Here is a 132,547-nt window from a genome sequence, read left to right as displayed (position 1 = left end):
AAATAACCATCTGCCGGTCTTTGACAAGCCTAATGAGCTTCCACCCTCGAGAGGGGAACATGATCATAGCATCACCTTGGTTCCAGGGGCCCAACCCCCAAATGTGTGCCCATACAGATATCCGTTCACCCAAAAGAATGAAATAGAAAAAATAATCAAGGAACTTTTGGAAGCGGGTGTCATTCGTCCCAGCATTAGTCCTTATTCATCACCGGTGGTCGTGGTGCTCAAGAAATATGGGGAGTGGCAGATGTGACTAGACTTTGGGGCCCTCAATAAGTTGACAGACAAAAATAAATTTCCCATCCCCGTGGTTGATGATTTTCTAGATGAACTCAATGGGGCTCAATTCTTCACTAAGCTGTATCTTCGATCAGGCTACCACCAAATTCGCATGAAGGAAGTCGACATTCCAAAGACTGCTTTCCAAACTCGTGAAGGACATTATGAGTTCTTGGTCATACCATTCGGTCTTTGTAATGCCCCATCTACTTTTCAGAGCCTTATGAACCACCTTCTCAAACCATATCTCAGGAAATTTGTCCTTGTCTTCTTCGATGACTTAGGCCGCACATCTTCATAATGTAGATCTACTCTTGCAACTGCTCCGCGAGCATAAATTATTTGTGAAGATGTCCAATTGTTCATTTGGCATGGTAGAAGTTGAGTATTTGGGCCACATTGTGGGGCGTGAAGGTGTCAAGGTGGACCCCAAAAAGATCCAGGCAGTGCAGGATTGGCCTCAACCTAAGACCTTGAAGAGCTTGAGAGGCTTTTTGGGTCTCACAAGCTATTATCGCAAATTTGTCCACAATTATGGTCGCATAGTGAAGCCCCTCACTCAAGGCCTGAAGAAAAATTCATTCTTCTGGAATGAGGATGCACAACAAGCATTTACAGCTCTCAAAAATGCCATGTGTTCCACTCCAGTCTTAGCACTACCTGACTTCACAAAATGTTTTGTCATTGAATGTGATGCTTCGGGTACGGGTACTGGGGAAATCTTAATGCAGGAAGGGTGATCTTTGGCCTTCACAAGCCAACAACTAAGTGGGAAGAATCTGGGCCAATCTACCTATGAGAAGGAAATGATGGCCATTTTACATGCTGTAGAGACCTGGCGACCTTACTTAGTGGGGCAACATTTCCAAATCCGCACAGACCATCACAGTCTTAAATATTTTTTGAGCAATGCCTATCCTCCCCACAGCAAAATAAATGGCTTGCCAAAATGCTGGGATATGATTATGAGTTCATTTACAAGAAAGGGCAAGAAAATAGTGTAGCGGATGCATTATCTCGCCAATTTGAGGAAGAAAGTACCTTGCTAGCAATTTCCCTTCCCATTCCAGAATGGATTGAAGAGGCTTGTAGGGAATGGTTTTCACATCCCAGGCTACTCATGGAAGGATGAGATTCTTCGCTACAAGGACAGAGTCGTAATATCACCAATATCCACCCTCAAAAGTCGCATTTTGGCAGAATTACACTCATTCCCCATTGCAGGACATTCAGGATTTCAGAAGACGTATGCTCGCACTAGAAGATCATTTCTTTTGGACAGGCATGAAAAACAACATCCTCACTTTTTTAGCAAAATGTGATGTTTGTCAATGCCACAAAGGGGAGACTGTCAAAGCACCAGGAACATTACAACCGTTTCCCATCCCGACAGCAATATGGATGAATGTTTCTATGGATTTCATTACAGGTCTTCCAAAGTCAGGAAACAAGTCAGTCATCATGGTGGTTGTGGACAAACTTTTGAAGTATGCTCATTTCTGCACCCTACCCCACCCGTTTACACCAACTTTGGTCGCTCACTCTTTCATGGATCAGATCTTCAAATTGCATGCCATGCCCACTTCTATTGTGTCTGATCGCGACCTGGTCTTCACCAGTAATTTTTGGCAGGAACTCTTTAGGCTACAAGGAACCCAACTAAAACTTAGTACTTCTTAACATCCACAAACAGATGTTCAAATAGAAGCCGTCAACAAATGTCTGGACACCTACCTTAGGTGTTTCACTTCAGAAAAGCAACATCTTTGGGTACAATGGTTACCTCTGGCTGAATGGTGGTATAACACCAACTATCATGCCACCACCAAAATGACTCCCTATGAAGCAGTATACGGTCAACTCCCTCCTTCCCCTACTTCTTATATCAAGGGGGGCTCAAAGGTACAAGCAGTGGATCAACTCCTACAAAACTGCGCAACCATGCTCGCCCATCTTAGAGAGAATCTTCATCAAGCTCAAAACCGCATGAAGCAACAGGTAGACCAGCATCTCTCAGAGCGCCAATTTCAAGAAGGGGATCAGGTCTTTTTGAGGTTGCAACCACATAAGCAAACATCACTCAAAGAAAAGGGTTGTTAGAAACTATCTCTAAAATTCTACGGACAATATCAAGTACTTCAGCGCATTGGAGAAGTAGCCTACAAGCTGGCTTTGCCACCTATTGCAAAAATTCATCCAGTTTTCCATGTCTCATGCCTCAACAAAGTGATTTGGAACAATTTCAGAATTCAAAACAATCTACCTGAATTGGACGAGGAAGGGTCAATCTGGCTCCAACGTGAATAGGTCCTTGACACACGAGAAAGGCATCTACGTGGCCGGATGATTAGGGAAGTTCTCGTCAAGTGGAAAGACACCTCTCCGGAATGCAACTTGGCAACCAGCCACTATTCTTCAGCAGTTTCCGTAGCTTTAGCCTTGAGGACAAGGCTATTCTTAAGGGGGAGGGCATGTTAGGGTCCCACCCTAACCCCCTTATTTATGTAATGGGGTCGAGTCATAGTAAAGAGTCAATAAAGCCCATATTAATACATGTAAGTGGTTAACCCACAATTAATGATGGGACCACAGTTAGTTGCAAATGGGCCATGGTATTAGATAGATTGTATTAATAAAACCCATGGTATTGATCCATGGTATCGCATGTATGAGTCATATATAAAGGATAGAAACTCCCTATGAGGAGCATTGTCTCTTATTTTTGTATCAAGATCTGCTCTATTGGAGGTTGCCCCCTCGAAGAGGCCAGTAAGCATTGCTTTCTGAATAATAAAATATTTGTTGTTGTCTCTCACTATTCTATGTTTTGGGTATCTTTCTTTGCATATTATGTATTTGAGTATCTTTTGCAGGTTGAGAGCATAACAGTAAGTGGAAGAAATCAAACAACACATAAATCAGAGATAATGGTACAGGAGCAAGTGATCCACCAGGGCCGGGCCCTTAGCCTCTAGGGACTCACTACTTCAGATTACTCTAGAATCAACGATAGAACGACAACAAGGTTTATATATTAAAACATTAAACAGAGTTACAGTGAATCTCTCTTCAAAGAGAGTTGATGATCAAAGTTCAAGTACCGAGAAGAATTTCATAAAAATAACAATAGTTCTCCTTTCTCTCTCCTCTCCTTCAAGCAAACAGTGCTACCCCTTCTTATAACAGCCGAGTCAGCAATATCAACAATACATAGGATTGTTAAGATAGTGATCCCTCAGGATCAGAGGATCCTGAGAGATTTACCAAACTATTAGTTCTCAGTTATCCTCTTGTTCTTTTGTGCCGATTGGAGATCTCCTTTTCCTTTTTCTGGCTATTACGCTCCAATTTGGATCGTCTTGTTTGAATGTGGTCCCCTATCAAAGGGACAATAGTTAACTTGGTCTTGTTCTTTCCTTTTGGATGACAGTCTTTCGTTTTCTCCTATTTCTGCATAGAAAAAGGGTAATTACTGGTTATTTCACATTACATATAAATCTTCTAGATTTTATCATATTCTTTTGTCATATACCTAGCTCATGATGTAAAAAGGTTATGAGTTTTGAAGGAAATATAACAAAGTAAATGAAAATAACATACCTTCTCCATTTCTCAACGGTAATATAACTAAAAATGGCTAATGTGAATGACTAAGGTAGTATAGGAACAAAAATACAACAACCTAACAAGTACTACAATAATACAAATTGGTCATTAATGTTAGCCATTTTAATTGTTGGACTTCAACAATCTCAAATTATAAGTGATAGGGGATTCAAAGGTTTTTAAGTGATAGGGGATTCAAAGGTTTTTATCAATTTTCTAAAAGGTTATACTTCCTTACAAACTTCTTTATTGGATCAGTGGATGACTAGAGCTATGGAGTTGATTATAATATTCAGGGTTATATCATTTGATAACATTCAAGGGGAATTATGTTTCAAGCATTTGTCAAATGTGCATGCACATGACATCCTTGTGAACTATCAACTTAAACAACGAAATCACAATTCTACACATCATTTAGAAACATTGATGGACAAATACAACAAGGCCAACATCCAACAAAAACCCATGTAATGAAGAATGAACTGTAATAAATATTTGACCATAAAAAATGAATTATTTATGCTAACTTTATCATAATTATAAACATGTTATGTTATATTACTCAAGTATGGTTCCATGGAACCATAGTCGAGTAATATAACATAATGAGTTTAGATTTATGGTAAGGTTAGAATTGTCTATATATATATATATATGGTCAAATATATGTTACAGAAACCCTAATAAACACACATGGAATCGTCAATCCTTAGTTTTAAATATTAAGAAACCCATGCAAATGCTCAAATCCACCAAACAATGTGGAAATATGAATGAAAAGGGAAATAAATTAGCAAATAATCAAATCCACTTTGACCCTCACGCATAACACTAAGCATCACAACTACAATATTAACGAGTAGAAACAAAATTGAGAAATACAAAAAATAATAATTAAAAAAAGCAAGCAAAATCCATCTAATGGTAAACCACAATGGTGATGATTGCAACACCAACCACAAAAAGTTGCAAAATAAGAAAGATCCAGCCACTTATAGATTGCAATAAAGAGCCTCACAACATCATCTCGCCAATGCCGAACCTCCATAAAGTTTTGATTTCTAAGGAGTAACAGCTATGCATTTGGTGGCAATATAATTAAATTCAACTTAGATTTCAATAAAAAGTTGATTTTTTTCTTTGCATTTTTCTATAATTAATCATTCTAAAAAGTGACTTTGAAGCTCCTATATGCTCCCTCTCCCATATGCTCCCTTCGCCCCAATTTTTGAATAGAAACAGTGGTCATTCACCCTTTGATGAGAATGAAATCAAACTTCAGTTAAATATCATCAACATGTCATAATTGATCCATGAACCATGGGGTTTCCAATTGTAGATATCATGCCCAGGAACTAAATTTTTTCGAGATCAAGATGATATCATCAACATATCGTAATTTATCCTTGAACCATGGGGTTTCCAATCATAGATATCCTACCCAGGAACTAAACTTTTCTGAGATCAAGATGATGAAGATCCCAATGCTACAATGAAGATTTACTTCCCAGAGTAAAAAAACTAAGGTGATTCCCTCCTATGAACACGACCACATTTTCTTGGCGGAGATTCAAAATTTTAGAGTTTCAAATTCTATTTCGACTGTCATTTTTGCATTGCAGAACAAGTATCCATCCAAATTTTGTCCTGCCCATTGGGCAAAGCTTATCATCCCAAATGCTAACTACATTTGCTAGATTTCTATCTAGTGTCTTTATTTCGAATGTGATGGCAATCCGCATGTAGGGTCACTTCTTGTTCTTTTGATGAATTCTGTGTGAGGTTACAGGAGAATTTTATGTAATGTTGAAGTTAATTTGGGGGATGTTTGGAAGAAAATTGTCTATATATGTTGTATGTTTAAATACCCAACTATTATTATATCAATGATTGGCTTTCACTTGCATATAATATGATGGATTTAATCTATTCTTTGTAATGGATTTCAATCAGGTTGCTATGTGATCGTCTTCATTTTGGCTGGAGTATGGTTGTGAAATGGAGCAGTATGGAAAATTGGGGGCACTGAAGAGTGGAATGGGTCTGGTTATGGCATGGACAGACAAAACTTCAAGTCACTCAATTTACTCAGCCTTATATTTTGAATCTCTAAAGGGACTGGTGGATGTTGTAGGTGACAATTGTTGGGTTGTGTTATTCTTTCCATGACTAGCCCACCTAGTGAACCGGGGGGTTAGAGGGGGAGCGGAGCCCCCCCTTCGTTTCACTGATTGTGTAGTGGGTGGGTCAGAGGGGGAGGGGGGAAGTATCTCCCCTTGTACAGGGGGTTTGAGGGGGGTGGGTAGCCACCCTCTACGGGGTCCAGACCCTAGATTAGGTTGGGCATACCTACCTATGGTTTTGTGCATGATTTTCATAGATGGTTTTGAACGCGATGGTTTTCGGTCCATGGTTTTGGACGTGATGGTTTTCAGTCCATGGTATTGGATGCTTTGGCATGTATAAATATGTATTGTAACATTGGAAGGAACATAATGAAAAATCAAGCTGGTAGTCTCGGTTTTGGGATCCTGAGGAAAATCTCTGTGTATATGTGTTTTATGTGTTATGCTCTCGCATTGTTTATTTTCTGTGTTTTAGAATTCGTATGCAAGTTATTTGCATATGGGGTGAATACCTACATTTGGTATCAGAGCTGTTTTGGCTTCAAGGGGACACCTTTGCTGCTGAGGGGTTTCGCTCGGGCCTGTGGTGGACCCCGTTCAGCAGGAGATCCATGGGATCAATTCTAGTGGTGAAAGAATATGGCAAGTAGTGGAAAGATAGAGATCGATAAATTTAATAGTTAGAGTTTTGAGTTGTGGAAACTCAAGATGGAAGATCTTTTGGTGGATAAATATCAGTGGATCGCGGTAGATTCGGGCACTAAACAACCGAGAGTGTCCGATGAAGAATGGAAGAAGTTCGATCGGAAGGCAAAGACCACAATAGGATTGTGCGTCTCAGATTCAGTATTTTTGAATCTATCAAGGGAAGATATGGCGAAGGCTTTGTAAAATGAGTTAGGGACTTTGTACCAATCTAAGTCTCTGGTGAATAAACTATTCCTACAGAAAAAGCTATATAACCTGAGGATGAAATATGGAGACTTGGTGACAGAGCATCTGAATGTGTTTAATACTGTGGTAAGTTAGTTATCATCTGTTGATATCAAAATTTCAGATGAATATAAGTGCATTATTTTTTTTTATCTCTACCAGATTCGTGGGATAGTCTGGTTATTGCAATAGGTAGCAATGCAACTGCCTTGCAGGTTGATGAAATAGTGTCATCCTTGCTAACAAAGGAGATGAGATGAAAAATATGGAGATCAAGAATGGTGATGCCTTGCCTGTACGAGGATGATCCTAGAACAGAAAAAAAAAATAAGTCATCGAGTGGGAGATCTAAATCTAGAGGGAGATCTAAATATCCAAGAAAACCTGTAAAGGCGGTGTGCTAGAAATGAAGAAAGGAAGGGCACTACGAAGGGGACTATAAATCTAAAGCTCCTAACAAAGGAAATAAATCTGATTATGCTCCTTCTGCAGAGGCAAAAACCATGTCAGATGAAGTTGGGGATATGTACTTGGCTTCTTCAAGTACACATGTAGATCATGAGGTATGGTTGATTGACTCAGGTGCATCCTTTCACTTCACTCCCCATAGAGAGTGGTTCTACGAGTATGAGAAATATGATGGTGGTGATGTATTCTTAGGGGATGATAGGAAGGCTAGAATCATTGCTCGTGAAAAAGTAAAGTTGAAGAGGCAAGTTGGAAGAGTTAGAACACTTCTGGGTGTTCTACATATTCCTGCATTGGCCAGAAATCTGATTTCTGTAAGCAAGCTAGACGATGCAGGTGTAAAAGTAGTGTTTGAGAAGGATACCTACAAGATGGTTTGTGGAGCACTGGTATTGATGTGGGGAGTTCGGATTGGAACTTTGTACAAGCTGCAAGGTAGCATTGTTGTTGATGGGTGCAATAGTTCTATGGTTCCTGAAAGTGGAGCAAAAAATCTAGTGGTCTCTGGAGAGAAGACCATGTTGTGGCATCAAAGGCTTGGACATATTGGAGAGAAGGGCCTTAGAATACTTAATCGTAAAGGTATGGTAGAAGTTATGAGTAATAGCTCTATGGATTTTGATTTCTGTGAATATTGTGTAAATGGGAAGCAGAATCGGGTGAGTTTTGCCCTCTTGTGGTAAGAGGGCAAAACAAATATTAGAGCTTGTGCACAGTGATGTGTTTGGACCTGTGAAGGTTCCATCATTGGGTAATTCTCTGTAGTATGTATCATTTATAGATGACTTCTCAAGGAATACATGGATATATTTCCTTAAGAAGAAATTTAAAGTCTTCGACAGGTTTAAACAATTTGAGGCTCTGGTGGAAAACTAGATAGAGAAGAAGATAAAGGTGCTGAGGACAGATAATGGTGGAGATTTTTGCAGTAAGGAATTTGAAGAATTCTGTAAGAAGTGTGATATAGCATGGCAGGAGACTACTCCATATACACCTCAGAAAAATGGAGTTGCAGAAAGAATGAACAAGACATTCATGGAAAGGGCAAGAAGAATGCTGAGTGGTGTCGGGCTAGGACATGAATTCTGGGCAGAGGGGGTGGAGATAGCATTTTACCTGGTCAATAGGTCACCTTCATTAGCATTGGAGGATAAGACTCCAGAAGAGGTATGGAATGGTAAGAAACCCTCTCCTTCACATGTGAGGGTATTTGGATGTGACGCATATGTACATTTCCAAAGGAGAAACGAACCAAGTTGGATAGTAAACCTAAAAAGTGCATCTTTATTCGGTATAAGGATGGTTTAAAGGGTTATAATCTTTGGAACCCAGTAACAAGGAAGGTTATGTATAGTCGAGATGTGGTGTGTAGTACAGTGAAAGATGTTATTAAACATGAAGTCCAACGAAAGGAACCTGAGAAGATAGAGTTTGAGCTAAAGGAGGAACAATCAGACTCTACAGCAGAGGAGGAATTAGAAGATGAAGAGCCACAAACTCCGAGTGTGAGAAGATTAGTTCGAGAAAGAAGGCAACCAGAAAGTTATAGTCCATCTGCTTTCTATTCAAATTTTTCTTTATCTATTACTGATGATGATCCCAGAACTATGAAGGAAGTAGTAGATTCAAAGGATGGAAAACTCTGGAAAGAGGCCATGGTTGATGAAATGGAATCTTTGCACAAAAATGAGGCTTGGGTTTTGGTAGAGTTGCCAGTTGGAAGGAAACCCATTGGCAGAAAATGGGTGTTCAAGAAGAAGACAAATGTAGAAGGAAAGGTGGAGAAATACAAAGCTCGGTTGGTAGCAAAATTTTATTCTGAGGTGCTGGGAATTAATTTTGTTGATAGTTTTTATCCTATTGCCAAGGCAGCTTCTATTAGATTACTTTTATCTGTTGCTCCTACTTTTGATTTTCAGGTAGAATAGATGGATGTAAAGACAACATTTCTTCACGGGGATCTAGAAGAGGAGATCTACATGAACTAACATGAAGGTTTTGTGGTGAAGGGTAAGAAAGAAATGATATGCAAGTTAAAGAAGTCTTTGTATGGGTTAAAACAGTCACCAAGGATGTGGTATCAGAAATTTGATACATTTATATTGGGACTTGGCTTCACCAGAAGTAAAGCAGATCACTGTGTGTATTTTAAATTAATTGGTGACTATCTTGTTTATCTGGTCTTATATGTGGATATATGTTGATGGTTGGAAATGACAGAAAATATCGAGGATTTGAAGACCCAATTTTCCTCTAGATTCAACATGAAAGATCTTGGTGCTGTAAACTATATTTTGGGCATGGAAATTAAACGAGATTGGGAAAAGAGGAAGCTCTGGTTAAAGCATAGGAAGTATGTCCAGAAAATATTGTAGAGGTTTAATATGCAGGATAGTAAACTGGTGAAGGTTCCTATTCCTGTAGGTGTAAAGTTATCTGCTAAACAGTGTCCCAAGACACAAGAAGAGGAAGAGGATATGTCCCGTGTTCTATATGCAAGTGTATTCGGTACCCTGATGTATGCAATGGTCTGTACTAGACTAGAAATTGTACATGCAGTGGGAGTATTGACCAGGTTTATGTCAAAACCAGGGAAGCAACATTGGACAATAGTGAAGCGAGTTTTCAGGTATTTGCGTGGCACTAGTGATTATGGTGTGTGCTACCAAGAAAGACTAGGATTGAATAGAGTTTTGGATATCTGTGGCTTTTTTGATGTGGATTGGGCTGGAGATCTAGATCAGAGAAGATGTACAAGTAGGTATGTGTTTAACCTATTTGGAGGTGCAGTCAGTTGGATGAGTAAGAAACAATCTGTAGCGGCACTATCAGCTACAGAGGGACAATACATGGTAGCCACTCATGCAAGAAAGGAAGTAGTTTAGTTGCAGAGATTGTGTTCAAGTATGGGGTTAGTATGGGGAGCTATAAGGATAGACTGTGATAGCCAAAGTTCAATTTTCTTGGCAAAGATCCTTGCTTACCATTCAAAGAAAAAGCACATTGATGTTCAGTATCAATTTTTGAGGGATATGATAGAAGAAAAAAAGGTGTTGCTGGTAAAGGTGGACAATTTGAAGAATACTGCGGATGCATTGACAAAATCTGTGAGCTCTGAGAGGTTCTCTTGGTGTATAGAAACAATGGGCATTGTAGGATTGGATAAATGACTAAGCTCTCTTCTGCCCCCTTGTGGAAAGAAAACAACAAGTGGGAGAATGTTGGGTTGTGCTATTCTTTCCACGACTAGCGCACATAGTGAACTGAGGGGTTAGAGCGGGGTGGGTAGGCCCCCTCTATGGGGTCTGGGGCAATGCCCCAGGAAATTGTTTTTTGGACCCTATGTTAGGTTGGGTGGATCTACCTATGGTTTTGTGCATGATTTTCACACATGGTTTTGGACACAATGGTTTTCGTTCCATGGTTTTGGACACGATGGTTTTCAGTCCATGGTATTGGATACTTCGCCATGTATAAATATGTGTTGTAACATTGGAAGGAACATAATGAAAAATCAAGCTAGTAGTCTCGGTTTGGGGATCTAGGGGAAAATCTCTGTGTATATGTGTTTTATGTGTTATGCTCTCGCATTGTTTATTTTCTATTTTTTAGAATTCGTATGCAGGTAATTTCTGTATGGGTTAAAACCTACAACAATGAGCACTTGTAGAGGTCATTCTCTTCGAATGTCGATGGATCAGTGAGTCGTCGATGGGCCATCATTCATCGATTCAATGACTAATACTTCTAGTATCTGGCCTATTTGTACGTCCACTCCTCTTCCTACCTCCTCCCCTTCATCCTCATCACTTACAAGGTTTTAATGGAAGGATGTGCTATTTTATGCTAGTATATTGCAATCGAGCAATACTTTTGGAGATGCACTTGATTTCTATGAAACTAGTCTCGAAATAGAGCCTACCAAGATCAAGGCTAGAATTGAAAAATGAATTTGTCTCCAAATACAAAGTCTCATTCCAAGGGCATTTGAATGATTTATAGAAATTATTGTGCTCAATCCCCAGAATGCATGTGTTGTCATGCACTGTGGAGTTTTGTAAAAAGATGATGCACCACTGGTTTGTTTCTCCCAACTAACAATGTTTTATTTTTTTGTTCTTTTTCTTGTGTACTATTTTTTTCGTTACATATTTTTTCGAGCTTCTATATAGTAGTAGGTGTTTTATAATTGATTTGAAATTGAATGCATTTCAACATGTATCTTAAAGATATCAATTCTTGGATTTTTATCTACAAAACGTCAATGTACACCCATGCACTAGTTTAGAAGTTAGGTTTAAGTTATGGAGGTGAGCCAGCAAATCTGACAATTGGTCCGGAGTTTTATATTATTACAACCAGATTGTCAAAATTTCAAATCTTATAAGACTAGTAATTTCTTAATTTGGTTTACAGGCAGATGGAGTTTCAATCCTAAAGTATGCCACTGAAAGAATAGGTAAATTATATCAAGGAACTATATTTGAATACAACCCTTGCTTTTGCTTGGCAGACCATAACACTAACCAAACTATGGTAGAAGTTTCACAATTGGATATTCTTGCAGAGAATGTTATTTGGGAAGCAAAAAAACTTGGGCAAGAGGTTCAAAATTTGACTATGGAAGTGATTGAGAAAGTGACAGAGGAGTTTGGAAAATACAAAGACAATCTCAAGGAAATGGAGGTTAGTTTAGAAGTTGGGTTCTCATTAGAACCTGATAATAAATCTCCTGCAATGGATAAAGATGATAATAATTTTTACAGTTGTATGATCCTTCCAAATGTTGATGGGCCTTCTGTTGAAAATAGTGATCTTGTTTAGTCTATAAAATTGCCTTATATTTCAATGAGGGGGATGATAACTAGAGAAGGTTGAGACTAAATTTGGAGATTTAGAAGCCAAGTCTATTTCTCAAATTAGAAATACTTTCACGTTTGAGATTGGATAAATAATTTCACCACTGGAGAGGGTATTTATGGGTCAGTTGATTTCACCCAGTCTAGTGAGATAGATAAAAATTTTGGAGGCTGGAAACTCTTTCTAACTAGCCATCCAAACAAAGTGATTCAGTTTTACTTCCATTTATGATATAAAGTTTATTTTTATTTTGTTAAATGAATTGCATTCTTCATGTAGAACAAGTCTTACAAACGAAGCTTATGTTCATTACAATGTCATTTGGAATTATTGAATATGTTGTGGTGATCGAAGCCGGATTCCTTTCTTTTTTCTAAAAGATTTTGATTATTTAATTGTTGGGGTCTTATTCATTTCGACTTCATTATTTGGACTGGGTTGGAGTGGGTCCTTTCTTTAGCTTTTCATACTTACAAATAGGGTGTTTATTGAAAATATCTTATTTTTATTGGATTTTGCTCCACAGAACAAGGCTTTTACAACATGCCTAACTGGGAAAGATGCAAATGATAATTTCAATTCTGTAGTGCCTAGTACAATTTCAATACTCTTGAAGGGTGGTTATGCCTTTGTCAAAACCAAAGCTAAAAATATACCCATTGGAGAGAAAATAAGTCATGCAAATATTGTTACAGTGCCAGACAACAAATTTACAAGTCATGACAAAAATGTGGTGATAGTGAGGTGGTACGTTTATGTACTATGGCCATGATTTGTAGTGCATCAGTTAGTCTAGGGAGCCATTCCTTGAAAATTGAGGCTAGATAGGAACAAAAGCCTTCTAGTATAGATCTTCCTGACATTGGCCCACAATTTACATCATCATGTACCATGCAACTATCAACATTAACATATTTGAATGCAATAGTAGTACCAACATCAATGTTGTTTCATCAACTTTTCACAGAATCACAACAAGTACAATTGCGTGCATAAATTCTTGTGTAATAGTCAGTTATGTGAGTTATCTCTATTGTGTTTATTCTACCTCAGAACCCACAATTGTTCTTAATTGGGATATGCATTCTAACTAGCAATGCATGATGTGTTTTGACATTCAAGGGTCATTACCATATGAGGCATTGATGATAACAACTTTTTCTAATATAGCCGGAGGTGTGTGACCATGTTCTATGCTGAGTTTGTTATCTATGTGGGATGATCATTGCTTACATAATATTTCATTTTTATTTATTTCTTGTCTCTCCAATATCTTTAAGACATACAATTTTCTTGTGTTCTAATATTGTGTGTTAGCATATCAAAATGGTTCCTTTGCATCAGATAGAAGGAGTATGCGGGAGAATTCTTGGTATATTCTTGCATATCATATTCATGTGAAGGGGCTCTATAGTACCTCAGACACACCTATTCACACCCATTGCTCAAGAAAAACATCAACAATATCTAGCAAAATTGTTTAAGTCACAGAGATTACAACTCCTGCATCAGTTGATCCCCCTGATGCAAGGAATCTTGTTTTATGAATGAGTTCAAAAGGCTTGGTAGTGTCAAGGAGCCATCTATTATTGACTAGAATGACCAGGGATTCTAACTTAGGGAGGGTAGGAGAAAGAATACCCCTCGGGCAATTATGAGTCCACTTCGCCCACTCACATTGTCACCGCTAGTGTGGAGTACTCCAGTGAATAAAGGGATGCATAGGTACACCATTTAGAGGAGCCTACATTTTCAACCCCACCAAATGACCATAGTAAGGAATCTCTATCAATCTGCACAAATTGGACACTAACTACTCTAGAAGTACTACTCCTTGGATGCCTCACCTACCTTTCCCTGGACCATGGGTGGTCTCTCCTTAATGATCACCATCAGATTTTGGCTTATATATTTCTAGGCTTGAAGTTCCAGAAGGAACTCATGATGCACTTAATAAATAAGGAATTACATGTCACCTTATGTACCAATATGCCAATGACACCTGTGGTTCCCCATTTCCTAAGTATGGTTGGGGCTACTACAATTCACACTAGTACCAATGTTAGTACAAATGTTCGAAAAATAGTTGTGGTAGCTTGTAGGGAGTCCAACAAGGAGTAGAAACCTAGAAAGATGAAAAACAAAAGTGTTTTAGAAGAAATTGTTCGAACTGGTGGCTTGCAAGTGACATCTAGTGTTCCTAAACACCCTACTGAACCCACGTCAATATCTTTCCTTGGGTCATTAATGATTTTCTCAACTACTTCAAATGATTTCATTTCATAAGGTACTGGCATCCTAGGTACACCTTTTGTTTCTCATTACCAAGTAATAACTAGAGGAGAAACTGTACAAAGAATTATATTTTTAGAAGAAAGAACAAATTGTATAGAAAAGGTTAAATTGAATGTTGAAGATGTTGCTTCTATTGAAGCTATTGTGGTTAGGAACAACCAGGGCATTTAGAGTTAGTTAGCGTAATTTCTCGGTGTTATAGAAATTTTTGGCCCTACAACCCCAAGCATGAAATTTCCATAAACCAAGGGCTTCTAAGTCCCTAAAAGTGTTGTTCTAACCACTAAAGGAACAAGGTCAACAGATTACAGCTTCTCCCAGAAGTTCTCCATGAGAAACTACTCAGAATTGGTCAAAACAGGATCATTGCAGCTGCTCCGCTGGCTAAGTGCGTTGCATCTCACCTAAATAAACTCTGAGGGTGCATTTCATTTCAAAAGTCCCTTCTGTGGGGTGCGATGGGGGAGCAATGACAAATGGCAGTGTCATTCTGCAAGGCGGAGAGGCAATGGAAGCTTCCAGAATCTTTTCCTGTGACACTTGCCTCACTGAATTCGACCAAGGATGACTAAGAGGCCCTCAATCTCCAAGTGGAAGCAAGAACTGTCAGAGAGAAGACACTAATCAAATCACAAGCTGACTCATCCCCCTTACATATATCTATATATGGATCCCTCATCCCAGAGATCCAAAGGCTGGAATTTTGCATATTGTAAGGAATTGTTGTTGGTTTCTAGAGACAAACATCAAATCATTGGGAGATCAAAGTTTTTTTTGAGGTGAAGAGGGCCTTCTTTGCTGGGAGGTTGATGCTGGGTCGGAGCCACTGGTTGTAACTCCTCCTGGACTTTTTCTTGTTTATCAATAAAAACTATTTGAGTTTTCCTCCATGCTTTTGTATCATTGATGCTTGTTACATTTGTATGGTCAATTTATAACTGATCCTAGATTGTTTATGATTATAGTTCCATGTCTTTGTATAGTTCTATGCTTCTGTGATCTTACTGGTACTTTGTGAAGCTAGGCCTGCAAGGGAGCAGGTAGTTGGGGACTATCAAAGAAGAGAGGGATCGAATCGAAGGATTAGCGCAAGACAGAGATTGGTCTTTTTTCTCCTCTCTATCTATAATTCATAAAGGAAAAACAAAAGTAGTTTTTCTCTGTTTGTTTCTAAGGCAGCTGTCACACCTTAGTGGGATAGAGCAATTCTAAATAGACACTTTTCCCTGTAACAAAATGGTGACTCTGCTGGGGAACTAATTAGTTTGTTTGTTTATCATTCTTTGTTGTTTGTTTCATAAACTTACGAGTAGCATTCAAATTGCATTTGCCATAACAAATGCAAAGTAGACAATTGCTACTTCGATCCATCTACTGGATCTGTTTATGATTTAAACAACTGATTCACAAACTATCTGATTGCCCTTGTGATAGCTCTTAGATCCTCCGTAGATCTACCCCTGATTGTTGCATTACTGATTGCCTTTTATTCGGCCAAAACCCAAGAACTGAACTGCAAATTGTGACCCGGAACCTGAACAGAGTCTCGTTTCTGGCCCAGCACAGGTACTATTCAGGGATTCTGAATTTCAGTGCACTTCCCGAGTGGACAACCTCCACTGCATTTCAGATTCTTTGTGTTACAGGTGCACTGATCAGACTAGCTCTGTGTAGTTGTGGCTTCTGTGATTCATTCTTTCCAGTTCTATTCCTGAATTTTGCTGCCTGTGATCAGTATATGTCTGTTTGAAACCCCTTTTTCGTATTGTTATTCCGCCTCCTTTGTAGAAAAGAACTGTAGATTTTTTTGTGTGTTTGTTGAGTCGTTTATAGTTCTCCTTTGCAAAAGTAGTGTAATTGTACTGGTATCCTTTGATTTGAATCTGTCGCAAGTGTCGATTTCGATCGTAGGAAAGAGTTTGACTGTTGTTGATGGTCGATTATCCTGTTACTATTTCTTTTGGTCTGAATTTGTAATTTTCTAGTGTCGAGAAGAAGTATTCATTTCAAAATCATAAGGTGTTATAATCGTCTCCATTTTTTGATTTCGAAAGAATCTTGTTAATATTTGTTGCTTGAAAAGAAATTTAGATTTGTGCATCAACTTTCTTTTTAGCATTCATATATTAAGGAAGTCGAAAACAAATACATGCATGTGCATTTGCATATAGACAGTCTGATTGGCTTGATTTAGGAAAGTGCATTTAGAGTGTGCTCTTTGCTCTTTGTGAAAAGATTCTGTCTTTCTTTTCCTTAGTAGCTAGGATTTTCATTGCATAAAGAGGATAAAAAGTTTGTTTATAATCTTAGATTGCATTTTAGGAATTACATCTACATCTCGTGGTGAACCCAAAAGGCAAACTTCATAAAAAAGATCAACTTAAAATAAATTCAATGAATCTAACAACACTTTGGAACTTAACGCACAACATTTAGAAGTATAGGCTAGAGACGTATTCCGGCGTCGTAAAGCCTGGTAACTGTTGTTCTCACTGACGGTTGGGTGATTCCTCCACTTTGAGACGATAAGTGCCAGTACAGACTTGTGCTCCCACGTACCGTCGAGTATATTTTGGGAGACCCCAATAGGCGTAATCCTTTATCTACAGGAAGCCGTGTCTGCCACCCTATCGATCGCAATGCACTGAACACAGCATTCAGGAAGATTGACTGCCGTACCATAAAAAGTATTCTGCAGTTTTGCGATTGGTTTGTTAATCCCTCTACCTAAATTTCCAGAGCAGTCCCTTTCGTTCCTTTTTAGACTCCTTAACAGAAAAGGTCCATCTGAGCACTTGTCACTTCAGGCTCATTAAAAATCGAAGGAGACTAGAGTCATCTTTTGTTTTTTCTCGACTCTTAAAAATTGAAAAAACAAGTTGTGTCAAAGCATATAAAATTCATTTAATTCGGAAACATATTTCCCCTTGATTTTTAGTTGATGAAGTAATCCGCGATCATGGAAGAAAGTCAATCGAAATCGCTAGAAAATATTTTTGATAGACTACATATGTCTGAACAACCATCGACATCCAAGACTGTGTCATCTGACATAGCAGCAGCAGAGCCTCCTGCTACTACTCCAACGATGTTCGCTGGTGTACCATCTGTCTTGGCAAGTTATCAACAACAAGCTGGAGTCCAATTAGAGACTGTTTCGACGACATGGTCAGTTCCTATTTCTTCATCCGGATTATCATCTGGTATTTCTTATGTTGAAACTCAAAAAATTGATCCAATGTGTCTTCAAAGGCCAATCTACCCTTTAAGTACTGGATTGCCACCATATGGAGGGCAGTATGCCTTTTCATTGTTCCTTCCCGGAGAAAAACCATATGGGAGTTTACAACAAAGTTCAGGTCAAACTGGAATTACATCCAGTGGTTGGGTACCAATACTGCCTCAGCAACCAAGGGTTGTATATTCAATGCAACCAGTCCACCCTGTGTCAAATATTCCCACTATACTTGCTATGGTGACTGCATCGCAAGTACAAGGGCTACCTGTTGTATGTCAACCCCAACGGCCTCAGGTTGCAATACAACAACATCTTGTCTCAACGACTCAATCACAACCTCAGGTTAGTGCCTCCTTATTCGGAGCAACTCAGGCTCAAACAGGTACTATGACTTCTCATCTTGGTCAATCATCTAGTACTGGGCAACAGCCAATGGTCCAACAACCATGGTTGATTCAATCTCGACAACCACCATTCCAGCAATCATATCAAGGACCTGAGCAACAAGTCTTTATCAGTAATGGGCAACCGCATTTCCAAAGCGGTTATCAACAACCATATTATAATGTTTATGCCCATCAACCTTGTCTAAGTTTCCAGTATCAAATACATTATGCCGGTATGCAAAGACCCACTGCTCAAGCGATTCCATCTTATCCTGGGTATGCTTCACCTAACCTGAATCAACAGTTACCCTTTGTAGCAACTCTAGAATTACCATATCTAAACCGGCTGACGAATGATCCAATTGCTTATGCCCCTTGGTGGCCAGCGATTCCGCATAAACTTCCGTTAGATATTCCTAAATTTAATGGAAATCTGGGTGAAGACCCGTCGAATCATGTGATGACATTTCATCTGTGGTGTTCATCAAACACCCTAAACGATGATTCGATTAGGCTTCGCCTTTTCCAGAGGACGTTAACTGGTCCGGCAGCAAAATGGTATATCGAGTTACCCAGAGCTTCGTTTGAAACTTCAGTACCCTAGCCACAACCTTTTTAACCCATTTTCAGTTACCAATAAGGTACGAAACGGGAACAGAACTTCTTACCCATTTCAAATAAACAACGACCACTCACATATCTGATCATATACATGAGTGGCAATGTTGTCGTAGAATGGTAAAAACATATGTTCCTTATCAGCTTTTAGCTGAATCGTTTATTAAGTCTTTGTTACCTTCCATCACGGAAGATGTGGAAAAAGGGGTAGTCGTCACCGAAGAGCACGTTATCGCTCATGCACAATATTTAGACTTGATTTACACTCAATCTCGCATGCTCTACAATAAAATACCTGATTCTCCTAGACCGGAATTCTTAGTTCCTCCTCCTCCTAAATCAAACAATGAACCTCATGCCAGCGATGGCGTGATTGGTGCAACAGACACGAAATCGACAAAGGCTACATCTAAAAAGGCCCGTAATATTTCTAGTCAAAATGCAAATGAGGAACTTCTTGCCTCGGAAGTAATTGCCGTGTCGATCGACAAGGGTAAACACCTGAAGCAACCAGGGGGCAAGAAGAAAAATAAAGGGAGAAGAAAGAAGCAGGATGAGGCATTTCCTGAAAAACCTTCTGCGAATCCTTTTGGGCAAAGGAAACCCCCTTCGGGGTGTCACATATGCGATGAGGATCATCGGACGAGAGATTGTCCACATAAAGTTGAAATTAAGAAACTATTTAAGAGTTCAAAAACCTCAGCAGTATTGACTGATCTGTTTCCAAACCCGGGAACCAAACTGGTTGCTAATCAAAATGCTTCCCGATCCCAAGTGCTTATGTTTTCTATCTCAAAGCGACAAAATGATGCTTTGACAAGGAATAAAGATTACGGGAATCCACAGCTGTCAAATAACAAGGCTAATGAACAGCCTAGTAGTTCGACAACAACTTTGACCAAAGTTGTGCCACCCATCATTCCTGAACCAATGATAAAGTCGCCAAAGGGAGTAGTACACAAATCGACATCTAATCCTCATGCAAAAGTAGCACAAAATTATAATATAATAGAGGACTTGGCCCAATCACCGTGCACTATGTCGACACTTGGGGTACTGCAAAATTGCCACTCCCAAAAGAAAGCTTTATTATCAGCAATAGGTGAGATTGGCCCAATGCATTCCAATCTTATGGCATTTGATTATAAAGGATATGACCCTCAGCTACCAGCTCAACTAGTTTTCCTTATTCAAGTGAAAGCCCTCAACAAAACTGTTCATCGAACAATTATTGATGAAGGGGCATCTACATGTATTATGTCAATGAGTTGCTGGAAAAATTTAGGCTCACCACCATTGTCACGATCGTCAACGATGTTAAAATCATTTGATGGACGATCATACACTCCATACAGTATTTTAAGTAACTTGAAAGTTGAACTGGGGGGAAAAATAGTGGAAATTGATGTTGAAGTAATCGACGGAAACCTCGATTACAACATCCTACTGGGAAGGCCCTGGATATATTCCATGGCCGCAGTTGTGTCAACCTACTTCAGGAAGATTGCATTTCCCTTCCAAGGAGGAATTACAATCGTCGACCAACAAACATTTCTCCCCAACAGTTCACAAGTTACGGGAAGCATTCCAGTGATCCATGGAAGCAATCAGTTGCTTCAAAATATTGGAGTAGGCCTCCTAAAAGACCCTTCCTTAATGGGTACTTTTGCCCTACTGCCTCCGAGTAATTTGGTGGAAGTAGCCACAGTGGAAACCTACAATATGAAATCTTCTATATCTAATGGATTTGGAAGATTCCTAAACATTTTGTCAGAATGGATCATCGCCATTTTAGAAGTATTGTAGCAATCAATTTTCTTGGCTTGGCAGGCAATCCCAAATCAATGCTCATCGAGTGTTTGGATAGATAGGTCTAAGGAATATGGCACCTCTTCAGATCCTTGGTCACATGTACATACTACAGACGAAGGAATCATTCAATCAATGATGATAGCTGAGGCACCATGGGAAGATTACCACCATCGTTCCCTTCTTCCGGATTGTGAAGAAGATACTCCTCATGACCTTCATCATCCTTCAGTTTTTGATTTTCTATCAAATACTATAAATACGGTGGATTCCGAGGATGGTTCTTATCTCGTGTCGACCTCGTTAAAAAATGAAACAAGGAGTCATGAGGATAGTTCTTTTTCAACCTCATTAAAAAATGAAACAAATCCCCTTTCCAAATCTCAAAGGTAAACCTTCATTCCAACCACCAAGTTGAATGCAATGAAGCTTGGGGGGAATGCACCTCGATTTGCGTTATTATGTTGGGGGCATGCAAGCTTATCACGAGTAGTGTTACTGTAGTGTTCAAGCTCGTTAAAAAATAAACCCGCCACGAGTGGTGTTACTGCATGGTTCAAGCTCGTTAAAAAATAAACCAGCATCGAGCAGTTTTAGAACATAGTTCAAGCTCGTTAAAAAATAAACATAAGACATGAGCAAATGTTTCCACCCGCATTTAAGCTCGTTAAAAAATGAACTATTCCCCGGTAAATAACCATCGTGAATGTAGTACTTCAGCTGTTAAAGCCTTGGTCGTGTTTGCACCGTCACCTCCACTTTTTCATTGGCCGATCATTCACCTCCATTTGATTGTTTACCCATTTTGAGGAACAACTGCGAAGAGTGATTTCACTAGCCATCCTTGTGACACTGTCGTGATTGGAAAATTCCAAACCTCACCTGGAATCAACTGCTACCCATTTTATCACTCGTTCCTCAAAAGACGAGTCTCCTTTAAGCTCTTTTCAACTGACTCATAAAATATGAAAAGATTTCTGAGCCATGGGCCTCTCTAGCTCGTTAAAGGGATAGGAAATGCTATCCATCTTCTAGATTTTAATCTTTTTGGACCTGAGGGATTATTACACAAAAATATCGAGCGCTTGTTTTGTTCAGCTCGTTAAAAGTATCGAAAATTCATCCCTTCTGTATTTTTTTATACTTTTTCGAACTTAAGGGATTAGATGACGAAAAAGGAATTTTGGAGTTACCTTTACGTCCCTTTTCAGACTCTCTAAAATTTAAAAGGACCGAGTTATCTTTGTCGTTAAACTCGTTAAAAAGATTAATAGCAACAAACTTGTCTATAGAAAAGAATGAGTTTCACTATCGCTAGGCTCATTAAAACATAGTGATGGGTTTGCCCGAAGGGCAAATTATAGAACAAGCATATGTTATCCTCCTCAAGTTTGACAAAAATAAAGAGGTACTAGTTGGCAATGACTGGGGAAAATTGGGAAGAAAGCTTAAAGAAACTTTGTTGGTAGCAAGTCGCTCTTGAACATGACACTTCCACTCTGTGTCCGAGTCGGGTTGGGTTGTTTCATTCACCGGTCACATCACCATGGTCACGCCATACCATCCACATTTGGGGTTAATGCTACCAATCCATCACATCAGTGTCACCGATATGTTCAAGAGAAGTCATTTAGAGAGTTCACCTGTGTCTCATCCACTACCATACATTATAATCCATTCTTTCATGACTGCCACCCTGAACCTTATATCACCAGATCGTTTTCACCTCCATTAAAATCATTTGCTCCGTTCTGTGTCATTGATGTGGGATTCATTAAGGCCCTCCTGTGACGGATCACTTCTTGTTGACATCAGCTCATTATCCAAGAAGTTGATCTAGGAACACCCCATTCAGTACTTTGAAGCTTGCATGCCTCAATGGCAAGTTTCTCACTTCCAGCGACAGGTTTACATCAATGGCCTTCGACCAAAAGATTTTGTGTGGTGTTCGATGCCAAGTCCTTTATTCACACCACGTGAATTGTAATGCAGTACCTTGAGGGTCATTATCGTTATCGGTGATTCCTCTCGCACTTGTTAACAGTTTACATCATTGACTGGTAATCAAGTGATGTCTTTTCATGATCGACTTCAGAACATTTCTCACATGGATCGACTTGTACTTCGAGTGAAGATCAGACGAGATTGAAGACCCCAGATCTAGTTTCATCCATCCGGGCTACAATATATATTCAGGGAAAATGAAGACATCAAATGTACATCATTGTTGCACAGATAATCATCCTATCGAAAGGATGATGGCTCTATAAGAATCATCAGTCTACACTCAGACGATTGTCTGTCCTATGTACATGAAAATGAATTTACAAAGTTGAGCATGGGTATGCCCGCCTCAACTAGATCATGAAAATATTATGAAGATAATGTATTGTATTGTATCTTATTACAGGTCTCCTCCCAGCATTGAAAGAACTTCAGATCCTCATAATAAAGCATTTCACCCGACACCAAAAGGTTAGCGGCCTCATACTTTAGGGGGCAACTGTTATAGACATTTTTGTGCCCTACAACCCCAAGCATGAAATGTCCATAAACCAAGGGCTCCTAAGTCCCTAAAAGCGTTATTCTAACCCCTAAAGGAACAAGGTCAACAGATTACAACTTCTCCCAGAAGTTCTCCATGAGAAACTACTCAGAATTGGTCAAAACAGGATCATTGCAGCTGCTCCACTGGCTAGGTGCATTGCATCTCACCTAAATACACTGTGAGGGTGTGTTGCATTTCAAAAGTCCCTTCTGTGGGGTGCGATGGGCGAGAAATGACAAATGGCAGTGTCATTCCGCGAGGTGGAGAGGCAATGGAAGCTTCCAGGATCTTCTCCTGTGACACTTGCCTCACTGAATTCGACCAAGGATGAGTAAGAGGCCCTCAGTCTCCAAGTGGAAGCAAGAACTGTCAGAGAGAAGATACTAATCAAATCACAAGCTCACTCATCTCCCTTACAGATATCTATATATGGATCCCTCATCCCAGAGATCCAGAGGCTGGAATTTTGCATATTGTAAGGAATTGTTGTTGGCTTCTAGAGACAAACATCATATTGTTGGGTGATCTAAGCTTTGTTTGAGGTGAAGAGGGGCTTCTTTGCTGGGAGGTTGATGCTGGGTCGGAACCACTGGTTGTAACTCTTCCTGGATCTTTTCTTGTTTATCAATAAAAGCTATTTGAGTTTTCCTCCATGCTTTTGTATCATTGATGCTTGTTACATTTGTATGGTCAATTTATATCTGATCCTAGATTGTTTATGATTATAGTTCCATGTCTTTATATAGTGTGATGCTTCTGTGATGTTACAGGTACTTTGTGAAGCTGGGCGTGCAAGGGAGCAGGTAGCTGGGGACTATCAAAGAAGAGAGGGATCGAATTGAAGGATTAGCGCAAGACAGAGGTTGGTCTTTCTGTTCCTCTCTATCTATAATTCATAAAGGAAAAACAAAAGTAGTTTTTATCTGTTTGTTTCTCAGGCAGCTATCACACCTTAGTGGGATAGAGCAGTTCTAAATAGACACTTTTCCCTGTAACACTCGATTACATTTCCCTCTTAAATTAAACATTGTAAATAGGCTGAGTTAGGGACATGGGTTCCAGGGATGAGGAAGACTTTGTGTGGGGACAAATGGAAAACAAGGGGCAGGTGGCATCATAGGGATTGGCTTGAAAGACTTGGCAAGAAAACATAGGTAAGTCAACACTGACAAGGCTAAGACACATAAAAATATGGAATAAGATGGACAACTATGAAGGATTAGATTGGCTTGCTTGTTTTGTGCTAGGTTGGAAACCAATAGAAGGAGGCAGATATTTTTTTCTTAGGTAGTAGGAGTAGGGGTGTTGAAAAGGAGAAGAGTATAGCTCAAAAGAGGAGCATGGACAGGGGTTTTGTTTCCACTATTGTAAACAATGCTAGGAAGGAACTATTGGGTTGCATGCGTAGAAGGAAGTAACAAGGAGAACATTGCACGTCCTTGTGCATAACTCAAGGGATGCAAATTCACTAAAGGGTGGAGGGAATCAATCCCTCGAAGTTCCTACACCAACCACCTATTTTCAATTTAATCCATGATAAATTTATCCCCCAAGCCCTAGAATATGGCTTGGGGGTGATTGGGTTGTAAGAAAAACAACATTCCGGTGTCGGCTAGTCTACATATGTGTGGAGAAATCTAGTCCCTAACTCAATTTCCATACCCGGTTTAGAGATAAGTATTTCCAACATTGTTGATTTTAAGTTATATCTCTTGAAAACATCATTATAAGAATAATCACATTTACATGATGCTATGTTGTTGGGAATTTAATGTTTCCATTGTCATTCTTATTATTTCGTGCATATCTTGATAGGAGGCTATGGGGTGGTACAGGAAATGGGTTTGTCTATTGTACATGAGGTGAAAATTATTCCTGTGCGTAAATTTATAATAGGTTGTATGTAGGTTACGTTATGTCTACATAGACTGTTCCTGAAGGGTATGATTAGAAAACCACACCTCTAACCAACGTATATATTCACCTTTCCCCACCACTAATAAGTAAAAATAAAACGAAAGGGTAATATTCAAAAGATGCCCTATTTCTCATCAAAGAGGTGTAAAAACTTATTAAAATATTACTACAACAATGCCGCTGGAAAAACTGCATTCATTATCGATGAGGGATGAAAAATATCTATCACTCCTTAAGGTTGAGTTAATGACTTGTCAAGGAACATTGGGTTCCTATTAGATAAGTGAGTCAAATCCTCCCATTAGTTTAATCTACAACTTCAACCTTGGAATTGGTAGACTTTAGTCCTGTATGTGGTGTTAATTTTAGCTTAACATGTTCTTTTCTTAGGACAATTACTTCAACGTTCCATATTATCCCATTTATCAATCCATTTTATTTCCATTAGAAATCACATGAACCATTATCACATTGGTAGTAACTAAAGAAAGGACATAAACAATAAATGCAGAAGACAAGCTAAGATAAGAGAACACAATTATATGGCTCAAGCCACGGAAAGTCCCCAAGATGGGGAAAGCCATTGATCAATTATTCTTATTATTAATGTCAAATGTTCAACAGAGAGAGAGTACAATAATTCAAAGTCAAAATGACATGGAAATTTTAAGATCTAGTATCGCTTCCCTTAGACATGTAGATGGCCCAATCAAAACTGCAATTTCAACACTCTGTCAACAAAAGGCAAATTGTACCATATCTAATGGTCAACAATGGTTATGTAATCAACAAAACAACCCCTCTTGAGCTCATAATTCTTTAGTAAATTGAATCTTGGTTAGGGCTTATTAGATCACTGTAATAACTCCTTTTCCTAACTTCAGACTTCCTTCAAGAAATTCGAATCATCCTTCTAGAGTTTACACTAATTCTAGCCATCAAACATGCTTCAAGGCCCTTATTCTTCCATAAGACAAGGTTCACAGCTTTCCTGGGTTGTTACTTATCTTTTGAGCCCCTTGTCCAAGCACTATTAGGCTTGTGTCCTTCCTGATGAAGCCTCCTAGTGTTGCAGCCTACCTGAAGAAGAGAGATCCCACACAAAATAGTCCCAACACACATTCTGAACTACCCTGAAGTTTGTAATTGCCTTCTTGTAGGATCTCGCCTACAAGATAGGATAAACGTTTGCAAGAACATGCATCAAATTAACCCAGACTTTCTCTTAATAACCTAAACCTCCTGCCTAAGGAACTCGGCCATCAAACAACCCAAAAGAACCTTGCCCTTCCTTATTCGGTGGATACATCTTCTTTCTTTGACTATTTTAGAGAGGAGAAAATAAGAGATGTCTATGTATCAAAAGAGGTTGGAGGTCACTTCCATTTATAGGAGATGGAGAGGGGTTCAACTTGGTTGATTAACCTGAAACTGACCTTGTTAAATTACACATATGTCAGCTTGAATCCAAAAACATATATCTCCTTATCCAAATTTGGGAATCTTTAGGTCAATTTTGGTTCTCTCGAAAAGAGGAATTCAATGCCATGATTATATTCCTCAAATAATATTCCCAAAGTGAAATTTGGCCCTAGTTGCCAATTTTAAGATTGTATTAATTAGTGAGAATTCCACCTACCAATCTATCCATCGGCATGCCATCTTATCATCATGAGCTATCTCTGTATCCCTTATCAACTTTGCTGAACACTAATGTAGATAATGAAGAAGAATTGATTGAGAGTGAGTCACAAGACCTTGCAACTTTCCACAGAAAATAGTCAATCGACATAACTAGGGGTAGAACCCTAATTGGGCTTGTTCCTAGACCAAGTTTTTGAACACAATCCATCCTAGTTAGGAGTACAATAGTACATGATGCATCCAACTGCAATGCTATGGTCCCTATCCACTTTTCCCAACTCATTGGCCAGATGAGAGGTACTTCCTATGAGTCCAATACTACATGGGTAGGATGTATGTTGGGGCATTCGCAGGAGAAGGTGAACCACTCATCCTATGAATCATAGAGGAAGGTGAACCACTCACCCTATACATGTGTCATCATACTAGGGTATATTCTCACAGGGGAAGTTGAGCGAGTCAACCTGTACATAATGAACCGATAGGGGAAGGTGAACCACTCACCCTAAAGTCATACATAGCTCGAAGAAGTACCCTAGGCCCCTAGGAGCTCCCAGAGCTCAATGTTCAACCAAGGCCCTCATATTAGGGTCTTTCCATGACTCCCAACCTCTCTTTGAAGGAAGGTAAACTTGACCTTACTAAGAGGATTTGAGGGGATGCTCATAACCTACACATCCATCTTGGAATGTTTGAGCTTGATTGCTCCCTATTGTACCATATCCAAAATAAGGTGGTACCTAATACCAATATGAAAGGAAAGTTCATGGAACATGAGATTAACTGAAAGGAAAATCCCACTCTGTAACAATGGTTTCCAATATGTGCCCAAATGGCTCACTGAAGAGCTTCCGCAACCAAATGGATTCATAATAATCCATGCTTACTACCTTATACATTCAGCCTCAATGGTTCTCCTAGAGTAACAAAATTCAGTCTTTGATTTAGTCATGAAATAAAGGTGTTCCCCAAGAGATATGGCACTTAGATGTGCTCTTTCCATTTACCACACTTCCAATCCAACAATTCTCAACATCATATTTCAAATCATAATTAATATTAATGAGAAACTATCCAATATATGAGTCTTAACCGTAAATTGTCTCAGTGTCTTAGTATTATGGGCCATCACATACACGAGTTTCCTCACAAATTGTCTATAACTAGATCAACAACGTCTCCATCTTATTAGACCTTTAAGCTTAGGCGCAAATCTAGGTCTCTCATCTTGATTTTAAAAGTAAACTCCCTCTTACATTGATAAATGATAGGATCATCATTTGTTGGGAAGAGATCATCAATAGCTGCATCCAAACATCATATCTCCCTCTGAATATCGAGAAAGTAACTTTGTCGAAAACATAACCATTGAGCTATCTGCAACCTGATATTAATCCTTTGGACCATGTACCAAAATCATACAATCATAGTCATGTGGCTTCTCAAGTAACAAATATTTATCAAATCATCATTAGAGAATTATCACCTGTCATGTCTTGCCTAATGTTCTTTAACATGATCATCCTTCTTGAAATAATCATTGGGCAAAAGGATTCATCAAGACATTTGGCTAGGGATTATATAGCTCCCTCTGAAGTCTTACATCAGTTAGTTATCCAACCTTCATGAATCTGCTCCTCATCTTTAAGATGATAAATTGTCATGCTACATCAATAGTACCTCAATATTACGTATATCACAAGTACTTTTGACTGTATGAAGACACCAAGAGACTTGTTCTGAATTTTTCCTTGGAATGATCTGCTCTGTTCCTTTTGAACTGTCTGCTTCAATTTTGATTATGTCAGGGTGTCTAACCCTTATTAGCATTGTTCCAAACATCTTCTACCATACTTAACATAGTTCAAATAGAACCCAAGGAATGAATATCATATATCGAATCAAGTTATGTCAATTTACTTCTTAGCCACAAATTTTTAAACTGTAGAACATGTTATCATAGGATAGTTTCATAAGGTCATCAATATGATTAGAATATATATAACTGTTGATGTACTAGATTTCTTCAAAGATTCAGTGTTGTTACAAAAGAATGCGATGAATAGATAATGCACTTTAAGCTTGTTGTTGAAAAACTAACTTCTTCCCTCAAGGTTTTGATACTTTCCATTGATTGTTGAAGATGAAAAATTGTGAACACTTGTTGTGGCATAGATATGATGTTCATCACATATTGCAATATAACTTTCACTTTATTTCTCAGTCCAATTTAGGTTATCTGGTATATAATGTATGGTGATAAAGAGAAGTGATCTCAACCATATATAATATTAGTGGCATCATAACCTCATAATCAACAATGATTCAAAGTTAACTAGCTGCTCATCAAGTCCTCTGGTCCGTTGATGTGCTACTATAATCCTTGAAGATGTCTATTGTTGCAAAATGTGTCACTTGTGTATTTTAGGATGCCTACCAAGTATATCACTAACAATTCCCTCAAGTTTGGTATTCCACACTTCACTGTACATCTCTTTTCCACAACTATACAAGCCTGAGATTATCCACAATTATTTTGAAGATCCCTCAAGGTATTTTCATACATATTGTAAGGATATGTTTTAATCAACCAAAAATAGCCTCAATCTCATAAAAATTTTCTCAGCTTCAGTCTTTAGTTCATTTATGCCACAGAACCTAATCATATTTTGCAATAGAAATAGACATTCATGATCTAGACCAACTTTAATGCCTATAATCGGTCATACCTTGAGCGATGTGTCGTTTATCTGTCAATAAGAGTGTGCCTGAAGTTTCTTTTGATAGCTTTCTTCCTTGTGATGAGGATTCATGCTTCGCACTGTCCACTGGCCCTAATGTGTTGTCACTAAAACTACCTTCACACGTGCCAAGTATGAATGCCTTAAGTCTGCTACTGAAATTTTTACTCACAATTGCCATTGAACAGATTATCTTTTTTTATTTTTCCTTTAGAGAGGAGACTCCCAACCAGACGAAGAAGAACTACCCATATTAAAACCTTACTGTTTCAGTTCAATGTTAATTTTTTGCTTCATATTTGTTTGTGACTAAACCCTCTTAAAGTTCAAATATAGGCAAGCCACACTTGCCTTAATAAAATTCAATGTAACTCTTATTCAGATTAAGACTTTAAGAATATATTGAAGAACATATATGATTTTATTAAAGCCAAAAATTTCTACACAGATCTACAACCTCATAAATTGACCTTCGATTGTGGACTTCAATAAAGGTGCTAGAGTGAAACAATGATTTAAATCTTGGATCACATAACCATTAGTTTCAGATCAAATTATTCATGGTATGGTGTCCGTGAGAGGGTTTTCTTGATTCTTTCCTAAATAAAAAGGTTAGGATATCTGAATTTTTCAGAAACAACGCATACCTTAGAATGAGGTAGAAATATTCCTTGATGTACTAGCTCAATGAATTTTTAGCCTGTATCTTGTACAAATTGCTGATATAACTCTTCCATATCTGTCTTGAACAAAAGCGATGATGCTGCTTTAAAGAGGTTGATTACTTGCTTCCAAATGACTTATCAAATAGTTTGAAGAGGTATGTCATAGAAAACGCTTATACCAGGCCTCAGAAACCCTTTGAATAGTCATGAAACTAACCTTGAGAATGAGCGAAAGACCTCAAGAAAGAGGTTCAAGATCAGGTTATAAACTTCCATGAAAAATTGCCTAAACAAAGCTTGGATTACCCTCAAACTACTTCAGAATAAGCCAAAAAATACCAAGAGATTACTTCCTGTTCAAGGGAGAGATTTGATCTATATTGAGATTGACGAGACTCCCTTGGATGCAGAGCTATATAACAGAAAGAAATCACTCTTTCAGCTCAACTTGAAAGGCCTTCAATAAACTCTGACATGGTTGCTTCCTTTCTCAAGTAAGAGGACAACTTCAAAAAGTTTTTCAAACAACAATTTAGATAATATATTCATAATGATTTTGAATTTCAGACCTATAAAGAAACTCAAAGAATTCAGTACTCCTAAATTGATTTCAGACCTCATATGATGTGCCCATGATTGTGTTTTCTTTGAAAAATAACTCAACTTTGTGTGTGGGCTGTTGGATACCTATAGTAATAGGTTTCATATTTCATGATTGATTATTGAAAATCCAAATAGGCTCTGCTTTGTTAGCACAAAGATCCCATATTTCCAGGTAATCAGAGGTGTGTGAAATTACTTCAGATATTGAGGACCTTATTACATTTTTGTGGATGATTCAACAGCCTAATCTGGATCAGGCCATGTTTCAATTTTGAGTTGTAGAATAGAGAAAGAAGTCTGTCCAAACAGCTTAATCTTGGCAGACAAGTAGTTCAGGTAGAGAAACAAAGGTTCCCAAAAGCCTAATCTGGGACCTTGGAAGAGATAAGGGTAGAAGCAGATAGAGTAAAAAAGGAAAAAGCCAAAGAAAAGAAAAGGCAATTGAGGGTTGCAAGTCTAAGTGCCCCTCCAAGAAGAAACTAAAAAATGTTAGGTGAAATAGTTGGGTAGGCAGTTGTGGTTGCAGAAAGGACAGGTTCACCATTACATAGTTGTCAAAGATATATTGCCAAGGCAATGGACATATCAGCAAAAAAGGTGGTGAATTTCATGGATTCACAGCAGAAAACATCACTAACTTCACTTTTTCCCCTTACTCCATCATTAACATCCCCTTTCTCAAAGATTCCCCTCCTTCACTTTACTAACTCCTAATTCTACTATTTAACTCCCTTATTCTACCCCTTGCCCTAATAGTAATAACACTAAGGTGTATAAAGCCCTAAATGTTATATATTCCCTCCCCTAGGCATAATAGCCGAGAAATCTGCAAAGAGGGATCATAGTGGCATCTGGCCACCATGGTGAACCTATCTCTGATACTCTCCCTTTGCTGCAGATCATTTCCCCTCAAAAAATACCTTTGCATGGGTATAAACCCCTCTCTAAACCCCTCTAGCCCACAAACCCTCCGCAAACCTTATAAAAGGCAAAATCCCGCCTTCAGCATGCCCCCAAATGCAAGCGCGGGTGGTCAGAGGTTGAAACATTTGAAAACCTTGTCAAAAAACCCATAAACGTTAAATTTTTCCGCCGCCCTATCCGCCGTGCACCTTACACCTCCGCCAGCCGTCGGATCAAGCCCTCCAGATCCGACGGCCCACCACAATATCGGAACGCCGTCCACGTCCGCGCGTTAACTCCCGAGAACATGACGTTGCGCCTCGTCATGCCTCTGCCACGCGTCGCCCGTTAGACCGTCTCGGAGCTCCCTCTGACACCCTGGGCGCCGTACTCTAACCGCCCCGAGAGACCGTGACGGTTAAAGCCTTAACCGTAACCTTCACGGCTTAACCTCCGCCCGTCCGCTGTTTGACCGTCCCGCCGCGTCCAGCTCACCGCTGACTGGGCTGCCACCTCACCCCCGTTGACCGGTCGTCTGCTGCCACGTCCTCCCTGATGACGTCTGCTGACGTCACATCACCGTGACCCACCAATGACGTCATGCTGACGTCATCCTATAAAAGCGCCAAATGGGTAAAAATCTCATATTAACCAAATTTCACGCATTTTTTACCATTTCACTGTTATTGTCTGCTGAACTCTCTGTTTAACCGTTTCTGCCCGGATTTCCGCCAACCTGTAAATTCAACAAAGGCGACCACTCCAGCAACTGCAGTACACCTTATCACGACTTCTGCACGTCAAGTTACAGGTATTTACCCTACCCTGCCCTCCATACGACCTGCATTCTGCTCTAAACTGCTCACAGGCATAATAGGACCGTAAAACAGATTTTTTCACCACTGGAACCGGGTTATACCTCCACCATTGTCTCTGTGAAGTCCAAAAGTTCCCTGCAGAGTAGTAACAAACTGCAATTCATCTGAAAACCCCTCGTCCTGCGTTTTCTCGGCTAATGCCCCGCTGAATACCTCTGAATTACTACCAGGAGCTAAATTGGGCACCAAAAGAATCTCTGTAACCAATTACCAGCAGTATTTCAATTTCTAGCTGGTAAATTCCCCTCTGACAGTTCAGAAAATCAAGTTTTACCACAGAGGGCAATCTGCAGTCTGTCTTTGCCAACTCACTTGTCAAATTGCAACAGTTTATCCCTTCACAAGCTATGGAAACTCCCATTGCTCTCAATATTAAGCCTATCAATGCCCCCCACCAAGAATTAGCATGGCAAGCCCTGGGAGACATGGATTACCAGATGCTGGACTGGTTCCCTATGGGAACTAAGTATAATGTCCTAATGTTTAATGAACTGAGAGCCCAGCACATGAGTGGAGCAGATATCCTGGGGATCTGGGAATCAAATTTGCCCATATACAACCTTCCCCAAGTCAATCCAATGCCAGAGCTCATCTACAGTTGCCAAGAGTGCTATGACCCCAGCCAAAGGGCAGTCATTAGCCCCACAGGCCTAGTCCTGTTTCAGATCACTCCAGAGAGTATAAATCAGATGCTGCATTTTCATACAGCCAAGAAACTGACCCCTCTTTCCATGCAAGATTTGATAAGGAGAGGAAACAACCTGTCTAATGACCAGATTGTGAAGATTAACCAGCTATTTGTTACCCCTAGCTCTGAAGCAGTCAGAACCCCTCCCATTGGTTACCAATACCTGAATGAGTTGGGCAGGATGATGGTGGACTTGATTGGCTATGTCCTAGGATTCAGAGGACTAGAAGATGTAGATGACTGCATATTGGCAATGCTGTCCATATTTGCCCCGGGTAAGCCTCCAGCTATCCACTATGATTATGCAACTTATATAGCTGAGAAGATTCATGACCAGTTCATGAACTTGAAGAGGGAGAGGCTGTTCAGATACACCTCCTACATATACCATCTGTTCTTGTTCAACCAGCCAGCTACCTTCTCTGTCCCTTTGAGGCCACTCAACGCCCAAGGAACCCCAAGATCAGTTGTTTTTTGGACCCCTGTGTTCCATCGTACCTCACTATCACCTTATACATACTGTGAGTTTATTGATTTATTTGTTCATCCAGCCCTAACAGTGCTGCAAGGTGCCCCTCCTCCTAGACTGACCGATGACATGAAAAGAATTCTTCATTTGAACAAGCTTTACAACATCGGCAACTGGTACTTCTACCAGAATCACACAGTCATTAGGGTGTATGGATGTGAATTAAATCCATTTAGGCTGCCAAGGTACGTTCCCATGAGACTGTTTGCCTTAGAATATTTCAGGCAATTTGGGAACTCAGATTACCTACACTTTCAGAGTAAAAACAAGAAATCACAGTTGAAAGTGAGAAATCAGCTAGGTCCCTTCTTATACAACAGGAAGGAAGAAGGCTGGAAAGAGGCAGACAGGATCCTGGAAGGACTCCAGTTGAAAACTAGTTTTGAGTGGATTCCATATGACCCTAACCACTCTATTTCCCTCAGGAGGATCAGGTATAAGTTAGGCAACTATGCTCATGCCAGATTACCTGAAATTGAAAAACATGCAAATGCACCAGATTGGGAAGAGGGCACATTAGTAGAGCAAATGACTAATGAAGAAATACTTGAGCAAGAGGCTAGAAATGTCCAAAAACAAGCTGACTTGGAAACTTGTGGACAGGTGCCTATTTCCTACAGGAGGCAAATTGGGGCAGCCACCACAACACCAGCAACACAACAGCGAACTGCCGAGCAGACAACCCAAGCAGCAAGCAAGGACAAAGGCAAACAGGTGGAACAACCACCTATATTAACAGAAGAACAGGTTGACACCTTGCTACAGCAGCAAGAAGAAATGGAAGAACGGGAGTTGGGGCAGCAACAAGATAAACCACAAACTAGTGGGCAGCAGCCATTACAGCAAAATAAAGAGACAGATTTGCCCGGATCTACAGAACAGCAGCCCCAAACAGAGTTGTCTCCAAGAACAGACATCAATGTGGACAGCTCAGTCCTCCAAACACCTCAGAAGGAGGACTTAACCAGAAAGAGAGAGAGAGAGACTCCCCAGACTTCATCCTTGATCAGAGGAGAGAAGAGACAAAGATTGAATGACTCCCAAGAGGAGGACATAGCAGTAAGGCAGGCCATGGGCATGGGCCCACCCAGTGGAGAACTCTCGGCCAGCTCATCTCAAAGAGGACCAGATATGACAATGGGAGGAGAGGTCAGCTCTTCTGGCCGGCATAGAGAGGGGCACTCAAGTATAAAGCAGCAGTTCATCGAAATCAAGAGAAGGAGTGATCCCATAAAAGTGCAACTCTATGATCACTTGTTAAAACTAGCCCCCAGCAACCAGCAGAGACTAATGTCTGCTTTTGATGTGAGTGAGGGCAAAATGATAATGAGCCATTTTATGCCCACAACTCTACATCCTCAGTCCACCTCAGACTATTTAAGAACCAACATGGAGGTTCTGGCTAAAGATATTCACCCCATGGATAAGATAGAGTTACACAAACAAACGGGTGAAATGGTGTATGCCTCCCTGGCAGATGAGACACTGGAAAATTACAAGTTAAAGAGCAGCCTAGACAATACATCATCCCAGCTAGAATTGGAACGAGCATCCTCACAGGCCAAGGACAACAGGATCAAATCCTTGGAGGAGGTAATCATAGATATTGGACATGATCCCAAGGATGTCAAAGGCATCCAAGAACTGCTGAAAATAAGGGATGCAGACATGGCAGCCCTAAGAAAGAAAATCAAACTCCCGGCCACCATCCATCCACAAACAGATGAAGTTGCCCAGCAACGGCAAGAAAAAGATACCACAGACCTGCTGGTATCCTTATACAAAGAGCTGGTTAGGACTCAAGACCAGCTAGGACAAACTGAAACTGCAAAGGCAGCACTACAGGAAGCACTGAAGCAAAGAGAAGAGGGCCATCCCTCCCAGCCTCCTCCTGTGATAATAAATCTTGAGGAAGTCCCTCCAAAGACTGCTCCTCCTCCTCAGCAAACAGAAGCTACAGCACCAACTACAGCGCCATCCACAGCAGCAACAACTACAACATCAGAACAGGCTGCTAGTCTAGACATGCAAAAGCTGCAAGCAGAGATCCGAGCTATGGAAGCTCAAATGAAAGAGCTGGATGGGCTCAAACAGAACTTGGCTAATGTTAATGAGAAATTTGATAAAAGCAAACAAAATGAGGCAGCCAAGGAGAGAGAGGTGAAAACCCTTAAGAGAAGGATTGCTGAGCTGGAAAAAGAGCTTGCACTGGAAAGGGTGACAGCTGATATGAAAGCAGTGTTGTGGAGCAACATTGGGAGATCCATTGCCAAACAGTGGCAATACATTGAAACCATGGATGAACAAATGGTGCTCATCACCAAAGCAAACAAGGAAATACAGAGAGCAAGGGCAAGCCTTGGGCACATGCCAGAAGCAGCTACCAGGATGATCAATATCCTGAATTACAAAACCAGCACTCAATTGGCTAGCATGGGAATCAACAACAGGACAGAAACGATTGCCATAGCCAAAAGAGTTGTTACATTGAGAAACTTGATTGGAACCTTGGAAAGAAGGACACAGGACATGCAGACAGAAATTAACAGGTTCCTGGAGAAGTTTGTAACACTGCAGAACAGAGGCCTCCCCAACATTTTGAGCAGCGTGGGAAGACTGCTCACCCTGGACAACTATAACAAGAGAATTGATGCACATGCAGTAGCAGAGATTGCAAAACCTCCCAGCACTTCAAAGGACACAGGGCCAGCCACAGGGCAAATGATGTATGACAGAGTGGAGAACCTGTTTTTTCTCATGAATGAGATAGAGCATCTGTTTGATACACCACCCAATTTCTTCAAGTTCACAGAAGCAGATGAGACTCTAGGGGCAATTTTGGCACATCAACTGCCCACACAGGATGTCTGGAGGCATTTGACCCAGACAATTTTAACGGGACAGAACCAATAGCGCAAAGGGAAAGAAGCAGGTACATACAGTGACAATTTTGGGAATTAAAATTTACAGAAAAAGCAGAGGCTGAGCCAACTCGGCCAGACCAGTCACTCGCCACCAGCAGCAGTCAAAGTCACAGCTGACAGGTCCGAGACATAGTGTACCAGCCTACAGTCGGGTTTTCTATGCATTAACTCCAAATATTCAGACCGACTTAGCTATTCTTATAAAGCTAAATATCTTCTGACAGAGCATTAAAATGCCTGTACTGTGTATTAAATGTGTAATAAATTTTCGACATAATATCTTAAAGAGTTGGTGAGAATGTAAAGACTGAGATAACGCAGAACTCAGATATTTCTGTAGACCACCGCTAGTATATATAGACCCTTCACAGATGCTGAAGGGGTTGCTGGAATTTTCTCTTGGATAACTTCCATCTGCTGTAATATTTTCAGAGAATTAATACAAAGGAGGAATGGAACTTCCAGAAGTTTGGTGTATTTGATGTCTTGTGGTGAAGGATGCATGTTACAGGATTCCATGGGTGTTGCATAAAACTATAAGTATTCTCAAATCTCTTGTCGTGTCTGTTTTGAGTCTTTTGTTCTCTTTGTCGTTCTAATGTTTTACACTTGATAGCAAGGTGAAAGGATAGTACCAGGATTTAACCATGTTTACCCTGGACTCAAACTGAGCTATTATATATGTTTTCCTCATATACAGTAACAGAATTGTAATTCTTAATTGCTGCAATTCAAAACTGTGTTTTTATTGTAACAGTCATTCTCAGGGATTCAACTTTTGCCCCTAAGACCTCTGTTTTCTCTTCTTAAAGCTATCTGTTGGGAACATATAGATAAATAGTGAAAATTCTTAAATGCTTTCACTGTTCGTGCTACCTGTTACCAGTCTTTTAATCAAAAATCTGTTCTATTAAACACCCAAATGGCCCTGTAAGTTCCATCTTTCATCTCACAGATTCAAGCACATTAAGCCACAGACTCCATTGCCCAATGATATTCAACATATCTAAAAACTACATCACTGAAGTCTAAGGGAATTTCATCAACCGAAACACAGTGCATAATAGCTAGCCTAAAACCCTACAACAAACAGTTACAAATCATAAAGAGAGAGCCCTCTCTGATCACTGTTAGGCTAGAAGCAGTGATCCAAAGATTGGTTAGTGGTTACCCCGGCCGTATTCCCTTGGGAGTCATAGGGAACAACCTGGGTGTTAACATAATTGGCGACTCAACTGGGGACAAGACTATTCAATCACTATCTATCTTCCAAAGCGTTCATCAAGCCTGAAGCTAGCCAAGACATCTTAGGACTGTTTCTCTAATACAGGGGCAGTCTTAGGGAAGAGCTAACTAGGGAAACTTATCCTAGCCTTGAAACATATATAGTCATTCCAGAGTTCTTATTTTGCCCTTGTAAATACAAAACTTCTGTATAAAGTTCTGAAAGAACACTTAGAAGCTGGCTCCTAAAAGAAACCCAAGGCATACTAGGGCACACCCTGACCCTGATCAACCCATCATTGTTGATAACCCAAATATCATCACAAAAAACATAAGGAAACAGCACAAGCAGGAGAGGCCTGCTGATCCAGTCATAAGTTTAGACCAACCTATCCTCATACCAACTCCTTGTAAAGTCCTTTTCCGTTCCACACCTAATTCCCCTAGTTCATCATCAACACCTCAAAGTCCTCCTCTCCCATCTTCACCTTCTGCACATAATCTTTCAATCAATTTCCCTCTTGTTACCCCTGTTATACCTGTGATACCAGCTGGTCCATTTGTCCCTATTAACCCTATAAATCCCATAAATATGGCTAACAGATATGCACCTCTGCAGATACCAGCCAATGCTCCAGCTCTACCCCATGACTACCAAACCAGACTCTCATTTTTTGATTCCCATGGCCCTTTGACAGCCATCCAGCATGCTAAAAAGATGCAAGACCACTTTGAGACCTATGAAATTGATGATGATAGTGTCAGGATGAGAATTTTTGTCCAAAGCCTAACTGGGGATGTCAGAACTTGGTTTAGATCCTTGAATGCAAATTCCATTGCAACCTCTGAAGTTCTATACCAGGAATTTACCAACAGATGGGAGAAAAAGAGAGATCCACACCATATACTTGGTGAATATAACACTATTAAAAGAGGTCCCCAAGAAACGGTGTTGGAATATTGTGCTAGGTTTAACAACATATACAATGCTATTCCCCAGAACTTAAGGCCCCCTCCTGATTTGGCCCTTTATAACTTCCCTGATGGTTTTGACTCTGATATGGCTTATCAGTTGAGAGAAAGAGACCCTCCAACCCTTGCAGAAGCCCAAAGAGTTGCAGTCACTGTAGAGGCCAACCTAATTGCCAAAAGAAACAGGGCAAAGCTGGAAAAGAAGGTTGGTTTCAAGGAAGAGCCCTCGGGCTTTGATCAGAAGTTGGATGCAATACTAAACAGCATGAAAAGACTAGGTGAGAGAGTGGAATCAGTAGAAAGAAAGTCATCATGGGAAGCACCACAAAACAATACTCCTAGAAACCCAAATTTTAGGAGAACACAGAACCCCAATATAGGAAAAACAGGTGCTGACCAAGATATCAGACCACCTTTTCAAGAAAATTATGCAGAAACTTCCTCGGCTAATCAACTCAATGAAGATCCAGAGATCAATTTAATAGGTCTGGATGGTAAAAGCCATATTTTCCTAACACAAGAAGACCATGATGAGGATGAGAACAAAACATTCCAAACACAATCAGGAGAATCCTTTGACTTTAAGCAAGGATATGATACTGCTGTCTATGAAGTCCATAAGCAGTACAAACTAAGAAGTCGGACTGTAAATGCAAATCAGCCTGAAAAGGTAAAGGAGAAACAGCAATCTAAAGAAGCCTCAGTCACTGAACCTAATGACAAAACAAACTTGCCTGCAAAGGAAGTAGTGGTTGAGGAGGTCACTGAATTTCTGTCCACACCACAAGAGCCCACAGCAACCTCATCCTCTCACCCAAATCCGAACATCACCCCTCAAGACATGGACATGGGGGGCAGGTTCCAAAATCAAGATGAAATCCAACAAGAAGATTCATTGAACAAGAAAAGGACTGCTGTCCGTGACCCTAAAATTCAGGTGGATAAACCCTTTGACCTAGGAACAGAGGTTGGCAAGTTAAAGATAGCAATTCCCCTTTTAGAGCTAGCCAAGCATGACATATATAAGCAACAGATCAAGAAATCCCTTCAGCTCACCAACAACAAAGATGATGTAAATGTGCTAGATGACACTCCAGAATTACTGTTTGGTCCAGAGGTAGATGGAAAAACAGTAGTCACAGGGGTTTTACCTTTTTATGTCAGCTTACACGTTCATGATAAAATACTGCACAATGCAATGTTTGACTCAGGTGCATCTCACAACCTCATGCCAAAAGCAGTCATGGAAAGATTAAATTTGGATATAACAAGACCATACAAAGACCTGTTTTCTTTTGATTCTAGTCAAGTAAAATGCTTGGGCCTGATTAAGGATTTATGTGTGTCCCTGGTTCAATTTCCCAACAAAACCATTTTAATGGATGTTGTTGTTGCCGATATCCCACCCAAATATGGAATGCTCTTATCAAGATCATGGGGAGCCAAGCTCCAAGGCTCCCTGCAATTAGACATGTCATATGCAACCATCTCTGTCTTTGGACAACCCAAGAGACTTTATAGGGAAACACTCATGAAATACATGGTCAGCAGTGAAGAAAAACCTCAAAATTTTCCAATATATGCTGTCCATTCAGACGTAGACTCTTACATCCTCTTTAATGACAGCATAGGCCTCTCGGGCAGTCACATTAGCACGGAGACATTTAAACCAGAGCAAAACATCCATCAAACAAATGGCACCTGCCAAAATTTAATCAGCCCAACAATACCCATTCACCCTCCTTTAGTTGTCAAAAATTGTCAAACAAATGATGAAATTATCCTAGGAGACAAATGGGAAAAGAAACCTCAACTCATGCTCACATGGCCATCCCATGAGAAGAATTTAAGATCTCCTGAACAGCAAGATAGTCTGTGGGTCCTAGAGTTTGACGGCTCAGTTAACAAGTTAGGGGCAGGAGCTGGAGTATGGATACATAACAAAGAGAAAGCCTGTGCACAAGGCAGGGCATATAGACTGAACTTTAAATGCACTAACAACATGGCAGAATATGAAGCTCTGCTACTAGGTCTCAAGATTGCTAAATCATTACAAGCACATAGCCTCTCAATCATGGGGGACTCTGATCTAGTAATTCAACAAGTAAAAGGGGATTTTGTCACCAATGACAAAAGATTAAGGTCCTACAGGTCTGCTGTAATTGAAATACTAGAAACTTTCTCCGAGTTTGTTCTCACAAAGATTCCAAGGGGCCACAATCTCCATGCTCACAGCTTGGCAACATTTGCCAGCACCTTCAAATTCCCACTACAACCCAACAATTGTTTCACAGCAGAAGTCAAATATAGGCCTTCTATTCCAAACAATGTCAAAGAATGGCAAGTATTTGAGAATGATAGGCAAATAAACAACTTTTTAACTTTGCAAAAAGAGTTTACAGGATTAAATATTGACCTTGAGACAGCAAGTCAATCTCAAATTGTTGATGGAGCAAGTCAATCACAATTACAGTTTCAACAATCTGCTCACCCAATGTCACTTAGGACAGCAAAACAACTACTCAGCCCAACCATTTTCAACAATGAAAACATTCAACAAATTAAACAAATGGACTGTGAAGAGATGAGTAACATTGAAACTGAAATCATACAACTCAAAGACAACTTCCTCCCAGCAGGCCTTACCCCACTAGAGGACATTTTTGACTCAAATGATGTCCCCAGGAAACCAAAGATGCAGCCATTAGATGCAAGAGTTGAAGAATGTAATATTGGCACTATGGAAAAGCCTAAGATAGTCAAGCTGTCCGCCTCTTTGCCCCCCGATCAAAAGCCCAAATATGTTGATCTCTTTAAAGAATTCCAAGATGTCTTTGCCTGGGGTTATGAAGACTTGAAGTCTTATGATACCTCTGTTATACAGCACACCATTCCCCTCAAGCCTAATCAAAAACCATTCAAACAGAAATTGAGAAGAATCAATCCTGTGCTTCTTCCTTCCATTGAAAAGGAATTACAAAAAATGTTCAAAGCGGGGATCATAGCACCAATCAGGTTCTCTGACTGGATTTCAAATTTGGTCCCTACAAGAAAGAAAACTGGTGAGATTAGACTCTGTGTAGACTTAAGGAATTTGAACCTAGTGTCACTCAAAGACAACTATCCCTTACCCAAAATGGACCACATCCTTCAAAGAGTAGTGGGAGCCTCAAGAATATCATTGTTGGATGGCTTCTCAGGTTTCAATCAAATCCTGGTACACCCTGACGATCAAGACAAAACTGCATTTACTACCCCATGGGGTACTTTCAAGTATGTGAAAATGCCCTTTGGATTGAAGAATGCAGGGGCAACATTTCAAAGAGCAATGGACATTGCTTTTGCAAAAGAAATTCATGATTTCTTGGTCATTTACTTAGATGATCTTACACCCTTCTCAAAATCTGACCAAGAACATTTGAAACATTTAAGACAGATTTTCATAACATGCAGAAAATATGGCATTTCCTTAAACCCCAAGAAGTCTTTATTTGGTTTGGAAGAAGGGAAACTTTTAGGACACATCATTTCAAAAGATGGCATAAGAATTGATCCAGATAGGATACAAGCGATCCTACAAATGCCTCACCCTAGGAATGTCAAAGAGTTGCAAGGATTCTTAGGAAAACTCAATTTTTTAAGAAGGTTCATCCCAAATTTAGCAGAATTGATCAGACTGCTAAACAATATGCTAAAGAAAGATTCAAAGGTTAAGTGGACTGTGGAAGCAAAGCAAGCCTTTGAAAGCATAAAACTGGCTTTAACCCAAACCCCGGTATTAACTAATCCTCAGTTTGACAAAGACTTTATTATTTTTTCTTTTGCCTCCCAGCATACTATTGCTGCTGTTTTATTGCAGAAAGATGATCAAGGGAATGAAAAGCCCATTGCCTTCTTCAGCAGAGCTCTTAGAGATGCTCCTTTGAAGTACCAAATAATGGAAAAACAAGCCTATGCATTAATCAAAGCTATAAAAGATTTTAGGATTTATATCCTTTACTCTCACGTTGTGGCTTATGTACCAAGTCCTATTGTTAAAGACATTCTCACCCAAGAAAACTTAGAGGGTAGAAGAGGAAAATGGATTGCAAACATACTTGAATTTGACATTGAAATAAAGCCTACAAAGTTAATAAAAGGGCAAGGTTTGGCTAAGTTAATGACAGAATCAAATTTCCAAGCCTTAGATATCAACCAACTGGACAGTGAAACAGAGCTGGCGACTCCAAAGATCAACGTAGCCTTTGAACAATCTCCATGGTACTCTGATATCTGTTATGTGTTACAAAACCTGTGTGCTCCCCCAGGACTGTCCAGAACTAAGTCTAGGTTCCTAAAAATGAAAACATCCAAATTTTGTGTGTTAGATGAGAATCTACTCTGGAAAAACCATGAAGGTATTTTGCTGCACTGTCTTCTTGAGAATGAAACTGATAAAATTATGCAAGAATTCCATGCTGGAGACTGTGGTGGACATCTGTACTGGAAATCCACTGTGGACAAGATATTAAGGGCTGGTTATTACTGGCCCACTATGTTCTCAGATATGAAGAAATTCACAACATCTTGCCACAAGTGCCAACTGTTTGAAGGCAGAAGACAGTTGTTGCCACTTCCTTTGAGGCCCATTGCAACAGAGAGACCTTTTCAACAATGGGGCTTAGATTTCATTGGAGAAATTCACCCCTCATCTTCAGGACAACACAGATGGATTCTAACAGCAACAGACTACTTTACCAAGTGGATTGAAGCTGCCCCATGCAGACAAGCAAATGACTCAGTGATCATTCAATTCTTAGAGAACAATATACTGGCCAGATTTGGCTGCCCAGACAAGATAATAACAGACAATGCTGCTGCCTTCAGATCCAAGAAAATGGTAAACTTTTGCCATAAATTTCATATCACTTTGGGCCATTCTACAGCTTACTATCCTCAGGGAAATGGTCTTGCTGAATCATCAAACAAAAGCCTGATAAACATCATTAAGAAAGTGCTGGAAGAGAACAAAAAGAACTGGCACAAGAAACTAGTAAATGCTTTATGGGCAGACAGATTAACCACCAAAAGATCAATTGGGACCAGCCCATATGAGTTAGTCTACGGATTAGAGGCCAGATTTCCTTCATCACTAGGGGTGCCAGTTATGAAACTTCTACAAGAAAGTCAAGCAGAGCCAAATGACATGCAAAGAAGGATCAACCAGATAATCTGTTTACAGCAAACTAGAGAACAAGTTTTCAGCAGAGTGCAGATACTACAAGAGAAACTGAAAAAGGCCTTTGACAGAAGAACCAAAGCAGAAGACTTCAATCTGGGAGACAAAGTTCTAAAGTGGGATGCAAGAAGAGAAGACAAAGGGAAACATGGGAAGTTTGATTCTTTATGGAAAGGACCATTTGCTGTCCAAGCAGTGCAAGGTAATAACACTTATTTCCTTAAAAGCTTGACTGTGACTGAACTAGATGAAGGTCCTGTCAATGGCAGGATGCTGAAGCACTATTATGATGGTTCAATATGATAAGGATCCAAAAGTTCATTGTATATATGCAATTGTACATATTCTCTTTTGATTTATATTGTATAAAGAGGTTTTCCCAAGTACTGCAACTAGCAGCAACAGGCAGATAATATCAGAGGTTCTCCAAGAAAGAAGCACACTATTTTGGCAGGTTACATGCATCAGATTTCAAAGATTAAGATGGACATTCAAGGAACAAGGCAATCTGACCTGCTGTTCTTGGTCTTTCAAAAGAAAAACCATCCCCATGTGGAGCCACTGTTGGATACCTATAGTAATAGGTTTCATATTTCATGATTGATTATTGAAAATCCAAATAGGCTCTGCTTTGTTAGCACAAAGATCCCATATTTCCAGGTAATCAGAGGTGTGTGAAATTACTTCAGATATTGAGGACCTTATTACATTTTTGTGGATGATTCAACAGCCTAATCTGGATCAGGCCATGTTTCAATTTTGAGTTGTAGAATAGAGAAAGAAGTCTGTCCAAACAGCTTAATCTTGGCAGACAAGTAGTTCAGGTAGAGAAACAAAGGTTCCCAAAAGCCTAATCTGGGACCTTGGAAGAGATAAGGGTAGAAGCAGATAGAGTAAAAAAGGAAAAAGCCAAAGAAAAGAAAAGGCAATTGAGGGTTGCAAGTCTAAGTGCCCCTCCAAGAAGAAACTAAAAAATGTTAGGTGAAATAGTTGGGTAGGCAGTTGTGGTTGCAGAAAGGACAGGTTCACCATTACATAGTTGTCAAAGATATTTTGCCAAGGCAATGGACATATCAGCAAAAAAGGTGGTGAATTTCATGGATTCACAGCAGAAAGCATCACTAACTTCACTTTTTCCCCCTTACTCCATCATTAACATCCCCTTTCTCAAAGATTCCCCTCCTTCACTTTACTAACTCCTAATTCTACTATTTAACTCCCTTATTCTACCCCTTGCCCTAATAGTAATAACACTAAGGTGTATAAAGCCCTAAATGTTATATATTCCCTCCCCTAGGCATAATAGCCGAGAAATCTGCAAAGAGGGATCATAGTGGCATCTGGCCACCATGGTGAACCTATCTCTGATACTCTCCCTTTGCTGCAGATCATTTCCCCTCAAAAAATACCTTTGCATGGGTATAAACCCCTCTCTAAACCCCTCTAGCCCACAAACCCTCCGCAAACCTTATAAAAGGCAAAATCCCGCCTTCAGCATGCCCCCAAATGCAAGCGCGGGTGGTCAGAGGTTGAAACATTTGAAAACCTTGTCAAAAAACCCATAAACGTTAAATTTTTCCGCCGCCCTATCCGCCGTGCACCTTACACCTCCGCCAGCCGTCGGATCAAGCCCTCCAGATCCGACGGCCCACCACAATATCGGAACGCCGTCCACGTCCGCGCGTTAACTCCCGAGAACATGACGTTGCGCCTCGTCATGCCTCTGCCACGCGTCGCCCGTTAGACCGTCTCGGAGCTCCCTCTGACACCCTGGGCGCCGTACTCTAACCGCCCCGAGAGACCGTGACGGTTAAAGCCTTAACCGTAACCTTCACGGCTTAACCTCCGCCCGTCCGCTGTTTGACCGTCCCGCCGCGTCCAGCTCACCGCTGACTGGGCTGCCACCTCACCCCCGTTGACCGGTCGTCTGCTGCCACGTCCTCCCCGATGACGTCTGCTGACGTCACATCACCGTGACCCACCAATGACGTCATGCTGACGTCATCCTATAAAAGCGCCAAATGGGTAAAAATCTCATATTAACCAAATTTCACGCATTTTTTACCATTTCACTGTTATTGTCTGCTGAACTCTCTGTTTAACCGTTTCTGCCCGGATTTCCGCCAACCTGTAAATTCAACAAAGGCGACCACTCCAGCAACTGCAGTACACCTTATCACGACTTCTGCACGTCAAGTTACAGGTATTTACCCTACCCTGCCCTCCATACGACCTGCATTCTGCTCTAAACTGCTCACAGGCATAATAGGACCGTAAAACAGATTTTTTCACCACTGGAACCGGGTTATACCTCCACCATTGTCTCTGTGAAGTCCAAAAGTTCCCTGCAGAGTAGTAACAAACTGCAATTCATCTGAAAACCCCTCGTCCTGCGTTTTCTCGGCTAATGCCCCGCTGAATACCTCTGAATTACTACCAGGAGCTAAATTGGGCACCAAAAGAATCTCTGTAACCAATTACCAGCAGTATTTCAATTTCTAGCTGGTAAATTCCCCTCTGACAGTTCAGAAAATCAAGTTTTACCACAGAGGGCAATCTGCAGTCTGTCTTTGCCAACTCACTTGTCAAATTGCAACAGTTTATCCCTTCACAAGCTATGGAAACTCCCATTGCTCTCAATATTAAGCCTATCAATGCCCCCCACCAAGAATTAGCATGGCAAGCCCTGGGAGACATGGATTACCAGATGCTGGACTGGTTCCCTATGGGAACTAAGTATAATGTCCTAATGTTTAATGAACTGAGAGCCCAGCACATGAGTGGAGCAGATATCCTGGGGATCTGGGAATCAAATTTGCCCATATACAACCTTCCCCAAGTCAATCCAATGCCAGAGCTCATCTACAGTTGCCAAGAGTGCTATGACCCCAGCCAAAGGGCAGTCATTAGCCCCACAGGCCTAGTCCTGTTTCAGATCACTCCAGAGAGTATAAATCAGATGCTGCATTTTCATACAGCCAAGAAACTGACCCCTCTTTCCATGCAAGATTTGATAAGGAGAGGAAACAACCTGTCTAATGACCAGATTGTGAAGATTAACCAGCTATTTGTTACCCCTAGCTCTGAAGCAGTCAGAACCCCTCCCATTGGTTACCAATACCTGAATGAGTTGGGCAGGATGATGGTGGACTTGATTGGCTATGTCCTAGGATTCAGAGGACTAGAAGATGTAGATGACTGCATATTGGCAATGCTGTCCATATTTGCCCCGGGTAAGCCTCCAGCTATCCACTATGATTATGCAACTTATATAGCTGAGAAGATTCATGACCAGTTCATGAACTTGAAGAGGGAGAGGCTGTTCAGATACACCTCCTACATATACCATCTGTTCTTGTTCAACCAGCCAGCTACCTTCTCTGTCCCTTTGAGGCCACTCAACGCCCAAGGAACCCCAAGATCAGTTGTTTTTTGGACCCCTGTGTTCCATCGTACCTCACTATCACCTTATACATACTGTGAGTTTATTGATTTATTTGTTCATCCAGCCCTAACAGTGCTGCAAGGTGCCCCTCCTCCTAGACTGACCGATGACATGAAAAGAATTCTTCATTTGAACAAGCTTTACAACATCGGCAACTGGTACTTCTACCAGAATCACACAGTCATTAGGGTGTATGGATGTGAATTAAATCCATTTAGGCTGCCAAGGTACGTTCCCATGAGACTGTTTGCCTTAGAATATTTCAGGCAATTTGGGAACTCAGATTACCTACACTTTCAGAGTAAAAACAAGAAATCACAGTTGAAAGTGAGAAATCAGCTAGGTCCCTTCTTATACAACAGGAAGGAAGAAGGCTGGAAAGAGGCAGACAGGATCCTGGAAGGACTCCAGTTGAAAACTAGTTTTGAGTGGATTCCATATGACCCTAACCACTCTATTTCCCTCAGGAGGATCAGGTATAAGTTAGGCAACTATGCTCATGCCAGATTACCTGAAATTGAAAAACATGCAAATGCACCAGATTGGGAAGAGGGCACATTAGTAGAGCAAATGACTAATGAAGAAATACTTGAGCAAGAGGCTAGAAATGTCCAAAAACAAGCTGACTTGGAAACTTGTGGACAGGTGCCTATTTCCTACAGGAGGCAAATTGGGGCAGCCACCACAACACCAGCAACACAACAGCGAACTGCCGAGCAGACAACCCAAGCAGCAAGCAAGGACAAAGGCAAACAGGTGGAACAACCACCTATATTAACAGAAGAACAGGTTGACACCTTGCTACAGCAGCAAGAAGAAATGGAAGAACGGGAGTTGGGGCAGCAACAAGATAAACCACAAACTAGTGGGCAGCAGCCATTACAGCAAAATAAAGAGACAGATTTGCCCGGATCTACAGAACAGCAGCCCCAAACAGAGTTGTCTCCAAGAACAGACATCAATGTGGACAGCTCAGTCCTCCAAACACCTCAGAAGGAGGACTTAACCAGAAAGAGAGAGAGAGAGACTCCCCAGACTTCATCCTTGATCAGAGGAGAGAAGAGACAAAGATTGAATGACTCCCAAGAGGAGGACATAGCAGTAAGGCAGGCCATGGGCATGGGCCCACCCAGTGGAGAACTCTCGGCCAGCTCATCTCAAAGAGGACCAGATATGACAATGGGAGGAGAGGTCAGCTCTTCTGGCCGGCATAGAGAGGGGCACTCAAGTATAAAGCAGCAGTTCATCGAAATCAAGAGAAGGAGTGATCCCATAAAAGTGCAACTCTATGATCACTTGTTAAAACTAGCCCCCAGCAACCAGCAGAGACTAATGTCTGCTTTTGATGTGAGTGAGGGCAAAATGATAATGAGCCATTTTATGCCCACAACTCTACATCCTCAGTCCACCTCAGACTATTTAAGAACCAACATGGAGGTTCTGGCTAAAGATATTCACCCCATGGATAAGATAGAGTTACACAAACAAACGGGTGAAATGGTGTATGCCTCCCTGGCAGATGAGACACTGGAAAATTACAAGTTAAAGAGCAGCCTAGACAATACATCATCCCAGCTAGAATTGGAACGAGCATCCTCACAGGCCAAGGACAACAGGATCAAATCCTTGGAGGAGGTAATCATAGATATTGGACATGATCCCAAGGATGTCAAAGGCATCCAAGAACTGCTGAAAATAAGGGATGCAGACATGGCAGCCCTAAGAAAGAAAATCAAACTCCCGACCACCATCCATCCACAAACAGATGAAGTTGCCCAGCAACGGCAAGAAAAAGATACCACAGACCTGCTGGTATCCTTATACAAAGAGCTGGTTAGGACTCAAGACCAGCTAGGACAAACTGAAACTGCAAAGGCAGCACTACAGGAAGCACTGAAGCAAAGAGAAGAGGGCCATCCCTCCCAGCCTCCTCCTGTGATAATAAATCTTGAGGAAGTCCCTCCAAAGACTGCTCCTCCTCCTCAGCAAACAGAAGCTACAGCACCAACTACAGCGCCATCCACAGCAGCAACAACTACAACATCAGAACAGGCTGCTAGTCTAGACATGCAAAAGCTGCAAGCAGAGATCCGAGCTATGGAAGCTCAAATGAAAGAGCTGGATGGGCTCAAACAGAACTTGGCTAATGTTAATGAGAAATTTGATAAAAGCAAACAAAATGAGGCAGCCAAGGAGAGAGAGGTGAAAACCCTTAAGAGAAGGATTGCTGAGCTGGAAAAAGAGCTTGCACTGGAAAGGGTGACAGCTGATATGAAAGCAGTGTTGTGGAGCAACATTGGGAGATCCATTGCCAAACAGTGGCAATACATTGAAACCATGGATGAACAAATGGTGCTCATCACCAAAGCAAACAAGGAAATACAGAGAGCAAGGGCAAGCCTTGGGCACATGCCAGAAGCAGCTACCAGGATGATCAATATCCTGAATTACAAAACCAGCACTCAATTGGCTAGCATGGGAATCAACAACAGGACAGAAACGATTGCCATAGCCAAAAGAGTTGTTACATTGAGAAACTTGATTGGAACCTTGGAAAGAAGGACACAGGACATGCAGACAGAAATTAACAGGTTCCTGGAGAAGTTTGTAACACTGCAGAACAGAGGCCTCCCCAACATTTTGAGCAGCGTGGGAAGACTGCTCACCCTGGACAACTATAACAAGAGAATTGATGCACATGCAGTAGCAGAGATTGCAAAACCTCCCAGCACTTCAAAGGACACAGGGCCAGCCACAGGGCAAATGATGTATGACAGAGTGGAGAACCTGTTTTTTCTCATGAATGAGATAGAGCATCTGTTTGATACACCACCCAATTTCTTCAAGTTCACAGAAGCAGATGAGACTCTAGGGGCAATTTTGGCACATCAACTGCCCACACAGGATGTCTGGAGGCATTTGACCCAGACAATTTTAACGGGACAGAACCAATAGCGCAAAGGGAAAGAAGCAGGTACATACAGTGACAATTTTGGGAATTAAAATTTACAGAAAAAGCAGAGGCTGAGCCAACTCGGCCAGACCAGTCACTCGCCACCAGCAGCAGTCAAAGTCACAGCTGACAGGTCCGAGACATAGTGTACCAGCCTACAGTCGGGTTTTCTATGCATTAACTCCAAATATTCAGACCGACTTAGCTATTCTTATAAAGCTAAATATCTTCTGACAGAGCATTAAAATGCCTGTACTGTGTATTAAATGTGTAATAAATTTTCGACATAATATCTTAAAGAGTTGGTGAGAATGTAAAGACTGAGATAACGCAGAACTCAGATATTTCTGTAGACCACCGCTAGTATATATAGACCCTTCACAGATGCTGAAGGGGTTGCTGGAATTTTCTCTTGGATAACTTCCATCTGCTGTAATATTTTCAGAGAATTAATACAAAGGAGGAATGGAACTTCCAGAAGTTTGGTGTATTTGATGTCTTGTGGTGAAGGATGCATGTTACAGGATTCCATGGGTGTTGCATAAAACTATAAGTATTCTCAAATCTCTTGTCGTGTCTGTTTTGAGTCTTTTGTTCTCTTTGTCGTTCTAATGTTTTACACTTGATAGCAAGGTGAAAGGATAGTACCAGGATTTAACCATGTTTACCCTGGACTCAAACTGAGCTATTATATATGTTTTCCTCATATACAGTAACAGAATTGTAATTCTTAATTGCTGCAATTCAAAACTGTGTTTTTATTGTAACAGTCATTCTCAGGGATTCAACTTTTGCCCCTAAGACCTCTGTTTTCTCTTCTTAAAGCTATCTGTTGGGAACATATAGATAAATAGTGAAAATTCTTAAATGCTTTCACTGTTCGTGCTACCTGTTACCAGTCTTTTAATCAAAAATCTGTTCTATTAAACACCCAAATGGCCCTGTAAGTTCCATCTTTCATCTCACAGATTCAAGCACATTAAGCCACAGACTCCATTGCCCAATGATATTCAACATATCTAAAAACTACATCACTGAAGTCTAAGGGAATTTCATCAACCGAAACACAGTGCATAATAGCTAGCCTAAAACCCTACAACAAACAGTTACAAATCATAAAGAGAGAGCCCTCTCTGATCACTGTTAGGCTAGAAGCAGTGATCCAAAGATTGGTTAGTGGTTACCCCGGCCGTATTCCCTTGGGAGTCATAGGGAACAACCTGGGTGTTAACATGGGCTATTAGATTAGCCCCTCGATCTTCTATATTAGGGTTTATATGCCACTCAAAAGTCTTCACTCTTCTTGATTAGTTTTTTGTACTAGTCATAGTGACTATGGCTTGAGATCATGCCCAAATTTTGAGTTAATGTCGTAAGGAGATTGGTCCTGGGTATGTCTCTATATTTTGATGTGATGAAGGCTTATCTTTAGTGATTTCTTTGTCTCTTGTTTGGGCTTGTATTCACCTGAGCTCTAAAACCATGTTAATTTTAGCTTACCATGTTCTTTGCTTAGGGTAGTTACTTCAATGTTCCATGTTAGCCCATTTATCAGTCCATTTTGTTTTTGTTAGCAATCATATGAATCATTATCACATTGACAGTAACTAGAGGAAGAACATAAATGATAAATATGGAAGACAAGCCAAGACAAGAGAGCATAAGTATATGGCTCAAGCCAGGGAAACACCCCAGGATGGGGAAAACCCTTGATCAATTCTTCTTATTATTAATGTCAAATGTTCAGTAGAGAGACAGTGTACAATAATTCAAAGTCAAAATGACATGCCAATTTGAAGATCCAATATCACTTCCCTTAGACAAATAGATGGCCCAATCAAAACTGCATTTATGGCACTCTGTCAGCAATAGACAAATTGTGCCCTATCTAATGGTCAACGATGGTCATGGAATCAACCAAACAATCCCTCTTGAGCTTAAATTTCTGTAGAAAAATGAACCCTAGTAAGGGCTTATTAGATCACTGCAATAACGCCTTTTCTTACCTCCATAATTCTTTCAAGGGGTGGGACCTTCCCTCTAGCATATCAAATATTCCTTCTAGAATATTTCTAGCCCTCAAACATGCCACAAGGCCCTTCTGCTTCCATAAGACAAGGTCTGCGGCTTACCTGGGTTGTTACTAACCTTTTCATCCCCCTTTCCAAGCACTATTAGGCTTGTGGTCTTCCTAATGAAGCCCCTTAGTGTTGCGTCCTACCTGAAGAAGAGAGATACCACACAAAATAGTCCCAACACACATTCTGAACTACACTGAAGTCTGTGGCTACCTTCCTGTAGGATCTCAGCTTGCAAAAGAGGATAAACACTACCCAGAACATGCATCAAATTAACCTATACTTTCTCCTAATAGCCTTTGCCTCCTACCTAAGGAAGTCGGCCCATACAACATTCCAAAACAACCTTTCCCTTCCTCATTCGCAAGAGACATCTTCCTTATGTGACTATTTCAAAGAGGAGAAAACAAGATATGTGTATGTATAAAATCAGGTTGGAGGCCACTTCCTTTTATAGGAGATGGAGAGGGGTTCAACTTGATTCATTAAACGCAAGCCAACATTGTTAAATAGTGTTGAGATTTTCTGTTTTAGTCAAATAGGCAAAAATCTCTGAAGGATGACAACAATAGGGATTCAGTTCCTAGATTAGCTCCAGGTTGTTGGGAGGGAGTTAATGCCTCCTATATTTGATGTGAGGGAGTTATGAGGTTGTTAGATTCTCTATGCTACAGGCAGTCATTCGGATGATTTGCTAAGAATGTGTAAGGATTTATTAATGTAATCTCCAAATTTGATTAATATATTCCTGATGCCTATGTTTGGTGGACGTAGCCCAGATTGGTTGGGTGAACCACGTTAAAAATAGTGTTTATGTGCTTGATTTATTCTGCTGTGTTTTTAATTAATTTTGCTGTGCACCTGATCCAACAATTGGTATCAGAGCATGTTGGAGGTGCTGGTGCAGAGAGGATAGCCTGGATCGTTTGCTGGATCGTTTGCTGGCAGCGCGCGTGGAGCTGTATATTGCTGGAGCGCGGACTTGTGTTGACCGGAGCGCTGGAGGTGATCTGATCTAATACCTGGTGCACTGTGGAGCTGCTCAAACAAGCGTGGAGACAAGCTGATACATATACACCTGCGTTAATATACTTCAACATGGCGAATTGCGTGGGTATGTATTCATAACAAATGCGGATATATATATATTTTAGAAAACAACACGGATTTATTTGAAAAAAGAAAATAGCGTGGTCTTGTTGTTTTTTGGTGCTGCGTGGGTATATATATTTGAAAAACAGCGTGTGAATATCCCTTGGAAAAAACACGGCGTGGATTTTTTCAGTTTGTAGCAGCATGGATATATTTGTTTTACAAGCCGGCATTGTTTATATCTGTTTATATCTGTGAAATTGGTGCGTCTTTCCATTCAAAGACCTTGCGTGGGTATGTGTTTAAACCAGCATGAATATATATAATGGAAACATAAACGGTATAACATATACGGCGTAGTTTTCCATAAACGGCGTAGTTTTCCATATATGCATTATGGTTTACATATATATGTTTAAAAAGTTAAAGTGGAAACGCATGTGTTATATACCATGTTAAGGTAATGGAAAGTGTAAGTGGTGGAGTACGTAATTTTTTAGAAATTCCATTAAACAAAAAGGGAGTTATAAGGGTTATGTAACATGGGTTTTTTCTAAAAAATTACAAGGTTGGAACGCATGTTAAATGGTGGGGTGTTAAAATATATTGGGGTATATATTTTGGGAACCAGGTTTGTTCAATACAGTACTCCCATGACATTTCCAGGATACTTGAAACAAAAGTTAATAAAACAAATATTTTTTTGTTTTTGGTGGAGGTCTACTGTAATAAGGCAGTTTTTTGTTGTGTCAAAACAAAGGCATAGGCAGAAATTTTTTGTGTGAAGGGAAGATATTTTGTTTCAAAGGCATAGGCAATTTTTTTTTTAAAATTGCTGGTTGGATATTGGAGATTATTGTGTTTTTTTTTGTTGATACAAATGGCGAAAACTCTAAGTGCCCGTTTTGAAATTGAGAAGTTTAATGGCAAGAATAATTTTGAGATCTGGAAGGTGAAGATGCACGATCTACTGGTTCAACAAGGTGTGGCGAAAGCACTGTTGGGGAAAAACAAAAGGCCTCTTTCCATGACGGAGGATGATTGGGATGAGATGGACGATAGAGCTCTGAGCGAAATTCGGTTATATCTGGCGGACGATTTTCTGTTCAACATTGTGTCAGAGAAAACCGCCGCAGGCCTATGGTCGAAGCTTGAGAAGCTCTACATGACGAAATCTTTGACAAATCGAATTCTCCTGAAACGGCAGCTTTATGGTTTGCGGATGAAAGAAGGTACCTCAATTGCTGATCACCTGAATGTTTTTAATACCTTATTGGTGCAATTAGACAGTTTAGATGTGAAATTTGATTCAGAGGATAATGCAATAACTCTATTGTGTTCATTGCCTGAATCCTGGGATCACTTTGTTACTTCCATAAGCTTTAGTACATCAGTTATCCTTGAATTTGACGATGTTGTTGGAGCCTTGTTGGCTGAGGAGACGAGGAAGAGGTCGAATGCAGACACCTCTACATCAGAGGTAATGATGGCCAGAGGTCTCTCACGAGAGAGACACTCCGGGGGAAAGCATAGCGACTCTCGCTCGAAGTCCAAAGGAAAGAAGCCAAAGGTGAAGCGCTGGCATTGTGTCAAGGCTGGACATCTAAAAAAGGATTGCTGGAAGCGAAACAAGGCTGCTAAAGAAGGCTCTTCGACAGAAAAGAAGGAAGCCAACACCATAGATACAGGTTCAGTATCTGGTTCAGGTATGAGTGATGAAGTATTGTCAGTTAATGTTTCAAAACATTATCAACATTGGTTGTTAGATTCTGGGGCATCTAACCACATGTGTATACATAAAGATTGGTTTAAAACATATAGATCAATTGATGATGGTGTTGTGTACATGGGTAATGATGTAACATGTAATATTGTTGGGATTGGAAGCATACAACTACAAATGTTTGATGGCACAACCAAAATATTAACTGATGTGAGGCATGTACCAGATTTAAGGAAAAATTTGATTTCATTAGGAGCACTTGATTCAGATGGATATAAAACTGTAATTCAAGGTGGAGTTATGAAAATCTATAAAGGTATCCTACTAGTGATGAAAGATAATAAAGTAGGAAATCTATTTCAGTTAGAAGGTAGAACTGGGTCAGATCATGTGTTTGTGTCTGAACATGACAGTAGTTCCATTCAGTTATGGCATCAAAGATTGGGGCATATGAGTGAAAGAGGATTGAAAATTTTGGTTGACCGAAAGTTACTTCCTAATCTAAGATCTGGAAAATTGGATTTCTGTAAACATTGTCTGTTTGGTAAACAAAGTAAACAAAAGTTTAAAACATGCAAACATACTAGTAAAGGCATAATTGATTATATCCATTCAGATGTGTGGGGTCCAGCTCCTACAGCTTCATATGGTGCTTCGTCATATTTTGTATCATTCATTGATGACTTTTCTAGGAAGGTATGGGTCTACATGTTGAAAAATAAGTCTGATGTTTTTACAGTTTTCAAGCAGTTTAGAGCATTGGTAGAAAACAGCACTGGTAAAACAATAAAATATTTAAGAACTGAAAATGGTGGTGAGTTTTCCTCCAAGGAGTTTGACAGCTATTGCAAGGATGCAGGGATCGAGAGACATAAGACCACGGTTTATACTCCTCAGCAGAATGGAGTTGCTGAACGCATGAACAAGACTCTTCTAGAGAGAGCAAGGTGTATGCTGAGTAACGCCAGGTTGCCGAAGGAGTTGTGGACGGAAGCAGTGGCAACTGCTTGTTATGTGATAAACCAATCTCCATCAACGGAAATAGACTGCAAGGTTCCGCAAGAGGTATGGACAAGACACCCTTGTGACTATTCTAAACTCAGAGTGTTTGGTTGTGATGCATATGCTCTAGTGCCTAAACATCAGGGAACTAAATTAGATCCGAAATCGAAAAGGTATGTCTTTGTTGGGTATGGTGATGGAACAAAGGGATTTCGATTGTGGGATCCTACTACCCGCAAAATCATCATCAACAGAGATGTAAAGTTTAATGAATCCTCTCTTGTACAGTTAGATGTAGGTAGAAGATTGAAACAGGATGATGTATCTGATTTCCAGCATATTAAGTTTGACAGCATTTCTAATGAGAGTCATAACGACCATAGTTCAGATTCTAGTCATGAACATGTTTCAGAATCAGATTATGAACAGGGTTCAGATGGAGGACATGAACATGTCTCAGATGGCGATCATGAAGAAATTCGTACAGTTTATAGACAGCCAATTGTGGAAGCACCAGAAACATTCTTAAGGAGGTCTACAAGGATCAAACGCCGTCCGAGAAGGTATGATGATCATGTTACTTCAGTTGCTTTGATTGCTAATGATGATGAACCTTTGTGTTATCAGGAAGCTGTAGAAGGTTCAAATAGTGACAAATGGAAAGCAGCCATGAAGGAAGAAATGATGGCCTTAGGTAAGAATGGTACGTGGGATCTGGTTGAACTTCCCAAAGGTAGGAAAACTATGGGATGCAAGTGGGTGTTCAAGCTGAAACGGGGTGTGAATGATACAGAAGACAGGTACAAAGCTCGGCTGGTTGCAAAAGGGTTTTCTCAGAAAGCTGGCATAGACTTTCATGAGATATTTTCACCAGTGGTTAAAATTGTTTCAATTAGAATTGTCTTAGCATTAGTGGCTTTGTTTGATTTGGAGTTGCAGCAGTTAGATGTTAAGACTGCATTTCTACATGGTGATTTAGATGAGGAAATATATATGGAACAACCGGAAGGGTTTGTTCAGCATCACAATGCGAAATTTGTCTGGAGGCTCAAGAACTCATTATATGGCCTGAAACAGTCGCCTCGGCAGTGGTATAAGAAGTTTGATTCTTTCATGTTGAGTCAGAAATATGTAAGAAGTGAATATGATCATTGTGTTTATTTTAAGCAGTTAAATAATGGCATGTTCATTATCTTAGTGTTGTATGTTGATGATATGCTTTTAGCAAGAAAAAGCATTGAAGAAATCAACAGGTTGAAGACTCAGATGGCAAGGACGTTTGATATGAAAGATCTAGGAGCGGCAAGACAGATTTTGGGCATGGAGATTTTCAGAGACAGGGGCAATGGTAAGCTATGGCTATCACAATAGAAGTATGTTGAGAAAATACTTTTGAGGTTTGGTATGAATAATGTGAAGCCTGTGTCAGTCCCTTTAGATTCCCATTTTAAGCTTTCTTCGAGTTTATGTCCTAATACCGTTGAAGAAAAGGATTATATGTCTCGAATTCCATATGCCAATGTAGTAGGATGTTTGATGTATGCAATGGTGTGTATGCAACCAGATACTTCACATGCAGTTGGGGTTGTCAGCAGGTACATGGCAAATCCGGGTAAAGAACACTGGTCAGCAGTGAAATGGGTGCTTCGGTACTTGAGAGGCACAAGTAGTTATTGTATTTCTTACAATAAGAGTAGTGAATTTGTTTGCGGATATGTTGATTCCGATTTTGCAGGTGATCTGGATAAGAGAAGATCAACTTTAGGGTACATCTTTACTCTTGCAGGTGGAGCTATAAGCTGGATGTCAAAGCTACAAAATATCGTTGCTTTATCCACTACTGAAGCAGAATACATTGCTGTTTCTCATGCTTGCAAAGAGGCGGTTTGGTTGAAAGGTTTGCTTGGTGAGTTTGGTAGGTTACAGGATAACATCAGGTTACTTTGTGACAGTCAAAGTGCAATTCATTTGGCTAAGAATCCGGCTTATCATAGTAAGTCAAAGCATATTCCAATCAAATATCATTTTGTAAGACAGGTTATCACTGAAAGGGGAGTTTCTCTTGAAAAGGTGCATACAAAGGAGAACTGTGCAGACATGTTCACGAAACCAGTTTTGTTGGAGAAGCTACGCTGGTGTTTGGCTTCTCTTGGCTTGCAGAAAAGATAAAATAATAATAACAGGGCATCAGGCGAATTGTTGTCAAGGTGGAGATTGTTGAGATTTTCTGTTTTAGTCAAATAGGCAAAAATCTCTGAAGGATGACAACAATAGGGATTCAGTTCCTAGATTAGCTCCAGGTTGTTGGGAGGGAGTTAATGCCTCCTATATTTGATGTGAGGGAGTTATGATGCTGTTAGATTCTCTATTCTATATAACAGGCAGTCATTCGGATGATTTGCTAAGAGTGTGTGAGGATTTCTTGATGTAATCTCCAAATTTGATTAATATATTCCTGATGCCTATGTTTGGTGGACGTAGCCCAGATTGGTTGGGTGAACCATGTTAAAAATTGTGTTTATGTGCTTGATATATTCTGCTGTGTTTTTAATTAATTTTGTTGTGCACCTGATCCAACAAATTGCACATGTGTGGGCTTGAATCCAAAAACATATTTCTCTTTGTCCAAAATTGGTGATCTTTAGGTCAATTTGGTCCTCTCAGAAACAGGAATTCAATGCCACAATTACCTTCTTAAAATAAGCTACCCAAAGTGGAATTTGGCCCTATTTGTCTATCTTAATAGTGGTGAGTTCCTCATTAATAAAATTCCTTCGTACCACAAAATACGTAACAAATTTGAATATCTCTTCAACTGTGGCACTACGAGACTGCTCTCTCATTCCATATCCTAAACAATGGATTAATTCATTCTTGAATGCTAATGGAAGCATTGAAAGTCGGGGTTGGCATCCCATGCAGAATAGCATAAAAGTATTACGCTGCTCGCATGCTCCAAATGTCTAGTATAGGTTACTTAGAATTACATCAACGATGTATTAGTCCTCACATACCTAACTAATCATGGTAACAAGATTTCATTGTTGTATGTTCAGGCTTGAACAACATACATGCTTCACTCAAATCTTATACAAGTCACCTTGATATAGGCATCCTCAGAAGATCTCATATGATGTAGCTGCATTAACCTAATTAGTAAATTATATATACAAGTTTTGTTGCTAATGAAACTTTAATTGGCATGGTATATAGTATGACATTGTGGCGATTCTCATAGTCACACAACATTGTTTGTTTGCATGATTCTGTGCACCAGTCATGAAAATTTAGTGTTTTCTCAGGTACGCCTTGCTACTGCATACACATTCCCTAGTAGTATTTCCATTTTAGCATATGGTAACAATAACATGCAATTTCTTGAGTGAAAATAAGTATATTATCACCTGTTGTAGTCCAGCAGCATGCCGCATCCCATCACTTATTTAATCCCAATGTATATATCCATTGTCAAGGAAATTTTTCAATCTACTTGCATCGATTCATTGTACAATCATAAGGTCTTTCAGCACTACACGGTTAAATATAGGTCTCCACTCAAAACATGAATATCTATTTTTAAATCCAAATCCAGGGTTTTTAAGTCTACCTTCCCTTCAGGTCGATATGAAATAAAGTTTGTTTAAGTGTTCTGTCATATTTATATCACTAAAATTTAATCATCGGGGATAGTTGGATCATTAAAGATATTGGGATATAAGTTCCATGCCAAGTTCATTGGTTTATTTTGGGTCCTGTTCCCCTGCTTTGGTACAAAGTGTGTATGTGTTAATGGAAAAATTATGCTTTTCCTAGAATTTGCAGGTGATATGAAGAATAATATTCCAATGGCTCAATAACTTTTTACTGGGTGAGTCTGCATTAGTTTTTCATTCCATGGGGAACAATTTACAAGGTGGATTGTATAGTAAACATACAAGAAATAAAAGAAAAATGATGACATCAAAATTAGAGTAACAAATAATTAATTCAAGCAAAAGAGATACAAAGGATTAAAAAAAACATGTAGAATGTTGTGAATGATGAACTGTAAAGGGTTCCCCACCACTGTAATTTCCTACTATTTCTCTGCAATATCTCGTGGAGAATCAATTATGGAATGAAGGTGTGACTACTTCGCCTTATCTGATTTTTTAAGGGAAAACTTGTGAATTTTGATGCTTGATTATTTGTTATTTGGAAGGATAGGGGCCTGTGGTCAATGTTGACCATGCCACCCAAAAAGTGGCAGTCTAATTCACTGGGACAAAAATGCATATCCAAAAGGCATATATTTTGGCCTATTACTGTGTATTGCTACCGTAGTGGATCTTTGTTATGCTAGCCCCTATTTTGACAAAGGATAATTCAAATGATAGAAATTTCCTATTTGTTATTGTGAGTTGTGTACCTTTTTCTGTGGCCATTTCAATATTCCTTGGTTCAAGGCTCAAGCATGTCCAATTTCCTAACTCTTTATGTAGTTGATTGTTGCTCATCTTATCTAGTACCTTTATTTAAGATTTTCTTAACTATGAACTGTGGAGTATTCATGGAAAAATGATCTTAAAGAAACCCCATTTCTATGAGTGAAAGGAATGTGCCTCATTCATTCAAGGATATTGGAGAAGCAAAGGATTAGTGTCTTTATTTCATATCTCACCTTTTGTCTCGACAAATTGAAGAGTACCATATTGCATCCTGGACCCGCTAGAATATGGTATTATGTTGACATGCAAGATGATGGTGATGATTATTGAGAAGTCTAGTTTTTTGCAATGGTTGTCATTCATACCTCTTTGAGCCCCCACTCCTTAGATCCAAGCATGTAAGACTTTTGTTATAGGTTTCCCCACTCGAACTCCAAATGTAAACCTTTTGATATTATTTCACCCAAATGTTATAGAGGATCTATGATAATAATTTGGCATTTTTTTCGGACTTATTGCTTCTCTAATGTTGTTATTTGCACAAGAGTGTCCCCTATGAATGGGTCAATAATGAAAAATCAATTCAGCATTGGTTGAGGAAGGAACGAGAGAAATTCCTCTTCCCGGGTGGAGGTAAAATGTTTTCCAATGGAGTTGGTGAACATGTGGATCGTATGGAAGAGTTCATCCCAGGAATGAGAGATGGAGCCATCTGAACTGCACTTGATACTAGATGTGGGGTGGTAACATTCTGACTAGTGTCAATAGTTTTATCAAAATGAATCCAGTCTTTGATGTCTTTCTGAGTTTATATTGTCGATCACATGACGTAGTCAAGTTATGAAGGAAGTATACTCCATAAACAACAAGAATCTAGAGTCAAGTTAAACTGATGGATGCACCATCAACACACATGGATGATTCACCTTATGATGCTCACTACACCTGAGAGTCTGAGACAACTAGATTATCAAAAGAAAGCTAACATAAATTTTCATGTTAGAAGCAAGAGGATTAATAGGAATTGATCTAAAGTTATTTTTCTATGCATCATTTTACTTTACATAACATCTGAACCTGCTCTTGAGCTAAGTTTAATAGTAAACATTTTGTTAGAGAGACATTTCTCTTCCCTCCTACTAGCTGTGACAAGCTGGATTTATACAATTAGGCCTTGGTGAACATGTTGACATGGTACTTAACAAAGAATAGCTGTAGAATTACAGCCTTAGTGAACATGTTGACATGGTACTTAACAAAGAATAGTTGTAGAATTATAGGTCTTTTCTAGAAGTTGATTCTTAGATAGCCTTACATCTAGTATTCATTAATCTATCTGTAATTGCTATTGCTTGCCATGATATGTATATTTTTGTATCTTACATGATAAATATCAAAATAATTTACTTAATGTAAATGTTCATAGATATGTTAGTGGAATATGACTTGTGAGATCTACTATATAAGTATACATGTCCTTGCTTATATAAGAGAATACCTTTTGTTCATGTTGCCAGTTGGGGTGGTGATTTGCTGGATCATGGAATTATTACAATGTCACTGGCACCCAGAGACAATCATGAAGCGCAAGTGCAGTTTGCACTTGAACAGGGTATTCCTACAATGTTGTGTATCATCTCTACATAATGGCTTCCTTATCCACCCAATGCATTTGACATGGCTCCCTGCTCTTAATGTCTCATTCCATGGAAAAAATTTGGTATGTTTGATGCTACCTTCTAAATTTTCCTTATGTTCTAGGCTTAGAAGTACTCAGATTAACATGGATAGAGCACAACAATTTTCAAATCATTACTTGGTAAAAATAAATATAGTTTCATTCTTATTGCACAATCAATATGAATAACCAGCGACAAGAGTATAAGTTCTACTGCAACTAAGTGTAGGGGACATCCACCCAGCACCCAGTCAATTTCTTATTCTTATTCTTCAATACTTTTCCAAATAAAAAATATTTCATTCCCTTCTCCTTATTTATTGAATAGAAATTTTCATATTCAGTTTTGATTTGATTGTTATAGTTTAGGAAGGTGTACATACTCTGTTTCTTTGGATTTGAAGTAGTGATTTTTTATGAGAAAACACATGTTCTTAATCATTAACCATATACTAATTATTTAATTAAAGTAGTTACAATTATTTTATTTTCATTTATTTATTTCGTTTTTAGTATTTATTTCAATTCAATCAAATGTTATGGTTATGTAGCATTTTAGATTGATATTCCTATTCATTTTAGTAGGTTTTGTTCATTGATTTAGTAAGAGAGTGATTTTATGAAAAAAATAATTTCCCTAGAAGACATAGGGAACATGATCCAACTAAGGTGTTTGATTTAGTTTCATTTTATCAAAATTATCCTTGATTGCTCTTCAATTCTTTAACTTTTATGGGAGCTTGGTAGCTATTTATTGAGTGAAGTTTTGTTGATGCAAGTAGAGCCTACCTTATGGAAATAGATTGAGGACTGCAACCAGGAGGCTTCTGTAGAGCACCAGCAAATTATAAAAGTAGACGACATTAATGGAACACAACTATAGAGGAGCAGAAGGCTGACTATGATGCCCTTCAAGGTCTTTTGAATAAGATGTGCTATAAAATATACAATGAAAAGGATGACATTGTTGTATGGCAAAAATATTTGCAAAATGGTTGCTACACTACCCATGAAAAGATAGTTTACCCCCCTAAATGTGATGACAACATTGAACCAGATGCTGCCTAGTATGTTCCCATGCGGTCTTGTGTAGTAAAACCAAATCCCAACTTCAAGCAGTTAGGAGTAAGACAAACTCCAAAGTGGCCACAACATTTGAAGGTAGCCCCAAAGTGGGTCCATACATATTTTGGGGGCAATGATGGTGCTTTCAAAAATGATACAACTCAATGGGTGGCACGCATTAACCATTACAAGATAGTTGTACCTGATCTTGGAATAGATAAAATAAGAAATGTTATGGATATAAACACTCTTTATGGGGGTTTTGCTGTAGCACTGATAGATTATCTTCTGCGGGTCATGAATGTGGTTTCCTCTTATGGTATAAGTTCCTTGAATGTCTTTTATGACCGAGGAATAATTGGTACATATAATGACTGGTAAGTTTTTTTTCTCTCGATGCTATGATTAGGAAATATGGTGTGCTCAACACCATTATCTTCGCTAATACTTGAGGCTTGTGTTGTTCAGGTGTGACGCATTTTCAACCTATCCAAGAACATATGATCTCATACATGTTGATGGTATTTTCATTGTAGAAAGTCACAGGTAGGTACAAAATTTTCTATCAAGTGGTGCTAAATGTTGGTTTTTTAATCCTCATGACCTTGAGTGAGGAAAAAGTACATTTGATTATTGATTATTTGTATTTTGTGAAACATATATGAGATGAAATATGTGTTGTTGGAAATGGACCGTATATTAAGACTTGTTGGCTATGTCATAATGCGGGAATGACCCCATTTTGTCGATAGTGTCAAGAATCCAGCCATAGGAATGAGATGGAATTTCCAATAGAGGGACACTGAGGATGCAAAGAATGGGGATGAAAAACTTCTCATTTGTCAGAAAAGGGATTGGAGGTTTTCAAAATATACTTCTGAATGATAAATCAAATCTTAAAATTTCACGGCCTCTATTCCTATTCTATCCAATCAATCTGGCATTAAAGTGAGTGCATGGCTGTGAAGGTATCTATTGATAGGATGCATTTTCCAGCCATTATATATCATTTCAGTGAAATAATCCATTTCATTTTCCCAGGATGCCAAGTTATATATTCCCCTCGTATTTGGGAGATCTAATACTGAAGATTAGAACTACTATATTGAATCAAATCCATTTTTTTATCTTGAAGCTCTAAGGTGGGTAGTTAGGTGTTATTTATATTTGCAGTTTTCATTATGGAGGAATTTTGTAATGCCAAAACACTTTGCGCTGTGGTGTTTTAGAACTCTTTTATTACTTTCACTTCTTATGATACAAATAGGTGCCCAATAATGAGTTGTAAAAAGAAAAAGCCATGAAAGTACTTATTGGAGCATTTTAATGCCTATCTAGGTATAGGAAATGTACTTGCATCAGTAGAGTATGAAGCCTGAGATGATTTTCAAGGTAAAGGGAGGGAAGAACTGAGAGCACCATCTAAGAGGGATGAATTTGGTCTTCCACATTGGAGCTTTTCATATTCTTGGTAGTCTGAGGCTATTTGGAAAGATTAAATATTATGCCCTTCATTTTGAGCTCTTGAATACATATACTCATAGCCTTAGAAGTAACCCTGTAATTACCATTTTCCCATTCTACAATGAACTTGGAATTATCCTTTATCCAAGAAACGTGTATACCTCTTTCAACAACAATTTTTAGCATCAACAAAGTGAAAATATCTCTACTCTGGTATTAGTCTCAACCCTGTCTGCTGCCTTTAAAGAAACAACATGGTTGTCTCCAATAATTAAGTTGTATCCTTGTCCATATTTTCTAGGAATACCTTGACAAACTCCATCAAAATAGCTCAATGCCTTACATTTATCAATCTCATAGTTTTTCAAATTTCATTGGTTGTTCATCTTTATAGGTTTGAAAATACCTTGATAGGCATATCTAACACGATGAACTCATGATACCCAACTAATAGGTGATATTTATGATATCCACTCAAAGATCTCCTCTTGCTAGCACAACAAAATTCCTATTCTATTTTCCTAAACACTAGAGAAAAGAACACACATCTAGCATTATACCACCTGATTATGCTCAAATGCAAATTTGAGCCTTGAGGAAATTTTGGCTACAACATGTAACTTCATTCAATCTTCACTGAAGCATAAATGGTCCATAAAAACCAAACGCATGCATAGAAACCAACTATACTTGTCAATACAAAGAAAGCATATGAGATAATTGTCATGTAGCTGAAGTATAGAATACCAAAGACAAGGTTCATAATCTCCATCTTGGTGAACAATTAGAATGTAGCCTACATGAATACATAAAGTGTAGATGAGCTTGAAGTTAGATAAGCTCTACACCACCAGTTGTAGTCCTCACTACACAACTGAAAGTACAGAGGACAATAATGATATTTGCAGAAGTAACAATAATGATAACAAAGACAATGAATAGAAACCCAAAAATGTTATAAAAATGATGTAGCCAAATAGATGTTAAGATGAAGAAGAATTCAATGAAATATACACCAAAGGGTAATATGCCTCCAATGAGTATTAAGAAAATTGACTCCATGTACCATGCCTGCTCTGGAATCTACCTAGAAATGTTATTTGTCTTAACAATATCTTCAATTATACGTTTCTTATAGCCAAAGTAACTACCAAAAAATACCAAAGACACAGATATCACAAACCATAAAAATACCAAAGTAGCTATTGTTCCAATTGGTACAACACTAGAGGGCTCTTCACCTTAGATCAGTGCATTGAGGACAAGGAAAATGCCCAAAAAAATGCCAGTGAAGATGAACGCAGTCTTAAACATGTTTGTTTTCCATTCTATCCCCTTGAACTCTATATTGTGTTTATGAAGTTGAATTATTTTCCAGTTGGGAAGAATTTCTTGATTAAATAAGAAAATATATAAAAACTAGGATACAAATTCCGCAAAAAGGGACATAAATCTTCTCGTGCACTCTTGGATATTTAGTGAACACAGTGGCCCCTTAGGCATTAGAGAAATTCAACCTACAGGTTTCAAGATTCGAAATATTTGCAAAGGCTTCAATTGTGTCATTTATCCCTTCTTGCATTCTAAGTTCCAGTCTTCTTTAGTGTAACTACTTTCCAAGAAGAGAAAGGCAGATGAGGTGCCTTGAGGAGGTTAGTCACCTTAGGTATGAAGGGTCTCAATTGTCTTAGAAAATAGTGTACGTTGTTGGAATTATTTTCCATGAATTCCTACATTTATAACAATTTGTCAGTGGTTTTATCTATAGTCACAAAGTGAAGATGCTATTATTGTATTTCCAAGTATTTATTCTCAATGCCACTTGTCATTCTGAAAATACTATCCACTCAATGAATGTATCAACATCCATTTAGAAATTGATTGATGGATGTTTTTTGAATCAAATGACAAATGCTTTTTCATAGCTTGTTTGTCCATATGAATGCACCTTTGTTGCTCATCTCATCATTTTAATTTGGAGTTGCTTCCCTTGACCTTTTCTTTTGTTTCTGCATAGGATATACCAACACTGAAGCTTGAAACAATAGAAAACAATTTTTTTCTTTTTTTAATTCTATTTATTGTTGTTAATATTGTCGTCATAGGTTCAGTGGCTAGATGGACTTGGAGCATTGAGAGAGGTAGGATTTGTATGTCGGGAGGTGAAGGACTGGGCAGGTACAGGGTACGACTGAGAGGAGATGAGGGAGAGTGTGATGACCATATGGTCAGAGTATCTTGTCTTGTACTAGTGGATGTATGATGGAAATTATCCCTAGAATGGGAGCCCTAGAATTTTGTATTAGATGTTGTTAGTATAAAAAAGTTTGGTTGAAGAATTAAAAAGTTGTCTATGTTCTATGCATATGTTATTTACTGTTTTATATTTCAGCTTGTGCAAAGTAGTTTATGGTTGAGATTCTTATTTTGGTAGCGTCATTGATTTGAAGACACTAACCTAGACCTAAGGTCGTGGAAATTCAATAGTGAAATTATTTTCTCTAAGGAAAAAGGCTTTGTCATAAAAATCCCATATCAGATATTTCTTCACATTGAACGGAACACTAAGTCCTTTCACAATTTGTCTGTAGCTCAGAATTTTGATTTTTTTTGTAAGTTTACTATTTCTAACATCTCGGTGTATCGAGCACTGAGTCTCCTCTTGTAAGATGAATTGGCTTGTCATTCTGAAGTTGGAGGAGTGGATCTTGATGACTTCTCTTATTCTTATGATTTATCTTCCATCCAATAAAATCTAGAGTGGTCATTGCCCTGTGAATATACTTTCTTGATGTCTAACACCAATCCCAAGAGCAGGAAGGATAAGGATTTGACATACTTCCTTCCATATACTGTCAACAGGAAGAGTTGCAGAATATTTATAAATGAAAATTCAAAAACCCATTCAATAGGTCACTTCCATCTACATTTTCCATTGTGGAGCTAACTGGCATGTTAAAAACAATATTCTCCAATATTTAATGGTCACACCCTTTTCTATACAGGAATATGGATGCCCATCCTTGCCACAAGCTCGTAGGCCTCTTCTTGTCTTGACATATGAACTTTTATATTTATTTTCTATCTTGCACATTAAATTTTGAATAAATCATAATTAGAGCTCATGGTATAGGGAGAATGAGGAGTGGTGTTCCTTCCATTTGTAACCAGTTTTCTAGCTGGTAGGAAAGATGTTGCATTTGTTGAGTGACCTACCATCTGGTTTAGTCCTCTTAGCACATGGTATAAATCGATGAAATCAAACCTTTTTTTCCTATTGTTTGATCCTTGAGATTCTTCTTGCATGATTAAGAACCACTGGACTCGATAAATTTGGCATGTATCTTATAATAAGAGAAGAATCTCCTATGATGACTAGTTGATCAATTATTTGATGCCTCCCTAGAACCCACCCACAACTGTTTCTATCCCCCCGAGGATCAAGCACATTCCCCCCCAACACCGGCCAGTGGTTTGCCCTTTGAGTCCGTTGAGAAAGAGTATTTTTTTTAGATCTGTCATTTTTGGGATTCATTCTCATCCATTCAAATTTTCCATAATGAAAGGTATTATTATTGTTGTTAGTGTGTTTTTTTAACTGGTGACACTCATGCCTCAACCATAACCCCATGCTTCCCACTTCCTCTATTGTGTGGGAGTCCATAATGGCCATTTATGTAAGTTGGGGTATTCCTTAAGTTTTTCCTCTTATTACAGGTGGACATGTAGTTAAAGTTTATTGAATTTCCTTTGATGTCATGGAAAGGGTGGTGTACACTATATTGACAACAATATTTTCTCATTTATCTTGAGACAACCATTTGTGGAAGATGTAATAATATTCTTTTCATAAGATGATGGCTTGACTTCTTAAAGCTTTAGAATCATGGGATTTAGCAATGTTTATATAGTCATTGGTCATAAGACACTTTTTCTTGTTATTAATATGCCTATCAATGCTCAACGTGTTGGTTTTTTTGTAAATATGAAACTACTACCATGCTATGATATCCTCACCTAGAATCCAATGAATCCAAATGTATTTATGGGTGTTATTGTCACTTCCGTGAAAGATTATTGCCCACATTTGGATAAATTCTAGAGCAGACCATTTGGCACAAATGATAGTATCTTTGTAATTATGTTGGAAGACGATCAAGTGAGTATTCTATTCTTAAAAACATCATATTATGACGTAGTTACTTTGCAATCTGCTTGTTTTGAAATTCATTTGCTAGTTTTTTACACAAATATTTATGTATGATTTTTGAAATTTCTACCATCCTATGAATTTCATGAATAAAGGATTTCTTATTGTTGCTAAATAGATTACTGTGCAAGAACTGCATCTAAATTAAACTATGGAGAATTTTCTAGACAAAATAGCTTATGGAAGTTCACTTTGTACATTATATGGTTTACCACTACAAGAGGAGATGAGGCATTTGAACCATATACTATGGAAATGTTTCTAGTAGGGATTCCTATGGTTTTTAATTTTGTGATTATTTCACCTCATGGTTATTTTGGGCAAGAAAATGTTTTAGGAATGCTACACAAAACACTGGTGAAGAGGTAAAGTTTGCAAAATGTATACCTACATTTAAATCTTGGGAAAAAAGCATATGATTTTTATCATTTAACTGATCCATATCTCTTGGAGCCCAAAAAACCATTTGCTTTGGATAATCTTTATCTATAACCTCAAAAGAAACCCTATTATAAGCTAAAGGACCATTATGTCCTCTTGAGTCTTGAAAAAGTATGATGGAATTAAAATAGGTGAGGAACAGATCCAAGTTTACTATGTCAGAACCTAGGTTCATTAAGATGATGATATTGGTTTGAAGATATCCACTATACAAACTAGGACTGCCCATACTTATCGTTGCCATCTCTCTTTCATCATCAAGACTAACATACTGAGGACCTGTAACTTGTGGAGGCCCATGGCAGTCATTGCAATGCAATTTATTAGAATACATGTCATGTCCACAAGTTTTTATATATACTTTGCATCCAATGTGGCAATTTCTTATTATGAGATTTACCACATCCAAAAATGGCATCATTCACATCATTTTGAAGAAGTCTACAAATGTCAACATAATTTTTTTCACATTTACAAGTTCCCTCACATTTGTTAGTTTTTGCAGCTCAAACACTTTCATAACAAAACAGGAAAAGTCAACTAGCAAAAATGGACCACTCCTTTTCATCTACTAATATTAGAATGAAGTTTTATTAGAGGCATTGTTTGTTTATTTATTTTGGTTAGAAAAGGGTTTTCTCTTTGTTTTATGTGACTTTCAATTTATCATATTTAGCATGTTGAGAAATGGGAAAGAATAATGTGTAACATTTATCTTGCAGAAATTGATGTCGAATGAAAGGATATAGAGTTTAACCAAGCTACAATTCACTTTGGTAAAGGCGGAGGAACATCTTAAAAAGTTGTCTAAGAATACACCATATACATAGTTTGAACATAATAAATATATGGATTTTTCTTTTGTAGATATGTTCTTTTTTCTACCCAAGATATCATGGCAACAAAAATATTGATATTGTAGAAATTGTTTGAAGACCTCATTGCGGTCTATTTTTTCTGATGTCATGCTTGATTGATACCTTCTCTATGTCAGGAAGACTTTAAATATAAATTAATGTGTTCCTAAAACAAATTAGATTCAAATTTTATAGATATAAATGATAAAAACAAATTTTAATCCTTTCATTTGATTGTTACTTGAATTTTCTATGGGCAGGTTACAGGAAATGTGATTGGAAAAAGGATGGGGACAAAATGCAGAGCATGTCTTGGATATGATTCATTTGCTATTAGAGATCCTTCAAGCACTTGAGTTATTGACTTTGGAAATGTTTCTAGTAGGTATTCCTATGGTTTTGAATGTTGCGATTCTTTCACCTCATGGTTATTTTGGGCAAGAAAATGTTTTAGGAATGCCAGACAAGACATCAGTGGATAGGTAAACAAATTTTTTATAATTGCAATCTCCATTCCATTATATACTCTCTTTATTGTTTGACTCTATTTTGAACGTTTATTTTGATTTTATTTTGTCCTTTAACTATGAAATAGAAAATATAAGTATGGGGGTTTTTTACGCAGTGCATTATATTAGATATCATTTTGGGATTCAACTGCGTTAAGTAAGATCATTCACGTATGACCATTTCCATGAGAGGTAGTCGTAATTGACTAATTTCTCATGATTTTTGAATAGTTCACTTAGCACTCATTGCATCGGGTGATGCTCACAGGGGTGAAGAAGTGGGATTGAAACTAGTGAAATGTGGAGAATGAATCACATAGCATCAATCATCACTTCCGGGGCTTGCACTCGGTAACCAGGACTTCCCAGGAGGTCACCCATCCCAGAACTCCTTTGGCTCAAGCGCGCTTAACTGTGGAGTTTTTCCCCACAATCAAGCCCACTTAGCTTGCTACCCCATTTGCAAAACCTTACCAAGTATTGTGCCTCATGAACCATTCAAGTAGATATCCCTTGACTCTTTTTGAATTTAAGTATGGGGGTTTTTTACGTAGTGCATTATATTAGATATCATTTTGGGATTCAACTGCGTTAAGTAAGATCATTCATGTATGACCATTTCCATGAGAGGTAGTCGTAACTGACTAATTTCTCATGATTTTTGAATAGTTCACTTAGCACTCATTGCATCGGGTGATGCTCACAGGGGTGAAGAAGTGGGATTGAAACTAGTGAAATGTGGAGAATGAATCACATAGCATCAATCATCACTTCCGGGGCTTGCACCCGGTAACTAGGACTTCCCAGGAGGTCACCCATCCCAGAACTCCTCTGGCTCAAACGCGCTTAACTGTGGAGTTTTTCCCCACAATCAAGCCCACTTAGCTTGCTACCCCATTTGCAAAACCTTAGCAAGTATTGTGCCTCATGAACCATTCAAGTAGAGATCCCTTGACTCTTTTTGAATTTAAGTATGGGGGTTTTTTACGCAGTGCATTATATTAGATATCATTTTGGGATTCAACTGCGTTAAGTAAGATCCTTCACGTATGACCATTTCCATGAGAGGTAGTCGTAACTGACTAATTTCTCATGATTTTTGAATAGTTCACTTAGCACTCATTGCATCGGGTGATGCTCACAGGGGTGAAGAAGTGGGATTGAAACTAGTGAAATGTGGAGAACGAATCACATAGCATCAATCATCACTTCCGGAAGTGATGATTGATGCTATGTGATTCGTTCTCCACATTTCACTAGTTTCAATCCCACTTCTTCACCGCTGTGAGCATCACCTGATGCAATGAGTGCTAAGTGAACTATTCAAAAATCATGAAAAATTAGTCAGTTACGACTACCTCTCATGGAAATGGTCATACGTGAATGATCTTACTTAACGCAGTTGAATCCCAAAATGATATCTAATATAATGCACTGCGTAAAAAACCCCCATACTTAAATTCAAAAAGAGTCAAGGGATCTCTACTTGAATGGTTCATGAGGCACAATACTTGCTAAGGTTTTGCAAATGGGGTAGCAAGCTAAGTGGGCTTGATTGTGGGGAAAAACTCCACAGTTAAGCGCGCTTGAGCCAGAGGAGTTCTGGGATGGGTGACCTCCTGGGAAGTCCTGGTTACCGGGTGCAAGCCCCGGAAGTGATGATTGATGCTATGTGATTCGTTCTCCACATTTCACTAGTTTCAATCCCACTTCTTCACCCCTGTGAGCATCACTCGATGCAATGAGTGCTAAGTGAACTATTCAAAAATCATGAGAAATTAGTCAGTTACGACTACCTCTCATGGAAATGGTCATACGTGAATGATCTTACTTAACACAGTTGAATCCCAAAATGATATCTAAAATAGAAAATACTTTGTATCATGTCCATTTAAACAACCACTAAAACTTGAAGATAAAATTAGTATTACACGATATTGATTCGAATCCTTATAGCTATTTCACGTTTAAAAAAATTCATAACTATAAAAACATTTGCTTTCATGTTGTTATTTGAGCACATGTTGTTTATATACTTGACCAAGTTCACACATTAGAAAATGAAACGTTGTTCTGAATAAAATGACAAGAATTAAACATCACACCTTAGATTATTTGTTTTCACAAGTTATCTACAACTTGAGCTTTTTAGCATCTAACTTAGTTGGCACGGTTGTGCCTAAGATTTCCTTGAAGGTTGAATACTACGTTACTAAGGTGTTATTTTACATGGTGACATTTTATTTGCTTTGTTTATACAAGTCATCTAGCTACATTATAGTGGCCACTATCGCTCAACTGAAGAAAACTTGTTCGAGTTTCTTGCTTGTATAGGGAAAAATGGCTTTGACATTGTTGATGTTGAGGTATATGTCATGTAAACTCATTATATTATACTTTAGTTTATATTCTAGTGTTCATTGTATTTAATGTCTTACACTCTGCATTGTATATTCTTTTTTTTTCAGAAAAGGAACTCAATATTGATGGTAAGAAACAGGAATTGAACAAAGAGGCTGAGAGAAATAAAACTGGAGCGAAAAATGAAAAAAGAGAGAGACAAGAGAGCCCCTCTAGTGATACCTTAGAGTCAATATCCCACATAAGACAAACACATAGAGACTGATGGTCAAGTCTTTAGAGTTGGTGAATTCACTTGCAATGCCTTGGCAACACAATAATAATGCTTTGAAGTGATGACAAATCATTTCATGTGTAAATTGTAGTCCAACCAATATTAAGTTGGAAACTCATATTGTAATACTTTAACATTTCATATAATAAAATTTATGTGGTTGAAATTATTCATAGATGCACTTGATATTTTTTAGTATTGTAATTAACATATGCAACTTTGCGTGTTCATATTAGATGAACATGCACATTGTATACATTTTTTAAATTTAGTCAAAAACTCATAATATTAATATATGTTAATTAGTAATGAACACACAAAATCAATCTAGAAAAACTAAATTAGTAGGTTATATTGATTAATGATGAACACAAATAAAATGAATATACGGCTAAATTATTCATTTATAATGATTATTAATGAAAGTAAATGAAATGAATATAAAATACTAAATTAGTAGTTTATATAATGAATATGAAACTACCAAAAAAAGATAAATTGCTACTGCAAATGATAAATTTGTAAGTACAAATAAGACTAAATTTTTCATATATACGTCTGTTAGTAGATAATCTACAGTATCTTATAACACAACCAGAATTTAGTCATATTTCTCTGGCCATTAATTGGTTTTAAATGATGACTAAAATTTGCATATATATGACTATTAGTAGCTAATTTATAATATCTTATAACACGATGAACATTTTGGTCATTAATTAGTTTTCCCCAATGATCATATAGTAATATATTTGGTCATTAATTGTGGCAATTAATGACTAAATTTATGACTATATATACTACTAGACGATAAAATTGAGACAACAATTTAATGACTAAGAAAAAAATGACTAAAATTTGGTCGTGCTATAAGATATTGTAAATTAGCTACTACTGGTCACTGACTGAAAAATAGTCAGTTATATGCAAATTTTAGTCGTTTTTTTAGTAATTAATTAGCCATTTTGTACTAGTGCTTGATGGCTTCCATGAAAAGTGGAGAAATTCCAATCCTCTTGTTAGGGTCCTATAATAATAGGATTGATAATTTTGAATTCGCTAGGATTAGTCTTGTAATATTCTACATACTTTTGCTTTCTGCAAAATATTTTCCCATATTAAAAGTAAAAAATTTAAAGAGGGTAAGTCCTAAAAGAAAAATAAAAGGACTAAAAGAAAATGATAGAAAAAGAAAATAAATTATTAACCCCACCAAAAATAAATAAAAAATAGATTCTGAAAGTGATGCAAATTCAAATGCCACTACTTTTTACTTTGCCTTGCATAATAAGATTGTGTGCAGCTTGTCAAAATGCCACAATCCATGATGGTCAAATAGTTTAACCTTGATTCATTCATGCTTTAAATTTCATGTTGATACATAGAGAATGAAGATCTTGCCAAACTGTTTAATCTTGGCAGATCAGTAGTTAGGTAGAGAATAATAAGGAGCTCATCATTTTAATATGAGCCCTTAGAAGTTATAAGGTTAGAATTAGATAGTTTGTTTATCAAAGAAAAACAAATAAAGGGTGAGCAAGCTCAAATACACCCAATAAATGAAGAGAAAATTCTAGGATAAATAAAGGGTAGGCAGAAGAGGTTTTGGAATGCACAAGGTTTCTAGCTCATATGCACCTTGATCATGCTTGATCCTATGTTTCATGTGCAGGAGGAATTATCAAAGAGAAAGGACATTCACTAATTTCCTCTCATTTCATTAAACCCCTTACATGTATAAATTATTAATTTCCATTTATTACCCTTTCATTACTTTTCATTCCCTATTATTTTCCCCTACATGGTTCCAAAGGACCCTTCCATCTTCATTTCCACTTCTAAAAATATCCCTAACCCTTCATTTTACCTTTCCCCCTATTTCATCTCATTTTCCCTTGTAAACCCAGTAAAACCCCCTTATCCTAAGTTTGAAAGGTTAAATTTATCGGGCCCCATTGAAAACCCTCCCCGATACCCTTTCGACTAAACTCTTATGTTATTTTAACCTATAGTCCTACTTTTTATTAATCCATTGCATACATTACTTCCCTTTACATTTTAATTGAAAAGCTCGACCCCACACCCCAACTCACCCGTTGTAACTTCACTGCACGATAGCCCTCCGATCGCTCACCTCCAGATCCAACGGCCCATAACCATATCACGCGATCCCATCATCTAATCCTCAACATCCAAAAAGTATGTGAGATTCACGGTTTTTCTCGAGCACCCATTTGCTACATCGCAGCCCCACATTATATCGCGTGCTCTTAAAAAATACCTCCCTTCACTCAAAAGCAGCGCGATATGCCATAAAACCACCTCCCCGTGTAGGATGAAACCGCCTACAGTTCATACATTAATCCCATGCCCAAACGTTAACCAATGTCGATTAAAAGGCAAAATGCCACCCTTTTACCCTTTTCACTGTTATTTCATTGCAAAAACCTCTACTAACCAATTCTCAAGCTCAGAAACCCTGTGCAACTGTTTTAACCAACTTCATAACCAGAAGACCCATCAAAATCCAATTTCAAGAAGCACACAGACAATTGAAGCCTCACAAACCTCTGCTGCTACTGTTAGGGCTCCAGGAAACTCTCCTAGGTTGTAGCTCGGAGATGCCTCGTAACATATAATATTCAATATGGTCCTAGGAACTTATTGGGATGGGTGATTGTTTGGTTCAAGCTAGATAACCACTTCTACTCTGTTTTCACTCCAAACATGCATGAACATCCTCAGACTACAATGCTTTACACCACTAATTCTCAACAATTTGCAAAATAATTGAATGAATGAAGAATAACAACCACACCAGTAGATGCATATAGAATGTATGATGGCCAGCTGCAACTAGTAAAGAAACCTTCAAAGCTAATCTATCAATGCAGAGATAAGATGGCAGTTATCTTGCATTAGATACAGAAGAAAATTGAGTGACCTACTCACTGATACATTTAATTTACTAATATAGAGATAATATGACAGTTATCTAACATTAGGCATAGAATATGTTGTGAATAAAGCACTTCAGGCACAAGCTTAGAATAGAGGAGAAATGGGCATTGAGCAATTAATAGAAAAAGAAGCTTGCATTGCTGAAAATGAAGATGAGACGGTGCAAGTTACAGAATGTCTACAGTCTCCAGAAGTTGAACCAAAACTCAATTGCCAACCCTCATTACATATTTCTTCTAGATATTTATAATCTATCATTACAATGGCTCTTAGCCGTTTATGGATGGAGGGGTATTAATTGACCACCAACTACCATTAATTGTCTGACAGCATCTCTGAACGTAGTTGCTTTCTTCACTACAGAAACCTGATCAGTTCTGGTACCATGCTGTCTTCCAGGTGGTTGGATTAATTAAAGCAGTGGAGCTCCATGACTGTTTAATTCGGTTGATGAGTCGTGTTGTGTCCTTTATTCCTTTGGCCATGCTCTTTGTTAATTCAGTTTCATGGTCAGACTATCACTAGGCTGACATAGTTGGCCATCTCCTTCTACGGGTAACAGAGAGGACATGGGGTATGGAGTGCATGGGTGGATGGATGATCGTGAGTGATCGTGAATTATGGCTATCAAATGGAAGGAAATTTATGGCAGAGATCATGTTTTGGAGGCTAGCGGGCATGGTGGGAGCGGAACATGTCCGGGCCATTAGATCTCTAGGCGAGTAGATCAGACAATTATTGGGTGGCGGAGATGTTCGAGCGATAATGCATAGAGTGGTTTGATTTAAGTGGTAATTTTTCTTATTGCACGGGCATCTGGCGGTAAGCAATAAGTGTTAAAACTCGCCCGATGACATTCACAAGATGACATATAGTGGCGGGGAAAAGAAAAACCGCCCTCATCATGCGAGTACTTTGAGCGCTTGTTGTCCGCGATATGGGTGATGACCGTTAGATCTGGTGAGATTGATCTAATGGTGGAGGACTCTTGGAGAAGTTGGTGTATTGGATGGGACGTGGACTGTTGGATTAGCGGGGAAAGATCAATGGCTAAGGTGCAGTGAAGGTACGAGACATCTTCAGGAAATGTGTTATAGGTGCATGAGGCATATGAGTGAGGTCTCATGGGGATTTTGTAGATTTCACTTGGGGCTAAGGCCAAAGAGGAATTTTTTGGGGCGCAAAGGTTAAGTTAGGAAAGAAGAAGGGTAAAGTGTGAGCGAGGTAAGGGAAGAAGAGGAATAATTACCCATGTCCGACACTTTTAAGGACAATGAATCAGACTGAACCTTTCCTTCAACCTTCAAAAATTCAGCATTGCATCTCAGGGCTAACATTGGCTCCTTCTAGGGATGAAATCCTCCGTGTGAGGTTTCAAGAACCATAGACCACCGCCTTTCGCATAAGAAATAATATTAGAAATATTACCTAGTATTCCATTGGGCATGGAGTCTATCTAAGCGTACACTAAAACTTTGAAAGAAATAACATATTTACAATGCTGAAGCCTGAAAGCCTTAAACAAAATAAACTTTCAAAAACCACCCATTGACCCATGTTAAGAAAAGAGTGTAACAAAAATATATTAAGAAAGAAGAAGTCTATGCAAAAGATTTAGCAAAGGGAGAAAGGACATCTGATGATTTGTCAATAAAAAAGGAAGGTATGGAAAATTGTGTGAAATTTCCAAATTCTACTCCAATTTAAATTATTGAGTTATGTGGAAAATTAGACTTTCAAAGAAGGGAGTTGCAAAAGCAAAGGATATATACTCAGGATAGATTGCTAAAAAAGGAAGACAAAGAAATTTTCATGAATGACAATCATAAGGAAAAGGAGATGGTAATGAAAGTTTAGCAAATTGACATTACAGAAGGAGGAGTTCCTTATTGTGAACCAAAGTAGAGAGATATCATTGAAACAAATGATACGGAGGAGAGTTTAAATCAACATACTGATGTGTTGACAAAGGAATTGAAGGAAAACTCGAAGCAGCATACTGAGATGTTGCCAGAGAAGGAAAAGGTAATGAGGCCTTATATTTTTAATTTTGATAATTGTTTTATGATTACAAGATTTGTTGAAAATGAGACAAACATGTTTCATAGTGAGGAGTTAGTTTTAGAACTAAAGAAGATTGGAAGTTTCCAGGACAACCATGCTGATGAGGAAGAAGAAAAGTGTGCAGATACTATGCTTGATGAAGTTAAATTGATTGTTAGAATTAGTCAAGAAAGTGAAGGACAATTATTGAGGGTTGTCAAGGAAGAAGAAGGAAAATATGTTGGAACTGATGAACAACATAGTGATGTATTTGAGGGGAATCAAGTACAAAGGAAATTGAAGGACAATTTACTTTGTGAAAGTAAATTTATAGATATTGAACAGAGGTTGTTTGGGCAACAACAAGAGGGTAAGGATGAAAGGGCAGTAGTAAGGATCCAACAACTTCAAAGAGAATACAATAAACAACAGTTTGAAGATGAATGGACAGAGTACAACAACAATTGGCAAACTAATTATCAGTCAAAGGATAAATTGGACATAGAGATTGAAAGAATAATAAGATTGATGTTGAAGGTGCCTTAGAAGAAAATAGCAGTAAGAAGAGCAAGGAGCAGCAGAAAGAGAAAGACAACAATAGATTGTGAAAGGATAGCTAGTGGAGAAAAGCAACATAAAGTGTGGAAACCTGGAGAACAATAACAAACATCATCAACAACCAAGCGAAAATTACAGAACAATGTATGGGATCGGGAGAGACAAATGAGAAATGCACATGATCAAGAGGTCATGATTATTTTATCTTGGGCGTCTGATGTAGGAGCATACAACTCAACAATTTCATTATGTTTTAGTTGACTTAGGGGGTCTTGTGCTTTCAAGGAAGTTGGATTCCTATGTATGTAATCATTAACATTTTGAGTGATTAGAATAGGAATTAATTAGATATTGTGAGGATATTTGTGAATGCTCTCGAATGTAGGAGAACATGGGTGATTAATGATGACGAGAGAGTTAGAAATCAATTGTAAGTCTTGGACTAGAAAGTGGTTTCATGATTCGAGGAGCTAAAGAGGATTCTTAGGATAAGTAGGAGTCAAAAGTGGACCTAGAGGATATTTAAGAGTTAGTTCAGCAGATTAAGGATCTAAACCAGAATTAGTTCAACAAAACCTTTTGTATAAATGTAAGCCTAAAAGGCGTAGAGGGTCAGTATTTAGAGATTAGTTAGTGAGTCAAAGAGTCAGTTAAGCCCATGGGAAGAGAGGAAAAAAGGCCATTAATACAGAAGATCAAGCCAAGAAAAGAGTTCCTGTGTAAATACATGTTTATTAAATAGACAATTTGATTCTTAGTTCATGTGTGTGTATTGAATAATGGAGATGTATATTGTATATGATATTGAGTTATTCTATGTAACATAGATTGTAGGTACACATCCAGAAGGGAGGCGAAATACAGAGAAGAGTGAAAGAGAGGTATTGTGGCTTTTTACACATCGACAGTACATGAAGAAGCCTTCAGTGTTACAGTGAAGGTGGAGGAGAAAAAAGGCACGAGAGGAGTTAAGTTAAGGAGAGAGTTGTGGCAGAATAGCGAAGGGGCAGAACCCTGAAGGAAGCCGAATCCACAGAAAGACATTGAAGAAATAGCATAAACCCAAAGTAAAGAGCAGCAGTGGTAAGAGAGAAAAAATTCCATTGATCGTGGTTGAAGTCTTGTAGTAAATCCTAACTGTCGATCCCACAGTCAATGCTTACGTCACTTTCAACTGCGGGGTTAAGTTGGTTGATAACATGTGTGCTAGTTGAAGGGCTACAAACCATAGGATCTGATGACCTTCATCATCCAATGGATATCAGGCTATAAAGGGATCAAACTTTAACCTCAAGGGTGGACTTGAACATTTATAGATCGAGGACTGATAATTCTCATCGGCTCCATGAGGGCGGTTAAATGTCATGAAATTGATCCACCTGATATCATTGTGGACCGTGGGATCAAGCGGATCTTGATCAATGGTTATAAAGTGTCGAGATAGTTTGTTGATATGGGGAAGATATCAGCCATCAGATCGAGGGTAAGATCGACGGTGGAGATTAAAGTGAAAATATTTGTGGAGAGCGGACCGCAAAAAGTTATAGCCATTGTTTAATTCTATTTGAAGTCCAGTTGTATTATTGTGTATCTCATGTGAGAGGCGGTGAAGTCACATGTTGGTGTGATGCGATATTGAGACAACCATTGATCTAGTGGATAAAATCAATGGTGGAAATGGTAATCGAATGTCACGAGTGGGAAACCTGAATGCACATTCTATTGAATCCTTTGAACTTTACGATTGCGATAAAGGATTAACTAAAGGTCAGATAGGGATTAGTTGTCGAATCATTCCACATGAGATTTAGTTAAGGGGCCTTAACCTTATTTTATGAAGGTTTGACCAAGCAGGTCATTGAAATTCATGGGATTCATAAGACTATGCATTTTATATGCATACTGTGGGTATCGTGGGTTTTTCCTGCATCAAGTTACCTCTTGCGAAGCCTTTGTTGAATATCAAGAGCCACTAAAGAGAAGGGTTTTATGTTGTTAACCCATAACCATGACGAATGGAGATCTGATGATAGAGATACCTTGTAATGCTTGGGACCAACTGTGATACTGACAGTGTGTGGCCTAGCAAATGGACTTCGATGAAGTGTGAGTTTGTTGATGACCCATAACCATGATGAACGAAGATCTGAGGATAGAAATACCCTGTAATGCTTGTGACCAACTGTGATATTGACAGTGTGTGGCCTAGCTAGACACAATAATGTTGATGATGATAATGATCATTGTGAAGAATGAATGGAAAACCCTCCTATTTATAGTAAAGTGTTGAGTTAATATCCAAAATGGAGAATAATAAAACAATTTTGACCAAATCGAGATCTAACCATTAGGAATACTTTAATATATTATTTGGAGAGGGAAAATATATTCAAAATGGTCATATATATTTACTTATAAATAATTAATAAATAAAAAGATTTATTAATTATTTCACGAGGATTAAGAATGCTATGAAATTGAAATAATTATTAAATAGTAATTTAACAATTAGTCCAATAATAGAATTAAGGAATAATAAATAAACAATGATTTATTTAATTATTCCTAGGAGATTTAGTCAAATGTGACAAGAAATAATTATCAAGCAATGATTTAATAACTATTTTTAGAGAGAATTGAATAAATAATCATTTATTCAATTATACTCATGGGATTTTTTAATTTTAATAACAAAATAATTTAATAAAAATGGTTTACTAAATTATTTCCCATGGTGAAAGTGATTTTACTATGGTAAAATTAATCCTGCACGGTGTATTTCGATCCACCTAGCTAGAAATGTCAAGGTGATCATTTTTTTGGTGATAACATATGTTGTGATCAACATCCTCCAAAATGTTTCCTACACTTGAATTTGAGGGTCTACTAAGAATATTATGATCTTTCGTTCCATAATCCCTTCATGGTTCATTGATGTTTTGCATTAGGTTTCAAGTCTTCTTCCTAGTTTTGAACTGTAAAGTCACTTGCTCACACATTCACAATTCTAGTTGAACTCATGAGAGAACTTTGTTTATGCAATATTAAACAAGCATAGCACCATCCATTAATATAGTGGCTCTATGATGTTCATCTCTTGTCAAGATTCAGTGTGCACTTTTGTTGACAGTCTCGCTCACTATGGTTGCATTTGTGCTCCACTTTTGGTGAGTTTTCTCAATTTTTGTATTTCATTCACTCTCACCTTCACAAGTGTCTCTTTCACACTTTCAGCTATCATTTTGGCTTGTTTTCACTTTAATAAGTGGCTTTATCATGTTATCTTCACTCTAGTATGTGTCACTTTCAAGGTCATTCACTTTTTGCAAGTGGTGTCTTCATGTTTTCCTTCTCGCGCATGTGTCACTTTTGTTGTTTTCACTCTTGCATGTGTTGTACCTTTTCATATCACCAAAGATATTTCTGTTACACTCTTTTGCACTATAATATCCTATATATCATTAGAATGTGCACTAGACACATTCTTATAGCATAGTGCACCTTTTTCTCATAGTTGTCACTTTTGTCGTAACTTGTTTTCTAAGTGTTGTTTGAGGTGTCGCACTTCGGTATAAGTGTCACTTTGTTCTCGTGTTGAGGTGTGATTTATATCCATGAGTCCTATTAGCCTCCTATACCAATAGGGTTTCATTTTTCATGATTGACAGTGGAAGTACCAAAAATGTTCATCTTCGATCACACAAAGGTTCTATTTTTGTGAAGGAGACAGATAATTAAAAAATGTAAAGAGAGTATGCCTTAAAAGAATAATCAAAAGGAAAGAAAATGAATTGGTCAAAAAATAAAATAATTGAAATGAACCCCAAAGAAAGACCAGGAAAGTGGCCAACCAAAATGCCACTGCTATCTTGATGGATGGCCCAACAGTTCAAGCTGGGCCATGCCATGTTTTAAATTGCCTGTTCTAGACTAGAGAAAGAAAAATCTGTCCAAACAATTTAAGCTTGGCAAATTAGTAGTTAGGCAGAGAACAACGGCGCCCAACTGCTTAATCTGGGCCCTTGGGAGTGATAAGGGTAGTTTTAGATAGCAAATTATTTGAAAAGAAAAAGAAAAGATCAATTGAGGGTTTGCAAGTCTAAGTGCACCCTCCCTGAAGTAACAAAAAATGCTAGGTACTAAGATGGGTAGGTAGACAGGGGTTGCCGAAGCCTGATTTTCTTCATATGTTAGCTTGACAAAGAAAGTTTATATTGGCAAGAACAGAGCTGTCTATTCAGCATTTTTGATAACAAAATATGGAAGCATGTCTAATTTCCCCTGTTTCCCCCAGAAAATCCCTTTCTAACATCCCTCCAATGGACCTTGGGACATACCCAACAAGTCCTAGCACCTCTTTTGTGAAATATTAAGCCAAGGTGTTGGTCTCTATCACACAAGAAAGCCACATTTCTTATGTAAAATCATTTTTTATTCTCATCTGCTTCTAAATCTAAGTTTACTCTTTAAACTTAGCTCTTTGTTCCTCTTTCATAACTCCAATTCATATTGACTTCTAACCTTACTATTTAACTCCCTAAGTGTTCCCCTCCCCCTACTATTATCATATTTTATACAAAAACCCAAAAATACATACATCCCCCACCCCTTTTTGGGTATTATAGCCATATATGTTAAAATTCGGGAAATGTGACAAAATCAAAGGCTTCCATGTATATAGTTTTCCATGCTATGTTTGGGAATTAAACTAACACCTGGTTAATTTAATAACCCTCACTCGCTATACCCTTCATAATGTTAAATTCACTCTTTTTCGCATCACTTGTGTAAAGTTCCCATAAACCCACATTTACCATTTATCCAAGGTTTTGTGTCTCCGCGCTGTATCAAAAGAAATAATTTTATAATGGTTGGGGTACGCCGTTATCGCGCTGGCGGCTTGTCCTCCCGTCCATCGTCAGATCTGGGCCCTCCCATCCAACGATCATCAGGCATTTTGGAGCCCCTCTGCTATCTGTCCGTTAGCGCCCGAAAACTGTTAGAGGGTGACGTAGTGCCAGGGACGCGTGCTCATTAGTTATTGGATCGGGCAGCCTCTGACCATTACCAGGCCCATACCAAAAGCGGTCTGATAATACCGCTTATCGTCGTTTACTTCCCGCCCCTACGTCATCGCCCACATCAGCAGACACGCCAACTGTTGTTTCACTCTCTATCCGGCATGGTCACCACGTCAGCCCAGTCATACATCGCCACGTCACCTTCTGTACCCGGGCCTGACCAATGACTTGATGCTGACGTTATTTACAAAAAGGCGCCAAATCCCTTTTTTTCCATATATTCACCCAAAATCATCATTTTTTCGTATTTCTATTGGACAATTGCTATGCACCCTTGCATGTTTTTTTACATCGTTTGTCCGCCAACTACAAAATTTGTGCCCTGAGCTGCTGGCGCTGTAAGTTCATCAACCTTCAACACCTTCGGCCTCATAGTCCCCAGGTATTTACCGATTTCCTCTGCATACCCTGGTCTTCCAAGTTCACTGTATTAAAAGGAAAGAAAAAAGCATAAGAACTGCTCAAATTCCTAAGTACTAAGAACCTCCATCTCCCAGCTTAGCCCCAAGTTCATCTGAAGGAGGTCCCATTGTTGAAATTTTGTTGAACTCTCACAGCTTCCTACACATTTGCGACTTAAAACCATTAGCAGACAAATTCCACTAAAAAAGCAGCACTCACTCCCATCATTGGCTCCTTTCACTTTCTCAACAAGTTGTTGCTCCCGGTTAACCCAATACACCTTCATTCTCATCTCTGCAAATCATCTCATCGACCATAATTTACTGTTCACTGCCAGTTTTGCTAAACGAAAGCACAAATTCAACTCCAAGCGAGAACTAAACAATGGAGACCCCTGTGGCATTGAATATTGCACCCCTGAATGCCCCACATAAGAACCTGGAATGGTTGGACCTTGCTGACTGGGATTATCAAATCAAAGAAACAGTTGAAATAAGCAACAAATATCATATAGAAACTATTTGTGAGCTGAAGAAGAAGCACATAAGTGGTGCTGATGACATAGGTATCTGGGAGTCCAACTTGCCCATTTATTACCTTCCACAAGTCAATGTGTTCCCAGACTTCATCCATCAGTGTTGTGAACACTATGAACCCTCTCAAAGAGCAGTTTTGGGTCCATCTGGGACTATTTTATTTCACATCACTCCTCAATCCATAAATGAGATGCTAAGCTTTGAGCCAACTAAACCTCTGGTGCCCCTTTCTATGAATTTTCTGCTCAAACAAGGTGCCAAGCTGCCCAGCTCAGAGGTCACAAGGATTGGCCAGTTGTTCATGCGGCCAGAATATCAGCCCCGACAACCTCCTCCTTATCTACATGTCTGGTTCAATGAAACAGGGAGGCTGCTAGTGGATATGATGTCCTGCATTTTAGGATTCAATACCAATGATTTTGTGGATGAAACAATCTTGGTAATGTTATCCATGTTCACTCCGGGACAGCCCCTTGCTATCCAGTATGATTATGCCACATTCATTGCTGACAAAATTCATGAGCAATTCATGAATTTGGAGAGAGAGAGGGTATTCAAATACACATCCTATATATATCATTTGATATTATACAATCAGCCTGACAGTTTCCCTATTTTCTTAAAAAAGCTGGATGCAAAAGGAAACAGGAGGCCAGTGGTATTCTGGACACCAGTCTGTCACCATATCTCTTGCTCTCCATACAACTATTGTGAGTTCATTGATCTGTTCATCCATCTAGCCTTGTCTCTACTGCAGAGTTCTCCTACTCCTAGACTCACCGATGAAATGCAGAAGATCCTCCAGCTTTCAAAGAATTATATCATTGGGGATTGGTAGTTCTACCAAGAACACAGTAATTAGAGTATATGGCTGTGAGCTAGCCCCCTACAAACTGCCAAAGTACGTTTCCATGAGACTTTTTGCATTAGAATACTTCCGACAATTTGGAAATGCAGACATGATCCATTTTCATAGCAGAAATAAGAAAGCACAGCTGAAAATTAAACACCAACTAGGTCCATTCATATTTAATAAGAGGGAAGAAGCTTGGGGAGAAGTAGACAAGATCTTAAAAAGCCTCCAACTCATGACAAGCTTCTACTGGGCCTCAGAAGAATCAAGTATAGGCTTACTACCTATGATCACCTTAGCATTCCACAAATTGAAAAATATGCTAACCAACTAGAGTGGAAAGAAGGCACATTAGTGGAGGATTATCCTGAAGAAGAATTAGCAGAAAGAGCAATTAAAAAATTAGAAAAAGCAGTTGACTTGGAATATTTTGGACAGGTTTGGTCTCCAGCTCGTCGGCATCTTGGAGAAAGTGCCTCATCCTCCACTATTCCCAGGTAATCTGCCAAAGCAACTGGTCAAGCAACAAATATAGCTAAAGGCAAAGAAGTACAACAAGAGCAGTCACTGCCTAGTTTGGAGCAGCAAGAAGAAATGGCCAAAATTCCTGCCTCCACAGAGCAGCAAACCCAAGAGCAGATCCCTCGAAGGTAGGAGGTGACAGTTGAAACTACAGTTTTACAGACACCTGCAAATGAAGAAAGAATGAGGAAAAGAGATAGGCAAGACGAGACTCCTCGTACCACTTCAACAGATCAGCAAGGTGAGGAAAGGAAAAGACTTAATCCTTTCTCTGAGGAGGAAATTCCTGAAATACCAACTGATACTATGCTCCCTCCTAGCATCGAAACATCGGCCAGCTCCTTACAGCAAGAGCAAGAACTGCAACAAGGAACAGAAGTAAGTTCTTCAAGGCAGCAGACCAAAGCAGATTCTAGCATCAAGAAGCAGTTTACAGACATAAAAGCAAGAAATGAGCCGGTTAGATACCAGCTCTATAACCAGCTGCTCAAAATGGCACCAACCAATCAAGAAAGGCTCATGTAAGCCTATGATATCCAAGAAGGAAAAATGACTCTTAGTCATTTTAGACCTACTATGCAACAACCTCAATAAGCTACAGACTACATCAGAACTAACTTGGAGTTATTTTCCAAAGACATCCACCCCATGGGCCAAATCGCGATACACAAGCAAACAGGGGAGATGCTCTATTCTACATTGGCTGATAAAACTCTATTAGCACGCCGCTTGAAGAATTCTCTACATAACACTACTGCCCAGTTAGAATTAGAGAAGGCTTCATCTCAAGCCAAGGACAACAGAATCAAGTCCTTGGAAGAAATTATTATAGAGCTAGGACATGATCCAAATGATCCTAAGGGTGTGCAGGCGTTGATGAAGAAAAAAGATGAGGATATAACAGCTTTGAGAAAGCAGATCAAAATACCACCTACTCATCACCCTCAGACTGAAGGGGTTGCAGAACAAAAGAAAGATCAAGATGTGGTGGCTCTACTTTTGACCTTGCATAAGAGATTGGTGGACACAGAGGGTGCCTTGGAGGTAGCATTATAGGCAAAACAAGGAGAATTAATAACTCAGCCAGCACAGACATCTATAGCCATTGAAGATGTGCCTCTTGTAACTAGTTCAACAGGTCCTCCCATTGGACAAACATCAGAGGCAGGCCCTTCAGGCTCAGCACCAGCTCCAGAAGCGACAGCACCAGCAACAACATCAGAACAGGTACCCAGCCTTGACATGCAAAATATGATGAAAGAACTAGAGGCTCTTGAAGCACAGATGGCAGAATTAAAGGTGGCTAAAGAGAAATTGGCTACACTTGAAGAAAAATATGACAAATCAAAGTAGAATATAGCTGAAAGAACAAGAGAGGTAAGGGCTCTTGAAAAAAGGATAAAGGAGTTAGAAAAAGAGCTTACTCTGGACAAAAATATAAGTGAAATCAAGAAGATTCTATGGGACAACATTGGTCAATCCATTACAGATCAATGGCAGTCCATTGAAACTATCCATGAGCAAATGGATCTCCTGAGCAAGGCAAAAGCAGAAGGTCAAAGAGCCTGGGCATCCTTGGGAAGTATGCCTGAAATAGCCAACAGAATGATTCAAGTGCTTAACAATCGCACCGGCCTTCAGCTAGCAAGAATGGGTACCAGAGACATGACTGATACCATATTACTAATAAAGTAGGTGCTTACCTTGAGGAACTATGTGAAAACATTGGACAAAAGATGTCAAGAAATGCAGACAGAGGTAAATGAATTCATTGCAAAAATCACTGCATTGCATAACAGAGGTCTTCCCATCTTGGTAACTAGTGCCAGAAGGTTGTTATCACATGAAAATTATGCCAAGAGGGTCAACAATTATGCAAAAAATCAAATAACAGCATCTGCAAGAAGTCCAGAGGAAGCAGGGCCCCCATCTGGGCAGACTCTCTATGAGAAGTTGGAGAATTTGTTTTTTATTGAGCATGAGATCAAGCACCTTTTTGAAGCTCCTCCAAATTACTACAAATATACTGAAGCTGATGAGACTCTGATTAAAATACAGAGACACTAGTTTCCTACTGAAGATTGGTGCAGAGGAATGATAGAAACATTGCTCTAATAAATCAAATTTGGAAGAGCGACTGAATGACAAAGATGATGACTAGGCACCAACGGATGATTACAAATGATGTGACCACAACAGCAGCATCGTGGCAAAGCAGCAAGAAAGAAAAGACTCCCGAAATGAATGAAAATCAGTCAGCCGGCCCAGTTGGTTGCAAAGTCAAAGAACTCTGACAAAGATAAACAGATGTTTATTAATATTTTAATAGCAATAACTTTTTGTATCTAGTATTTTTGAAAAGTTGGTAAGAAAGTTATGAGTTAATGACTCATCTTTCAGATATTTTGTGAAACACTTTTGTATATATATCCCCACGCATAACTTATTTGGGGTTGTTGATTTTTCTTCTGAAAAGCTACACTGTAATTAAAGACTTTGAATACAAGAAGCTGATGAATTTCCTGAAATTCTGCATTGTTTGATGTGTTGTGATGAGATTGCTTGCTGCTGCAGGATTCCTACGTTATTTCATGATACAATAAGTTTTCTAAACCATGTCTTTATATTCTCTTCGCTTACTAAACCCACATATGTTGTATGCTTAAATGGTCTTAGCATCAGAGAAAAGGAATAGTTTAGGATTTGTTTATTAAACACCCTAAGCTCAATCTCTGCTGTTAATTATGTTTTCCTCAGAATTAGTTATGAATGTGAAATTCTTAATTGCTCACATTTACACTGAATCTTTCATAGTAAATACTGTTCAGGAATTCTGAGTTGCTCCTGAGCAATACTTCATTTCTCCATCTCACCAGCATAGTGGAAGAACCTTAATTGCCTTTCACTGACTGATTGCAATCCACACTTCCCAAATTTGAAGGTTGTTTCATGAATGCCCATCTAGCTCTGCAGTATCATCATTCTCACCGAACACCTCAAGCAACACATCATAAACGACTCCAATGCCCAATGGACTAAAACCCTCTGAACATTGCATTGCAGATGTTAGAAGATATCATTCAACCAAACTTTAAACAAAATTCAGCGCATCATAACTAGCCTAAAATTCCCAAAACAAAGCTAAATCAGAAAGAGAGAGCCCTCTCTGATTGCAGGTGGGCTAGAACCTGTAATCCAAAGATTGGTTAGTGGTTACCTCGGTCGTATTCCCTTAGGAGTCAAAGGGAACAACTTGAGTGATAACAAGTCCTATGTATCCTTCTTTCTTTTATTGAGGGTTTTATGTGTGTGATCTATGTTTGAGTCATGTTCGAATGCATGTCTCTCTTTACTTTGTTGGTCTCACACTTAGCCATTTTCGCTGGCCTTCTTGGTCCTTCATCCTAGTGCAAGTGTTGAAAGCATTTTCCCTATTACCAAGTTATGGTCTTAACCTATTCATAGGCCTCAATTACACAGTATTTCTTACCAATATTGATGCACTAAGTCTTCTCAATATCACCTCAAAAATGTTGCACTTTGTGAACCTCCCAAGGGAAGTCACCTAATCCTTCTTTCTTATATTTACTCACTACACTGAATTTTGGTCACATTTTCCTTTCATGATACATAGATGACTCCTAGATAGTAGCATGTATCTCTTCCTCCCATTTTCATAGGAAAAACATGCAATGCAAATACTCTCCTATCCTCCCAGTGTAGTGAAAACCCTCCTAGGAAATGTGGCTTCCTCCGTCTAGTTTCCCTCAATGAAGAGCATATTCCAAATTGTTAAGAAACCCTTGTTGATTCAAAATACACAAGACTAGGATGGAAAGTGAACTCAAAATCAATAGTGACCCCTTATTTAGGTAAATTGTGTTGTATTTCAAGCCTTCTCTCGCTTTGAGTGCATGGCACAATCTTGAAGGTTGAAGGCTTCACCCTTCCCCCTTCTCTAATGGGCTTTGTGCCTAGGCCTTCCTTAACCTCCTCCTCTAGAGTGAATGGTGCAGTAGGGAAGAATGAAAGAGGCCTCCTCTTTGTCTTTAACCATTTAAACTATGGCTTCCCTAAGGCTTCCTCTTCCTCTTAGTTCATAACACAGTTCTAAAGCATGAAGGTTGCACCTTCCGTCTTCCCTAATGCACTCTGTGCTCAAACTTATTTAGGCCTTCCTCCTCAACACATGGCATAGTACAAAAGGCTTAAAAAGGTATCCTCTTAGCCTTTATTATCCAAATTCACTTTTAAGTCTTCCTCTCCTACCCTTAGGGTGCATAGCATAGCCTTGAAGCCTGAAGCCTTCATCCTTCCTCCTTCATGCTTCCCCATTGCACTGGACCAAGCAGAGCTTCTCTTCATAGTGAATGCCGTAGTAAAAATGAATAGTGTAGCCTTCCTAAGCCACTTATGAGTTTGATTGTGCCCTCCTAATCAAGCCCCCTTCTTTTAACCATTCTAGAGGCCTATTGTGAGTTGATCATTCCATGAGTTAGGTAGTGATAGAATAGATATTTTAAGATTGATTTCACTTTTTCACGAGTTATTTTCATTGGGAGGAGTACCTTCCTAGCATGACAAGGCAACTCTAAAATAATATAACAATGAGAGAACGTAAAAGTACACCCGTAAAGAAGAAGCACCAAATATAGCTATTATGGAGACATGAAGCAGATAATGGACCAAGACAGAAAGAAGGCATTGCATGATGACTCTGAGGATTCCAAAGCCAATCCCAGACCCTTTGGAGGGTGAAGATAAGGAAAAAAGTGGATCTTTAATGAATATGAAGCATATATCATAATTTAGGTGCTAATATACATATTAAAAAAATAATTGGCATTTATCTCAAATAGACTTATTCATTATCATAATTGAATATTAACAATTAGCTATTAAATAATCAATGTTATATACAACTTGAGTGGGCCAAATGGTTAAGAGCACGTGTTTCCTCCTAAGAGGTCACATGGTAAAAACTAGAGGGGGTAGGGTATGTATGCCTTCATAGACTTAGCAATCAAATCGCTACGTGGAGGTGGGTCACTTGTCCCACAAACAAGGGGGTATGATACACTAATTTGGATTTTGCCTTGGCTGTGACCTTAAAGTTGGATAATAATAGTAATATATTTTAATTGAATATAAATATTTACTATTGAATAATTAAATAAGTAACATAATATATTAAATACAAGTTTTGAATATATATAAAATGTATTTCTTATATAATTAGGTGAATAAATATTTATAATTTTATCTAAAGCTTGTATTACTTTAAAATTAATTTAGTCAAATATAATGGAAACGTTAATGATGATGATGATGATGATGATGGTTAACATCCACTTAGACCAAAGTTTGGTCTATCGAACCTAAAGAAAACGAATTATTTAGTTTGATTTAAGATTGTATTGCTATGCTCAAAAAGCTTGGAGAGAAGCCTCCCGAGCTCACTATAATTTTGACATCGAAAAAGGCTAGGAAGGTCAGTATTGCAACAAAGATTATGAAACTCAGATCTAATGTGGTTGTGCATGGGGCCCTCAAAAAATAATTGGTTTTCATCCTCAATGTTCATATTCTCACTGAGCTGATAAATCCTTTCCGTCCATAATGTTTTATATGTGATTATAATTATAATTCGATTAAGATAATTTAATCAATTCACCTACATTTTCTATAATATTTAATCAATTTAATTAATACAATACTTTTAAGTTTATAAATATAGTTTAATTATCGGAACGTCACTTCTATTTAAAATTTACGTCATTTAATTTATAGATAATATTAAAATTACAATATTATGTCCACAATAATCTTAGTTAATTTTTTTTGTAAGTGTAGCAAATTCAAATAACTATAAAAATTATATCTTAATACTGTAATATCTTAATGAATTCTACCTCAAATTGTATACAACATATGACTATAATTTAGAGAATGATTGGGTTTTCCGCTTCCTTTTTATTTGACTGGAAGAAAATTTAGTAATACTAATTTAGTATAATTAAGTTGGATACATATGAGATAATATCCCATTATCTTAGACTTGTCATCGTCATTATTATTTTTTTCACAACACCTTTATTTAATACTAAAGTGTAAAGACGATTATCATATTTGGTGTGGGAAACATGAATAATGTTTTCGATGTATATTTCTATATAAAGAGGGTTACTCAATGTGCAATGAAATATGAATGTCCATATAGGATATTCTTCATTAAGAAGAGAGAATTTTACTAAATAACAAAGTAGGTTAATTAACATGTTTTCTTATAACGTGAAAGTTTTTAAATGAATATATTTGTAATTATTTTCATTTTTATATTCAATTTTAAAATAAATCCCACATGAAATACTTGTTAATATCAATTTATATATAAATAATTTAACTTTCAATTTATTTTCCAAATTTAAAACTTTGATTGATGAATAATTTTCCAATTGAAAATTTCCATTTTTAAAGGAAACAATACAATTTTAAAACATTTGTTGTAAAATATTATGTTAATATATAATATAAGGAATAATAAGCTTTTTACTAAAAGCATGAAACTAATAAGATGAGAAAATCCAAGAAGAAGAAAATCTAATCACCTAAGTTGAACATGAGTATAAGTAGGATGATCTTTTATTGAAGTAATTGTGAAGAGTGCACTACCTAAAGAGGGAGAAAAACATTTAATCCTTCGACAATTTCATGATACAAATAAGGAGAAACAATACATTTGTCTTGCTCAATAATTATTATAGTTGTAATCATAAGAATCAAGCTCAAATGGAAGAAGAACTAGTCAGATATCATCAACATTTATTCTTGGGTTCCCTTCCTAGCAAAGAAGAGAAATATGAAGAATCAATTGCCATATTTTGAAACTGGTCACGAGGGAGAAAAATTAAGCACTCCTTACAAGTATAGCATATGAGTAGGTAGGAGCTCCGCCACTAACTTATACCATGGATGCTGACATAAATTCGAAGTGATCTAAAGAAGGATGTGTAGGAATTAGGATCATCCCTCCCTCTTATCCCTTTTCTCATTACTATCTTTCTTAAATTCTTTCTTAGCAGGGAAGATCTCAACCAACCCAATGTTTTTTTACTTATATCTCTTTGTCATCTAGCACACAAATTAATTTCCAATGTAATCACCAATAAACAAATATTTTTACTACCTCACGTCGTTTCCTAGTAAAAATATGGCTATGTTGAAAGAAGACAACTCCTAGATGGAACTCTCATGGAACAAAATGTGATGCACTTAATAAATGCACTAGGACACTAGGTATAATCATCAAATTGGATCTCTCAAAATCCTTTAATATATTAAATAGGCCTTATCTATTTCAAATTTCATTATCTTTCATCTTAATAATTGAATGGAGACCATGGATTCGATCCATTTTATATTAATCTCATTAGACCACATTCTAAAACCTCCCCACTCCAGAGCCATTAGGTAAGGTGATCAATTATTAATTTGTGTGCTCATTATTGTGGGGAAATGATGTTGAAATTATTGTATTCATTCATGTTTAAGATAGGGGAACACTAAATATGTCCATAATAAATATTGAAAAATGAAGATTATTGCGATAATCGTTTTTTGAATTTTAATGCACAATTTGGATTGCCTATATTTAAAGACATTGTTACTCTAATTTTCTAATTCAAATTACATAATACCATATGTGGTGCAAAATCTTATTTGGAGGTATTTTCAATGTTGTATTGTGTTATATAAAACTCTATAGGAATGGTGATATATGAAATATTTTTTGATAATGACCCTCTTGTTTTTCCATGATCTTGGGTCTAGGATATAATTTTAGAATCTCTTACGCTCCCAAACCAAGAATATGCCCACTAGTTGTACCTTAGTCCATAAAGGGCACAACACATCCACACTACTCTCGCATTATTCATAGCTCCACATGTGAACAACTCTCAATTTGTTTCCTACTGCTCCTTAGCTACTTAGGGACTTAAAACCACTATAGTCTTCCTATGTTGTTCCAATGAAGACCAATATAGTGCATGGACAGCTTCCACCTACCTCTACAAGATTTCCATCTCCCACAATGAAAACGTGTTATGAGTAGTGCCCATCATTTGTTGTAGATGCACTTCTCCACGCATAAGTGAACGGTTGAACAATCAATTACTGGTTGATCAAAACAATGAGCTCAACAAGTGACATTCGGGCTCCAACTTGGGCATTATCACACTGTCCTCTAGCAAGCCATAATTAACCAATCTACATCAATGCTTGGTCCACTCTCATTCTTCCCTCCAATAGTCCATGAGTGACCAATACTTGTTCTAGAATCTACTCCTGGTTAGGGCATCCAACCACCTAGGAAACCCTTCCGCTTGGGTTCTAACAAAATTTGAAATTGTTGACACCTAGGACATCACCCACTAGCATCAATTCATCCTTAACACATCAATACAACACATATCAAGCTTTGATGAAATTTAGCATCACCTTGTTGTAGTCTGCTACATGTTTAGCCCTTACTCATGCTACCTTTACTCTTGTTCCTACACACACACTTTCCCACACTCGTGTGTTCCTACATTCACTCATTCCTTCACTTGTGCATTCTTGCACTTCTGTCCCTGCACATGCACGTTCCTGCACTCACACGTTCCTACACTCACACATTCTTGCACTTGCATGCTCCTCCACTTACATGTTACTTCACTCACATTTATGCACTCGTGCATTTGTGCACTCGCATTCTTGAACTCATACATTACTTCACTATCATCTTCCTGCACTTGTGTTACTGACACTTAAGATGTCCTTCTTGATATGTATAATATGAAATATTCTTCTTGGATGTGTTAATGACTCACCCACACCTTATATTTATACACAATATAAACACTCCATAAAATCACATGTGTGGAATTGACAACTTGTCACAAGGTCTTTAAACACCTAACCAACCTTGAACAAACCCACAAATTAACTTCAAAAAATCATATCTCAAGTTCTAGACATTGGATTTGACTGATGTCCAATGTCCATCATTGCTCCTGTGATCCTCTATCACCTCAAATGATCATGACCAAAACCTCTCATGGACTGACACAAAGAAGCTTGGGTGAAAATCCCACAAGCCACACTTGTTTTCCAAATCATCCACAACCCACAAGCCTTGGGTTTGGAGTACCTCCCAAGCTACAAATCTCAACACTACCTCTTAGCGAGGGAGGTATTTCTAACACTAGGAAGTCTACATGAATACTGATGCAACTAGCCCATCTGGGGTTCACCCATGTAGTATACCATGTAGAACAAACTCGACAATGTCGGTAGTTCCTATGCCTCATCACATGTGAACCTAAATATGCCAAACTTCCATAGGGATGCTCCCTCTGAGGGTAGACTCCCTTTGACCCTACATGAACTCCACTAGCTTAGTCCTACAATAACTCATCCTCATGGATAAAATACCACTCATGAAAATCCCCGCAATCTCAAATATGCAACATCATGATCCAATGAATAATATAGCTTTCCAATCTATATTCCATCACATGAATCCACCTCGATCAACCTGGTATCGTCCAAGCCAAAGACACCCTCAAGCTATCCCTACCATCTATGGAAAATCAATGAAAGTCCATGATTTACAATCTGACCTCCAACAAACTATTGGTCACAAGGCTCACCGTGAATTTACCAAAACTCCCAGCCAATCTGACTGCTAAGCTAGTTAAGACCACATCTCCATGTCTTCAACTGAACCCTCTGCTTGACGATCTAAGCACCCACAACTCCATCTAAGTTGCTTCGTTGTCCACACTCTAGTTCATTGTCCCTCAAAGTAGCTTAGATATGCTCTCAAACCATGTTGTTTGCTAGGATCTTGGGTCTAGAATAGAATCTTTGAATCTTTGACGATACCAAACCAAGAATCACATTGAAGCTACTTTGCATAGTGGAATATAAACAGAAGTATATCTACTAGTGCACACCATATAGACAAGTTTTTATAAAATTTTCATCCCAACTTTATTATATTAATCAACATATAATACAACATTCTAGGGCTACTATACCATGGATAACAACCCTCATATATTCACTAATAAAAGACAGAAAACTAGGGCTTGGTGATAGTCCATGGACAACCAATATTCCCATACAAGATACACTCACCATATGGATTATATACAACGATCTCTCAACTTCTCTCAGTCTTACTGTGTACATGCCTAGTCCTTCAGATCTCGATCTGGAACATTGCCTCTATCAATGATGCAAGTCCATCTAGCCACTAAGACTCTGCTATCTAATCTCCTCACTAGTTGTTCGTTAGTCCATAAAGGGCAAAACACATTGAGACTCATGTTGATTTGTTCACAGCTCCAGTTGTGAAAAACTCTCAATCTACCCACTACTACTCCTTGGCTACTTAGGAACTTGAGCCAGTTATAGTCTTCCCATGCTGCTCCAATGAAGACTAAGATAGGGAACAAAGGTCTACCACCTACAACTAAAAGATGTCCAACTCCCACAATGAACACAGGCTGGGAGGACTATCCATCATCTGCAGTAGATGTCCTTCTCACACACAAGTCAAGGGCTGCAGAAACTGCTCCTGGTTGATCAAACTGATGAGCTCAACAAATGCCACTCTATAAAACACCTAATTCTATGAAGATGGTGCACACTGCGCTCCAACTTTGGCATTACCATGTTCTCCTCCAACAGACCATAAATTCCTAATCCACGTCCACACTTGGTCCACTCTCACACTGCCCTCCAACACTCCACCAGTGACCAATCCTTGTTCTAGGATCTTGTCCTGGTTATGACATCCAACCATCTAGAAAGTCGTTCCTCTTGGATGCTAATACACTTTCAGAATGTCCTCTCTTAAGAAATCATCCACCAGAATCAATTCAACATTAACACATCAATACAACACATACTGAGCCTTTCTCACCTTCGGGATCCCATTGTCCATTATCTAAGATCTCGATAATAGGTTTTTGAGTAAATTTTGGGAAATTATCTAGTGAGTGATGGATACCAATCTCACTAAGTTTACGACCTTCCTTCCCCAATCTTGTGACGAAACATAGGTTGCTAATAGGATGATCATGTACATTATGCGAATGTATAACTTGAAGCATCCTCCCACATGGGATGAAAGCCTCCCCTATATCCAACACCTGTACAATAGATCTCTCCATAGCACAACTGGCCACAACCCCTTTTGGTTGGGGTTGTGATTCCAGCCATTATGTATCATTGATGTATTTGTACAATTTTCAGCTAGTGAGGCAGATTTAACTCATGCCTAATGGGAAGTTGATAGGGCTAACAACTTCAATGAGCACATTCAACACATGTGCAAGAAGTTCCATGACATAATGGATATAGCAAATGCTAAGTAAAAACAATGTCATGATAGACATCAGGTGCCACACAACTTCGACATGGGCGACAAATTTTGGTTACATTTCTAGAACGGGTGCCTCAATGGGCGCAATTGCAAGTGTCACCCACTCTGATATGGGTCATGCACTATCACCAAGGTTGTAGGAGACAATTCTTTCGAGCTCAACATCACACCATTCTTTGTTGTACACCTAGTGTTCAATGTGGACCTCCTCCCGCCATACTTTCCTCCATTACTAGACACATCAAAAATTTCATAACTACTCAGACCAACTGGGCTAAACCAAAGCTGCATGGAACAAGCCACAACTGATCGATCATTGACAAGTAGATCAAGAACACATGCCAAGAGAAGGTCCAACTGTATCAGATTTTCAAAGATGGCCAACTCCTCCATGAAGGCAAGTGTCTCACAAGTGACCAAGTTCAACATCAGTTTTCTCATCTCATGTAGGCACTCAATGCAATGGGGACCATTGATTTCTAATGGGGGAGGACTAATCTAGGTGGATATAGTGACCACCTACCTATTCCACTTGGATCAAAACCATTATTTTTAAGTTTCCCTAATTATCGCAAAATTTAAGATTCCTTAATTGTAGCAATATTTAGTATTTTTGGCATTTTTTTCTCAGGTTCTAAAATTCCTCAGATAGATATTTCTAATAAAGTATTGTGCCCATCAAAGAGAGATCATATGACAAAGTTACATCCCTTGGAGGTTGATGTACCAATTTTACCTAATGGGGCCCATAGTTTTGGTGCTTCATCTCCTAGGGTTAAGTTTTTGGATGTTTATGGATTTCGTTTCTGAATAACAAATAGGACTAGCCTCATTGCAACATAGTTCAGAGGCATGTACATGACACATCTCTTCTCAAAGATAAGCTACCATCGTTCGAGCTATTTTATTTCCATTACCTATGTAAGCATATTTCAGTTCTTTGATATTAATGAAATGAAGTTTTATTTCTACTACATCTATGTGTTTATGTTTATATATTTTTTTTTTTTGCATTCCTACATAAGTCTAAATCATCTAGTTCTTCGACAGGCTTCCATGTTTTCCATCGTGCAAGTTCCAAGCCATCTCACTGCCATTTTGGTTTTACCAATGCTCTATTTCTAGTAGTTTCATCCAAAATGTCCTTAGCAACTGTGATCCTTTAAAAAACAAAGGACCTAATAGTGATAACATCCAACACCAGGATAAATCCTCAAGCATTCATTGCAGTAAACATGGGTGTTGTTACAACCCCCATGATAACAAAAAATTTCTTTCAAGTGAGAATAAACAACTGTGAAAGGAGCTGAATGTCATAAAGCAAGAAGTTGATCATTTTGTTATAGAGAATCAAAGGTTTTCTTATACCAGTATTAGCATGACATAATCATTGTCTACAATACATAAATAATTAAAACCAGTGGACAATACTATGAAGCAACTTTATGATGATATTATCTTCTATCATGAAGTGACCACATACCCCGTAGAAATCCATAAAATATCTCATGATAATGTGAAGTTATGAAGGTTGAAGGTACAACTATGGATCTAATGCAACATCGGGGCATTAAGTATCATAATATACCTGAGCAGTTGGTCAAGAAAGATATATTAGCAACTGAGTCAGATAGAGCAAAGTTGAGGCTACACACTGAGAGCTATAACTAGTATGGTAAATAAGTTACCAACATTGTAGTTGCTTATGTTCCACTACATAACAATTTATAATCCCTAGCATGGAGTCAAAACATAACTTTTTAAGGTCAACTTAGAGAAAAGAGGATTAAGGATGTTATCATGTAGGAATTGAAATAATTTATTAAGCGAATGAAGCTAGCAACCAACCAATAAGGCTTCGAGGTATCATCGAGTACTATTATACTGTAAGAATTTTGTCCAAAAAATGTTCATTTATTCATGTTTTGTAGTAGTGCACAATCAAACTCGAAATCTATACTTTCATATGAGTTACAGGTGAAAATGATGTACATGGAAGATCTACAGATAAGAGTCAAAGTTATTGTAGCAGAGTTCAATGAATGGCACTCCTACATCACAAATGAGCTCCATTATCAAGCCATTCATTTATCTTTTCTTCCCACATGAGGAAATGTTGTCTTACTACAATTTGTGTCCTATATAGCCACCATATTTTAATGTAGTGTTTCTTTTATGAGAATAATAATTTCAATGTAAAATAAGTTCAAGAGACACATGCAGAATATGATGTGTCACATAGAATTCCATAGGGTGTAAGAAGTTAAAGAGTCATGAGGTAGCTCGAGGTTCATTTTCATTTTCTATAAATAATCGTTGTTAGCTCAAGAAAAAGGTTTGGACATTTTAAGATTTTGTATTTCGTTCCTTAGTTGTACATAGGGTATAATATCATTATTTGGAGAAGAAAGTAGTAGATTCATGCTATTCTACTAGGGATAATGTTTTATTCATGTAACAATATACTTGGATCATTAATTTAATTAGTAAAGGTTCCATGAGCCAACACTGTTTCATGCATGTATATTGAATGTTGTAAGTCTATTATTTAAATTCTTGTCATATATGTTTATGTTATTCATATTGAAGAGAATGAACTATCTCCAAGCATGAACCGAGTGTCGAAACAGTAGAGAAGCAATATATTTGTAATTATGAAATTTTACAACCCATCTATATGTACCAAGTATAAGGGTGAATCCATTAGTTGAACCAAACTAATGCTAGTAAATCATCTTTTACAAACCTATATCACCCTACATGTGTATTCTTTCCCATATTTAGCTATTTTCCAATCCATTGATTCATTCCCATATCTAGTTATTAGCTAGTCATTTCATGGTAACATCCCAAAAGTTGGCTAAGATATTAGGAAGTTAGGAAATAAAATCTCTCCTCCAAGACCAAATATGTAAGCTAGACAGAGACATTTCTAAAATATAGAGTTGCACTATGAGGTTATTGAGGCTTATCTTGAGTGTGATGTAGCTAGCAACTAAAATCACCACGATGATGGAAATCCTTATAGAATAGAAATATCTAATTAAAAAACAATGTGGTAAAATGGATAATTTCTAATAATAATTAAAAAATGTGCAGAATACTAAAAAGGATCTAAGTTGCCCCATTCTATTTGCAACATCCTCAACTAATTCAACATCTCTTGGTTATTGACATAGGAGCATGGAATCTATGATTATGATTTTGGAAAAAATATTTTCTTTTAATCATTTACATAGAATTCTTTATTATAAATTAAGTTATGCCAATTAAATGTTATAAATATTTACTTTTATTATATAGAATGCACTTAACTTATAAATGAATAAATAAACTTGAAATAATATTATTATATAAATATAAATTGAATAAATATAATAAAGATAAAAATATTAAAATATAGAATATAAATTGAAGAGATTAGAGATATAAAATAGTTTATTACACAAAGTTAAAACATCTAAATATTTTTATTATTTAAACATAAATTTTAACAAATCCATTTTTTTAATAACAATTCTTGGGATAATGAATAACTTATTTTTTTTGGGTGAAAGCCTGAATGATAATTCAAGATTAAGATATATATATATATCTATATATATATATATATATATATATATATATATATATATATATATATATATATATATATATATAATTTGGTTCATAAATTTTTAATTTTGCAAAACAACTCTGGAATCCAGTAACTATAAACAATACTTCCTTGTTGTACATGCAATGTATTTTTGGGAGTGACTCATAAATGGTATAATTTTCATGCCAATTCCATATAAGAATTTGAAATCCCCTTCCCCTAGCATCGACTAGAATAAATGTTCTTCCATGATGGAACCAAATTGGAATGATACAAAAATAGAAATAGAAACATAAGGAAAATAAGTGGGAGCCATGAAAACCAAATTACACCTTCAATGTTAGGCTTGATGGCTTCCATGAAAAGTGGAGAAATTCCAATCCTCTCAAGTACTCAAGATGTGTGATACACTATTTAAAATTAAAAAGAATTTATTGGAACCCATTGTAAGAGAGTTTTTGGTAGATGTTTTCTTAAGACATAAAGTAAGGAAACTTATTGTCCTCGGGTAATTTCATCTCATTTTTTCTTCGTAGTTTTAAAATTGTCATTGTCATTTCTTATTATTCTTAAAAATTTAGAGTGCCTAAAAAACACCAATTGTAAAATGTTGAATAAATGGGCTAATAGATGAAAATCCCTCACAACTCGAGTATCAATGCCAATTGTAAAATTTAAATTTGTCATGTCAACATGAAGGGGCTCACAGATTACATGTGAGCAAAGGAGCTGGAACTTGATCAAGCGAGCATTGGCAATTAATCCATGAGGGACAAAACTATCTTTTAATGTGTTTTTTACTGTAAAAAAACCAATAAATTTGGAGACAACGTTAGAATAACTATAAATGAAATTTTAAAAACCATAAGAGGTTCTTGTTGGTAACTGACTCATTGAAAAAAACATCTATCAATTTTTACACATGTATCATGTTTTGAGAGTTTTGAAGGAATATTTGAGCCTTAATTTTCCATATTTTTCAATTCAGGTTTTTCATGTTTTCAACACTATTTTACAAATTTGTTTTCGAACAAATTAGGTTGAATTTTTTAAAACTCAAAGAAATTTTTGGACGGAATGGACCTATAAAAAAATATATCTCATTTTTTTCCACAAACATCATGTTTGGGAGTTTCAAATGGATCTTTGAACCTTGTTTTTTTGGAATTCACCAGAATTAATTTTTATATTTTTATAAAAAATGTGAAATCTGTTTGTGAGCCACCTCATCAATTCGACTTCGAGTCAGATCTTATATCCCTTGTTATTTTATTTAGTAAACTATATATAGATGAAGAGGTTTTAGACCCATTTTTTTTCTATCTTAAACAGATTGTTATTATTTCATAAAGACAATGAATTTTTTAATGTACGTTGTTGGAATTTTTTGTAGAAACCTTGCAGATTGTGTATACCTTGGACATTAGTAAAATCACAATGTTATTTGTGCAAATTTTAAAAATATTCATGTGTGATAAGTTTGGTGTCACGGTTTCTAGTTTATTATTTTTCTTTCAAGCCATAAATTTGATTCATAATCTTATGCATTTGGAAATAACTAATTAAATCTTAACTTTGTCTGTAAGCTCAAATTTACATTTTCAAAAATGATTACATATTTTCAACTTAAATGTCATTTACATAAATCATATGAATTCTCTATTTTTATGTTTATTATATATTTTCTTCCATTATAAGTTGATGATGGTTTGTGTAAAAAATTTAAAGCTAACATGTCTCTATTAAAGTTGCTCATATTGTAGGTTTTAACCCCGTAAAGAACTTACCTGCATACGAATTCTAAAACACATAAAATAAACAATGCAAGAGAATAACACATAAAACACATATACTCAGAGATTTTCCCTTGGATCCCAAAACCGGGACTATAAACTTGATTTTTCATTATGTTCCTTTCAATGTTACAATACATATTTATACATGTTGAAGCATCCAATACCATGGACCGAAAACCATCGCGTCCAATAGGATGGACCGAAAACCATCGCATTCAGAAAAACATCAGCGAAAATCATGCAAAAAACCATAGGTGGGTCCACCCAACCTAACATAGGTTCCAAAACCAAAATTTTCTGGGGCGCTACTTTGGACCCCATAAAGTGGGGTTACGGGTACAGCTTAAACCCAATGTGACCCACCCTCTAACCCCCTGGTTAACTACATGGGCTAGTCATGGAAAGAATATAACACAACCCAACATTCTCCCACTTGTTGTTTTCTTTCCACAGGGGGCCACAGGAGAGCTCAGTCATTTTTACAACCCTGAAATGATCATTTTATCTCTGCACCGAGAGAACTTCTCAGAGCTCACAAATTTTGTCAATGCATCTGTAGTATTCTTCAAAGTGTCCACCTTTACCAGCAACACCTTTTTGTCTTCTATCATATCCCTCACAAATTGATACTAAACATCAATGTTCTTTGTCTTTGAATGATATGCAGGGTTCTTTCCTAAGAAAATTTCACTTTGGCTATCACAATCTATCCTTATAACTTCCTATACTAACCCCATACTTGAACACAATCTCTGCAACCAAACTGCTTCCTTGCTTGCATGAGTGGCTGCCATGTATTCTACCTCTGTAGTTGATAGTGCCACAACAGATTGTTTCTTACTCGTCCAATTGACTGCACCTCCAAATAGGTTATACACATACCCACTTGTAGATCTTCTCTGATCCAGATCTCCAACCCAATCTGCATCAAAAAAGCCATGAATATCAAACACTCTATCCAATCTTGGTCTTTCTTGGTAGCACAAATCATAATCACTAGTGCCATGCAAATACCTGAAAACCTGCTTCACTGCAGTCGAATGCTCCTTCCCTGGATTTGACATAAACCTGCTCAATACTCCCACTACATGTGCAATGTATGGTCTAGTACAGACCATTGCAAACATCAGGCTACCGACTGCACTTGCATATGGAACATGGGACATGTCCTCTTCCTCTTCTTGTGTCTTGGGACACTGCTCAACAGATAACCTCACATCTACAGGAATAGGAACCTTCACCAGTTTACTATCATGCATATTAAACCTCTGCAGTATTGTCTCAACATACTTCCTTTGGATTAACCAGAGCTTCCTCTTTTCCCATTCTCTTTTAATTTCGATGCCCAAAATATAGTTTGCAGCACCAAGATCTTTCATGTCTAATTTGGAGGACAATTGGGTCTTCAAATCCTGGATAATTTCTTTGTCATTTCCAACCAGCAACATATCATCTACATACAAGACCAGATAAATAACACGGTCACCAATTAATTTAACGGTGATATTCTTTGCTTCTCGTGAAGCCAAGTCCCCATATAAATGTATCAAATTTATGATACCACATCCTTGGTGATTGTTTTAACCCATACATAGACTTCTTTAACTTGCATACTAGTTCTTTCTTACCCTTCACCGCAAAGCCTTAAGGTTGCTTCATGTAGATCTCCTCTTCCAAATCCCCATGAAGAAACGTTGTCTTCACATCCATCTATTCTACCTCAAAATCAAAAGCAACAACAACAGATAAAATTAACCTAATAGAAGTTACCTTGGCAACAAGAGAAAAAATATCACCAAAATCAATTCCCGATACCTACGAATAACCTTTTGCTACCAATCGAGCTTTGTATTTCTCCACTTTTCCTTCTACATTTGTCTTCTTCTTGAACACCAGGGAAAATTTTAAGAAGCCCCCCTAAATTTATAGATATAATAAATGGGCGAATCGCCATGGTATATAGGAAAAATGGAAGGCGATTTTATCAATAATATAATATCTATATATAATTTTTTGGCGAATCTCTCACCAGGCATGGCGAATATTTTACTCAATTATAAAATCTTGTAAGATCTTGGCGAGCCTTTCACTAAATAATAAAACTTTGTAAAGTCCTAGTGAATCTTAGCATAGGCTACATGCTGGTTTAATTCCCCCATTTAAATAGGCTACATTCCAGGTGAATACCATGGGTCAATACCATGTGCCATTTTGGTGAATACCATGGGTCAATACCATGTGCCATTTTTATTTTTATTAATTATAATATTAGGGTTAATAATGGTTTTTTGCATGGTATTAATAACAATCTAGTCCATGGTATTTGTCCCATAGTATTTTGGCCATAAGTTTCACCTAAATATAACCCATTTTTTGAGTGTTCGTAAATATAAGGTTACTTATGGAGTAAATATAATAAAATGTTTTAGTTGTTTACCATACCTCTCGTTTATTTATATTTTTATTAATTTACCATACCTCTTTTACAAATATGGTATTTGGCCCATAGGATTCACTTAAATAAAACCTCTTCCTTGAGCCTTCATAAATAGAACGAGGGTTATGGACTAAATATAAAAAGAGGTTTTATTTATTTACGATACGTCTAGTTTATTTATATTTTTATTTATTTACCATACCTTTTGAGTAAGTATAAAACGACATTTTATTTATTTACCATACCTCCACTTTACTTATATTTTTATTTGTTTATACCCTTACATGTATATAACGTGACTTATGAAGTAAATATTAAAAATGTTTTATTTATTTACCATACCTCTCATTTATTTATATTTTTATCAATTTACCATACCTCTTTTATAAATATGGTATTTGGCCCATAGGATTCACTTAAATAAAACCTATTCTTGAAAATGGGCGAATGGATTCACTTAAATAAAACCTATTCTTGAAAATGGGTGAATGGAAGGTTGTAAGTCCTAATTTCAAGGGCTAAATTTACCTTTTTTACCCTGTCCTTTAAAATAAGGTGGGCTATTTGAGGTGATTTGTAAAAATGTACTATGATACAAAATATTCGCCCACTAAAAATTTAAAACCCCTTAATTTCGCCAAAGGGCGAACATTCGCCCCTAAAATTATCCTTGGTCCTCCATCAAAGGGATAAAGCCCTCCTTCAAAGGGATAGCTCCTCTCATCAAGGGATTAGCTCCTTCTCTTTTGGGATGCATGAACCACCTCAGAGCGAACAATCCACGTCAAAATTCCTTCTAGAAACCTCTAGAATTAACCCAAAGTGAGTTTTTAAAGATAAAACTTGCGCCTTTTAACTTTCACAGGGGTCCGCACTTACACCATTAGGGACAGAGCGGGCAGGTACGCAGCTTTTGTACACAAAAGGTGCGGGACCGCAGGTGACTATGAGAGAAAGTGTGGAACCAGAGTTACATTGATTTTTAATGTCTTTCTCTCATTTCCAAAGCTTGATTTGAAGAGCTGAGGTCTGAGACTTGCTTAGGAGGATAGTACAAGTGATGATAGACCCATACTGACTGCAAATAATCATGGTGACGATATTTTTGTGTAACAATACCTTTCCTCAAACGGATGCTTGAGGAAAAAGTGCAGTGCCCTGGAGCAGCTAAATTTCTGAATTTAGACCAAAATTTCTCAAAAAACTTAATGTGCTCAGAATTTGCTCAAAATTGGATGGAAGGTGTAAAAACATGTTTTTTAAAGCTTCATAGATGCTTCAGCAAGCATCTCCAAGTTTCCCTCATCCTTTTGGTCTTTTTTGGCCTCCTTGAGCTTATTTTCAAGTTGCTTTACTTTGACATTGGCGATCATGTTTTGAGCTTGGTAGTGGTGTGCCATGTGTCTGAGCAACTGATTATCCCTGTTTTCCTTATCAAGGAGCTTCTCCAAGTGTTCATTTACCATTATTGAGCCAATATTCCTTGTCTTGTTGGACCTTAAGGGCAATCATATCCTCTAGGTCAAGGTCTTCATTCAACAGAATCTGCTCCCACTCTTCTTGCAATGCCTTCTTTAGACCCCTTGTTCTTGGCCTTTTCCTCTTTCCTTTACCTTTTGATCCTTCAGGTTCACTTGATTCTATGATCTCCTCTCCTTTTCCAACCTGTTGCAATAACTCATCTTGTTGCTTTTCCATGATCAATTCCTTTGCTTTGAGCTAACTGTTCTCTTGTTGAAGGAATGGAATAATGTATCTAGCTCTTGACATGTTTACTGTAAGATCCTTGATCTGATAGTCCTTATCTCTGATTGTATTTTGCATGATTGAAGTATGATCTTCCACCTCTAAATCAATAAGCTCAAACTCATGCTCAACTATTTCTTTATCCTTTGCTGTCGATCCCTGTTTTGTTGATGAAGAAGGCTTGACCCCTTTCTCACCATGAGAAGCAAACACAAGTCCTTTTCATCTCTTGTATGTTTTTGTCACCTCAGGTCTAGGTGCCTTGGGAGCCTCCTCTGATTTGTTTGAGTACCCTACTTCCATAGGCTGTGTTGATGTGTCTTGGTGATGGCTTGGTGAAGCAATCTCATTTCATTTTTGAAACCCTAGATGATAGGAAAGGGGAAAAAACAGTGAGGGATGAGTGAAAAATGAAATGATGGGTAGGAGAAGTTGATAAAATGGTAAAGGGGTTTTTAAATAAGTGGATATGGATTATGGAAAACTTATGAAAATGAGTGGAAGAGAAATGAAGGAACAATGTGCTTGTAAAAGGGAAAAAGACATATTTTTTAGGAAAGTGCCCAAAACCCTAAGAATGAACTAGGGTTTCAATATTAGTGAGGTAAATTTATGTTCTGAGGTTTATTGAGTGGTTTACATGGAATATCAAACATGTATAAAGGTGTAGGGTAAGATTTTACATGTTAAAAATCAAGAAAGGAAAATGGCCATCATCAACCCTATCATTTTTGCATGAGAAATTCACTGAAAAACCCTAATTGAAGAAAGCTTTGGCATGAATTGATTTTGAAAATTAAAAAGGTAAGTAAGGTGGTGTACTTACTTGTAAATCAGCTTAGGATTGCCATAAAATAAGTGAGAAAGCTTAAAAAATCAATTTGGGTGAGTTTCTGGCAAATTTGAGGTACTCTGGCCCAAGCGCAGCACAATGTTCTTGAGCACAGTGCCCAAGCGCAACGCAGTGTTCCTGAGCGCAGTGCCATCTTCCAAACCCCTTTTGGAGGCCCTAAACTGATCCAAATTTAGAACGTGATAGATTATTGGAAATCTATTGAAGTATTATATAAGATATACTCCTCAATAATTCAATTTGAACACTCCATCAAGGAGAAACAATGATTTTCCCAAGGTCACTCCAAAACCCAGGGTGTCTCTGACAAAAGAGAAGCTCCAACTTGTAGAGCACTTTTGGATGCCTTCCACTAATCCAAATCATGATCTAAAGGTACCATTGGAAAGAGTAGGGTGTCTTCTACACAATAGAGTCCTTAATAACTGCAAACACAAGCTCCAAACCCTTGAAAAACGGTCTTGAAGTCAAGCTGTCCAGAAGTGAAACAACTCTCCCGTAGCAAGTGTATTTTGGGTATTTATTTCAAATAATAACATTGGTGCATAAAATGAAGGAGGTTTTTATTCCTTGGACTATAATGGACAAAAACCTCCTTCAATTTTGTAAAATTATTCTCCATTTGGTCAGAAACATATTTTGAAGCAAACATGTCCCTATGAGAAATAATGAGGCGAGGTAATGTACTGTAACCTTTACCTTTATTTTTCTTTCCCTAAGCTACTAACTCTCTTTACCCACTGAATCACATGATGGACATGTTTTTGGAAACATATGATATCATGATGACACATGGAGTGAAACCCTAGACCATGACCTAAAATGAGGAATTTAACCATTTCATGACCCAAGACACTTAAATGAAGATATGATACCTCAAAGAAGAAAATGACCATGATGAGTGATGAAGACCATGAGTAAGTGAAGGGAGCAGTAGTGACCTAGACACAACAGCCAATGACCAAATTTTTATTTGAAGACTCACTGAAATGACAAAAATTCGACTTCACACCCTAACAACACCTTGTAAGAGCATATTTGATCACTAGTGACAGGTTGAACTGACTGACACTAACATTGGCTCCAACTAGGGATGGAAGCTCCTTGGAGGTGTCAAGAACACCGTAGACCAGGTAGCCTTATCCATTGGGCATGGAGTTAGAATGCAAAAAACTAAACTGAAACTGAAAACTGATTGACTTGACTATAAAAAACATATTGACTGAACTTACTTATGGCAGTAGACCATCGGGATCTTAGGGCCTTCACCTCAGGCTTCAAATCCTGATGATAACTGCCTACCTATTGAATATGTATATGCAATCATGTGTAATGATCCCTCTAGTGTAACCAATCCAACAAATGGCTACTTATTTGAATTCTTCATGTACTTTCCTTGAGCATGTAGAATAAACAAAATCTAGGAAACTTCGAGTGTTCACTGAAGATGTACTCATGATCCATAAATATAAGAAAATTCATCTTCCCAGATGGTTGCAACAAATCAGTGTAAGGATCCTTAAAAATTTGAAATGTTACCTTGTTTTGAAATCCAACAAAAATACAAGTACTCCTTTCATTTGGATATGAAAGAATACTTGGTTGTTGATCCATAGGAAGGCATAGGGAAATATGACTTTCTGCCACCTGAGTGTTGGCTGTAAATTTCTCAAGCATGAGAAACTCTGATTCTATCTCTGGCATATTGTCTATCTCATACTCATACTCTTCCATTTCATAGTCTAAATCATCCTTGAACAAAACACATTCTTCAAGATTATTAAACAGGTCAACCCTATCCTTTTCATGAAAGAAAATAGTCTTTGTTAGCTAATCTCCTTGTAGGAAATCTACACCACAAATTGGCTTACTCACAACAACTTCATGTATAGTTTCATTAGTCTCATGATTATCATCATTTAAACCTATATTTTCATTTTCAATGATGGAAGAAATTTCACTCACACAATCTTGACTGTGTGAGCACTCCAAACCTGCCTTAACTTGGTCTGTAACATGTTTTTTCAAAAGCTGATCAATTTCATCTTCAGACAGAGGATACAACTGAGTTTTATAGAAATCAACATTGGCTTGGTGATTTTCATTTTCAATATCATGAGTAGGCCTTTCTCTATTTTGATCCCAGTCTGTTTCATTCAAGGAGGAAACTGTTGATTCTTGTTGGGAGGAAAAATCATAAAGTGCTTCTAATATATCTTCTTCCATACATTCTTCATCCCCATACGAATTTTCAAGAAATTTAATGAAATTTTCAGAAATATCACAATAGCTATCCATCATTGATAAGGAAAAATTGCAGCTTTGATAATGTTGAAAGAAAACTGAATGAAAATCCTTTAGAGAATATAAACTAGTAGATGGTAGACTCTCATACCATTTCCTCACCATTTGTTGGCTTGTTTGGGCCTAACCTAGGTTCAGAAGTGATTTAACCAAAAAAATCCTGAAACTACCAGCCTTTTCGGCAATAGTACGTGGTGCGTGGACTGAAGTCTCACCCGAGGTAGTATGGGAGGGTGCTGGAACCAGGTTTCCGCATCCTAGGGATGTCTTGATGAAGTCTGGGAAGTTCGCGAAACCGACCCTGTGTTCTTGCGTTGCTCCGCGCAATCGTTTATCCTTCGCAACTGGTGAGACTGCTTTCGCGTAGCTCTGTAAAGAGCGTGAAGAGGTGCGGTCTAGATCCTTACCCTTTACTGTGCTTTTATTATAGATCTTAACTTAATTATGTGGGCCTAATATTCTCATTAATCATTCAACATTCATAACAAGTGCGTGCAATCATAAACTATAAGAGATTCATAAATATAACAGAAGCATAGACACAGAATATTCCAAGATCAACTTATATTTTATTAATCTTCTATTCAGATACAATCCCAGCTCCACCCTGTGCACTCAGCTGCAGGGGTCCGCACACACAGCTATGGACTCTACCAGGCCTCTGCACACTCAGCTGCGGAACCTCTTACAACTACTACCACCCAAGACTCGGACTTACAGACTCAGAGAGAATTCCTTATTCAAAAACCCATATTACTTAAGACCAAAAAAACTGCCTTTCACACTTAGAGCCTCGTTCTATTTATACACTCCCATGGTCCGCGGACCATGGGTAGGCTGACACATTCTATACTAAATTACATTATTTTAGGGTGGACAACCCTAGACTCTTGCGCTCTGCGCCCGCATTTTGCGGGATATTTACATTACATTAACCAAAACTCGGGCTTTAAGCCCTAAAACATGCTATGGGGGGGTCAGTTGCCCAACAGGCCCCCAACACAATCATCGTGACTCATCTCGAGTCACTTAGCTGGTGTGGTGATCTTTGCACGGCGTACATCCAGCAACTTTTGCGCTTCGCTTACATCTGCCACACATTCTTCCGCTGTCTACTATATCAGTTGTGCACGATTCTCCGATGCATCGTTGTCAGGTGCAACTCCTTGCCTGAGTGCATATATGCCCTGCATCTATGCCAACTTTCCCTCAATCTTGGCAGTGACCGTGAATGCTTCCTCAAGCTAAGGCTAGATGCGTGTTTTAAGCACTGCTTCTTTTTGACACATGGCGTCCACTCGTTCCTTTAGAGCCTGGGCCTCCCTCATCTTGGCCAGTCGCTGAGTAAAGGTGACCATCTGTGTGGTTCCCCGGACATTGTCATAGGCCTGCTGCAACTCCCGCGCTTCTGTCTCTAAACACTGTAGCGTTGGGTCTTCTTGTAGTGAAGTGAGGGTGAAGAGTGACTGATCTAACAAGCCCGTGCAATCCTGTATGGTGCATTATATTGCTTCCAACCCCAATTGAATGGCGTGGTGCTGCTTCTCGCTAACTTTTGGCAGTGTAAAGGGTTGCGACTTCAGCCACAGCTCTGCGATTTGCAGGTTGAGGTCCAGCTGGATCCTCGTTGCTTCCTCCTTTGCCTTGTAGAATCAACTGGCCAATTTGTGGATCTATATACCTACTAGTAAGTCTGTTGCAATCTGTAGCTCGGGCACGTGGCGACATGCTTCCTCAATGATATGCTCCAATTGCTGAGTCTATGCTACTACTTCATCGTGTTGAAGGCTCAGCTGCTTAATGTTGATTCACTGTTCACTGAGCATCTGTATTGCGTGTCCTTCCCTAGTGCAGAGCTCTGTTGTCGCTCCATCCTATAGCTAGTATAATATCCCTCGCGAAAGGGTAGCCATGTTTAGGCGAAGTCCCTTGAGCCGGCTTACCACGGCTCTGTTCTTTGTGTTGTTTGCTGTCAGTGCTCCTTCCGGCAGTGTGATGGTATTAGCCATTTTGGCCTGCAGCAACTGCTCAGTTGCTAATGTACCCATAGCCCCATAGATGGCTACCATTCCCTGCTATAGGGGCCACACCTAAAGTTCTTGGAGTTGCACCCTAAGTGCTCCCAACACATTCTACTGCTCTTTCATTGCTTCCTAGAGCGCCTCCCTAGTGACTTCGTGAACTGTGTCGTCGATGTTGTATACGTCACCCTCGGTTAGTGTAATAGGCTCCCCATCCAACTTGGAAGCCTTGGTCTTCTTCTATGGCCTTGTTCATTCCGTCCTATGCGATCATTTCAATTGTGTAGAGGTGGTGCTTGGGTCTGCACCTTCCGTCATATCATCTGTCCCATGTCTTGTGGTCAGGTCCAGGCCTTGTTCCTCTTGCGTCATGGTGGCCCCTACCACTGTTGTTTTTTTGGCAGCCTTTGTTTGCTCTGCAGTGGCCTCCGCTGCTTCTTGGGAAGCCCTGACCTCCTTGGTGCGCTGCTCGTTCTATTTCTGTTGTGCTAGCAGCTTGGTGGCATCCTTATGTCTTTGTATTGCTGCCTCATCGTACATTTCCAGATCTGGTGTGTGCCATTCTGGTGGCCATGAGTCGAATACCATGAAAATAACGTCATCTATTGTGATGAAGGGAAGTGTGGTCCACTTCTGCTTCGGATCCTTCCACGCCTGGATATACACATTGTGCATATCTTCTTTAAAGTCTGCAAAGCTTTGCAGACTGTTGTATACCGAGGGGGATAAGCATGGCCGTTTGTTGATCCACATTCGTACGCTCACCTCCATCAGTACCCAAAAGATCTTGGTTTCACGGATTCGCATGGCATCCTTCGTTGCCCATAGCGATGCGTATTTTGCTGCCTCTGGCTAGTCCTGGTCAAGGGGACAAAACTAACTATCCTCAGGCAATTCTCCTATAACCAACAGGATGGATAAGAGAAACCACGCGTAGCAGAAAGTCTTACCCTGCTCCTGGGCCTCCTTGCAGTTCATCAGGAACTCATCGCAGAGGAACTGCACCCAGTTGAATCATACCCCTTCTATGCATTGCTCAGCCAGCGCGATGACTGTTGCTGGTACCTCATTGCCATGACATTTTCTCATCACTTTTCTTGCCAACAACTAGGTAGCAACTCAAACCCCTTTGTCTTGAATGCTAGTAATAACGTAACCCCTTTGCTTTTTCTCCAACTTATATTTCTTTTTCATGGCCTCTGTAATCGCCAAGTCTCCACTTGTGCCAGCTATTTCTGCGGGGTCCCTTCCCGTACAGGGAAGCTAAGAAATCCTATGAATAAGATCCACCGTGATGGGAATGGGCTCCTCCAGCCACAAGTACCCATCATGCACCAGGCAAAGCAGTTGCCTAATGAAAAATATCGTGATTGGTGCCCGATGAAAGTGTGGAATCTATAGGAGGTGGAGTAGTCCGGCCTCCTCCACCCTGTGCATCCATTTCTGTGGTTGTAGCACTATAACTGCCCCCTCCTGGATTTGTTCCATTAGTTGGCTAGTTTCCAAATGAGGGAAATTTTCGCTATCTGTGAGGTCCCAGTTTTCAAACTTCATCGTGGGTACATGACCCATAGTCAAACCTTCAAATAGAATTCCTTCGGGGAGGAATGGGGTTTTGAGTGTGCTTTTAATGACATCCAAATCTTTAGGTACCTTTACCCTCCCTTTCCATAGAGGGACATATTTGGGCAGCTTCGCTGTGGCACGTACTGGCGGGATATCTTCTTCCATTTCTAGTTCAATCTCTTCTACGAATGCCTGGAAATCCTCCTTCTCATCATCACTCTCAATATTAACCGTATTGCCCTTTTCTTCCATCAACAGTTTACCGAACTGCAGATTTCGTGGAGACATATGGACTGGTCCTGTTGCCTGTGGATCCTTTTTGGGCCTTGGCATCTGGAGTGATTTAGGGATTTCCGGTGCATCCCCTACTGGTGGCATAGAACTCTGCACGGATCCCTTGGTTGTTGACATTATTCTGATCAGGGAATCCTGTGTCTCCTTTGGCAATGCTTCAAACCACAGACTTGCTCTCACAACCTCCAAATTCATCAGGTTCATACCCACTTGATAATGCAGCAACTGAATTCTCAAAACGCCAAGGGTTGTTCGGTGGAGAACCACCTATGATTTATAGGCCCTTTTGAATTCAAATTCGACCGTTCCCCCCACATTCCTCTCATTAATGCAAGAATGGTGGCAGATAGCCCCAAATCTAGTTTTGACTTTGTGTCTTAATTGCCCGTCGTTCGCTCCTCGTTGCCTTAAATTGGACATCTTGTCATGAATAGTTGCAACAATGGTCACTTTCCAGCCTATCCGCACGGCAGTGCAATCCCTGGTGCACGAATGTGACCTGAGTGTCATACTGGTCCTGCGCACAACTTCCATGTCGCGCAACTCCCATCCAGACTCTTTTGTAGTCCCATGCTCTCTTTCAACTTCTTGGAGCGTTAAGACTTTGCTTCCTTCATATAGTCAGGTGGTCGCACTAATGGTGCAAGGCTTCCAGTCACCTTCTAACCTAGTCCGTGGGCCTTCCTTAGTTACCCTTGCATCAGTTAGCGCCTCACGTTCTTCCCTATGCGGTGCACTTCCTTAGTTACTTTGTTTGATAAAGTGTGGTCACAACCATGGTAGTATAACCAAAATTCTCGGTGACACTCTTCTAGAATGTTGGTAGGGTTTCCCATACGTGGCCCCATCCTTTTGTTGACGTGTAATGCTTGCGAGATTTTAGTTTCCAGTTTTCTGATATCCTCATCCATTAATATTCTTTTGTTACTTCAGTCGTACCCGATCTTCTTCAAGTTCGTGAAGCTCAAGGTTCCCTCCTTGAATGGCTTCTTGGATTTGCATATGTTCGTCCTTGCGTGGGTGGATAATCTCTTCGCTTTGGTCCTCACATGTTATCTGTTGGGTTGTGTTATATTCTTTCCACAACTAGCCCACATAGTTAACCAGGGGGTCAGAGGGGGGGCAAAGCTCCCCCTTCATTACGCTGATTCCGCAGCGGGGGGTCACAGGGGGGGCAACAACCCCCGTTTTCTAGGGGGTTTGAGGGAATTATTTTTTTTTGGACCCTACATTAGGTTTGGCGAACCTACCTATGGTTTTCGGTCCATGGTTTTGGACGCGATGGTTTTCAGTCCATGGTATTGGATGCTTCAACATGTATATATATGTATTGTAACATTGAAAGGAATATAATGAAAAATCAAGCTGGTAGTCTCGGTTTTGGGATCCAGGGGAAAATCTCTGTGTATATGTGTTTTATGTGTTATGCTCTCACATTGTTTATTTTCTGTGTTTTAGAATTCATATGCAGGTAATTTCTGTACAAGGTTAAAACCTACATTTGGTATCGAAGTAGTTTTGGCTTCAAGGGGATGCCTTTGTTGTTGAGGGGCTTTTCTCGGGCTTGTGGTAGACCCTGTTCAGTGGGAGATCTGCGATATCGATTCTGGTGGTGAAAGAAGATGGCGAGTAGTGGAAAGATAGAGATCAAGAAATTTAATGGTCAGAGTTTTGAGCTGTGGAAACTCAAGATGGAGGATTTGTTGGTGGATAAAGATCAGTGGATTGTGGTAGATCCAGGTACTAAACCAACGGGAGTGTCCAATGAAGAATGGAAGAAGTTGGATCAGAAGGCAAAGAGCATAATACAATTGTGTGTCTCAGATTCAGTATTGTTGAATGTATCAAGGGAAGCTACGGAGAAGGCTTTGTGGGACAAGTTAGGAAATTTGTACCAATCTAAGTCTCTGGTGAATAAACTGTTCCTACGGAAAAAGCTGTATAACCTTAGGATGAAAGATGGAGACTCGGTGACAGAGCATCTGAATGCATTTAATAATGTGGTAAGTCAGTTAGCATTTGTTGATATTAGAATTTCAGATGAAGATAAGTGCATCAGTTTGTTGTGTTCTCTACCAGATTCGTGGGATAGTCTGTTTATTACAATAGGTAGCAATGCAACTGACATGCAGTTTGATGAAATAGTCTCATCCTTGCCGACGGAGGAGATGAGATGGAAAAATATGGAGAGCGAGAATGGTGATGCCTTGTCTGTACAGGGACGATCCCAGAACAGAAATAAAAATAAGTCATCGAGTGGGAGATCTAAATCTAGAGGGAGATCTAAATCTCTAGGAAAACTTGTAAAGGTGGTGTGCTGGAAATGCAGAAAGGAAGGGCACTACAAAAGGAACTGTAAATCTAAAGCTCTTGACAAAGGAAAGGGATCTGATGATGCTCCTTCTGCAGTTGCAAAAACCACCTTAGATGAAGGTGGGGATGTGTATTTGGCTTCTTCAAGTACACATGTAGATCATGAAGCATGGTTGATTGACTCAGGTGCATCCTTTCACTTCACTCCCCATAGAGAGTGGTTCTGCGAGTATGAGAAATACGATGGTGGTGATTTCTTCTTAGGGGATGATAGGAAGGCTAGAATTGTTGGTCGTGGAAAAGTAAAAATGAAGTTGCAAGGTGGAAAGGTTAGAACACTTCAGGGTGTTCTGCATATTCCTGCATTGGCCAGAAATCTGATTTCTGTAAGCAATTTGGATGATGCAGGTGTAAACATAATGTTCGAGAAGGATACCTGCAAGATGGTTCGGGGAGCACTAGTATTGATGTGGGGATTACGGATTGGAACTTTGTACAAGATGCAAGGTAGCATTGTTTTTGATGGGTGTAATAGTTTTGTGGTTCCTGAAAGTGGAGCTGAGAATATAGTGGTCTCTGGAGAGAAGACCATGGTATGGCATCAAAGGCTTGGACATATTGGAGAGAAGGGCCTTCGAATACTTCATGGTAAAGGTATAGTAGAAGGTATGAGTAATATCTCTCTGGATTTTGATTTCTATTAAAATTGTGTATATAGGAAGCAGAATCGTGTGAGTTTCCCCTCTGGTGGTAATAGGGCGAAACATATATTAGAGCTTCTGCATAGTGATGTGTTTGGACATGTGAAGGTTCCATCACTAGGTAAGTCTGTGTACTATGTATCATTTATAGGTTACTTCTCAAGGAATACATGGATATATTTCCTTAAGAAGAAATATGAAGTCTTTGACAGGTTTAAAGAATTTAAGGCTCTAGTGGAAAACCAAACAGAGAAGAAGATAAAGGTGCGGAGAACAGATAACGGTGGAGAGTTTTGCAGTAAGGAATTTGAAGAATTCTATAAGAAGTGTGGTATCGCACGATAGAAGACTACTCCATATACACCTCAAAAAAAAAGAATGAACAAAACATTGATGGAAAGGGCAAGAAGCATGCTAAGTGGTGCCAGGTTAGGACAATAATTTTGGGCAGAGGCAATGGAGACAGCATGTTACCTGGTCAATAGATCACCTTCATCAGCGTCGGAGGATAAGAATCCACAAGAGGTATGGACTGGTAAGAAACCCTCTCTTTCAAATCTGAGGGTATTTAGATGTGATGCATATGTACATGTTCCAAAGGATAAACGAACCAAGTTGGATAGTAAATCTAAAAAGTGCATCTTTATTGGGTATAAGGATGGTTTAAAGGGTTATAAGCTTTGGAACCCAACAACAAGGAAGGTTGTGTACAGTCGAGATGTGGTGTTCAGAGAAGTGAAATATGTTATTAAACATGAAGTCCAACCAAAGGAACCTGAGAAGATATAGTTTGAGCTAAAGGAGGAAGAATCAGACTCTAAAGTAGAGGAGGAATCAAAATATGAAGAGCCACAAACTCTGGGTGTAAGAAGATCAGTTCGAGAAAGAAGGCAACCAGAAAGGTATAGTCCATATGCTTTCTATTCAAAATTTTCTTTATCTATTACTGATGATGATCCCAGAACTGTGAAGAAAGCAGTAGATTTAGAGGATGGAAAACTTTGGAAAGGGGCCATGGTTGATGAAATGGCATATTTGCACAAAAATGAGGCTTGGGATCTGGTGGAGTTTCCAGCTGGAAGGAAACCTATTGGTAGAAAATGGGTGTTCAAGAAGAAAACAAATGTAGAAGGAAAGGTGGAGAAATACAAAGCTCGGTTGGTAGCAAAAGGTTATTCCCAGGTGTCGGGAATTGATTTTGGTGATATTTTTTCTCCTGTTGCCAAGGTAACTTCTGTTAGATTACTTTTATCTATTGCTGCTGCTTTTGATTATGAGGTAGAACAGATGGATGTGAAGACAACGTTTCTTCACGGGGATTTGGGGGAGGAGATCTCCATGAAGCAACCTAAAGGTTTTGCAGTGAAGGGTAAGAAAGAATTGGTATGCAAGTTAAAGAAGTCTCTGTATGGGTTAAAACAGTCACCAAGGATGTGGTATGAGAAATTTGATACATTTATACGGGGACATGGCTTCACCAGAATAAAAGCAGATCGTTGTGTGTGTTTTAAATTAATTGGTGACCATGTTATTTATTTGGTATTGTATGTAGATGATATGTTGCTGGTTGAAAATGAAAAAGAAATTATCTAGGATTTGAAGACCCAATCTTCCTCCAAATTCGACATGAAAGATATTGGTGCTGCAAACTATATTTTGGGCATGGAAATTAAAAGCGATTGTGCAAATAGGAAGCTTTGGTTAAACCAGAGGAGGTATGTCGAGATAATACTACAGAGGTTTAATATGTAGGATAGTAAACCGGTGAAGGTTCCTATTCCTGTATGTGTAAAGTTATCTGCTTAACAGTGTCCCGAGACACAAGAAGAGGAAGAGGATATGTCCCGTGTTCCATATGCAAGTGCAGTGAGTAGCCTAATGTATGTAATGGTCTGTACTAGACCAGACATTGCACATGCAGTAGGAGTATTGAGTAGATTTATGTCAAAACCAGGGAAGGAGCACTAGACAGTAGTGAAGCGGGTTTTCAGGTATTTACGTGGCACTAGTGATTATGGTTTGTGCTACCAAGGAAGACTAGGATTGGACAGAGTTGTTGATATTCATGGCTTTGTTGATGCATACTGGGTTGGAGATATGGATCAGAGAAGATCTACAAGTGGGTATGTGTTTAACCTATTTGGAGGTGCATTTAGTTGGATGAGTAAGAAATAATTTGTTGTGGCACTCATGCAAGCAACGAAGCAGTTTGGTTGCAAATATTGTGTTCAAGTATGGGGTTAGTACAGGGAGCTATAAGGATAGACCGTGACAGCCGAAGTGCAATTTTCTTGGCGAAGAACCATGCTTATCATTCAAAGACAAAGCACATTGATGTTCAGTATCACTTTGTGAGGGATATGATAGAAGACAAAAAGGTGTTGATGGTAAAGGTGGACACTTTGAAGAATACTGCAAATGCATTGACAAAATCAGTGAGCTCTAAGAAGTTCTCTTGGTGTAGAGAGACAATGGGCATTTCAGGGCTGGAAAAATGACTAAGCTCTCTTGTGGCCCCCTGTGGAAAGAAAAACAAGTGGGAGAATGTTGGATTGTGTTATATTCTTTCCACAACTAACCCACATAGTTAAGGGGGGGTTAGAGGGGACCCCCCTTCGTTGCGTCGATTGTGTAGCGGGGGGGGGTCACAGGGGGTTTGAGGGGGGCGGGTAGCCCCCCTCTATGGGGTCTAGGGCAGTGCCTCGAGATTTTTTTTTTTGGACCCTATATTAGGTTGGGCGAACCTACCTATGGTTTTCGGTCCATGGTTTTGGACACGATGGTTTTCGGTCCATGATTTTGGACACGATGGTTTTCGGTCCATGGTATTGGATGTTTCAGCATGTATATATATGTATTGTAACATTGAAAGGAATATAATGAAAAATCAAGCTGGTAGTCCAAGTTTTGGGATCCAGGGGAAATCTTTGTGTATATGTGTTTTAAGTGTTATGCTCTCGCATTGTTTATTTTTTGTGTTTTAGAATTCGTATGCAAGTAGTTTCTGTATAGGGTTAAAACCTACACTATCGCAATTGTGTGAGGATTCTTTCCCAAAGCTACGGCCTCGACTCTGCTCATCGTCTTCAGAATCATTTCCATGCTCAGGTTCTTGCACATGGCCCTATAGGTCCATCGGACCGGTGGCATGCGCAAGTCCCAATCAGTTCGTCCTGTTTGGTAAACTCTGTTCATGATTCCGCATAGCTCTGTGAAGGCTTCAATGTGGAATTTTTGTGGTGTGCATCGATTTTCCTTCTACCATGTCGGGTTCTGATTTTCAATCCATAGTTTGGGATGTGCTTGCACAGCACATGTCTGCACCCATCGACATAGGTGGGCACACAAACTGCTTTGTCCTAGCTACCCAGCTCTCGTTCGATGCTAGGGACTTCCAAACCATAAGTGCATCCGTCTTCTACATTCGTGCCAGTTTCCAATATTCTTCTGATGTGTATTCCACCATCGTGCGGGTGTCGCATGCAACGCCCATTCCAGCGCACCGTACCACTGTTGTTCTAGTACTGCACTTTCAAATTTGTTTAAGAATTCATCCATCGTTGTTGCCCCATCATATGTTGGCAGTTCCCTTGCTTCTGTCATCACGCACCGTAGTGATCTAATCATCATGTTGCAGTTCAGGTTGTCACTTCATGCAACTGGTTATTCCAATGTTCTACTTCTTCATCTGAATCCAAAGTACAAGAATTGTCGCGTTCCCATAATATTCTCCCATCTACAGTGGGGTTCACCCGATCCTATTCTTGCACCGTTATCTAGTAGATGCAATCTAGCTCATCGTCGTTGTCACCATTGTGCACAGGTTCAGTGTAGCACACTCCTTCGGCTAGATCTAGTGGAATTACTATGCATAGGGAATTTTTATCGAATATCATCTTTCGCTTCTTCAGGTTGATGACGCCATTCATATCAGTGGCCCAGTTTATTCCTAGCAACGCGGGATAAGGATTTCTATCATCAACAATCTCTATTACTTCAAATTCCATCTACGTGATCGCGCCTTTGATATCAACTGTTACCCCTTGAAACCCCCCCCATGGGCAAAATATTCTACTGGTTCGCCATCCATAATTGAATAGGGGACCACTACAATGTGGGCCTGCCCATGCATTCCCATGTTTGATTTGGTAACACATTTGCATCCGAACCCAGATCTAGGATTACGTGATCCATTTCATATTCGCCAATCTGCATCATTAATCTCATTTCCCTCCCGGTGTGCAATGTGTGCTTTCCTAGTTTCCGGACTGCGCGCAGTTCCCCTAACCTTGCGCACCTAGTTATCAACTCTTGTAGTCCTTTAACTGCCCTATTGTTGCGCAGCAGCTTCATCCATGTCTCTAAAAGGGTAGTAAGCATAGAAGGATCCATTCCTAGCTCTAATTGATCCCGACTACCTAAAGTAGAGGCCTCTGCGAAGATCTTATTAGCTTCCATAAACGTCTCCTTTACCCATTCTAATTCAAACTCAGGTTCCTTTGTTGGAGCCTTGCGAACCCATGTATCTTCCTCGGGCTACTTCACTTTATCTTCCCTTGTGGTAGTGCCACTTCTAAGCACCATATTCACATTTGGGTCTTCTTTGCACAATTTAGACCTCATCATTTGAATATTTTGAGTCAGAGTAGGTTGTAGTACCCATTTCTTGTGCATCTGTGCATTCAACGTAGGAAAATCTACCATTTCATGATCAAAATAAGCATAGTACGAACAAGATATTCTCGTTGGGTTGGTACAATCGCGAGAATAGTGCCTTGGTCCTCCACAATTGTAATAGATTAACTGTCCGTGGCCCCTTCCTGGTCCCATTCGTCCTCATCCTCGACCTCGACCGTAAAATCCAGCATGCGCCATCCCTGCGGCTAGGTCAAGGCCTCGCATTTCTATCTGCATTCTATATGCTGGCGTCCACTCCATCATTAACTCATAGCTACAACAAGTACGCTCATCATGGCCCACCAATCTATAAAAATTAAAAAATAGTTGTTGGGGAGTCTGTGTATACTTCTACGACATATGACAATTTTCCGTCATGTGCTTTCCTCCTATCTGACAGATTGCGCACCATAGTGCAGGTGCGGAACTTGGCCCTGCTTGTGCCTCTGGTCTCAATGGCATTGGCCCCCCTCCTGCCAAGTAGTTTGTGAATACTGGACAATGGTCTTTGTCATGGCCCTGGCCTTTGCATTTTACGCACCACACTTCCTCGTGCACCTTTACCCGTGGTGCCCTATCCTGATTCAAACTCTGCATATCCAAGCATAGATTCTATAGTTTTGCATGGATTTGTTGGACTCCCAACCTTGGATCTTGTATTGGTGTTTCATGCAACCTCATTGCCATTTCCAACGCTTCGGCCTGGGTTGAAAGCTTCTGTTGTGATAGCGGCATCCTCAGGTGTGGTGTCAAAGACACCACAAACCATGCATGGTGCTACGCATCCGTTAGTGTCATATTAGCCTTGCGGATTGTACTCTTTAGCTTCTGATCTACATCCCAAGGGGTCTCACCTGGAAGCGTCGTGATTTCTTTAAATCTGATGATTGACTGTGTTTCTGATTTCGGCCGGCTAAATTCTCTATTCAACACATTCTGGATCTCCGCTATTCCTTCATTTGGGTGATCAGTAGAGTGCTTGATATACCATGTCAACACGTGATCTTATAGCGTGCTCACCAATGTGGCTTTCTTAATGTTGTCTTCTGTGACCCCTTGTGCTTCCCACACTGTTGTTACCATGAACCAGAACTCGTCCGGATCCTCATTCCATACTCCTCTAAATATGGGTAGCTTGATCGCAATCGCCATGCTAAACTGTGGGTTTGGTGGAGGCAGGGTGGGTGAAGATGGAAGTGAAGTAGGTGAAGCAGGTGATGGTGTAAGTGGAGGTGATAAATGCGAAATGCACCGCCTTATCAAACTGACCGCACTCCTTGGAGAAACCCGAGTGTGCTCTTCCTCGCTTTCTTGCGAAGGTGAAATTAGGGGGTTGTTTCCTAATCCCTCAGTACCTTTGTATATCTTTCCGCTCTGTGTTGTTCCAAACATTAATGTATTCGTATAACCCAATTTTCACATAACAACATCTTAATCCAAGTATTCAAGGATTTAATGTACCTACCTCGTGGTCCCTTGAGAAAATGTCGTTCTGCTTCACTATAGCTCATGGTCGTGTCTACCGCAAACTCAGTGATAAATCCCCCTATTATTCGGTCGAGCCAATGGTCCACATCTCATGCGATCTTATCTTCTGATGCCTCTAGTTTGCACACTAATTCTGGAGTCCACACTATCGGTTGATCGAGCTCGTGCCTTCCCTGGCTGTCATCTAACCTCGCAATCCACTCATATAGTTTGGAAGGAAAGGATGTGAATAAGATCTCGTGGATTTCCGTATACATGTAGCGATCCAGCCACCTTTTCTCGAATATCTACGGAGTTCTTTTTTCCTATGTCAAGAACCTGTGAAGCTTCTTGTCCAACCACTCTTTAATTTCCTTCTTTGTTGGGTTCTAGTGGCACAACATTAGACATCTTTTATGTAGATCCCAGTCCCGGCAACAGAACCATTTGTTGGCTTGTTGGGGCCTGACCCAGGTTCAGAAGGGATTTAGCCAAACAAATCCCGAAACTACTGGCCCTTTCGGCAACATTTCATGGTGCATGGATTTAGGTCTCACCTGAGGTAGTATGGGAGGGTTCTAAACCAGGTTTCTGTACCCTAGGGATGTCTTGATGAAGTCTAGGATGTTCGCGGACAGACCCTGTGTTCTTGCACTACTCCGTGCAGATGTCTATCCTTCGCAACTAGTGCAACTGCTTCCACGTAGCTCTATAAAGAGCGCGAAGAGGTGCGGTCTAGATCCTGACCCCTTACTATGCTTTTATTATAGATCTTAACTTAATTATGTGGACCCAATATTCTCATTAATCATTCAACATTCATAACAAGTGCGCGCAATCATAAACTGTAACAGATGCATAAATATAACAGAAGCATAGACACAAAATATTCCAAGATCAACTTATCTTTTATTAATCCTCTATTCAGATACAATCCCAACTCCGCCCCACGCGCTCAGCTGCAGGGGTCCACGGACATAGCTGCGGACTCTAGCAAGCCTCTGCACACTTAGCTGCAGAGCCTCTTACTACTACTACCACCCAAGACTCGGACTTATAGACTTAGAGCGAATTCCTTATTCAAAAACCCATATTACTTAAGACCAAAAAAACTGCCTTTTACACATAGAGCCTCGCTCTATTTATACACTCGACACATTCTATATTAAATTACATTATTTTATGGTGGACAACCCTATACTCTCACGCTTCGTTGCCCGCATTTTGTGGGGTTTTTACATTACATTGACCAAAAATTAGGCTTTAAGCCCTAAAACATGCTATGGGGGGATCTGCTGCCCAACACCATTTCCTCCAAGGTAGCCATGAAAATCTTCATCAAACAATCTTCAGGAAACTTAGCCTTTAATTTGTGAATATGAAAATGAAATTTGACCAAATGCAAACTAGCATCTTCTCCATCCTAACCTTTAAACTTTTGCAACCCTGTTTGCCAATCTATACAAGGAATTTGATTTGGAAAAACAGGAATATGAGCTTGATTCATAGGAGCATACCTTTGAGCAGTTGAATCCATCTTGAAAACAATTAAGACACCAAGAAGTTCTTCAAACTATCAGTTTTTTATCAGCGGAGTTGCCATGAAATTTCTGAACCTTTGGATTCTTCGATGTTGGAGTCGCCAAGTGAAAGATGCACAACCTTTCTTGTGTCTGATCATTGTTCACCATCAACAATAAGATCTGATCCTTGTTGTTCTTTCCCAGGGAAGATATGATCTTTCGTTCCCTAGCAATGACGCCAAAAATGTTAGTCCTTACAATCTCCTAGGCTGAAAAGGAAATCAAGAAGGGTAACCTCAAACCACTTCAGCTCAGTAGCTAGTCCGACTGAGCATGAGAGGGATCTCTCAAAGTCTTTTATCAGTGATATGACTTTAAAGAAAATGAATTTTATGTTGGAAATAATACTGAGAGGGGGGGGGGGGAATCAGTATTAGTCAAATCAATAATATTTTTCTTTTCATACTCAAATTCATATACGCTACTTTAGTGAAGGTAACTCACGTGTACATGCAACTGTGTTTAAGGCAACCAGTGCATATCTAGCAAACTTATGATTTAGTTAATTCATAATATGTTGATATTTAATTAGTGCATCAGTACTTCATTAACCATATAAACAGTAACCATGTGCAGTAATATCAGAACAAACCATCACACATAAGAAACACACATGAACACCAAGATATAAGGTGGAAACCCAATGTGAGAAAAAAACCACCTGCTGCTATCTTATTTTTAATATAAGAAAAACTTGTTTACAATATTGTATTGGTGCATACTTATACCACTACACAGGCACCCACCTGTAGAAGGCTACAACCTTCTCTCGTTCTCCAGCTTCTACTGTAAAGGAGCTACAACCCCCTAGCTCTTGTACTAGCTGATCTGTTTACTAGTATGTAGGCACCAACCTACTGAAGGCTCCAACCTTCACTTGTTTTCCAGCTACTACTGGAAGGGAGTTTCAACCCCCTGTCTCTTGTACTAGCTGATATGTTTACTAGTACGTAGGCACTGACCTACAAAAGGCTACGACCTTCTCTTTTCCTCCAGGGACCATGTTTCATAAATTTTTATACTAGATACTCCTAGAACACAACACCATAATATGAAGGCCATGTTTCATCAAATTTTCATACTGGACCCATCAACAACATTGAAGCTCAAAGTAAATCACCACTGCAATACAACCATCAAATACATCTACATTAATCAATCATTGAAACTCAATCATCAATCTCTGAATCACCCACAACTAAATCACTGAAGTCCCATCATCACTGAAGCAAATCACAATCAACCAATCAATCTAAAAATTTAGTATACTATTATAAAAAACACAGTCACCAAAACACATAGTAGAACCTAGAATTCTGCAACAATACTCAGATCCACCTGTAACTTCAAATATCATATTACAAAATGTATACGCTACTTACATGTGTTGAACTAGCGTGTATACACGCTTTTATCAAAGCCAACCAGTGTATATGTCTGTAAATATTAATTCATAATTTTGCAGCTATTCCAGACTTCAGTCATACCCAGATCATAACATTTACAAAACAACACATGCATCAGTATTCAGATCTAGAATAAACATGATCAAACAATATAAAGATAATTCATTTCAAGCCTTAATATCCTGATCCATCATTAGATCTTATCCTCCATCAACCGCTAAGTTTCATCCTTGGTTCAGATCAAACAAAGCACCATAAGCCGATAACCTGCATACTGGATCTCACACTTCATCAGATATTCAATACTTCCACACTAGGCCTAATGATCTTCTCCTCCTTATATAGTTTTAGGCCTTTCTCAATACCATGGACCAAAACCACTTAGGACCAATACCTTGGACCAAATACCTAGGTTCAATACGTATGACCAAATACCTTGGACCACTATCATGGATCAAAATGCCATGGACCAAATACCTCGGACCAAAAACTTAGATTTCCAAGTGTTGACACGACGAATTTTCGCTATGCCAATAACGAGAACTAACTCGATTGCAAACCCCAATTAGGTCTGCTTTCGTTTGGAATGGCTAGTTCCGACGGGTTTTAAAGGACCTCGTAAATTGTTATAGGTGTTGAAAGATTTCTCCCCAGAGGAAGACTTCCATTAAATCAACAAAATAAATAGCTAACCTATATGTATCAAATCCTATCTACACTAATTTTAACTAATGATAATCCTAACTATTCTAATCTATCCTGCTGGAGTGTAACAAAAAGAGATTAAACATCATATATAGATTCCAAGTCCAAATGAATCAATTACTGGTTCACATATGAACAAGGATTGTATTAAATCTTTATTGCAATCTAATTAATTATACAGGAATACACATTCCTTTCCATATAAATAGCACTTGCAATTGATGTTTAACAAGGTTTTGAATCAGCAACCTTTCTTGAATTAACCATGGTAACAAATCATATTTGAATGACCAAGACTAGTCACGAATTGTCTGTTCTCAATATGCACAAAAACAAAACATATTTATATTTATGCCAACGACAACAATTTGATTCTAAACATGTGAAAGAAAGGAATATAGATCTGAAAAAAAGGCTCTTTCTGACCAAACAATCTTATTTATTAACAATAAATCAAAATTTGTTCTGCCCAAAAAAAGTCCTCCCCTCATCTCTGGAGGTAATACTTATGCCGAAGGAAATGATCCTCAGTCTTCCCTTAACTTTTCACCTCCCCCTAGCTTTTCAATATACAAATCAAAATATACAGACGCAGAATGGTCGATGTAACCACTGACACGTAAAGGGAATAACTCCTGAAGTGCTTCATTCCCTAGGGAAATGAATAGATGCCGATGAAAAGGAGAATGACTGCGTGTAATCTCTTCATGATGAAACCCAGGACAACTTCATTCTCGGAATACACAGGCAATGCATGGAAACCCGACCGAGAACGCATAAGGCTGGATCTTTAAACAGAACACCCTCACATATATGAACCCTTGGATCCAATCATGCGTCTTTTACTCCTCGCCTACAAAGATAATTAACATTAGCTTGATGATTAGGAAACATATGGTAGAAACGCCTAAGAACAACTCTTGCCATCATTAAAACTTTATAAAATGATAAGGTGTAATGAAATCAAAAGGAGCAAGTGTGAAAGAATCGACCCCTGTGTTATCTCAAAATCAGGCCCTGGAAGGCTGCAGACCAGGAAGACTTCAAGTAACTGTTTCAAACCTACTTTAGGCTGAGGCTTAGCCTCCCCAACCTGAGAGGGCTCTCTCAAAGGATTAAAGGTTTTTTGATTATGATCAGATGGCTAACTCTTGTGAAACAAATAAAAATGAAAATGGTGGAAACACAACTAACAAGTATCCATTGGGCTTATGGAGTCATATATGATTTAGTATTAACAGTAGGGTTGGATTTGCATAGAATTCAAGGCATTCAGATTTCAACATATGTAGAGCACACCAAACACATAGAAGGCAGTTTACAAGTATATGAAGGAAATTAGAGCACTGTTAGCGATTTCTAAGCAATCACATACTCATAACACTGTAGATAACAAGAAAAGACAACAAAAGAAACTCATCACATTGAACTCTTTATGATTCTTGAGAAGCATAAACTAATACTGTATTACCAAAAAAAAAAAGTCTTTACATAAGCCAAATATCAGAGCTTTTTTCCATAAATTTCCAACCCTGATTACATTGCTCTTTCTCCTATATATAGAGCTCTTCTACCTAACTGAGATTCCTCCTCAAGCATGAGGGGAACTCGAATTTTCCTTATCATGACACCTATTAACCTTTAAAACTAACTAATAAATACAACTGACTGCTAACTAGCAGTTTAAGAAACCTAAGACAATTAGGATTCTAATTCTACATCATGCTGAGCATAGAATTTATTACAATCAAGATTCGTTCTCTGACAAGTGGTCTCCTTCAATTTGGCTTGGTGGATGTTTTAAAGCTGCCTGTTGGACCTTACTATCTTATCTCTTCACTGCTGCTGAGAAATAGGAAACTACCCCTGTTTTATGATTTTGGTTTCCTCAAAGATATTCAGAAATAATTAACCATGTTGATCTTCTTGAATTAGTCAACAATCTATTGGAGTGCCACGTCCTTCATGTGCTGTCGACCTTTCCCTTGTTGAATGTTGACACCTGTTACATGATCCTTTGAAGAAATTCCCTTTTCAAAAATTTTCCCTCGGTCTCTCAAAATTGGTTGACTGAGTTTTAATTATGTAGCTACAGCAGTTTCGTAGCGCGCTACGAAACTGCTGTGCGTTAGGCATCATCTTCAGCAGTTTCGTAGCGCGCTACGAAACTGCTGTGTAATCACCAAAACACAGCTTAAATATCAAACTCTGACTATCTTGAGCTTTCTTTTCTTGAATTGTCTTTTTCATTTGCCCTGAAATTACTAGTTGGATATGGATAGTCCACCATAATGATACAGTTTTGTCTGCGAGGTTCAAAATCATTCCTACGAGGGGTGCCAAAATCATTCCCCGGTTTATTTTTTCTAAAGATCGACCCTGTTGTTTGAGTGTATTGTCAAAAAGTTCAGCATCTGTAGTTGACGTTGTATGATTTAGCACAAAAACAATTAATTCAGTCAACCTTATCATATTTGTTTCAGGCCAACAAAGAAAGGCTTGTGGCATTTCACAAGTGAAAAACTCAAGAATCCTTGCAAGATTACAAGAAAACTCAAAGATGATGATGCATTTCCTTAATTGCAAATCTGGGACCTGGTAATGTTCTCCCATCTCCTTAAGTGAAATAGAAAACTCAGTAATAGTCCAACTCAGGATGTTAAACAAGCGATTAAGGAAAGACGCAAATAGCTTTTCATCCAAGTAGCACTTTTTCCATAGTAAATCCTGAAAAAGATTAGACCAAGATTCTCCATGTTTTGATGTTCCAAATCCAGAACCCTTACAAAGCCACAGAAGAATGTTTGTTACTGGAACCCAAAACCGATTATCAAATGTTGAAAGCAATGCGCCAGGCATCCTTTCCGCTGCTACTTCATTTCTTTCAACGGCAACCATGTACTCTTTATATTGTACTAATACTGATATGGACTGCAAAAGAACATCTCTTAGATTAAGTAGGTCCTCCTTTGCAATTGCAAAACTGTTTGGAAAGGAAAATGAATTGAAAAGGGCACATGTGAATTCTAGCTAGATGTGCAGCCAATTGAGTAGCAGCTGAGCCATCTTGCTTTTGGAATGTCTTTGGATCAAGAAAGTACTTGACAATCTTCCAAAAGGTTTCAATAATTCTTGGAGGGTTATACAGAAAGGAAACAACCAAACACTTTGGATAATGCTTTTGTAAAACATTTGCAGTCTTTATATCTCCATCTGAGGGTTTTAAGTGTGCAACATGATCAACAGAAATCCGCTCTGCCTCCACAGTCCCTATAATGTTCTGATGGTGAAATTATTCTGAAACAAAACCGCAAATCTGTATGTTTTGCATCCACCTTAATAAAAAACCAAAAAGGTTATCTTAAAATCATTAAATATAATAAATTGAACAATACTTGGCGGTGATCAATTTTATTTTCCAGCTGTCATCTATAAGGGGTGCCATTTGACCCAGCAATACCAATTTTGTCCATATCTTGAGAAATATAAGCCCAAAAGCTCAATCTTGAAAGAAAACTAAACTCGGACTAACACTAAACCTTTACAATTAAAATGATGTGAACCATTTAGAAATTGTTTCTTAGGTGATAACACCCTGGTTCAGCCAAGTTTGTGCTATGATCGAGTCGCAATCGCACATTGCAATGGGCAATCACATGCAACATCACCCCTATCAGATTTTCCTTTGAAAACCTAGACCACATCATTTTATCGGATACACAGGAAAACACAGGAAAAACCGCGGCTGAACCATAAGGCCAGACTTCAAATATTATGTACTTGGATGTATAATTATCACCGGGTCCACCATCTGGTATTGCACCTTATGTATAAGCACTGGACTCTACCAACTGCAATTTGCGATTGGAGAAGTAGATCCGAAATAAATATGTGTCGCGATTAATAATCCCATCGGATCCGCCATATAAGACTTTCCTTTGAAAACCTGGACCACAACACTTTATGAAAATACACAAGAAAACATGGGAAAACCTGCGGCTAGACCATAAGGCCAGACTTCAAATATTATGCACCCCAGCAGATAATATTATGTATTGAGGAGGCCAAGGTTATTGCTAAGGTTGCGCAGTTCCATCACCGAAAATTTAGGGAAGCAATTGAGATTGAAAGAAGGCCAAGCAATCTCAATAGAGATGACGGTTGGAAGATCAGTAGTTGCTGGATCCCTGCCCTCTCTTCCTAGTCGTGTCTTCCCCTTCTTCCCCTCCCTCTATTATTGACTTATTCTAGATTTCTATGTTTCCCCTTGTTATCCCTTATCCTGCTTTATTTAGTCGTAATTCTTTAATCCTCTTGGGAAATCTCCCTTGGTTTATTTTATTTAAGTAATAGTCCTTTTCATGACTATCTTAAATAACAAGATGTCAGCTTTTCTAATATATTTATATTAATTAATTACACAAACCTTTAATAATAATACTATTATTATAACACTATTATATTAATATAATTAATCCTTACATGTACTAACATCCCTAGATCTATTAATATATGTTCCCATTGGATAACTTTACTAATAAATTGATATTAATTAGTTACCCTAACCATCAATAATAAGAATAATACTTTTATCATAACAAAAGTACAATAATAACTAATATTATTTTTAATATTAAATCCATACTGTTACTAATTATACACGATTGATATTATTATAAAATATTTCCCCTTTTCATGTCTAATCTGAATAATCTAGTACAAATAATATAACAAGAATTAATATTATTCTAATTATTATTAATATCCCTAGATCTATTAACACTTATCCCCATTTGATAAACTTTACTATTAAAATTTTTTAATTAGTTACACAAGCCATTAATAAGAAGATTAATACTGTAATGTTATTATAATAATAATATAATATTATTTATTCTATATTAATTCCCTTCTATTACTAATAGTTATTATTTGGTAAATATTCCCTAAATGTAGTCTGATTAACTTTTTACTTAAAATAACACATGATAAATATTATAATAATATTAGTTTTAACATATTAATATAGT

At 38.6% G+C, this 132,547-nt stretch overlaps 1 pseudogene; it reads left to right on the top strand.

The window, feature by feature from the left end:
* Window positions 1-11,722: 11,722 nt before the first annotated feature.
* Window positions 11,723-64,276, top strand: LOC149173199 (putative methyltransferase PMT20; annotated as a pseudogene).
* Window positions 64,277-132,547: the final 68,271 nt, after the last annotated feature.

This window comes from Pinus tabuliformis, chromosome 4_2, assembly GCF_031772625.1.
Source record: "Pinus tabuliformis cultivar Carrire ecotype Pingquan chromosome 4_2, CPIR1, whole genome shotgun sequence".
In the NCBI taxonomy this organism is placed as follows: Eukaryota; Viridiplantae; Streptophyta; class Pinopsida; order Pinales; family Pinaceae; genus Pinus; species Pinus tabuliformis.
Note: the sequence above shows the minus strand (reverse complement) of the source record. Positions and strands in the feature narration are given on the sequence as shown.